We start from the raw sequence: 144,179 nt of genomic DNA on the forward strand, positions 1-144,179 counted from the left end.
CCGTTACTGCCTGATTTTATTTTATTTAGCCCCGAAGGACTCAAAACCTATTGTGTTTGTATTGTGCCGGATTATATTTTTTCTCATCCTGCCATGGTTTAGCAAATTCCTGTCAGATGGTAAATGTGGAGGGATGACATTTTCATCAATGATTGGAAGTTGTGTGCATGACTTGCACAACACATATGACCCCAATCAGCCTGATGAGGCTGCTATAATTAAAGGTCAACATTTTAACTTTGAAAAGTCAACTCCTATGCAGCGAATCTGAATGACACAAAACCTGCTCCAGACAATCCATCTATCCTCACTCAGAAAAATGCCAACATTCTGAATCTTTTGAAAAACAAATGTCTGACTAACCATAACCAACCTAACTTCTCCTAACCATTGGGCCAATCAACAAGCTGGTTGATATCGTATTTATGACCTCAGGTGACAAGCTTTGTGCGGTTGGTTACTTATTGATCTATCATCATCATTAGCCAGACAATTAACTCTATCTATGATAGATAAATGCAATCAGAAATCAGAAAATGTCCCTTTAATAGAGTACATCAAGGCCTGGGCCGTGGCACCTTGGCTGGAAATCCAGTCTGGCAGTGTGCCACAGGTTCGACTCCCGATCCTGATGGCCCTTACTGCATGTCACCCCCCCCATCTCTCTCCCCATTTTCCTGTCAGCCTACTTTCTATACCTCCAAAATATAAAATAAAAGGTGAAAGCCACATAAATTACATCTAAAAGGTTTTCTGCAACAACCAGATTGTCCATTAACAGGTATGGTGACTATGTGACTGGGAAATGAATATACATTGAAATTATTCACATTTATTTTCTTAAATTTTTGGGTGGGTCGTGTTGGGCATCACAGTACCGTACATTTCGTAATTGTTACAAGTCATTTGTTACATTTATACTATTAACATTCATTGTGTTACGGGTCCAGGAGAGTAAGGGTCTGAATAGTTTCAGTCCTTCTTAGTCCGTTCGCTCCCAGTGACAGAGTTCGTGATAGTTATACATAAAAATTCCATTTCTACTGTTGAAATTATTCACATTTCTATACTGTATGCCTGGTTCAGACTGGCAATTCAGAAGGAAAATAAAATAAAAATGGTTCATAACAATGTCTCACAAATCGTAACATGACCAACAGCAGCAGGTCGAGAAGAATGTGACAGGGGCCCTGTCTTAAGCTCTGAATCAGAAAATGTTGTAAATGTGTTAATAGACATTTGGAATTGAGTCCAAAGTCTTTGACACCAGCCAATAAAATAGTTAACATGATGCGTGCTGCTGCTAGGTTTGTGTGTGTGTGTGTGTGTGTGTGTGTGTGTGTGTGTGTGTGTGTGTGTGTGTGTGTGTGTGTGTGTGCATGCGCATGCATGCGTGTGTGCGCGTGTGTGTGTTTGTGTGTAGGGGAGTGTGTCCGTGCGTGCAGTTTAGCCTTCCTGCACACTTCGGCACCATAATTGAATTCGGCAGCCATAATGGCAGTCTGTGAAGTGTGGTGAAGCTGCGATGGACTACTACAGCATCCAATCTCCACAGATAAAAGAGGCATTAAGTTGTACACCACTGGATGTGGGCGCTGTGAGTCCATTTGTGCATACAGTATGACAGCGTAGTGGTGTAGTGTACTTGTATTACTATGCTTGTGAGGGCCAATAATATTCCTGGGCCCTCACAAAGGAAATGGTTGTTTTATGGTGTTGGAGTAAGGCTTATTGCGACCATAGGCCGCAGATTACTATGAAAACATGCAAAATCTCTGTGACTCCGTCACCCCACCAGATATGGCCGTCAGTCCATCACGCCTCGTAACACGCTCCATATATATGACCTAGATCTACATATATAGAGCCGGCCAGCAACTCTACATCTGACCTCAAACCTCAAACCCTTAGATCTCCAAATATGGAGCTGACCGGTTCTGACATTCCATAATTGACCCTACCCCACCCGTCCTTCACCTTCAAAGTCTCCCTTTTGACTGATACCTGTCCATTCAAACTCTAGTTAATTAGTGCAGCCGAGCCGAGCCCGGCAGCCGGCTAAAACTATAGTTCTCTACAGGCCTGAAAATTAAGGCCCGGCCCTACCTGGGCCCTCATAAAACACTCAAGACACTGCCCCCACTGCCATCCTTAGATCTCCATATATGGAGCTGACCTGTTCTGACACTCCATATGTTGATCTGACCTCATCAAGCCCTGTACACTGAAGACACGCTCCAGATATGGCCAGTACAGAATTAATTACATATGTTGATCTGACCCCCCCCATCCCATGCCAAAGCACAAGTGCTTGCCCAGCAGTCTGCCGTCACCCAGGCGGATGCATGCACGCAACCTCCCCCTTTAGGGCGAGGTCGCTTCTCACTCTCAAGGTGTCTTACTGGTTATTAGGAAAAGATTGTGTTGGGGGTTAGGATCATAGAGTTATAAAGGATAGAGGGAGGACCGGAGCGACAGCTATTCATTTCAATGGAAGTTGCTCAGTGGCGTTTTGAAGCACCTGGAAGAACGCTCTACTTTCGCATTTGACCACCAAATTTTGGTGGTCAAATGCGGAAGTGCAAACGAGCGCTCAATGTTAAACCCCAGCTGCTGTCAGGTTTTCTCGTCATGAATGCACAGTCCCGCCTGCAGTACCAGCTCTAACCAGTAGGGCTCAGCGCTTCAACACTGGACGGGTGGGCTGGCTTGGTTAGGAAGGATTTAAGGCATCGGTTTCCTCCTTTACTCAACAGTCCCGTAAATAAAGTAGTTTGACATTCTTCCTGTTCATCTTCCCAAAATTAGCAGATCTACAGAAGCCATTGACACATTTTGATACAATCATCATGTCAATCAAATGTTATTAATGTTATCTCAAAAGGGAATAGCTAGGCTGGCAATACTATTATTGTTCAACGTACTTATATCTAAACTTGTAAACTATACTTAATTGTAGTGATATAGAGGTAATTCATCCCTGGTTTATGAGACTTTTGTGATTTTACTTGAAGTCATAATTGAGGTGAGGCCATTTAAAGCCAAATGGCTGGTTAAGCGCTTACAGTACAAAGCTCTGCAGCAAAAACAAGCTCATAAAACAGCAGTGCATTATGTTTCTGCCAGGGGTGCAATGTTACAGTACAATATGCCTTTATTTCACAAGCTCAGGCGATTTGAGCCTACTATTAAGAATCAGCTTTTACAGTATGTTGCTTTCACATTATATAATGGTGTTACAAAACCAGTAACTGTAAATATTCCCCAAGAGGATATAAACAGTTCTAACTGAATGACAAGCAATTGAATGATTATCCTGGTTCCTGGCAGGCAACTTATGATGCGAAGCTTGCGTAGCTAGTTCAGGCAGACAACTCGTGAGCACGCCTACCTGATCAGGTGACTAGTCTCATGCACTCTTTGCCTGATCAGAGGAGGCTATTTAAATCTGCCTACCTGCTTATTCCTGGTTTCTCTCCTGCTGTGCGGACGTGCGCCGCTGCTGCTGCTGCTGTCTCCCTGCCTTGCTTGCTACTAACCTGCTGCTCATGAAGTTTTTGCAAACCCCACCGCCTCCCCAGCATCCACCTGTATACAGGCTCTGTTTCTAGATCCCCCTGCATGGGGGTCTTATTCATTCCCTGTAATTCTATTCGGCTTATAATGTAACTAAAATGTTAATGTTACAGGGAATGAATAGGGACAGAGCCCTGACGCCAATCCATGCTTCATATAGCTATGCTCAATTATGCTCAATTAATAATATATATTCTAAATTAACTCTAAGCGTTCTGTGCCAGGCAAGAACACTGACACATATGGGAGACAAACTGGAACAGGAGAGCCAGTTGGAATAGTTTATGAACAAACAATATTTTTGAATGATTGCAACCTTTGTCATATAATAAAAGACCGTTGTTTTATGATGTGCACACAATGCAATTCTATTGAAGTATCGAAATAGCACTGGCGATCAGCAGTATCGCGAGAATTGGTTGACAGGCTGTTAATGATTGACATTCTTGCGATAAACAGTAGTCCATTGGAGAGAACCGTGCTCTGTGCTCTTTACATACTCTGTTGCACATACACAGCAGAAAACAACGTGTGATATGCATCTCATCATCTCATCCTTTCTTTCCATTACTACAATTATAATTTTCAATCGACACATCCACATACCTTGATGCAATATATTTCATATATAATTATTATTATTTATTCTTTGTCCTCTACTTATTAGTTATAGGTTATATATATTGTTTTTTTGTATATGTATATCATATAGTATTATTATTATTTACATTATTATTATTATTTTCTTTTCTTCATAATGCTTTTATTATTATTATTTCAGCTTTGAACACTAGGTTTTGTGTTTGTTTGTCAGCTCAAAAGGGGAAAAGGTGCATTGGAAACTGAATGTTTCTACAAAATAACAACGCACTGGCAGATCGACCATTTTCGCTATGTTTGCGTGGTCATGTGACAAAGTAGGGAATTAAGTTAACCACTTAAACCCTCCACACTTAGAAAACTGGACCATAGTTGCTTCTGCACTGGACCGCTTTCCTCTTTGTCAAAAGAGAACAAACACAAAGCTTGTAGATCGGCTATTTTGTGGTTGATTTACGGAATAAAGTTGAAATATTGGAGATACAAGGTTTCTTTATTTCCTGGACAGCGAGGGAATGAAAAGTGTGTGTGGCTAAATGTGCATCATTATCCTTTCATTCACATTACTCATTGGATGTCAATTAAAACTCCATACAAACGGTCAGCGATGTAGAAATGCCCTCTTGAATGGGTTTTCTTTTTTTGTGTTGTTGGGAAGCTAACATTGGTCCTACAGTAGGCCTACTCAGTGGTGTAAGTTGTGTGTGTGTGTGTGTGTGTGTGTGTGTGTGTGTGTGTGTGTGTGTGTGTGTGTGTGTGTGTGTGTGTGTGTGTGTGTGTGTGTGTGTTTTTTTGCTTAATTACATAAAACCTGTACAATGAGACTTTTTTTCTGTCAACATATCTCTTAGCCGATCTACAAGCTCTATATGATCTTGTAGATTTACTATTTGTGGCTAATGTTCTCACCATAATATGGATGCTGGGGTTCAAGTGGAAATGCCTTGTTAAAATGTAAAAGTCCTGCATTCAAAGTTGTGTACAGTAATATAAATATACATATACCTGGAATTTCTGGACAGACAAAGTGACGTAATGTCCGTTCCTTCTTAAATAGGTTCCTTGGTTGCATGGGGGACGGGTGTTCAGGGCCAGGGTATAGGGTCATATTGGATTTTATTAGCCCCTGCAGTCACAATGTCATTGAATTTCTTTAACAAAATACAATTCACGAATGATGGAACTTCCTTAAGAGAAGTGACCTTTCCCTTGTTGACATCTCAACAGATAAAGTGTGTGGAAGGAAGTAATCGTTATTTGTGTGGAACAATGACTGAATAGGTAATTGATGGTTACAAAAGCTTGCAGGTGTGCACTTCAGTCTTTTAGAAATGTAGAGAGAGGCTGATGTAATAGCTGGGGGGGGGGGGGGGGGGTTCAGACTAGTAGAGCGACAAAATGGTTGAATGGCTAATGGCTATACTTCAGGCACATTTTCTTTTACTGGGGTCCCCCTGAGGTCTATATTTGGCCCACTCCTTTTTCCCCTCTAGATCAAACATCTTCACTGAAAATAGCTGATTTAATGAGCTTGTAGATCCGATATATTCGGAAAGTGTTCGCCTTGTGTGTGGGTGAGAACCCAAATGCAGTACAGTGAGGCAGGCAAAGATCAAAAACCCAAGTTTGGATGTATAACACATACAAGTGAAACGAGTAACAAAGACAAGAACATACTGTAAAGTGTAAACTAACGCATGCAACACAAAACATTGACCCAAAAAGGAACTGACTGGGGGAGAGACTGATATACACGAGGGCTGATTACAAACAAGATACAGCTGGACCCTAGAACTAAGATAACTAGACTAGGGAACTAGAAATAAGTGACACAAGCGTCTAGGGCGGCTGCTGACAACCCCCAAGGTCCACGAGGAAGGGGACTTGAGGGAATTGAGTGTGCAGGTACTGTAAAACAAACATGCAGGCATGGAAAGGGGCTGAAACCCCTTGAAGCTTTCTTATATTGCTGGGGCAGCTAAGGGACGTGACACAGGGACCAGGGCAAGTTCGCTGTACATACTGAATCTATGATGTTCCAACATTCTTCCACTGCTGGAACAGGAAAGGGACGTGGAGACTGAGACTGGGATCAGGGACTGCCCATTAACCCAACGTCTCAGTTGTCCGACAAGCGTTATTTAGTTTAGTGAGAGGTTAGGGTTTGCGTTAGTTATAACAGGGGCCGTCGATCAATGGTACTTCAGAACAGTCAGTTTGCACTAAGCACTTTGAGGAGAATAACTACATTTACCTTACCCCAACAGCAGCAACAGTGCACATACACACTTAACTGAAAAATCATATTAAGTTAACTAGTATGGAATTTAAGCTTCGTTGTAGTTGGTGTCGCATGCCAAAAATAGCTGATCTACAAGCTCATAACACCTTTTGCATTCAACACATTATGAGCTTGTACGGCTATTTCTGAGCCATAGTCGCAGTGACACCGCCGAATAAAACAGCAGTAACAAATAACAATAGTATCATGATGGTTTGTTTCTTGTGATATCCTCAAAGTCAGTGTTTACGTTAATCCCTCAGTTTTAGTACGGCTTTTGGGGCTCTCATTGACATGAGTAAAGTACTATAAGCACTTTGACAGGAAATGGAAATGTGATAATTGGTTTAGTGGTCCTCTGAGCCGCAGTAGGCCTGTTCAGTAATCTACCCCTGCATGTAACGCATAACAACAATGACCCAACAAGGAATAAGACTCATATACACAAGAGGGGTGATTGCAAACACGATACAGCTGGGGCAGACAGCGCCATAGAACTGAGATAACTAGACTGGGGAACATAATAAATAGAAATACAAGACCTAGACATACATACAATGAATGAGGCACAAAGCTACACAAGACACGCCCATTCTTGCAAAATGTTTGCCTATTACGGTGTGCCCAAAATAGGGATGCTAGGGTTGTGGTTAAAGTAATTATTTTGGGGGGCATTTTTGGGTCAATATATATTTGATAGGTACTGTACTTGTATAGAGACAGAAAAAACTGAGTAGGTGAGTGTAAAATGTTCCGTCTAGGTGGGAACCTGTGTGGTACAGTATGTGTCCTAACACAGTGGTTCTCAAAGTGGGGTGGTTCGGGCCCCCCAAGGGTCCTTGAGGAGGTTCCAGGGGGCCCCCACCAAAATGACAGGTAACTCACTGGTAACCCCTAATGCACTGAGAATCAAGGCCCTAATAACTCAGCTATCAGGTTGCCAAACATTATTAGCTAATGATTGTTCACACAACACATTGCAGGCTACGCAGTCTCCTCCGCAGATTAAGTGGATATATTGTGCCCCAGCAGAGAGCGCCTATAGTTCATAATTAGGTCATGTTTATTTCAAATCTGGGGTAGCATACTGTATCCTACTAGCGTCTTTATGGGTATACATTACCTTATCATGCAGAACGGAAAACATTATAAAATGATTCATCATTGCCAGATACAGGTGGTTTAGGTTATTGCCATGCATTACAATGCAATATGTGTGCATGCAGTGCAAATCAATCCTACTTCATCCACAAATTATTTTTCGAAACGAACAAAACTAAGCTCCAACCTTAAAATGCTTTGGGTATTGTTTTCTGTTCTAAAACACAAGATATGAATATACCAGTAGTAGTAACTGTTAGGTGCTAGTGTTCAAACTTTGTGTATGAACAGCAAAAATGTAGGCACATGGCTAACAGTGTGTGAATATAACATTTGCAATTTTGCTAATTAACTGTTCTTCATACAAACCATGCCATTATTGCTAATGATATGACCTTTAATATGACTCTGTAATCTGGATGACAGAACAAGAGGAGAGAATGAACGGACTCCATAAACAAATAAAAGGCTAATTGCAGGAAGCCTTATCTTTTTTTAATGAATAGCTAAAGATCTTTATGTTTCTCTAATGACTCGTAAATAGAGATAAACTAAATGGCTGATGACATACGTACTGATAGGCAGTGTTCATTGTGTCGACTAAAACTATAACAAAAAAATGTCAACTACCTTTTTTCACTGATGTAAACAAAATAAAAACTAAGCTATGATGACTAAAACTAAGACTAAATATAGTCAATTTCATCTCCAAATAATTGGTTGCTAGGGTGTTGTGCTCTAAAAATAGCAGATCTACAAGCGCACAATGTGTCGCTTGTAGATCAGCTATTTCTAGCATGCAACCAAGCATGAAATCAAGACCCACCAAAAAAAATGTATTTGACAAAAATCAACTGTAGATTTAGTCGACTAAATTCTTATGACATTTACTCGAATAAAACTAAAACTTTTCAGACGACTAAAATATGACTAAAAAAAACTATGACCAAACTAAATCAAAATTTGCTGTCAGAATCAACACTGCTGATAGGTCTACTAAAATAAATGATTCCCTTCCAAAGAAAGCTTTGGATAGAAGCATGTATCAAGTCCAATGGCAACGTCAGATATTTCTCATTGTTTGTTTTTACATGCCCTGTAGGAATCCAAACCGATCACGATCATAGTCAAAGTTATACGGTATACCGTAGTAGACAATATAGCCATCAATCTGACTGACTAGGTTAAACATTTAACAAAACTGTATTATTATAACTGTATGTCCACACATTATAGGAGTTGATCTCCAGCTATGTTGTGAATTAATGTAACTGTGTCACTAAACAAGTGGTGGACAATAACGCCTACATTTTAATATAATAATGCATTGATGTTAAAAAGAAAATATACTTCGGAATTTGTACTTTTGAACACATTTAGTTGACTGAGCAACTGTCACCTTATACGAGTAATATTTGACCATCAGTATCTATACTTTGACTAAATTAATGGGGTCATAATTGTCCATCAACCATTAATTAATTTACAAATGAATATCGCCTTGTTTTAAATGGTACTAGGTACAGAGAGCAACTCATAATGGGCACTGGAGCCATTATCACGTGTGATTTACAGTCTTGTTGACATACATACTGTATGAGCACAGGAATAATGATCAAGGATGGCGCTGACACTTTGCTCACAACCATATCAGCCTTACAGAATAGATATCAAAGCTGTAGCAATGCTTTCTGCAGCTAGATTGACAGGAAGAGACAGGAAGAGCCATACAATATGCAGGAAAGGGACACCATTATGTGCTTTAGTAATGAGTGTCCCCAAGGTGGTATGATTGTTAAAATTAGCCTGATGACAGAATAGATGCATACCAATGTTGTGTACAAAGAATGTGATCCCATTAGTTCTGTAAACACTGTCTGCAGCCAGGGAAAAGCTCTCTAGAGATAATGGAGTACACCAGCATATACAAATAGACTGGGCAAATCCTAGAACAATTTGATAATCGTCACTAGTACCAACGTTTTCTCAGTTGATCCTAATGTTTGTTCTTTTTTCTTTTAAAATGTACTTCTGCTTGGGCCATTGTAATATTGTGCATATTTAGAGATCATTTGCATATTTGGATAAATACAGGGTGTCCATTTTAGTTTCCCCTAATTTGCATATCAATTTGTTTCAATATCATAAAGTAGCCCAATAGAAATTACACCATTATCAAAGCATATATTTATTGTAGAATGATTGCCAAAATACAAAAAATATGACTTTTGATAGTGACTAGTGAGCACATGTGTCTAAAAGTCATAATATTTTTTTTTTATGTAAATATTAGCTGTAGTGATTAGAACAGACTCAGGAATAATACTATTTGTAAAAATAAGTGCTTAATAGAATAACTTAAAACCCCAAAAGTAGCCTACCATGTTAGAGTTGTTACATGTGCATAATCTATGATAATTGAACTCCAGTCCTCCATATTGCCCAATTCACCCTTTGTCAAGTCCCGCCCGTGGTTGTGCTACTCTTCGCACCCATTGCTTGCCGTTTCGTGGTTGGACAAAAATCCTTTTTCTTCATCCACTACCATTGAAATAACGTGTTTTGCAAATTTTTATTAGGCTGCCATCCAAATTTGGGGTGCTAGATACTAGAAGAGCTAAGCTTCTCTGTGTAGCTAGAAAATGCATTTTGTTTAATTGGATTCACGAAAAACCTCCATCAGTGACTCAGTGGTATAGAGAAATCTACAGAGTATTTCCAATGGAAAGGCTCAGTGCCAAATTAAAAGAGAGAAAATAACTTTATGAATATATGGCAGCCGCTGATAGATTACTTGCCCAGGGATCTATCTTCTGTGATTTATAAAGGAAGTGATTCATTGGATTGGAGAGCCCCATGTACTCTTGCAATTTGCCTTCTGATGTGCCCAGTTGTGTTGTGTATGTATGTGTGTATATGTATGTATATGTGTGTATATATATTTTTCCCCTGACTGTATTGTGTATGTGCTGCTCACCATTTTCTTTTTTGTTTGTTTGTTTTGTTTTTATGCTTTTTGTTTTTCTTGTCTGTTTTACTGTATTGTGCTTTTAATTTATACCTTTCTAGTTTGTCTCACTTTATCTGTATACATTTGATTCATCTTTATGTGTTTTTCAGTTGCTTCGTATTGATATTCAGTGTTTTCTATTCTTATTTTAAACTTGGTGGTGACTGTGCATATCATGTTTGTTTTTAGTGTTCCAAAAATTATGTTTTAGCAAATTCAACATAAACAAGGCGGAACCAGGGCGGAACAAGACAGAAAGAGCCTGCTGGTTAGTCAGTCAGGGGACCAATCAGGTGTGTGTGTGTGTGTATATATATATATATATATATATATATATATATAGTCTTACACTAAATGCGTTCGGGAAACCCAGCCAATATGTGTGTGTGTGTGTGTGTGTGTGTGTGTGTGTGTGTGTGTGTGTGTGTGTGTGTGTGTGTGTGTGTGTGTGTGTGTGTGTGTGTGTGTGTGTGTTAGGCTGCGCAACAGTGACACACTGAACGCTATTTTCGTGCTCGGACCCAACCAGGGACCCAGGCAGGTACAGACACACATAGCTCCTTAATGGAGTGGTTGCATCACTTAAATATTCATTTACCACAAACGTTGACTGACCACTACTCCACCACTACTCGTTATTCATTTATTTTACGCAAATTGTGTCATTAAATATGCACAACACAAAATGGCCCAAGCAGACATTGATTCTGTGTCAAAGATTACGTCAGGGCTGAGAAAATGTTGGTAGTGATGACCGCACGCACACACACACACGCACACGCGCACACACACACACACACACACACACACACACACACACACACACACACACACACACACACACACACACACACACACACACACACACACACACACACACACACACACACACACACACACACACACACACACACACACACACACACATTTAGTTCAGGACTTTGGTGTGCGTAGAGACTCTTTGTACACAGTAGTTCAGCCTTTGATACAGGATATCCTTAACAAAACAATGGATGTTTACTTAAATTGAATATTCGGTCATTATAATCACATTACATGTCAGATTGTTTAAAATTAGACGCAAACCAGTGTTGTTGAGGTTATTATAATTAGCCATCTCATCTCACTGCATAACTTCTAAATCTATACGGCTATGTTCTGTTCTGTTCTGTACTGTACTCTGAAAATAATTCTCCTCCTCCTTGTCACCATCGATCATCATCATCATCATCATCATCATCATCTCCAGTGGTGCTATCCGGCTATGTTCTGTTCTGTACTGTACTCTGAAAATAATTATCCTCATCCTTGTCACCATCATCATCATCATCATCATCATCAAATTCATCATTGGTGGACTATAAGATGATTTTTTACTCGTTCAACCAAATGATTAGGCCCCTACCTACTGTTTTCCTTTCTTGAAAATGTAGTGGAGTCGAAAGTACTGTAGGCCTACAATTCAAGCATGCTAAAGTTACAGTATAGGCCTGCTGGCTGCCGCCTAGATACTCAAAGAAACAGTACTAGAGTAAATCTGTAAGTGTACCATTTATATATAGGCTACGCTACTGGCCACCGTGCACTGATCAGCATCATCATCAACAACATGATCAAGATTCATTATCATTATTATCAGCCTATCAGGTAAATGCGTCCGAGTTCGACCTATGAATCTGAGTATCTGACTGCTTAACTTTCCCTCGCCATAGATTATTTGCCTACACTGACCTCTAGTGGCAATTCAAATTAAATTATTATTTCGATCGACGCATGTTCTGTTTATTTCCCTTCATGTTTGGCTCGTGTTTCGGACATAAATGAAGTATTAATTAGCGCAGTTAGCAGTAGCCCACCAAGACAACGGAGGGATACAGCCTGTCTTGTACAATGAAATCAACTATTTTCAATCTTCCACAGCGCAGAGCTCAAATTGGACCTGCTGTGTGCAGCCTATAGGTTAGGTTAGGGTTATGCCGCTATGGTGTTGTAGTGCAGTGTTTTTCAAAGTGGGGTCCAAGGTCCATCATGCAGGGCCACTGGGCCAGGGAGGGACCGTCAGGTCTCCAAATGGACACTTACAAATGGACCCTTGCCTTGTGCCTTGCGGACCATATTGTACTGTAGGCTACATTCTCGGAGTTATGGCCGGAGGCGGGAGGTATTGAGTTGAAATAAAAAGTTTGAGAACCGCCAGTGGACAAATAGGTTGCTCCTTACCTGAGAGGCTGAGACGCGAAAGCTCGTAGCCTGCGGTCATTCCGCATTCAGCAGCGGTCCCTCCCTACTTCCCATTTCCCAACAGTTTTTCACCCTCCCGGCGGACTATGAAGCGGTATTTTAGTACAAACTAAGCCTACTCGGTCTCAACAGCTAAACATAATTATTTTCTTTCTTTTTTAAAGTTGTTTACCAACGATTAGGGAGAAATCATGGCGGACCAAACTAAAATGTCAGACCTTATTTCGCAAATACTACAAGAAGGACCAGCTGCGAGGAAAGGGCTAATCGAGAACCACTGTAACCTCCTTAAAGTCGCAGATTACTGCGAGAATAATTATCTTCAGGTGAGTGACTTTGAGGAATACACACATAACTTGAACAAACTAGTTAAAATGGGTTGTGTATATAGGCGATTCATTAAACCCGGAATAAAGTTCCGGGTTGCAGTTATGTGTCGTTTTTTTATTTTAATATTTGTATTTATTTATTAGGCTCATGGCTTACAATAACATTGTAGCCTACGTGAAGTGAAGTGGCTTCAATAATAGATATTGAAATGTTGACTTTCACAGTAGAATACAGTTATCCCATAATAAAATATGGTAGGCCTACTGCGTGACTTGAACTCTTTTACAGGCAGAGAACTCAACTATTGAAGAGGCCAAGGCGTTGACCACCCAGTCACTGGCCAGTGTGACGTATCAGATCAACAGCCTGGCCACCGCTGTGCTCAGACTGCTGGACGCACAGGCCGTGCAGATGAAACACATGGAGTATTCAGTCAATATGCTTTCACTGGTGAGCAATGCCAATCACAGTCCAAAACAGGGATGGAAGAAGTAGCCAACTCATAATGTTTAAGTAAAAGTATCAATGCTATGTTATAAGTAAAAGTCCTGTATTCAAAATGTACTTGAGTATGCTATTATGTACAAAAGTATTGGCATCAAAATATACTTAAAGTGCCAAAAGTAAAAGTAGGCTACTCTTTGTGCCGAATGTTCAATTTCACAAGTTCTACATGTATTAACATCTTTAGGAAATAGCAAATGCAAGCTCACGGTGCTGTAGAACTTATATTTATGCTATTTTAGACAATTCAGAAAGGTTTTTAATATTTTGGAAAATAAATTACCGTCCTATACTATGCCCAAAATATGGATGCCAGCTTGAAAGTGGTTAAAAAGAAAAGGAAAAACATCAAATAAATTTCTGCCAAGAAGAATAGGATTGTTATAATGACATGTTGTTGGCAGCCACCTTGTTGGTCAGAAAATTACTGTATTCATCAGTGGCATGGTATTTCATAACTCACTGGATAATAGGTCATCAACCACTAGTCTGTCACCAGCTGAGCTACTCCTTTCATGCTCTACCTCTAACACGCTTGCTTACAGTATAGAGCATCACAGTCCCGCCCCCTTTCAAGACGACGACAGGCCCAGGGAATAATTCCCCATTAATTTTTCCCATAGACATTTCAAAAAGTATTTATTTAAAGATCTGTAAGCCTCGAACAAAGCCAACTCGGATTGTGACAAATGACAACATTTTTTTAAGGCCGAACACATAATTAGAAAGAAGAAAAAAAGTGTTGTTGTTTTTCTTCTTTGTAAAATTACGTTCGGCCCAAAATATTATGTTTGTTGTCATGATTTGTCACGATCCGAGTTGGCTTTGTTCGAGGCTTACATATCTTTAAATAAATCATTTTTGAAATGTCTATGGGAAAAATGCATGGGGATATATTTCCTGGGCCTGTCGTCGTCAAGAAAGGGGGCGGGACTGCGATGCTCTATACTGTATGCACAATATTGAAATTATGACCGATATCCGATCTCAGGGTCATATTGGCCGATACCGATTCTGATACCAATATATTACATTATTAGCCTAAATTATATATTTATATTGATGAACTCATTGCTGAATTTTTTTGTTTTGCTGGTGAAAGTAGATAGTAAGCCAACCTTCCCAATAACAGCTGACGCTCTTAAAGAGACAGAGACAGGCAGACTGGCCCTGCTCTGCGAGCACAAAGCCATTGGCGGTGACATTATTGTGTCATCAATATCAGTGAAAATAATCTGGATTATTTTGAGACCGATCCGACACCGATATGGCATTTTTATACGCTACCGATCATATCGTGCATCTCTACTTATAGTCATCTCTTGAGGCAGCACCTGTATATATAGGGGCAGCACACACATAAACACCTGATATCTAGAACTGATCATATGAACGAAGTGAAAATGTGTTTGTTCAATGGAGTAAGGATGATTGAAACTGTGGTCTCAACCAGACTGTAGCTATACATCATGAAAAGGTGGCGAGGAGAGAGATCGGCGCCATCACTACCGCAAAGAAGATGTCCCGCAACAAATGTATGGCCCCACCTAAATCTGGAATGGAGCCAGATGGCCGCTACTCAAGAGTCCCCATATCATACACCATTCTGGACAACATCGGACACTGCTTCCATCAGGTGAGGATTTTGACAGATCCTTGATTTAAGTTACATTTAGTTAATAAGCCCGGGCCGCTAGGCCAGCGCTATTGGTGAGATTTAAAACGTCTCTTATATTAAAACATAAATCATATCATCACAAAACAAACTCCATAAAAACCTTGATAGTGCCACTTTCCACATCAAACTACTGCTCACATTCTTTTTCTTCATCGGAATACTTTAGCACTAGATTTAAGATCCATAGCACGATGCATTCTCTCTTGCACGCCACGGTCCCAGTTGGACTTCTGCCGTGATATATGGCCGACTCTGGCATAGCCATAGATCAGGCATGTCTCTTTACCTCCATTCATCTTCTTTTCCCCAGGTGCAGCAGCACAGACCGAGAGCTGGAACCACAGACAGCACGCAGAGTGCTGGGAGCAACTCTGGGTATGTTCAACTTCAAGGTTTTAATTCATCACCGATGGGAATTGGGAAATAAGCTTTGCAGCAGCGCATACAATATCCACAGCAGTCAACCAATACTTACAAAACATTCAAAGGGTCATGTAATATTGAAAGCTGCTAGCATGGGTTATAGGCTGTCTGTTTTCAGTTTTTCTCTTGTTCGAAAGACAATAACATATTTTCTTCATGGTGGACTGTACACTGTTGTACCTGCTGCAATACTTATGTATCATAATTACAATTTACTGTAAATGTTTTTTAGTATCCGAAATACTGTGTGTTTTCATGAAGTGTTACTTACTGTACTAGTTAATACCGTAAATTCTTTGATTAATACACAGAGCATTGTACCGGTATTAAAATAGTCTGTTGTCTTCCAATGTTTTAATACTTGAATATAACCCAAGCCTTTACCTGAGGGTGTACCAGTAACCTTTGTTTTCCAGGAATAAGTGTCATTGAACTGACTTTTGTGTGGGGATCACCTGTTGACGTTTGACTGCCATCATTTCATTTCAGCAGTCGAGTTCCAGGGCCAGTGGAGTGTCCTGTGGCTCCTCCCACTGTGCCTGGCGAGTCCATGTCCAGCTTTACTGACTGCTACGGGTAAGAACAGCTCCTCCCTGTTCCATTTAACCAATCACAATCAGGAATTATTGTCAAATATGTTCATAACTTCATACAAGAAAATATGCTGGTTTAATCCCACCCGTGCACACAACAATTAAACACACTTCCACACACTCACATGATACAACAGCATATGATACCAACAATTGGCACAAATGGGTTACAAAATCGTGGGAGAAAAATGTAGAGAGTTCTTGTCCCGCTTAATGACATGCAAGCAGTAATGGTATTTGGACAACTGTTCATAGGTGTTGATGGTGCATTTGTTTGATCCATCCAGATCCAGCCATGGCATAGCAGTGGCCCCACCGTCAGTGCCCACCTTGCCATCCGCCTCCAGCGCACCTCCACCTCCTCCTCCTGCCACCCTGGATTCGGGCCTCCCTGCCCCTCCGCCTCCTCCACCCTCCATGACCTCACCCACCGGCCTCCCACCACCTCCACCCCCACCACCCATCAGTCCATACGGGCTCCCCTCTCCACCGCCACCCCCACCCGGAACAGGAGGTGTCCCCCCTCCTCCTCCCCCTCCCCCACCCCCACCTTCATCAGGAGGTGTACCTCCTCCTCCACCACCACCCCCACCCGGAACAGGAGGTGTACTTCCTCCTCCACCTCCTCCTCCACCACCACCCCCACCTGGATCAGGAGGTGTACCTCCTCCTCCACCACCACCCCCACCTGGATCAGGAGGTGTACCTCCTCCTCCACCTCCACCACCACCACCACCACCCCCACCTGGATCAGGAGGTGTACCTCTGCCGCCTCCTCCTCCTCCTCCTCCATCATCAGGAGGTGCACCTCCTCCACCCCCACCTCCTCCTCCACCACCACCAGTCCTACGATAGTGAACATTATGGTGTTAACCTCGTCATGGATTCCTAACCGTATGAGCTGTGTATGTAGATGAGCGCGCTTGCGGTTGGGTTGACCATAGAATGGCTTTGTATTGTGCTGCTGCTGCATAAGCGTACAACATACAAGCGTATTATATTATAACAGAGATACTTTGCTAAATATGAATAAAAGAACGTGTATGAAGAAGAGGTGTTGTATTGGGCTGCTGTTGCATGAAACCGGCATCAAAGTATTAATTCAAGCAAATTGGTTTTTTCTGCAAAGCACAATGCCGTCCCCCACCTCCCCTCAAAAGCCAACATTCCTATGCATGGAGTGCAGCCAAGGAGCTCCCATTCTACATGTTTCAACAGCACTGAGGCTGCATTCCTGAGCTACGGTACATGCTGAAACGTGGATTACACACCTATTCCGCTCCTTTTATTGTAATGGATGGTAATGTTATTTCGCCTTGTCATGACATATTTATCATTTTATTTATCACCACAATTAATTGACAGTCATGTTTACCCCTATTGTATACCGTACCCATCAAAGGCTTTTCACCTGGCACAGCCCTGGGATTCAACACTGATTCACTCTCCCAACCGTGTCAAAAACAGTGATGATGATACTGTAAATTGTTTGCGTCACTGACGGTAACCCAGGTAAGCTCTGCTACTTTAAAAAGGTTGCTGAGGCTGTGGAACGCCTCATGTTGCATATTTGTCTTAGAGTCGTTATTGAAGAGTCCCTACAGGAAACTCATAATTGGACAGTTAATTTCTATTGTGCTCAACTACACCATACAGATTATATTTTAAGGTAACCTCTATTGAACGGAATACTGTGGCAATTTACACTACTAGGCCTATTGTAGATCTAAACAAACCAAGCATTTCAATTAATATGAAAATGCTTTAGTTTGTGTATAATCAAAGGTGCTGAGCCAGAAATATCACAATTACAACAATAGTTACAATATTAGGCTCAATGTATGTCATTTGAATCAGAAAATAATTCTAAACAAGTCTAGTGTAGTGCCCACAAAATGAGAATACCTGCAGAAAATCTCAGACATTAAGCAACCCTGACACATAATCACAGCGGGACACACACTCTAATTATTTCTTCATGGAATGTAAATAGGTTTGACAACCGAGCATGGAGATAGACTTGGGGGTGAAATTGAGCCATTAGATTACATTTTATGTGCACTGAATGTAAATAGCTAGCCTCCCCTAACCTCCCCCGGGGCAGACACCTAAACCTAACCGCAACCCTCTCCCGACCCGCAGCGCACCTCGGATGATAGTACGCCTCCCGCCTCGAAGTTACACACTTCTGCATCCATCAAATGAAAGAAAAAGAAAGAATTCCATGATCACGATTGAGTCAATTTGTTTTTCAAAGTTTCTAGACAGCAGTCTTTGAGGCGAATCAATTGAATAATTTGTCATTGTGATAACAAAATCCTATTCATGGTAATGGAATTTACAGAATATGGCACGTAGTAGCTTTTTGCTATGTAGGCCTATAAGTAAAACCACTATTCTTCTCATTTCCCTTTAAGACTACCCCAATTTTTGTGTATAATTTAACTTGGTTATAGTTATCGTGCCACCAAGCGATCTGTGCAGCAAGACAATGTTTGTGTGTGTGTGTGTGTGTGTGCGTGCGTGTAGGGTGTTCTTCGGGAGATTAGACTCCGGTCATTCAGGTTGGTTCAACTTCCATCCAATTACAGTATGTTCCGCCTATCAGAATATAGTGCTGCACGTTAAGAGCTGTGCCTTTAAACTGAGAAATAAGGCTATAAAACCTCTCCTTTGTGACTCAAGTTTAAAAAAAAACTCACTCAGGTTAAGAGAAGTATACATGTTGAGATCTGAATTAACTACGGTAAGATTACATTCACAAAGATTCACAATGTGCTGATTGTCTTATTTCTATGCATGGTTTGTCAAACTGTCAAATTATTTGGTTTTTGAAAGCTGGGATAAGAAAATATTTTACAGGCTTATGGTCTATAACCTCAATCATTAAACTTGAATACTGCACAGAACATTAAGGCACATACATATTCTCTTCTTCACAATTTTATGTGTGAGTGATGTATAATGCTGTAGTGATATGAGAAAGGAAATATGGTTTATGTGAATGTTGCCTTGCTACATAATGTGTTTATCACAACTTTCTTATTTATGCACATAACATCTTGATTTAGACATTCAGGACAGTCTGGTCATGCAGGAATTTCCAAAGTCTGTTTCCCATAACATGGCAATATCTCCTTAAATAAGTCTATTAATAACACTAGTCTCATAACCACCATGATAGCACATTCACTAATCAATTAGTTCAACTGGTGCTACATTCGATTTGGACTGATTGCGGAACAGTGTCATTTGCAATGACCAAAGTCTGCTGAATTTATCCTCTTGACACAATGTCATAGAGATCTTGCCTAGTTAAGTATTACTGTAGTTAACCTCAGGGTTATCTGAAACACCTGTAAAGGGAAAGCAAAGGGAAGTCTGATATGAGAACAGAGTTAACGTAGCAGAAGCCAACAGTTCCCATTATTTTGTTAAAATTACAATGACAATCGTCACCAGCTGAATCTGCTGTTCCTATAATTATTGTTTTTCCTCTTCCTCAGTATTGTCAGCAACCTTGTTATAAGTCTAGCCATGTCTGTCACGCCCAATGAGTACATGTAAGTATGGCTAAACAACAGGTCAAAATGGCCTCCAGCATAATGAAGATGGTTTGGGAGATCACTTGTAGGCCTATATCAACTTAATCAAGAAATCAGACTTTTGAATAAGGAATAATGTTCACCCTGATATATATTTTTTATATATACACACATGCAAATGTGATGTTTAGGCTTCAGTATTAAATAATTATTCCTTTATTTAAAAATAAATAAATATCTATTTTTAATTCCATAGTTTTATTAGTATTTTTAAGGTTTGACAATAAAGTCTCAGGTTCTGAAATGTAAATATATTCCCTCAGATATCCCATCTTGGTGGTGTTCATAGGAACGATCCTACTCTGCATTTACAGACATGCCAGGAAGAATAGGGCAAGCCGTGCCAGCACAAGCCGACAGGCCCTCCTCAATCTGTCATCAATTTGTCTGTTACACAGGAAGAGGTCGACAGACACACCAACAGACTCCCTACTCGCTACAGCACAATAGACCCCCCACCACCATACTCACTGGTATGATACTTACACTTAAGTTCATTGGTTCTCAAAGAGGGGTCCAGGGACCTGACTGAGGTGTCCCCATTTAAATGATGATAGTTAGCAACCAAATACACCAGCATGCCGAACGGGAAGGGTCGAGGCAAGTGCCTAACACTATTATTCTGAAAAACTGTTATTTCACCCAAAGAAGGAACAGTAAGACCCATTCACTTTTGACTCTGAGTGTCTAATAGAAAAAACACTATTTGCTATTACAATGAACTTCTGTTCCCCATGCAGTTTGACCCTAAACTGAGGAGCCCTCAGCCAAGGGGGCCACCGCCTGCCTATCATCCTATAAACCTGCCTCTAGCACCACACCTCTCATTTCCACCTGCACAGATTGCCCCCAGATCTAAAAAACCTAGAGAATCGCAGTCAGGGTGGAAACCTTGCATGTCCAAAACAGTTACCACTTACTTTTCAGGAAATGGGATGAAGATTTTCTGAAAAAGCAGATCTACAAGATTACAACGCATCATGACGAAGTTGAACATTTAATTAAGTGACGGAAACTGATAAAAAGTTGAAATATGGAGTGACCTTTGTCACCTTTTTTATGCATGCTTGTTAGCCCCCAACTAGAGCTGGGACTCTAAGGATGGCTGTGTGGGTCGGTCTGTCTGTCAAACACTTGGACAACATTATTCTACTGGCTGGATTGTCATGGGATTTTCTCGTCAGGCTTCCCAGATGATGCACCTACTGATTTTAACATGGCATTCATCTAGAGCCTCCTTTAGGTCAAAAGGCAATTTGTAGTTTTATTTCATTTCACTTTAAAGCTTTTGCAATTTTTACAAAATCATGTGTTGATCCTTAATTTTGCTATATACTGTGCAAAATACAACAGAACAAAAAAACGTAAAGGTATATCAATCACTGTATACAAATATTGTGTGATTTAACAATGTTATGCAGTGTGCCCTGGTGGCTCACCTCGTAAGAGTGCATACTGTACCACACTTTACTGCTCGTTAACCCCTCACAGCTTCCCTGTGTGTTCACTGTCGAAATAAAAACAGAAATGCAAAAACACAACAATAATAATAACAAAGTTACACTGTTAACTGAAGGCAGAGGCATTGCTCTGGATATTTAGATTTATTTTAATGTCTTTTTCTATGAACATCAAAAATGAAAGTGTTCTGTAGTCATTCAACTACATCAACACACCGTGAGTGTCATCAAAGCACCAAAGTATTTTCTCTATGTTATATATACCATTTGTTACAATACAATATTTACAATTGTGAGGGACAAATAAAATAAATATCCAAATAAATAGACAGCAATCTTTTTCTTTCTTCATGATGAAGGAACATATAGAGGAATAATAGCTGAAGTGCTCTATATAGAAAGGATAGGCTATAGTGCACACTTAGGACTCGTTTGAAACAGGTTCGGTATAAGGCAAACATAAGTTAGAAGCCGCTGACAAATCTTTGGTGACTTGCATATTGGATAAAGGTTCAAATCTATTTCCATTGATTATTCCCGTCTACATTGTTGGGTGGTAGCATTTTACAGCTTCTAAAACATTTACTTGCTGTTGAAAAGTACTGTGGGCCTTCACAAAGTATTAGATAACAAATCGATAAGTTACATGAGCGTTCAGTAATAGTTTCTTTAGATTTCTGCAAGAGGCACATCTTCAAAAACAGGCAAATAGCATTCAGCACACAAAATCAAATAACCCATTCTGACCGGGCACCCATTTTGGTGTCGGCATCATGTTATGCTTTAGCTATTTAAAAATAGCAGATCTACAAGCTCATATCGCGCCACCGAGTGGCGCGATACGAGCTTGTAGGTCTGCTATTTTTTGAAAAATCGAAGAACAACTGACATTTTTTAGAATCTGATCTCAGGTCAGAATGGGTTAATCAGACCAGTGTGTGTCCGGCGGAAACCTCGTATGAATCTGATCTCAGGTCAGAATGGGATAAACACTGAATGGAGAATAAAACATGAAATATCATTGTCAAAATAAGACGAGTGCACTGAAACAGTAATCCAGGACAAAGATGATTCTTCCATTGTTCTAAATTAGGTTCATACAGTATGTACAGTGTGCAACACAAATCGTTGTGCGTTATCTTTCTATTGCTGTTTTAAGTTTTCCCAACAAAGGACACGCAGTAACAGAAAAAGTACATACATACTGTACAGTATATAATTTATATCGTATATCGCGTGTGCGTGTGTATATCTGTGTGTATATATATATCTGTGTGTGTGTGTGTGTGTGTGTGTGTGTGTATACACACACACACATATACACACACGCACAAACATACACAGTCATACTGTATGGTTGAACAGCAAAATATACATATTGTAATATAAAAATGACATTTGGTACCTCTCTTTAAACCATTTGTCTTTAAACTACCAATCCAATGTAAACATTACACTACATAAAGATTTGGGAAGGCTACAAAAGATCAATTACCTCCTGGTGGTAGAGAGTGTTGATGACACCCCGGCCTAGACCCTCAGCAAAGCACTGTGTACAACATACACTGTTAACCACCCTACTTCCACACTCATAGTAATATACACTGTTAACCACCCTACTTCCACACTCATAGTAATATACACGGTTAACCACCCTACCTCCACACTCATAGTAATATTATACACTGCTCACACTAATAGCACTATATCTCATTCAACTCACACATAAGCACAGCGACGCTCATCGTTAATGAATGCAGCCGTTCTCACTGGCCACCCACAAAACACTCCTCTCATGTGAAGATTTGTTTTCACCTCTGGGAGGAAGAAAAAGTTTGTCTGCGACTTTTCATGGAATTATACTGACTAGACACCCCGCTGTAGCCAGGTTTGGCGAAAGCAGTCGCGCAACAAACCTGTGTGGCTATTAAAATGTGTGAGCCGGTGCTTTTCTGGTGGGTTTGAAGCATCAGTCAGCTCTGAACGCCTTCTGAACATTTACCAATAGCATTGATTTGTTGTTTTTAAATATAAATGAAATACATCTTGACATCATGGGTGACAGAGGAGCTCTAAAGGTTTATACACACCACTCTATATGTGAGGCTGGTCCATTGCACTAAATCAGTGGTTCTCAAAGTAACATCTAAAATGACACAGATGCTGTCCCAGATTGAAGACGTATACGGTAGTTTAAACAGGTCTAAATGGGTTTAAAATACAAATAAATTAATATTTGAGAACCACCTCACTAAAGTATGAGCACTGGCCCCGTCTCCTCAACCACCAACCAGTAACCGGGCTAGCGAACCCTGTGCTGCTCTCTAAAGACATGGTGATGGTCTACCATTAAGGACCCGTACCGTCTTTTCCTAGCAGAATGGAGAAATCAGCCACGTTTGACCGCTGGCCCAACTTCACCCCTTTTCCAGGTGACGTCTCAGTGCCCTTTAGATTAGAAGACCCAGCTGACAGGGCACCCACTGCTGCTCGGTGGACAGCTTGTCCAGTGCCACCCCGCAGGCTGCGGAAGGCCCCTTCCAGCCGTCATTGACAATGCAGAGGTCAAAGTAATGTCCGTATGCCGCTGGATCCGTTCGCTTTCATCCACCGTCCTCTTCAGCTCAGAGTCCTGACGGGAGTATTGCAGTGAGATAATAATCATGTAGTATATAATAATAATAATAATAATAATAATAATACAATAATTATCTACCTTTCAAAAACAAGGTGAGCGTGGTGCTTTTAGAATAAAGCAGTGAATAAAAGAATCAATGAAAATGAAATAAATTGGCCTGGGCACATTTATTTTGCAACTTTTTTAAATCAGTGTGAAAGTTTACCAATCACATACGAAATTTGAGTTGAAAGAAAATAAAACAAAAAAACAAATAACCATAAAAATGGAGAACAATATAAAAATTCTGAACAAAAATTAGAAAAAAGGGTAAGCAAATTAGGCAGGATTTACCAAACTCTAAAGGCTGATTTATACTCTGTTGTTCGAAGGTGTCATTTGTCGACAAGAGCAGATACGATTGTATGGAGGAGTCTAAATTAAGCTTAAAGGTCGTAATGGCAGAGTCCCAATCAGGAATATGTGGATAACAGTAACTTGATTGTGTGAGAATGGATGCAATCAGCAGACAATTGAGCAGAAGGGGCTGGCAACGAGGGATGCGATAAACATGGAAAAATTGGTGCACAGCTGAAGTGAAAGTACACAGTAATTGGCCTGATTGCAGTTTCCTGGTTACGTGTTTTGTTTTCAATATATTCTGTATTCCAGCTGTGATGTTTCACTCTTGATTACACACTTTGCCGGTAGCACTTTAATATATTCAAATAGAGTTCTCCCCCATTATAACCAATTAATGTACACTTACCGTTAACTGTTTTGTGACCACTCCCATCTCAATGGCTGACCTATTCATGGCTTTGAGAACCTCGAAATCTGGCGCTTCGATGAACACCACATAGGGCAGGAAGTCAGACGTACGCAGGACTTTGAGGGCCTAAGAGAGAACATATACTGATACTGTATACATTGAGATCCTTTTATTATACTTTGTATGAAATAAAACGTTATCGTATTTAATAGTAACAGTATCGTCTTGAGCTAGCAGATTTATCTGACTAATTATTAGTCAGATAAATGTATTAGTCAATAACTATAGTGTAGTTCTGATTATGCCAGCTCCGTGTGGTTTGGTGGCAGAACTAGTCATCTAAAAGGTAAGCTACAGACAGCTGCATAGGGTCACTCTGAGTCTGCACTGTCTAAATATGTACATAAAACTTCAGCAGGGCGGTCATATTTCAACGGTGGCAGGACACTGCTGCTGAATGCAAATATAGATGAAACACTGGAGTAGCCTTGAAGCTAATCTGTTCGCCCTAGGAGGCAACATAGTGTCCCAGATAAATGTTAGTCTGCTCCATAGTGACGTTAATAGGGAAGCTCCTTATCGATATTGGATTTATTACATTACTCAGGATAGGTCAGTACCTATGGTCAGTAAACAATCAGAACACCAGAATGAGTGACTTTTCAGGTGTAGACACCCTCTATATTTAGATTAGCTCACACCGTGCAAGGATCTGCTACTTTTAGCGAATGTTCCCACCAAAATGGGCATGTTGGGGTTTAACTGGTTAGAAGCATGGGAAACAAACCTTTTAGAATAGAAGTCCCGTCATCTATAAGAAGGTGAGTGTGTGTGTGTGTGTGTGTGTGTGTGTGTGTGTGTGTGTGTGTGTGTACTGTATGTTAACCACTTAAGCCCTGCTACTGTACAGTATAATCATACTTTTATGACGAATAGTGACAATAAAGAATCTAAAATATTTAGAAGATTATTATATTGCGAGCCTTTTTGAGTATGTCTTTCTCTCGCTCTAGTTTGTATGGATTTAATGTATATGTGTATACTACTGTAGACATACCATATTTGTAATACTGTACAGTAAGGCTATGGTGTATAATGCTGCCATACCATAGCACATAAATGCCAAACCTACCATAATACAAGAGGACCACTGTTCAATGTTATCATCATAATTCTTGTTTTAACCCATTCTGACCTGAGATCAGATTCATACGAGGTTTCCACTGGACACACACTGGTCTGATTAAATACTAACTACCTCACAAAGCTGATGTGATTTGTTGAATCTTGCCACTGATTTCTCTAGATGAAAACACAACATATGCTTTGAGTGAAAATACCCCTGGAGCAACAAAACTATATGTATGCTTCATTGCTTAGCTGTAATCTACACCTGAGATACATGTGTGATAATGGCATACAAAGTTGATTATACACAGTGTCAAGAGTTTAACAATCTGTCTGTAATAGAAGAAAGAACAGAAGGCAGGAATGGTGCAGAGCTCAATTAGCAGGCTGATGTTGTAATTGGCAGGACGGTATCTTTTCCCACCTGTGGGTTGACGTCGAGGATGCAGATCTTCCCTGTGTCCATGACCTCATGGATGGTGTTGATCTTGGTTCCATACAAGTTCCCATCGTAGTCGCCATGCTCCAGGAAACGCCCGTTTTTTATGTCACTCTCCATCTCACTGCGACTCATGAATGAGTACATTTGTTGATCCCTCTCATCCACTTTGGGTTTTCTGGTGGTGACTGAGGGATGAGAGAGTGGAGGCATACGTCGCTTTCATTTGGGTGAGAATAGTCTCAAACAGTACCGAAAGTCATGAGGTCATTGTGGGTCTTTTCATCATTTGTTCTCTGCAAGAAGTGTGTTCTGTACATAAATGGTTAAGTTCAATTCTAAGTTCAGTTTAGTAGGAAGAAATAGCATACAGCCTACAGAATCAAAATACGTTACGCCCTTACTCAGCAAAACCGCTGGTTCCTGCAGCAACAGAAAGGGAAAATAATTCCGGAATAATACCGTAAGAGAGAAATAATAAATGTAAAGAAGGAACGCATAAAGGAGATGCAAAGGAATAAATAAGGAGAAAATAACTCCTCTGGCCCTTTGGTTCTGTGTATTGCCTCATCACTTAAATCACTGGCTACAGCTGGCCCCTGCTTGTTATACAGCCATTTAATTAATCCCTTTGGGTGAATTCATTCTCTGCATTTGACCCATCCTAACTACTAGATGCAGTGGGCAGCCACTGAGCAGGGCCTGCTCTAAAAGCAATGCCTGGGATAGACAGTAGCTACCATGCTTCTAACCACTTGAACTCCAGCATGCCTATTCAGGGATGAACATTCGCCAAAAATAGCCGATCTACAAGCTCAACGTCACAATGCGACACGTTGTAAGCTTGTAGATTGTCTATTTTGGCGAAGAGATTTGTTATTGTTGTAGACGGAAAAAAGCGGTCTAAGTACAGTTTTAACTCAGGTCCGTCTGTCTAAGAATAGAGGGTTGCTAAACCTGAAAAGTCACACGTTCACATGAAGTCCTGGCTCTGGTGTATGATTGTGTACTGGCCTATCCTGAGGAATGAAATCCAATAGCTAGGATGTGCCCTATTAATGACACTATGGGCACAGCTATTGTACTGATAATACTGTTGACACTGTATTGATATATGAGTATTTTTTTTTTTTTTTTTTTAATTTTTATCCCACAATTTTGTAACCCAGTTTTCTTTTTCACCCAGTGCCAATTGTCTAATGTAATCCTGGGGGGGCAGCGGACTGACCTCATGCCTCCTTCTATGCATAAGTCCAAGCTGCTTCTTTTCACCTGACAGAGGGGAATTTCCCCGGCCGGACGTAGCGTGTGGAAGGGACACGTTATTTCCGACCAGTTCCTTTCCCCTCCATCAGGCGCCCCGGCTGGCCAGGGGGAGGTAGTTTTAGAGACCAGGATTACGGCATGTTTTTGTGAGGGTATCTACCCTAGGGGACACGGGGAGAACATGCAAACTCCACACAGAAAGGCCCTTTTGCCAACCCCCACCTCGGGTATGGGCACTGATGACGCGGAGGAGGGAACACACCGCCAGTGCCCACAGCATCCCCAGTGGGAATCGAACCCAGGACCTTCTAGCTGTGAGGCGACAGCACTACCAACTGTGCCACCGTGCCCCTGATATATGAGTATTCTGTTGATGTCGTAACCACACTGTGATTGTGTGTACAGTATTTGTTTATGCATAGTGCAGGTGAGGTTACTATATTATTGTCATGTACACTATCGCCCATTGTTGGTGTTTTTGTTATTTAGCCTTCTAGTTTTGTGTCACTATACCCTAGCACCACCCGAGCACCTTATCTGACCACTTGTTCAGATGGGTGGGCTGACATCATGTTTATTTCAATGATCAATCGATTGTGTTCTGGCTTGTATCAATGGAACTACCGTAGTATACTTAATTTATAGGAATCACATTTTTTGTATTTATTTTAAGTTTTAAAGAGAAAATACCATTATATTTTTATATTATCATAAAGATCGTAGTGTTTTGCCAATAATTTGGGGGCCCACTTGCTGCACTATATAGGATACTGTACAAGCGAAGGGAAGAGGTACTCACAGGGAATGGTGGTGGCGTATCGCTGAGGGTCCAAAACCAGCAGTTTGTTCTTCAGGCTGCGACGGCCCACACCCTGTGCTCCAATCAGAACCAGCGTCTTCCTCCTGAAGGGCGGGACTTTGGCCACTTCCTCGTAGATGCGCAGCTCATGGCGATCGAATTCTACAACATACGTTACAATTAGGGATGTCCTGATCACGTTTTTTTGCTCCCGATCCGATTCCGATCCGATACCGATTTTTCCCGACCCGATATTTATATTTTATAGAACACGTTTATGCCATATCACAATAGTACAATATCCCAAATCACAGACAATATCCAGTCTAATATGATATGGTTAAAATATTGATACTAGGAATGTCCCAATCACGTTTTTTGGCTCCCGAATTTCCGATCACCCGATCCAATCGGGACAACCCTAGTTACAATGTTAAACATTTTATTTCCAGTTTAATGAAATATTGAAAATGTTTTTGTCTCGTGAACAATGGAATAGAAAGAATGAGAGAATCAGCTTTATTGTAACATCACAGAAGAGAGAGAGAGAGAGAGAGAGAGAGAATAGAAAAAGAGTAGAGGGAGTACAGCGCTTGGGTCCAACACCTGCCTGTCCTGAACCGTGACAGTTTATAGATTTGTTACATTGGATCCACTGGAACACACATAATTTTTTCCCATTTCCTGAAAGGTAACGGTTTTGGAAATACATGGTTTCCGCCCGACAGACGATATACAGAAAGCTAAATAGAGACAATGTTCAGCCATGGCAACCACCCGCTTGTATATGACATGCTGAACTGAGTGCATGCGTGCGTGCGCACACGCATGTGTGAGTGTGCGTATGTGTGTGTGTGTGTGTGTGTGTGTGTGTGTGTGAGCGAGCCCTGTGTCAGTCTGTGCAGGCATACACAGAAACATTGCATTCTCAAAAACCACTGAGGGGATCAGGGAGCGTGTGCTGTAGGTATAATCAGGGAGCGTGCTGTAGGTATAAAGCACTGTACCTGCATTTTTTGTCGTCAGATACATCATCTTCTTTTTCTTCTTGCCGCCCATCCCAGCGCACAATGGACCTATGAGAGGCAGCAGAGCATGAGAAAATAAAACGTTGGAGTGGCACACTTTTTTGCCAGCCTTCAACAAAGTTCCACCGTTAAAGTGATATACTGCACCGGCAAGGTCTGTTGCCTTCTGGAGCTCTGCAGGCTCATTCTAAATCAAACATGGATAAGGAGCAGTACACAGCCTTGAGCACTAGATGGCACTGTGACCCAATGAACCGATTCCTTCAACTCCATCTGTTTGGGACAGAACACCTGGGACTGGCTGTCATTGTCTGGCTGTCTACTACAATGACAGGAGGGTTGTCTCTAGAGAAGACCGCCTGATACAAAGGAAACGATAAACATGGAAGAGAAATGTCTTAAGTGTCCGAGTTTAACACAGGCATCTGTTGGAATGATACCGCACGTCATGGCGCGATTCCGTGATTGAAATATACAGTACCTGTTCCTTAGCTGTCCATTGCATGACAAATGCCCAGGAAAATCATTTCTAAACCGCAAAAGCCAGACTTAACGTGTCCCCTCTAAATGTACTGTACTATTCCCACCACGATCTCTGCTGATATATTCTGAGTGGGGTGTGCAAGTGGACAGATGTGTCCTTGGAGCACCACCCCAAGGGCAGTATTGTTGTTTGGGCCCGTCATCTTCTCCCCTCACCAGAAGCCAAGGGCAGATGACTCACCACCTGTTCTTGCCCCACTACTGCGAGGTGCAGTGTGAAGCTTGGGTTATGGGGACTCCAGAGGGGGGGGGGGGGGGCACTTTCACCTTGGCATCCCACATTGTTTTTAATTTGTTCAATATCTTTATTTTTGTCTCCACCAGGCCAAAGGCAAGGGGGGAGAGTATGTTTTGCACTCCGTCCGTCCGTCCGTCTGTCCGTGTGTCCGTCCGTGTGTCCGTGTGTGTGTCCGTGAGCAGCTAATCTCCGGCACCGTTAACCCGGTCGATGCCAAATTTTGCACACACACTCCCTGGATGCCAACGATGAACCTCTGCCCCAAAATTTCCAGAACGGCCTGTTATAGCGCCACCAGGAGGCCGCTTTGTGCAAAACAAGTTTTTGCACAGTACACCTACAGATTTTGTCCAAACATCGCAAATTGGTACACAGTCTCTCTAGAGCCATTCAATGAAACGGGTCTTTCAGATTTCTCAGACTCCATCCTGATTGGTTAAGATTGGCTTCCAAAGTTCACAGGAGTGCTCAGTTTCAAACAAAATGCTGAAAAATCATGAACACATCGCGTGATTTCCGTGAAATTGTGCACGCACATTCCCACTAGGCCGAGGAAGAAATGCCACATGAACAATTTCTTTTTTTTTTTAAGATATTTATTTTGCGGCTTACGCCTTTTATTGGTTTTTTGAAGGGACAGACAGTAGGCTGACAGGAAACGGGAGAGAGATGGGGGAAGACATGCAGTAAAGGCCGTGTCGGGCTCGGGAGTCGAACCCGCGGCACACTGCGACTGGATTACCAGTCGGGTGCCCAGACGGTTACGCCACCGCCTGGGCCACATGAACAATTTCAACTCAGCCTCAAGGTGGCGCTATAACTGGCCGAAAAGTGTTTTACTTTTGTTGCCCTTTTATCCAACCACCAGATGAAGGCAAGCTGCAATGTCCTACATTCCTATCCTGGTGGAGACCTGTGCCCAGAAGGGCACTTTTTCTAGTTTATTTATTTATTTTTTACATTTTTTTAATAATAAAAAACAGCAGATCTACAAGCTCACAACACATCACAATGTCAGCCTGTAGATGGGATTTTCGAATAGTTTAAGTATAAAATGCCAAAATGATGCCAGTTATCCCAGTTCTCCATGCTGGCCAGCTCGTTGGTACTCTGAGCTCCTGCATCTTTCTTGAGTACTGGCTGCTAGTCTCATTCTTCTGGCTGCTATTTTACGGCATGCAACATTTTGGTATAGCACACTTCTGCAGGATTGGTTTCAGAGTCCAGCATACAGGGTTTCCACACCTGAGCCGACAGCCGCGGACGTTTTCACTGTCGGCCAGCTTCTTTTCCGGGTTTTTAGACAGAGCTGGCCGACAGAGAAATGTCCGCGGCTCTCTGGTAAGTGTGGCAACAGCTATTCACTGCCATATAGGAGAACAACAGACTATACCTATAGACCTATAGAATAGAAGAAGCTGATTTGTCTGGGAGGTTGAAGGTACACTGCACTGCAAGTGCCTTCCTCACTTTAAGATCTTGCACAGTTGAGTTGACCTATGAGCATAATGAGCAGGTACTTAAAGTCCTTGACTTCCTTCAGAGCAGTGCCTCCTGTGGTTGTCAGAAGTGGATGTTTCAATAGGATGTTTTCTTGGCATTTAACCTTGGCACACTCTGAATCCAATCTGTTCAGTAGCTTCTGTGCTTATAATGATGTGCAATCAGGAGTTTTATTTCAATTAGGCTATTGTTTTTCATGATTCTGAAAACAATATCTTATAGCACCTGTTGCATCCTACCGTATATTTTTTTGAATTGCTTAAATAAGCCTGTTTGAATATGTTAACTTCAACATGTTGACTTTGACCAGACATTACAAATTAAATAACGCATCACCTCTCCAGTTCTACCTGCATGCTACAGTATATGCCAACATTGTGTATAATTATGGAATCTAAAATCGTGCAAATGGTGGTACTCAGCTAATTGTTGCAATTAAGCCTTTTTATTCCTGCGGCATCTCATCGCGAGCCGAGCTGATTTTTCTGATACGGTTTTGTCCTTGGAGACCATATCACAGCTACTCAATCAGCAGCCCCGCCTCCCCCTCCCCCATATCTTTTCTGTAGGACAGAGGTTTTGAATACAAGAGCCGGCGGCTTAACAACCAGCAGATTGGATCAGTCCCGTCTGAGTCACAGCAACGCTCATTACCAGTTCTCCAGTGCTCACTGATGGAGTTAAAAGACCAAAGGGGGTTGGGTGGGTGGGGGGGGGGGGGGTTAAATGAGAAATGAGTGAATGACCCTGCCATCTATAACATACTCATATGCATATGTGAAAAGGAACAGCTGTTGCCTGTCGCTGGTGTGCGTGAAGTGCAGAGTTGGGAACTGTAGTGCAGTCACTTGGCAAGGTTTTGACTGTGTTAACCCATTAAGATTCTACAAATGCCTTTTGACTGTGTTAACCCATTAAGATTCTACAAATGCCTTCTATATCACTAGTTCTCACACTTTCAAGATTTTATAAAAAAAAACAACAGATGCATAAGCTCGCAAGCGTTGCACAAAGTGACGCGCTGTGAGCTTGCATATCTGTTCTTTTTTAATAGCCAACACTATTGACTGTGTAAAACTGGCATAATGCGTGTCTCTGTGCTGTGTGTAGCTGCTGGTACTCATCATGACTCCACCTGTGGTAACGAGCTCCAGATCCCTCTTAACGAAGGCTTTCCTCTTCTCCTCCAGGAGCTGGCTAGGAATGAGGCCCGCGCTGCCTCCCTCTAGGTGACAGGCCTATGGTGGACACACGAGGAGTAGAGTATCATCGTTAGTATGTTGTGAAGTGGGCATCCATGTTTACTTGGTTTGGTGTTGTGATGAATGGAATAGAATCTACCACCCGCCTCGAATGTTATCAACCGATAATAACCAGTATGTTTTCATCAAGACCATGCAATGCAGCCAGTATGGACATTTCCTAGCCGTGAGTAGGCGGCTAGGAAACGCGAACTGAAATTACTGCCGCCAATGCGAAAACATTGTGAAACTGATTTACATGGCCGGTTAAGACTGATATGAGGTTAAGAGAATTGGTTAGGGTTAGAGTTTGGGTTAGATTTAGCCGTTACGGTTAGTAATAGTCGGTCAACGCGACCAACATACTACGTCAGTATTTGGAAATGTCCATACTGGCTGCATTGAATTGTGTTGATAACGGCTGATGACGGAGATTAAAATAAATCATCTGAATCTACAGAATAATGGCTAAGAAAAGAACGGATAGTTCCTGTTTGAATTGAAAGTGTAAGAGGGAGCGCCGCTGGCTGTACTGACTTGCCACCAGTTGAGGTCCTCCTGGTTGAAGATCTGCAGAATGTCTCCACTGCTGAAGCTCAGCCCTGCCTCTTTACAGGGAATCAGGTTATCATGGGACGGGTCGTAGTCAAAGTGACACTTCACGAATGCCTGGAGGAGACGGATGAAGCATAGGAAAATGACACAGAAAAAAAGGTTATACAGAGCTATAACTCAAGTTTCATTAAAAATAATTATATCTAGAGTTTGACACAAGTGACCCAATGCTGTTATAAAATGATTGATGGCACAAAATTCTGAGAGCTTGTGTCGAAGAGGATATTGTGATTTAAGGATACACCCGACGAATGGGGTCACGAAAAAACAATAGGGTTGGTTCATCCTCTGCGGAGCATGAATGAGTTCAGCAAGTTTTGACAATCTGCCCATTAGCTTGTGAGATATGTTATGTTAAAGTGCACCTTTTGGCATAAAGGCACTAGAGCAGTGCTTCTCAAATAATTTGCAGCTCATAAAGCCAGGAAATTATGTGAAGCCTGTGGGGCTAGTTCAGGTCAACTCAATGGAGCGCCAATTTCTGATCAGCTGATCACTCACATGCTCACTCCACCTGATTGGGACAGGCAATTTTAACCTCCCTGCTCACAGCCCATTCTTCTTGCTGCTGCTCTGCCATCTTGCTGCTCTGCTAAGTGTTTTTGTGCTCCCCAGTCCCCACCACCACCAACACCACCCCAGCATCCACCTGTGGGCTCCGTTTCTAGGATTACTTTACGGGGGTCTATTTAATTCCATTCTCTGTCAAATCTAGTTGGCAAATCATTTATTATAATGCATGCCTACAGGGAATGAAATGAGACAGCCGTGATGCCAAATATTATGCTTATAAATATTTACACTCAACATGTTCAATGCTCAATAAATACATGGATTCAATCCAAGAGTTCTCTGACTGAACTGAACAGATCTTCTTATTAGGGCACTATGTCTTTTTTTTTTTTTTTTTACATATTGTTTCTGTCAGGCAGAAACCTTGTATCTCTATATTTTAACATTTTATGTTTTTTTGATAAATGAATGCCCTACTTCATCATACAAGAATCTCACACAAAAGCAGATTTACAAGCTCACAAGCGTTGTAGCTTGTTGATCGGATATTTACACTATTTTAAAATGTTTTTAAAATAACAGTTTTGGACATGGAATGTTTCCACCCGACAGCAATGATAAAGATAAACCAACATTGCTATCTATCATTGGCCCTGTCTCAACACTTCTTTTGTGTTTCACTGAACACATAACTAGAACGCGTAGAGGAGGGTTTTTTTATATATGAAGACTTTGCATCCAGAGGGCCTTAATCCATTCTGACCTGAGATCAGATTCATACGAGGTTTCCGCCGGACACACACTGGTCTGATGAACCCATTCTGACCTGAGATCAGATTCTAAAAATGTCAGTAGTTTTTTTAGATTTTTCAAAAATAGCAGACCTACAAGCTCGTATCGCGCCACTCGGTGGCGCGATATGAGCTTGTAGATCTGCTATTTTTCAATAGCTAAAGCATAACATGATGCTGACACCAAAATGGGTGCCCGTTCAGAATGGGTTAATGAAGATTTGTCTCTCTCTTGCTTTTTGTACAGCAAGCTTCTTTATAGCTGTGCCCCTTACTTATATGTATTCACCAAAAAACTGTGGTCCTTTCTATACTTCTGATGTTTTACTATGGCAAATTGGCAATGTATTCTTCTTGTAAGCTGTAAAGCTGTGTAGACGACTTTATTTAAAGAAGACTTTCTCTTCTTTAACACATTTAGACCGTAGGAGCCGTATAGCTAATCCAACCGGTGGATTGCGAGGACGTCATTTTCATCAAACGAGAGAAAAAATTTCTGATTTGTTTTTCTTTTTTTGGGGGGTTGGCCTCTCCTTCTGCACTTGCTGTTGGCGCATGCGCACTGCCATTCACTAAACCACTCAGAAAGAAAGGCTCGCATCTCCTAATCTAGGGAGCTCTCCGTGGTTTTGACCAGATGGATATACTAAGCTCTTAATTTCTGACTTTATCGTATTCATAGCGAGGTAAGCAAGCAACATTATTTCTCCCGGTTTTTGTACAGAACGGAAGGGGGGGGGCTTTCAGAGTAAAAGCTGCCATATCTGCGCGGCACCCCGAGCTGATATTCTGAAACAAATCCCGGCGCTGATTGTGTTGAGAGTGATTTGACAATATTTGATCGATTCCTTGTTGGTTTTCTGTATGGGTTGTGTTACGTATATCATATGTCTATTATGGTGTTCAATTCCTGCAGGCCTTTGGACCCCAAGAGTGGTAAAGAGCTGTTTGTTCACACTTTGTTCCTTCGATCAGCTTCTCTAGTTGATAAGCTCAAATAGGCCTACTGCCACACAGGCAACCTGCATTCAGTGTTGATGATGGTCTGAGGTCACTTTTTGCACTGTTGTAAGTCAAAAAGAATCGATCAGCTATTTAATAAAATAATCAATTAATAATCAATCCCTATATTGGTCATGTCATTATAGGTGAAAATCTTCAGAAATGCCAAACATGTCAAAAATGGTCAATGCGTTTGTCTATTTTTGTTGTGAGGAATGTGAGCTTCAGAGCTCGTCACAGCTGTGCGACCATGTGTGAATTAATGGATAAGTGTACAAAAGAACAAACAAATACGCACCTCTCTCAATTATTCCATTAATAGAAAATGGAATCGCAAAAACAATTAATTGATAGTTGCAGCAGTAATATTCATAAGTGTGTAGTGCTACACGCAGAATGGAGGGATCAACAGACAGATGGATAGAAATAGATAGTGAATGAGAGAAACAGAGACAACATGTGTAGCCATGGCAACCACCCCCCTGCACTTGACAGTGTTTCCTCATGCTGAACTGATATATGAACAAAAATGCCTTCAACCCCAACCCTGTAAGCCGTGTGTGTGTGTGTGTGTGTGTGTGTGTGTGTGTGTGCGCAAGAGAGAGATCTGTCACTCACACTAACAAATATGTGCAGACAGACCCAGACAAGTATATGCTCTCATGCACACATGTAGATGACGCACGCACGCGCACGCACACACGCACACGCGCACACGCACACGCACACACACACACACACACACACACACACACACACACACACACACACACACACACACACACACACACACACACACACACACACACACACACACACACACACACACACACACACACTGGAGTTGAGCTGCCATAGTAGCATCAGTAGCAGACAGACGGGACAGTGAAATATTAGCCTGGATGCCCAGAGCACTTCTGGGAACAACTGAAATCATCCAGTGGTTCAACAAACTCCAAATTAATGTACCGGTATGTGTTAATGCAGTGGACCTCCATAATAAAGACCCCAATAAAAGATTTGTTTTGTTAAAATGTTTAAAAAATATTTAAAAAAAAAACATTTTTCAAGATAAAAAAGCAGATCTGCATACTTACGATGCGTCGCATTGCGACATGTTATGCTATATGAACTAATTTAGCTGGGGAACCCCAGGAACCCAGAGGGGTCCCCAGACCCCACTTTGAGAACCACTGCATTAAACAATCTACCTACGCTGCTACTAAATAAGGTTGAATTAAGCTCCAACATCCAGAGCTTAATATCCTAAGAAAAGATAAAGAGGAACACGGTGCTACTTCTGAAAGCTAGCTTGGAAATCCTCAAATGGTTGCCAAGACTCTGAAGTCTAGGGCCTTTTGAAACACATTGAACAGCTAAAGCTAAGAATATAATCTTTTTACTTTTTTTTTAAGGATTTGGATTGTGATGCTATCAGACTATGATCTGGAGGCTTTAAAAAAAAAGGCAGCCCTGAGAAAAATCCCTGCAGCCAAAGGGAGTGTAGAGAAGAGCTAGCAAGACTGGAGGACATTCTAGTATATTCTGGTATATTTAAAATAGTTTATATGAGTATATTCTGTTCCAATCTAATCAAGTATAAGTAAGTAAAATCTAATTATTCAGTGCCTATTCTCGCATGACAAATGATCTTGATATTGAAATAACAATAAGGCCATTTGAACCCACGTCGCATGTGCAAGTGTTGACATTTTAGCCACTAATAGCTCTCTCTCCCCTGCTTGCTCAGGGGAGAAATATAGAAGCAGAAGAGAATTGTTTCAAAAGACGTGTCAAACCTGACACAAGATCTACAGTAGATGTCTCAAGAGCAGGGAGAACAAATACAATCACCCCAATTGTATATTATATTAACATACTCTACCATACAGACAAAAAAACAAACAAAAATAAACAATAATACAGCATTAAAAATGTATTATTGATGTGCAGGCAGAAACAAATCTAGAGCTTTCTCACCTGTGCCACCACTAAGGATTCTCCATCCAATCTTTGCCATCCTGTTATCTCAAAAAGGAATAGGGAAAGACATACTAAACAACCTCCTTCTGCATATCGTAGAATACTGTTGACACTCGTTTGGGTCTTGAGTTGAAAAGGTTTGGGAATCCCTGCATCACACAGTACAACTCTCAGTGTTCATTATGTTTTCCATTTGTAACTCAGAGAGTGCACAACCAGATGATTTGACTTTGTACTATCGTCTGAAAAGGAGCAAAACATGCCAGACGGTCCCCTTTCATTTTATCTTTTTCTATGCTGTTGTACTAGATGGTGAATAACCTAGGAATCTTTGATATAACTGAAAGACTGAAACGATCTTTCTGATGTCAACGTGGGCGGAAGAGTTGCCTTTTGGGAGAGTTTCGGTGCCGTCTCTTACTCTTACAAAGTCCTTTATACTCTGATCCATTATGTATGAGCCCAAAATTCCATTAGTGGAGTAGATCTCAGGAAAAACATTTGGACAAGTGACAAAACTGTAATGGAGGTAGTGTATTAATACAGAATAGCCTGTGCCATCTATAAAAGCTGCAGTTGCAGAGGCTGCAGAGGCGGATGTGTAATTCTTGGCAGGGTGAAGAAGGTTAACAACTGAAGGACACACGTGCATACGCATGCACACTCTGACACACTCTCTCGCATGCACGCATACAGTATTACTATAATCGTGAGGACATCACATTTTTCTGATGGCATTTTTATAAATGACATTTTTAACCTTAAACACAACTAAGTATAATTAAGTAAAAATATGGCATAACCCCTATGGGAGGTGGACGCTTTTCAGACAGGGCATTAGTCCAACATTCATCCGCATGTCGAATTAGCGAAAAATTACACAATGTCTATTTCTTGAATTCTAATACTTATGGGGACATATATAGTCCTCACAAATATAGTTGCGAACGCCAGTGATTGCGAACGCCAGTGATTGCGAACGCCAGTGAGCCTCTACTATGTAACCCAGAACATGTCCGTCTGTCCGTGTCACGCTGTAACACCACCCGCCTGCCACCAGAGGGCGCAGCTGTATCACACAAAAAACATGCACGCACATACGCACGCACGCAGTAGAAAACTAAATAAAATAAAAATGAAAACTTGAAAAAAGGAAAAAAAAGAAAGAAAACTTAACAAAAAAAGAGAACAAAAGAAAACTTACAAAAGACAAAACAAGGTCTGTGTGTGTGTGTGTGTGTGTGTGTGTGTGTGTGTGTGTGTGTGTGTGTGTGTGTGTGTGTGTGTGTATGTGTGTGTGTGTGTGTGTGTGTGTGTGTGTGTGTGTGTGTGTCAGACTGCCACAACAGCTGCGTTCATTCCACACCAGTCCAGCAGAACAGAACATCAGAACAGAAACTGCCTGCGAGTCCTGAGTGCCATTGTGAAGCTGCGTTGTGGTAACATGAGTAGGAGAGTTATCAGTTATTGAAAACCCGGTTATTGAAACATTACACATGGTGGCTGGACTTCGGGATTGGGCCTTTGATTAGATCTGTTGCAGTCAGATTACTGCCTTAATGGTTGATTAATAGAGAATAAATATATATATATATATATTTGTGCTCTTACTTTCATTTGCAACTTGGAGCTATATTTTGACTCCTGACATGTGTCATGTCATTATTGTATGAGGCGTTCCGTTGGCCGCTTTCAATCTGGCATTCCGAATTTGGGCATGTAATTATGACAAAATGTCAAAAGAAATTCAAACGAAATTCAAGATAAAAATAAATACCGGTAGTGAAAATAGCTGACAATCGTGATGATCAGCAAGTATATAGGGCATAACCCATTTTGGGCGGGAACCCCTTTTGGTGTTTTAAACATTATGTTATAATTTAGCTATTGAAAAATATCAGATCTACAAGCTCATAGCTTGTAGGTCTGCTATTTTCCGTGAAAATATTTATTTCAGAAAACTGGGGGATTTAGAAGAATTTAAAAAAATGTGGAAGTCAGGCCTAAATGGGTTTTAAAGTGGTATTGTGCATGTATGGCTTCAGCTGGCTGACCTGTCTGGTGGTGTGACGTTCATGTAAGGCTGCAGCTGGCTGACCTGTCTGGTGGTGTGAGGTTCCTGGTAGCTGGGCAGGATCTTCAGCACGACGCTGCCACTGGCGTCCTTCAACATCTCCTGCAGGAGGTTGGGGTCGTTGCCCACCTCCTTGCCGTTCACCTCCTTGATGATGTCACCGACGTGGAGCAGGCCCTGCTGGTCGATCATGCCGCCGTGGAGGATCCTGGCGATCACCAGCTCGCCGTTCTCTACGCGAAATGTCACACCCTGCACATGCACGCACACGTACACACACACACGGGGAAATCAGCCTTGACAAAATCCCCGGCGAGTCATACCAAAGTCTACAGAAATGGTGCCCAATGCCTCCCTGCTAGGCACTCAGGGTTGGACATACTAGTGTCTCTTGTCCAGAGGGTGTGATTGTACATGAAGCCGTCTCACGCTACAGAAACAGGAGACAAGCTAATGACCGGCAATCCACATGGCTTGGGAACCACTGATTCCCAAGGCTACTTACTTACTGTATGTTATGTAGGCAGCCTGAACATGACTAGTGCAAATTGTATTGGGATTCACAGGAAAGAACAGTGCTGTAGGGCAATTAATTGCGTGGTATTACACTGTGCATTTGTATGATTTATGCCTTTGTTGCGTGTCGCTGGTGTCCAGAGACAAATCATCCAATCGAGGATACAGGCAGTCGACCAGGGCGCCATACCGAGGGGAGTGCCAAGATTGCACCCATGCAGTCACGTCACCGTATGGGTCAATTAATCTGGTTGGAGTGGAACCCAAATGTAATTTATAATTAGATACTGTACCGAACTACCGGTAGAATGACGTTATGTAGACAGATGCCGGGTTCATTTGTAGACCTGGCATCCTATAGTGTGTATAGTTTCAATGAGTATTGATTTATTGCGACAGTAGGTCGCAGTTTACTATGAAAACCTGCATCTCCCCTCAGTCAGTCACGCCTCGTGACACACTCCATATATGGTCATATGATGATCTGACCTCATCAAACCCTGTACACTCCATATATGGCCAGTACAGAATTCATTCCATGTTGATCTGACCTCATCAAACCCATATATCTCCATATATGGAACGTCGAACCCCTGACACAAACCTGGTCGGACATATGCTGATGAGGCTGCATTCGAAAACGTCTTCCAAAAAGTAACCTCGACCAGTCATGTCTTTATAAACAGAGTCAAGCTGGAGACATACAACGGTGACAATCAAGTGGACACCACAGTAATGGAAATCCTACCAGTGGACCAATCGTTAGTTCTGGCAGCCGGCGAAAACTAGAGTTCTCAACGGGCCCGAAAATGAAGGCCCGGCCCTACCTGGGCCCTAACTGGGCTGGCCCGAGGCCCCGTCTGGCCTCACACACATTTTACGCCCTACCCGGCCTGAAAACTTTCATTATATGGGCATTCCCAGACGATGCACTGTACAGGGCACAGACATTGCAGACACCCCGATTGTAGTTTGTGAGCTAGGCAGACTACTGCCTGGAAGGTCTCCCATGACCTCTCCCACTCAGAAAACCAGTCACACTACAAAATACTATACAAAATAAACCACAATTCATACTGAGACGAACTAGCTGACATAGCATTGGATTTCAACCAGTTTCATCATAATGTGTGTAGCCTGCAGCGAAACCTTTACAACCCAACAATACATAATTGATTTGGTTAACTTTCATTGAGATGACATCATAAAGGTGACATCATAAAGGTCCTTAGGTCCGTTTTCAGGGGAATTGCCAATGTTTTAAGCTTACTTAAAAGACATCTATATTATGCTAATATTTTGATATATTGAGTCTTTCATAGGTTATGTCTTATGCCTAGAAATAGCCAAATGGTTAATTTTTTGTATTTTTCCTGTTTTTCATGTGTCTATGAGGTGGCAGTACTTCATTAGACACCCTGGAGTTGTTTTCATGTGCAATGGTGTATTCCCTTTGTATTTAGGGTTTCTGGAGGCTGAAACCTTGACAGTCGTTTAAAACGGGCCAATGAAATAAACACTGATAGTGTGACGTATTATTATCACACACACTAACGCACCTCCCCCTCATTATATATTTTTTTAACATGAGGCGGAGCTGCCACAAACACGTGGGCTTTGATTCAGAGTGTAGTGTGCATTCTTGTTGGCTGTTGTAGTCAATATAATTAGAAGTATCTGTTGTGTCGCGCTGCCATGTCTGGCTATTACAAACGACTTGGGCTTGTTTTTAGTTGCAGGGGAGATGTGGTTGACTTGACCAGTGGTTTATGTGAAGGACCCTCAGATTAATATGTTGTTAAAAGGGTTGGTGTTGTTGAAACGTTTTCAAAGACAATTCTTCTGACTTCAAATCTGGCAACGCGACTTTTGCTGAAATGTCATTGCAGTGTGAAGGAACGGCATATTCAAGTTGTAAATGAGTATTCTTGTGTCAATAAAGGGCAGTTTCAATGACTGGGTGCTTGGTCAGAGAAAATCAATAGCCTACTGTATATTGGCAAATTATTCATGCGATCTATCAAACTAATTGATTCCGCTGATTTAATTGGATGATGAGGTGGATGCTGATTGTGACATTAAAGAGCCATCTGACGGAGGATCAAGATAATTGGAGGAAATAAATAAATAAATACATTTAAAAAGAACAGGTTTGATATGGTATTGGTATGGATGTGTGGATTATAGGCCTATGCATGTTGAAATGGTGGCAGTATAAGTGCATTATGGTGCTTATCTGACATATATGAGAAGTGTTAACTTCTAAAAACATGAGTTTTTGTTACATTACAGACACCAATTTGTCCTCCCTCTGTCATTTTGTAAACAAATGGGCAGTCCTTTTGTAAGGAGGGGGAGGGACTAGGACAGGTGGGTGGTCTTAAAGGAGGAGGCGGAGGGACTGGATTAGGTGGGTGGTGCTAAGGTTAAACTCACGCATACTTAATGAACTGGTGGGCGTGTCCACATACAAATGTCATTTTCACAAATACTGTACACTTTTTTGAAAAAGTTCTTCCTCCTTAAATACTAATAATACCTGATGATCATGTTTTAGGGTGGGAAGTACTGCGATCGCCTGGGTATGTATGTAGGCCATACATGGCATACTTGTGCGCAAGGCGCAAGTTGGCACCTCGACAGAGTGCAATTCTAGTTGTATTTATGTTTGAAAAAGTGTGCATGACGACAGCCATTATATGTGCAAACAGCCATTATAGGTTCATAGGTTTGAGGTTTGGGAATTGTAGTGAGCCCTCTATCCAGTTATTGCACTGGCCTGGGGCGGGACACAGTCCGAAGAAAGAGAAAAGAAGGAAGAGAAAAAACAAAGGACAAGACAAAGAAGACTATACAAGGACAACAATAACTCATTCTCCTCACATCTGTCAAGGTCTTGCAACACACCACGTTAAGACCCTACTCGTAAAAGACATAATATAATCTCCTAACATATTCAAATAACTAGGTAAACCACTCCACATTCCATGTGGCCCAGAATGCATCCTGGGAAACATGCAAATGACTGCAACAGATCTATTCAAAGGACCAATCCCGAAGACAGATTCAGCAGACACATTCCCTGTCCAGGACAGAGAGAACAGACAGTTGTGGCTTGCTTGTTAATTCTTTGTCTGCCACTAGGTGGTAGAAAAGGGTAGGTAAGCCATGCCAAGGCTATTTCCCCATATTTGGGTAGTTTCATTTCCATTGTAAGGAGCGGATAATGTTAGCAGTAGCTCACGATTCGCCAGAAACTTTAACATGTCGTGTGTGATGCGATAAAAATTAAAATCACAAATCACACCCGAACCTCGGATGGATCATCACCACATTGGACAGTGCCGCATTGTTCAGGGATAACAGCCAAAGAATATCCTACTTTAAATGGGACCATATGGTGTGCACGAGCACGTATCCTGGTGCTGGGGGTATGCAAGGCGTTGCCTAGCAACCGGGCCAGTGTTAAAAGTAGATTTTCAGCAAAACCGTTTCATATTTGATATACAGTAAAGTATTGTGGAAATATGGAAAAGAGAAGACATAAATAATTGTTAGATACAATTACTGCTTTACAGCCACTTTAACGTCCCCAAAGTGACATGAATTGAACACGGCTCAGTTCATACAGTAAGTCCACAACACAACAAGCAGTCTCAATACAGAGTACACAGTGCAGTGCATCCAGAGGCCAGGCTCCTGTGATCCTATAGATTAGCCAGATACTGTAGATAACAGCCAGTACACTAAGTACACAGCAAACTCTTTCACAGTTCATGTGAGGAGAAGAGCTCTCACTCGTTGAGTGGGTCTTACCAGGTGCTCCCCGGACACTTTCCGGATGCCCACCATCCTGACTGCATCGGGAGGCACGGGTTGGTTGTTAAAGGCAGCATCCATGAAGGCACAGGGGCTCGGAGGAGGGGTTTCGAAGGTCTTAGACGCCACCGAATCATGGGTCTCCAGCAGAGACTGAGGGGAAATGAGAAAAGGAGATACTGGGGGTCTTGAGGATGGTGATGATGAATAGATTCTGAATATATTTTATACACCAAGAACAATATTGCTCTACAGGAATTTGTCTCGCCGACATGCACATGGCAACACACACATGGCAGTGATGCAACGTAACAGTGAGGAGGGTCACAGTGTTTGGTTTAACTTTGTACGGTACATTTTCATACAGCTTTTTATGTAGTTGCGAACGCAGTGAGCCACTTACTATGACAGCAGGGGCTGAGTGTCTGTGTGTGTGTGTGTCACGCTGTGTGGTGTCACGCTGTTACACCACCGGCCCGCCACCAGAGGGCGCAGCTGTGGCACGCACGCACGCACGCACACACACACACACACACACACACAGGGCGCAGCTGTAGCACACACACACACAACCACACACACACGAGCTGCGTTCGCTTCACGCGTTTGCGCGTCTTACTTGTCATAGCACTTTATAGTACAAAGTATAGTGTATAATTGCGAACGCAGTGAGCCACTTACTATGACAGCAGGGGCTGAGTGTCTGTGTGTGTGTGTGTCACGCTGTGTGGTGTCACGCTGTTACACCACCGGCCCGCCACCAGAGGGCGCAGCTGTGGCACGCACGCACGCACGCACACACACACACACACACACACACACACAGGGCGCAGCTGTAGCACACACACACACAACCACACACACACGAGCTGCGTTCGCTTCACGCGTTTGCGCGTCTTACTTGTATATAATATAGTATAGTATGTATAGTTTACATAGATACTCCACTGTTACGTTCTTAGTTTATACATGATTCATGATACTACTTTTTATATATGTGATGTATGCCATGCTTTTGTTATTGCTTAATGTAAGTCGCTCTGGATTAAGAGAGTCTGCTAAATGCCTAAATTGTAAATTGTGAACACACAATTTAATTTAAAATACATTAAAGGGAGCCAATTCAGAGACATTCACACTAGCCGAGTGAGATAATGCTGATCAGTCGGCACTTTGAAAAAGGGATGAAAGTTTGTGGCATGAAAGGCGGTCTCTCCCAGGCCAGCCCTGATCTGATCTGATGGGTGATCATGCCAAGCCCCGTTCTCCAGACCTGAAAGTGGGGCTCCTTCAGGATGCGAGCCAGCTCGTCTGCCGTCTGGCTGCAGTGCGCGAGCGGAGTAAGATCCTTGAGGATGTCCTGGACCAGCTCCACGTTGTTCTCTCTCACTGCCTCCAGCTTGGGCTCCTCGAAGTGCTCGTGGGCCTGGAACGTTGATGCACAGAAGAACAAGAACCAGAAACAGGCACGGGATCCAAATTAGTATCATTTTGGTAAGGACAATTGATGTTTTGATATGCTTTTTTAATCTAAAATGCCAATGGGCATTATGTGTTGGCTCTGGGATGGACTGGTCCACAGAGTTCATTACACACACTAGGACAGTGGTTCCAAAACTTTTTCATGTCAAGGACCCCCAAATTGACATTAATTAGCCAGCAGACCCCCATTTGAAAAGGTATGCCAGGGACCCCCATAAGAGAAGATTCTTACGGCTCTAGTAGTAGTTCTCAACCCGTTTAATTTCAAGGACCTGAGTGTACAAATGGAACCAAACTATCAATTAGCTGGGGACCCCCTGGAACTCCCTCAAGGACCCCTGGAGGTCCCCGGACCCCCGGAACCATACTGATATACTGAATTGGATCAAGTATCTTGATGATGATATTTCTGCAACCAATGTTATTAATAGTCCAGGTAGTGACCTAAGTGTAAATAATTAAATATTGATACACATGACATGGTACAGGGCCACCACAGGCCGAATGAAGCGGGGTATACATAATGATGCATAATGAATGACACAAAGAAATAAACTAGAAGTAATATGATGCATATCTGCTGCCTGACAAACACAAATTTCCAGGTTAAATGGGGTGATTTGTTGATGTTCTTACTCTCAGTGTATTGTAACAGCCTGTTTATGTTGGATGGATGAACTCGTGCATTTTCTTTTTTTTTTAAAGATATTTTTTGCGGCTTACGCCTTTTATTAGTTTTTGAAGGGACAGACAGTAGGCTGACAGGAAACGGGAGAGAGATGGGGGAAGACATGCAGTAAAGGCCGTGTCGGGCTCGGGAGTCGAACCCGCGGCACACTGCGACTGGATTACCAGTCGGGTGCCCAGACGGTTACGCCACCGCCTGGGCAACTCGTGCATTTTCAACTGCTGTATTCTGTCTAACTGAGCAAATACATTTATCAAAATGTAAAACGTAATGGACACATGGTCAATCAATCCCAACACAATTGGTAACTGTATAAGAGTGTGACGGTCCATAAACATGCATAATGGCTGCTTTGGCCCCATTGGAGGACACGTGAGTAAAGTCGAATTAATAATAATAATAATATAATAATAATAATAATAATAATAATAATATTATTATTAAAGTCGAATTAGACATAAATGTGACTTCAGAGACGATGCTCTTCTGAGTACACCAGTCATCTTTTGGTTAACTGGAAAGAGCGTTGGACTCGCCTCGTCTCCTCTAGTGGTGGCACTTATTCTGTGCACATAATGGAATGCACTTTTGGCCTCCCTTTTTACACCTAACATAACTGGGTATGTCTGCATGTATGTCTGACTGTCCCCTAAAAAAAAAGACCAAACTAAACTAACTTCACTATGTGATGTCTGGAAACAGAAACAGAAATGAACCGAACATTCTTAACTTAAACTCACGCCGGCTGAGGCCACAGTCAGATGTGTCATGAGCTTGTAGAATAGATCAACTATTTTTGCTAATGTTTGCCTATTATGACATATCCAGAATAGGGAGGTTGTTAACAGACGGCACAACAACAAGGAAATGCCTGGTGAAGTGAAAAGCAAAGCATATTGTACTACAGTACTTATAGGTGAAATATTTGTAAATATTGCATTTTTATTTGGCCCAAGGAGATGTCACCATACTAATCTGAGTAGCCATGCCTACAAGCAGCCAGTTTGTCAATGCAGGGACAAGGCCATCCAGATTCTTCCCTGTATAGTGCTGCTTTGCCACTGAACACCACATTGTGATTTGTGCAGCTTCACAAACTGCACACAAAGCAACTTACTAACGATAGCTAAAGATTGGACGGAGAGGCCATGCCGTCATGTCATCTTTATTTCTTTGAATGTGTGCAGCTCTGAACTTAACAGTGCTGACTGCAGCAGTGACCTTTTGACCCCCTCATCTTTTTGTTTGAGACGCCTGCTAAGACCTCCAAACAGCATCTCAGTTCTTTTGTTCAACTTCCCCCATTAAGGTTTCTGTTTCACAGACACTGAAGTTGCACTTGGATTTTCATGCTGCTGTTCTCAGCTGCAGACAGCCTCATTCATCTTAGCCTAAGATGAATTGATAAGAGGTTAACCTATTTAGACCTGAGAGTGATTCTAAAAACGCCTTCTAAAATGTATTTTAAAACAAAATGTTGCTACATATAGCTAAATAATCTAAATATGAGCCCTTCAAACAATCTATGGGTAGATATGGGAGAGCACTCAAGCATGTCCAATGCATTTTTTTCCTATAGCCAATTAAATGCCATGCTCAAAATAGGGATACCATGAAATTGGTTAAACAGGTGACTTTGTATGTGGATTTTATATTCAAGGATGTATCCTTAGTGCAAGAATCGCCCCACAGTCCAATGATACCCTACATATTATCCTGGGCTTGTCCTTCCTGATCCTCTGGATCTGACCTTTAAACCAGAATTTATAGCTTTCCAGGTGCATTAGTGTTTCTCTTCGGCAAGTAGTTCATCCTCTGACCAATTATTCATCATAAAATATTTACTGACTTCTGTGGGCCTATTGGTTATAATTAGTAACGTTGTTAAAGGGCACAATAATGCAAAGCGACCACAATAAGCATAAAAAGGACTGTGTGCTGCATAAAGCAACCCATTGCCCTCTGCTTGTAAATACAATGAAGTGCAATCTCCAGTCCAATCTCCCTCTATAGTACATCTCGCAGATACTAAAACTAAGTCAGATGTTATATTCCTTGCTGGGAAGTAATACAATTTCAAGTAAAGAATATGACATTTTCACTTCATCCATCCAATAGTGCACAAGGGGTCGGAATCTTTACTGAACATAGCTTCAGTTGTCGCACGCCAATGTTAGAGCCGAGTAGCATTGATGGCGATGAATGGCCTTATCATGTCCCACAGGGTACTGTACCACTCCTAAGTGACTGACTCTGTCTGGTGTGACAATGACGGTCGCTGAAGGGGTCACACTTTCTTCTCTGGGAGGTTTTTTTGAGAGTTTTTATGTGAGTTGGGAGAAAGGCAACATCTTGTGAATATAAATGAGTAAATCCGAGTCTAGTTGAGTTACATTGTCTGGTCTGAAATAATGTAGAAAACTGTAAAATAAGGGAAAAGCAAACACAAAAATGTTAAATCAATGCTACTGTATCATAGTAAAATGTTGACAAAGGTTTGGTGTATGCACTGAAGGTCAAATTTTTAATGAAATTCAAGTTTGGTTTGACATCAATTGATACTATAGGTCCATGATTGGCAAAATGGGGTAGCACTGGGGGTACATCTGAGGGGGTTTAGGGGTTACGTGAAATAAATCTGTGATTTACCTCCCAAACAGTCTTGTTGTTGAATAGCTGGTGCCGATGGCACTGCAATCTTATAACCAAAAATAATTGCATACACTGCAATAGACTGTTATAATTTAACTAAATATCATCACTATGTCTGGACATTTTTCATAGATTTGTATTAGTTTACAATGTAAGTGAGCAAGTTGCACTGTGATGGAATGCATTTTTCAAATGTTGCGTGAACAAAACGATCACAATCCATTAATGATAAAAATGAAAAATAGCCAACTAACTGGACCAGCTGATCACCAGTGGTTTAATTTAAATAATTATTTTGGTGACCCGATGCATGCATGTGCACGGGACAGTATGGGTGAGGGTTGCATACAGCCATATATAAGCTGCAAGTGGCTAAATGTATATATTATTATGTATTGTGATATAAGTATTAGGCTATATCAGTATCATTATAGTTTAGCAAGCTCACACTCCCCCCCCCCCCCCTCTCGCTAATAGTAATACAGTATTATAGATACTTTACACAATACTTGAATAGGTTTTATTGCATGCATGTTCATTTTTACAGATGTTGCTTTCTACAGTTCAAACTGGCAGGTGCAGTCCTGTCATGGCAATGTGTGTGTGTGTGTGTGTGTGTGTGTGTGTGTGTGTGTGTGTGTGTGTGTGTGTGTGTGTGTGTGTGTTCTTTTTGTTCATGCAGCAGAATTACAAAAAAATCTAAGCACTACAGTGAGCCGACTGTGGTCGTGGGTGTACTACTCAGCATAATGTCGAGTATCTCAGCGACTGTTCAAAGTTTGGGAACCACTGCTATGGGTCAACAAAATGCAAGTTAAGGTGCTAATATTCCACATCAACACCAGCTCATTTCATTCATTGCATAATAAGATACATGGCCACATTACTTATTCATGCTTCGACTGTTTGTCTATACAACCCACATTATACATAATTTACACAACATAATTACACAATAGCTTTTCCTAACATCTCGAGGGCACACTGAGTAGAAGACAGACAGTGAGCAGTGTTGCCAGGTCTGTGAAAACAACTTAAACAAGCCCAAAAGAAGCGACTATAGGCCACATGAGTACTGATATTGATTGGAAAATAGCTGATCTACGAGCTCATAAAGCATTGTGTTGTGAGCTTGTAGATCTGCTATTTTCAAAATAACATCTTGGAGAAAAAAAAACGCACAAAAATTATGTTTAGAAGTGTGTGTGTGTGTGTGTGTGTGTGTGTGTGTGTGTGTGTGTGTGTGTTGGGGGGGGGGGAGGGAGGGTCGGTGGACAAATAAATAAATTGGAGGTCCTTGACATGAAAACATTTGAGAACCACTGGTTTATACAACATTGGGAAACAGGCCCAAAAAAACAGCAACCCACAACTATCAATATTTACAAGCAACGTTACAGAAAGACAAGCCAGACATGGCAACGCTGACACTGACAGTGAGCTGCGTTGCTTATGAGAGTTCGTTGCCAGGCCAGCCCAGGGAGGAGGGTCCCCTGGGCCTCTGCAACCATGGCTTGTTTGTTTGAGAAGATGAGGGAGGGACGGGATGTGGCGCATCAACAAACGGACACACACACACACACACAGAAAAAAAAAACATGCATATGGCCAATATCTGCATACAAGGACACATGCATACATTACATACAGAGAAGAATTACACAAAAATACTTACAGACACAAGAATGCACACTATTGCGCACACACACACACACACACACACACACACACACACACACACACACACACACACACACACACACACACACACACACACACACACACACACACACACACACACACACACACACACACACACACACACACACACACACACACACAGGTTCTGTGAGGCTGCAGCAGTTACATTGTGTGTCTTGGCAGAGACCCTGGCAACCTGATGGAACAAGCTGTCAGTGTCTGGCCCTCAGACAACAAGACACCACAGATCCCCTGCTAGACCAACCGCTCAGAATTCACAACAGACAGCTAGGGACACGCAGCAGAATATACTGTATATCTGGTGTATAACTGAGCCTGTGCGTGCTGTCTTTATTAATGTAACTTTTCATGGCCTGGGATTTAGGTTGAAAAGATAAAGAACTGAGGTTGTGAAAACCCACCTTTTTTCACTGTTCTGACCTCAGATCATGGTCCCGTGGTGCATGCGTGTGCGTCTACCATATTCTGTCTCCCTCTCGATCATTCTGCTTGATGTTCTGATGACCAGAGAATTTGCCTTCACCTCTAAATGCAAGCATTAAAAACACTCTATGAAGTGCCATGAAGCGTCACTTCAAAGCACTTCAGGAGTCCTAATTCTTTCCTAAGATACCGAACCAAGCAATGACCTTTGGTGGCAGGGAGATAACAGATGATGATCTACAGTTGAAGAACTTTTTTGCAGGGCGATAGCTCAGGTTGTCGTATTCACTCAATATGCGCTCATTACAGGTTTAATCATCTTTTTAGACTAATTTGCGCATGGCGAGTGGTTCTGAATGCGACATACTCTGGTGACTCGAGCAAGGTCGCAGGTTTACAACAAGCACACACACACACACACACACACACACACACACACACACACACTCTATGACTTGTTCCATTTCTCTCCATCTTAGTTCTACCTCTCTATAAAACCAAGCTATTTATAGACCTGCCAAGGCTGCCATGGGGTCGAGGGGGGCACTAGTGTTTGAAATCCTCTTCACATACCTCAGTGAGGCCTTCAGCATTCTCACAGCCCGCATCAGCAGATTAAGCTTTTATGAGAAAATACGTCGATACCACAGGAGCAAACAGACACAGAGACACACACGCACACACACTGCATTTAAACAAACAGCCGTATCTTGTTCTTACACACAAGCACGCACACACACGCACATAAATCCTAAGGGAATCAATCAGGGAAAATCAATCAGCCTTGAGAGGAGAGGACTATAGAATACAGAGGGAGTGCGTGTGTGAGAGGGAATGAGTGAGGCAGAGAAATAGGGAAGAGACACAAAGGGGAGAAATAAATCAAGATAACAGACTCTTTTCTCTCTTTCTACTTCTCTCTCACTTAACTTAAGCAGAGAGAACACACAGAGGGAGAGAAAGCTTTTTTTTATGTAGTTCTTCTCCCTTTGGAGTTTCCATCTCTGCCTCGCTTCCGGAAAATAGCACTCTGAGTTACTGAGTGAGACACAGCACACCTCCGGCTCCAGCCTCCATCCTCCACCCTCCCCAGAGAATGGTGTTTGGCATTTCCCACAATACCGGCACCTCCGAGCTGCACCCACTCTCCACTCGTGTGTGTGTGTGTCACTGTCAACCAGCTGGAAGAAACCGCTGATGCAACACAGAATGTCTGATGTTACTGCAGTACATTGTCAAGAGTGATACATTCGGTCACTCATACTCATGTAAGAGCACATGGAGTAAACACTAGGCAAACAATGAATGGAATGAAATCTGTAAAAATGTGACAAGACACTTGTCCCTCTACTGCTGGTCCTCTCACAACATTGAATTTGAATAGTGTACTTGTAAAACAAGAACAAAAGTCTAAACGCTACACATAACCGGCCGCTTTGATGACACAAGATGGTTAACTAGGTCCAGACAGTAGACCTATTTTCATAATGGACTCTTGCCATGTCACCAGTCGTATGTGCAGAACTGTGAGCGCATCCGCTGTCCACGGACCCTCGCGGCTACAAGGCAAAGTAATGTACTGAATAGTCAGGATTATAGAGCCCCACATTCTCACTAGTTGAGAGGGGGTATATTTCATATTGAATATAAACTCGTAATCTAAACAAAAGCAAAGGCTAGACTACAAACTGCCTTTAGAACATGAAAAAATAAAGAAAGAAAAATAAATGTTGGCCCTAAAGTGGCCTTTAAAGGAAATCAGTGGGGTTCTTCCTGCAATAGAAGTATTGGACAGATGGACACTTTGGTTGCCATCGACTCCTATCACTAGTGGGGCAACTCAGCACAACAGAACACACTCTTGAAAGCCTGTAATGCATGTGTGAGAGCACGCGTGAAGCTCCCCCAAACGTATTCCTTCACTTCAAACTCTCAAGCTCTAAAAACCTAAGTTCTCCTCCTTGAACAACTTGTGACAAAATTGATTAGAGCAGCTTCAGATTGTACTGTTGTACGTGTGAGTGCTTCCTATACATTTAGTGTGTTGGACTTGGAAATGAGTTCGTTTCAATCAATACAAAATACAAAAACAAACCAACACAATTGCCCCAAAGGCTACATTTGCAGATTTCAGCAAATCTCTTCCTGGCTCATGTGAGAAATCAATTTACAGTAAGTGACCTATTGGACTTGAGAAGAAGTTAACTGAAAATGCATTTCTAATCAGATTAAATAAATAAACTATCTGTATAAGAAACCAATTTGCTGAATTTTGTTAGAGGAAGGCTTGTTGTCCTTGGAGAAAGTTCACTGATAAGATTCAAGTGATTTTCTGTTCAGTATAAGGCTTAATCCAATTTCTGGGCAGTTTGCCAAACAAGACCCTGTGTAAATACTGTACAACATAGATTTGAACATGTATGTCATCCTTACATCCTTACATCCTTACATCCCTACAGTAAACTGAAGATCCCAGTAATAAATACCAAATATCTATGATATCCCACGGCATGCACACACCACACACCTGGCCACTATACTAAACATGCTATACACAAAAATCTATATTACACACAGCATACACACCTGAAATTGTGTGAATAAAACATTTCATATCATATTTCTGAATGTACAGTAGCCGAGTAGCCGATCCCGAGGACCAGAAGACTAATATTTCATTACGGTATACGTTTGTCTTTTCCCACGCAGGAGTCCACACAGTAGGTTTCATTTTTGGGGGTTATACTGTATAAGTGACCAACACCAAATTAAACTGGTAAGTGTAAGAATTGGAAAAATAATAACCCAACATTACAACCTACTGACTTCAATATAGTTACTTCCTGGCTTTTAAACACTGCCCACAGTGTAGGGCTGTTCCATGTGACTGCAGCGATTATTTCAAATCTTTGCCACGATTGTGATTAAATTAAATGTCTATTTTAACTACCAATATTTGTGTATACCACCATACTGTATGCAAGTGTATAATGCAGTGGTTAGTCATATTAAGTGATTAATCAGACGTATCGCTTTAGTCGATTATAAAAATAAATAAAATAGATATCTTATATATATGATAAATAAGAAATGACAACAAAATAAATTTATTTAAGTATTTTAAGTATGGGTTTACTCTAATTGCCCAGCCATACCACAGTGGCTGTGACTTTGCCCTTGTTCATTGCGTTTGCAGCACAACAGTGATCCTGACTTCATAAAATATTAAACAGGATGATGTAATGTTGGCCATAGACCATCTGGGCATGCCGGGACAGCACCGGCCCATGAAATGCACCATCAGGCTGAAGTTACGCCAAGAATGGAAGAAGACAGACAGGGAATTGTTTTTGTCTATTTGAATTGTATCATACATTGTATTGTTTCAACAGGCTATGAAAACCATCTCTTAAAATACACATCAACAGCATGAGCGTTTCCCTTTAACTACATTGATTCCCTCAACTCTTTAATTAATTAAGACGCACAATAAGCCATCTAATCTTGCTCTAAGCCAAACCGTAAATCTAAAACTTAGCTTTAATCCTTTTGGTCCATTTCAGCTCTGATGGGACATCAGTCTGGTGCTCAGACCTGTACTGCTTTGGTTTAGCATCTTCTACTTCTTTTTTTAAATTATTTTTTATCCCACGATTTTGTAACCCATTTTTCACCCCTGTGTCAATTATCTAATGTGATCCTGGGCTCTACACACCCTCCGCCAGCCTTTGCCTTTTTAACAGATATCCAAGAACATTGCAAGCCTACATTCAGATGGTATACTTTAAACACAACATACAGCCAATACAGTACAGTACAGAGCTCCACTCACCACTGGACTCTCCATGATGCCTTTGAGGAAGATAAGATCCAGGTCATTGGCTGTTGTGGAACTGGTGCTGTCACTCAGAGTGTCCAGGACCTGGTGCATGGCTGCACACGCACACAAAGAAAAAGCAAAAATAATAGCATAATAATTATTATATTATATTGTACGCAGATTATATGTTTTTCATGGTGAACAGACTGGATGGATGAGTATAAAGAGAGAGAGAGAGAAAGAGGAGGAAGAGAGAGAGAGAGAGAGAGAGAGAGAGAGAGAGAGAGAGAGAAGATATTTCACATGATCCTTTCCCAAGCAATTTCACCTCTGTCATTCACTCCTCCCTGAAGTCAGTATCTTTCCTTTCAAACTCAGTAAGCTGCACTCGCAGTCGCACCCCCCCAGAAGAATACACACCTGCATACTATACTGAAAGACTTTTCATTGACTACACAGTACACACACTGTATCATGTATCAAAATGTGAGGACCAGGAACCATTTAATTTGCTGTGTGCAATTGGAATGAATATGACATGTGATGTGAGCCGAGGTGGATTTTTGGATAATGTATTTTTCAGCAATATCAGCAAAATGTCAAAAGGTTTAGGAGGTAGTTAATGTGAACGATTGGATTGTGTATAATGACAGATTATATTTTTTTTGTGCAAAGTTTATTAGCATTCCAGAGATGTTTGCAAAGGTCTCCAAGCCTTTGCAAACTCTCTGGAAACTTGATTAGGTTATTGAAACAGAAAATGATTCCGTTTCACTTTCATTTCCACTCTATTGCACAGAATTCAATGGCTCGCCTGTAAATTATGTGCAAATTATGTATTTTGTGCAGGGTGTGTGTGTAGACACACACACCCTGCAAAACCAACAGCACACACACTGACACACACACCCTACACAACCTACAGCACACACACAGACACAGACGACACACAACCTACAGCACACACACTGACACACACACCCTAAACAACCTACAGCACACATACAGACACAGGCGACACACACCCTACACAACCTACAGCACACACACACCCTACAGCACACACCGACACACACACCCTACACAACCTACAGTACAGCACACACACCCTACAGTGGCCTACACAACCTACAGCAGTAACACACACACTCTACACAACCTACAGCACACACACACACAATTTTGACTGGGCCTCCAATCAATGTGCTTAATGTCCTCAAAGTCACACATCCCACAAGGTCTCATTATATGCTGATCAGGGGCGGTCTTAGGAATCTGGAGGCCCGTTTCAAGACCAAATATAAGGCCCCCCTATGACATCATTATTTTGTTGATACAGCCGTATATTGATACGAATAGTTTGACTGTTCAATATCACACGCAGCCATTACTCTCGAAAATTAGCAACAACACCTTTCCTCATCCTGTCGTCCCTTCACAATGAAAGTGTCTCCCCTTTACCTCCCAATGCTGCACATTTTACCATGTTATTTACATTAAATAGGTGTAACTTTACTAACATTAACATTGTGGGAGAGAGCAAGGCAGTGAGTGAGCGAGAGAGAGAGAGAGAGAGAGAGAGAGAGAGAGAGAGAGAGAGAGAGAGAGAGAGAGAAAGAGAGAGAGAGGGCCAAGAGTGGCGGGGGTTGACTGAGGGGACTTCAGTGCACTGTACACTCTTGCTTCGTGTCCCAGGTTGGCTTGGTGTGGAATGTGCTAATTTGTCCCATATATTCAAAGTCTGATTTCCATTGATTGTTGGCTGTGTTTAGCATGTATATGGCTGTGGAGTTTTGGTACAAAATCAAAACAACTTGTCTAATATTTTGGCATGTTTAAACCTCCAGGAAAATCCGTGTTGAGGTTCTTGATCCACTGTTTTTCATTAAAACGTCTTTGTCCTACTGTCCAGTTGGGATTGTGTTGAAGTCCAGATACTTTTAGAGCTTCAATGCCATGTGCCATGTAATGTTGAACAATCCTTTTAGTTGTCTTTTTTGCATTGTTAATATTGTATTTGTGTTGTCTCAGCCTTGCAGCTATTGTTTTACTCGTTTATCCAACATATTGTAAGCCACATTTTTCACATGTGATTAAATAAACAGTTGCTGGTGCTGGCTGTTATCTGTTGTTTAATCTCCAACGTGCGTTTTGTAGTTCTATTTTTAAATATTTGTTTGGATTTGAAGTATTCTGGTCTCTGGCGTGCTGGTGTGTTGATTCCTTTTAGCTTGCTTTTTTTTGGCAGGAGAAGGAAAAAAAAACTAACTAACAATAACGGACCAAGTCCTTTCAGGACTGCTTGGTCCTTTAAATAAAAAAAGATCATAGAAATAAATATACAATAAAGAGAGTTCCACCGTGTTCAGTTTGGAACATACAGACACAGGTTTGTGTTTCCACCGCATTGGGTTGGACGGAACAATTGTCATTGTTTGATATCTAGCTGAATGGTTAGAGAGCTTGTCTGGAGAGAAGGAGTCTCCTGAGGTGTGAATCTCAGTAAGTGATGCTGAGAGGTGGCTCACCATCAGGTGGGATGAGATGTTGATCCATCATTTATTGATCTTTCTGGAATGTGGTCTCGGTTGTTATTGTTGTTGTCGTCTGTTGTCGTTGGTTGCCATGGCTGCCAGTTCCCACCTGATGTCGTGTGGGAGTTCCGATTGGTCCATAGCGTACTGAATAACTTCTAGCTTACATAACGTCTTAAGACAAGGACTCAAGTCTAAGATGAACAGCTCATCAGAGAGAACTCCTTTGTATCCTCCAAAGAGGATGATATGATCTCCCACAATGCAACAGCACATACCACGCATTGGACATGGTCCTTTCCCCTTGGGCTCAACCTTCTTCCAGGAGAAGGTCTCTGGACTGAATTTCCACACATCATTGAAGTTATGGTTACCGTTCCAGCCACCAAATATGTACAGCTCTCCATTGTAGGTAAATGCTGAATGACACCAGCGTCCTTCTGGTAGAAGTTGAGCAGAAGGTGTGTCCAGCCAGGCGTTTGTCTCTGTGTCAAACACTCTGATGGTGTTGTAGCCCCCCTGGGACCTCCTGCCCCCGAATACAAACATCTTGGTACCAATGATGGTAGCAGAGTGACTGAGTGAATCAGGAGGTGGAGTTCCTCTGGTGTTAATTAAAGTCCAGACCATTGTGCTGGTGTCCAACTTGTACATGTCATTAGTGTATCCAGTCAGCTTGGTGTATCCTCCATGGATAAACATGACCTTTTCCAACACACAGGCTGAGTTGCCCCACCTCCCCTTTGGAACAGTCCCAGAAACCCTGGGTTGGAACCATCTGTGGGAGTCAACATCAAAAGCATAAAGCACATTGCAGTAAGGCTCCGCTCCCCAGATGTAGACTGTATCTTCAACCAACACAGCTGGCTTAGTGTGGCACCAGCGCATGGATGGAACCTCAAGGTGACCGTCACCTCTTCCAGGTTCCACTGGAGGTAACTTCTTCCAGCATAAAGACACTGTGTTGAAGACATGGACATTACTCTGTCCCTGCATGTAGTGGAAGGTCCCTCCATCACAGTAGCCTCCAAAGAAATACAGTTTGTTCCTCACTGCTACGGCAGCATGATAGACTCGCTCTGGTCCTCCTGCTTTGGAAACGGTCCAAGACAACATCTGTCTGTCTGTCTGTCTGTCTGTCTGCTCTCTCGACGTCTACAGTCATTTTTTTACACGGTGCATCATCTTATATCTTCTGGTGTGACATCACACGAGACACAAACTGTTGCCATGCACGCCTTAACGACGCCAATTAGTGCAACCTTTGAACTCTATTGCTATATTTATTACTTCATTGCGGCTACCTTGGGGTCTATGGATCTATGGGTCTTCCACACGTATAGCATAGTATAGTATATATGTATAGTTTATAATAGTTTCATTATATAGATATTCCACTGTTACGTTCTTAGCTTACACATGTTTCTTGATGAATGTCTTTATGTGATGCATTCCCATGCTTTTTTGTTCTTGCTTAATGTAAGTCACTCTGGATTAAGAGCGTCTGCTAAATGCCTAAATTGTAAATTGCTACAGCGTTCCCTAACACTGAGCTGTGTTGTATTTTGAGGCTGTGTGTGTGTGTGTGTGTGTGTGTGTGTGTGTGTGTGTGTGTGTGTGTGTGTGCGTGCGTGCGCGTGCGTGTGCGTGCGTGGAATGTGCTCAAGCTGACTGGCTGAGCACGGAATGTGATATATGGTGATAACGGTGCCGCTCACGTCACGTGGGTGTGATATTTTTATCCATATCGCTGTGTGAGAGACAGTCCACTGAGCAACTCAAAGTGAGGCTGAATGACAAGCATTTTGCATTCTGGCTCTTTGAGGGGAGCTAGCGCCCGCTATGGCCAGCTTGGTGTGTTTGTGTGTTCTCAGGGGCGGCCTTAGGAATCTGGAGGCCCGTTTCAAGACCAAATATGAGGCCCCCACATACCTATGACATCATTATTTTGCTGAGGCCCCCCTGAGGGTGGAGGCCCGTTTCAATTGAAACTGGTGAAACATACTTAAGGCCTCCTATGATGCTGATGATCTGCTTTTATATATCTCTGATCCAGCCACCTCTCTACCTTATGCCCTCTCTATTCTCGAGTCTTTTGGTGAAATCTCATGTTATAAATTAAACTTTGATAAGAGCGAGCTCTTCCCGATAAATGATGCTGCCTGTGACTACCCATTAGAAACATTGACTTTCAAAGTCTCCCGCCACGGTTTTTCTTATCTTGGGGTAATCGTTAAAGATAAATTTGAAAAATTAACTCGTACCAAACAAGATCTTGAGCGCTGGTCTCTTCTGCCGTTAACACTTGCAGGCCGTATTAATTCGGTTAAAATGAACATTCTTCCTAAATTTCTGTATCTCTTTCAATGTATACCAACCTTTATTACCAAATCATTTTTCAAAAAATGGGATACTATTATTTCGGGGTTTATTTGGAACAAAAAGATGGCGAGGCTGCGCAAGAACATCTTAGAGAAACCAAAACAACTTGGTGGAATGGCACTACCTAATTTTTTGTTCTACTACTGGGCTGCTAATTTTCAAGTTAGCCCAACCTGTCTTGTCTGGATGATGTTTGTGACCATGATCTATGTATATTGTTTTGTTGTGCTTTGAATGTTCTTTGGTTGTCTTGATTTGGAGTTTGTGTTTTGTTATTGTGTGTGTTTTAGTTTCTTTTTGTATTTGTCACTCTTCTATTTGTAAAAAAACAAAAAATGAATAAACAGAAAATTTAAAAAAAAAGTCACACATCCAACAGGCTTTAAACTGAACAGATTGGACCTTCCGGTCAAGAGATAATGGCCAAAACATCTTGAAAACGGCCATTAAAATGGCCAATTTTCGTTTAGTTAATTTGTATTTATTTTTTCTACAGACTATTACTTATTACCAGAATTATTCAAAAGAGAGTAAATGTAGCAAATTGAGCTACTTGGATTACAAATTGTGTCATTGCCAGAATAGAAATGCAAGGCCAAGCCAGAATGCACATTGCATTTGTCTTTACCAGTGGATTTCAACCAGTGGTCCAGGGACCACCAGTGGTCCTTGAGCGGATTCCAGGTGGTCCTCAGTTAAATGATGGAAAGTTTTCCTGTTATCTCTCCTATGCTACCAACATCATATGGTACCAACAAACATAGTTTTGGAGAGGCTAAATCTGAATAATGAGGGGGGCCTTGATATGAAAAGTGTTTAAAACCACTGCATTATGCGGAAATAAAGCTATCAAGTATCATTATTTCATTAATGCAATTTTATCAACCAGCACCTGGCCCTTGCCATTTCTGTAATGTGCCACACAGGTTCAGCTATTTGAGTAGACCTACAGTATCTCTGGGAGGTGCAGTCAAACCGCCAAGGCAGAAACATCACTCAACAACACAATGACAAATCTATCAGCAGAGACAAATGACGTCAGGGACTCTGTTCAGAGCGTCTCTCTGCCAGCCTTCTAAATGCCGCATTAATGTAGCGAGCACACCGACATCACTTAACAAAAGCAACTAATCACAGCCTTGGTTGATTGACAGAAGAGTTGGCATTTAGGCACGCAGAACACTCTTCCGCAGTAATTAAATTTGATCGACACCAAGTCTAATAATACAACAACAGGCCTTTAATTTACATTAAGAAGAATGATTGGTGGGCCATCAGGGGTCGGCCAAATACCTACTTCACTGCAAGTGTTGTGCCCCAATATGGGCATAATGGCACACTTGGAGACGATTGGGCCAATTTGAAAGTGGTTAATCATCTTCCAGCTCCAATAGGGGACTGTGCCAGAACTGGAGCCTGCTTATGCGGACACTTAATAACCTTTTTTATTCATAGTTAGCATAGAAATGTGCTTAACCACTTTTTAAAACAACTTTAACCCCGGCGTCCCTATTTTGGGCATGTAGGCACAATTCACACACACACACACACACACACACACACACACACACACACACACACACACACACACACACACACACACACACTTTCTAATCAATTCAATTCATTAGCTGTTGCACACAGTAGTGTTACAGTGTGCAGGCTTAAAACCAAGGGGCCTAAATAGGATGAAGAAGGAGAGGACTCTGGGAGCCAGAAGTGCAGTCTGTGAAGTGGAGAGCTGGAGCTGGGTGGGTATGAACAAACACTTTGATGAATCACTGTCTGTGACCCTTGTCAAATGAACATTTCAACAAGCAGGCAAGTGGGGCAGAGTGGCTTGTCAGTGATGTGACGTGACACAGTGGCAGTAGCCTCTCATGTTGTGTACTGTATGTGTACTAAAGGCTCTGACTGTTCCTTTAGCACAAAGCCTTGTCAAAACCAGGACACGATTTATTAAATCCCTAGCCAGATGTTTTTTTTTTAATCCCCCATAGGGTATTTCAATTTATGCAGAAAATTACGAGATTGAGATAAAAGATCCGTCTGAAACCTTATTTCATACGTTATGTCATAGAGTAGACAACCGACCACATGAAGTTCGTTTTGACATAAATTGCACCTGAAACTAACTCAACTGTGAATTTGGAATCCGTTATTGTGCGTTAAAAAAAATATATATATATATGGTGTGAAAAGAAATGTAAGTGTTGCTTTGTGGCATTTGTGAGTCTTATGTCAAGTCTATATCCCTCTCCCCGGCTTGTGCACAGTGCTTTTTTTTACACCCACACACACACACACTTCATACATTTCAGCAGTGTTTCAACAGTGTGGGTTCAACAGTCAGAGAATGTAGCCTGTTCCCCAAAATAATCATCTCTACGGAGATATAAAGTCTTCTCTTGAGTTTCAGGGGGACAACTGTAAAAATGTTCCAACTCCAGAGAAAGCACGGGTTGTTTCAGCTACAGCCTGACCAATCCCAGAAATTCGGGTCCGATACCGATCCTGATTTTGGACAGTCCTAGAGACTACCAATATGGTGAGTGGTGACCGATGTTTTGTTCAAAACTTACAAAGTCAACTCAAATCAATTTAAAAACCAAGTTAGAAGAAAAGCACTCAATATATGTCCTTTTCACATGATTTATTTACCTCTGACGAGCAGACAACGTACGCGTTTCGGCCTAGTGAGCCTTCCTCAGCGTTCTATCATGTATCATCGAGCCTTGCATCTTCCAGATTTTATCTCTAACCTGGAGTGTTGCGGGTTGTCTGCTTCAGCAGTACTTTTTTCTTCTTAATTACAATTTTTGCCTATAATGAATTAATGGCATTGGTAAAGCAGGTTGAAGTGGTAAAAACTAATTCTTGACACGTCTTTCGTGATGTTTTCGCAAAAGTAAAATAATCTGTCTGGCTCTAGTTTCAGCTTCAGCTCTATAGTCACTACGGCTAGCCTAGTGCTTTATTAATAAGGAAAGGTAGATAGATGATGGTTTGTATGGAGTCTTGAGAAGTGGCATTATCTGCATATATACAGTATAAATACATCACACACACACACACACACACACACACACACACACACACACACACACACACACACACACACACACACACACACACACACACACACACACACACACACACACACACACACACACACACACACACACACACACTCAATCTCTCTCTCTCTCAAGTTATCAGTTATCCCATCACTTCTCTTTAAACATCTGCAAGAATAAAATATCTCACGGCTGCACAATGGTGCCATAAATCATCTGCACTGCACACGGAGACACATCCCAGCCCTGGTCTGGTTGTCAAACATGAAGAATAAAGATACTGTCCTGGTGGTGGTTTTCTGCTGATGAAAGGAAAGCATAAGGAAAAGCAGCCAGTGGAAGAAAGAGTCAGTTTGTTATTAATGAGCGTATATGTCAACACTTGGAGATCTTTCACTGGAAAACAATGTAACGCATTGACTGATCAATCAGACTGCAGCATTATTATAATTATTATTCTATTATTTTAGATGGAAATCCATAGTATATTCATTAATCAATATTGTGTACAACCTGTCAGTGTCAAAACCTTTTTCATTCGAACATATGGCTTCTACAGTGTAAAAATGTGCTGTTAATCGCTCTCCCCCCACACACTCTCTCTCCTTCTGTCCTTGTCAGTCTCACTCTAAAAAAGCAATTGCGTCTCTTGTCGTTCTGCATTTCTTGCTCTGTCTGTATGTCCGTTGGTTTTTCTCTAAACAAATAATTAGACGAGTGTCTTCCCATGAGGCCTTGTTATCCTTCTGTTGTACCACTGTTCTCCCATCAGATGAGTAAGGAAACGTTGTCACTTGTCAGATTTGATCTCGTTGGAGCACATCAAACAACCAAACTCATCTTACAGGTTGACTTTCTCCACGGTTTTGCTTCTTTTGTCTCTCGCTTGTTACGACATGGCTCAGTAGGCGAGTAGCTGTCTATAGGAGTGTCTATGTGTCCATCTCCATACATTTTTCAATGGGGCTTGGATCGGTCTGAAACCTTGCGATGATTTCATACGATGTCACGGACAACTGACCACATTAGATCCTGTTCTTTCTCTCGTTCCCTTTAAATATTATTTTATTTTCTTCTTCCCGTTTGTTTTATTGTGGTTTTCCTTCTCTTACATCACTTTTTCATTGTTTCTTCCAAGGGTGCCAACAGGGTGTCTGGGGGTGATTCTATGCTCACTTCAGAACAGGGTTCAGATGAGTTCTAACTGATTTCTCAAAGCCGTTTCTAAGTGTGTGCTGGCGGTGTGAAGGTCAGAAACTTGCTTAGTGTTCCACTATCCTTTTTGTTCCATTTCTAACTCTTGGCCTTTCTCAACTTCCCTCTAAATCAATCCCCAGTCAGGTTTAACATCTGACAGCAGAAGCAGTGCAGAAGTCTCCTAAACATCAAGGTGACTTTATATTAAAGCTTCCAGCACCTTGCCGTTGCCTGGTGGTCACAAATAGGTTATGAGAAAGGTGTCATAGGGATAATGAATAATATACCCATTGTGGGGATGTTGCAGTATTATTTACTGACATTATTAAAAACTCCCTATCCTCCTAGAACAAAAAGATAGGATTAACTTCTTTCATTATAACTCTGTCCAATAGAAGGCCAGAGGAGATCTGCCAGCCACATCTTATGTTCAGAGAAAGACACCTGGATCTCACCTCATAATCTATTTATTGCTCCCCATCTCAGTTTTTTCTTTCTTTTTGAAGTGTTGAGTGTAAATCCTTTACACTCCCTATACGCTGCTGTCAAAACTACTCCTCTCTCGGAGTCTCTCCCCACTTCCACGTACTTCAAAATAAAGTTGCATAGCGAGGACCAAAGCCACATTTTTGTTGGACTGGATTATTTACAACTATCTTTTGCCTCATTTCACCTGGAAGGCAGCATGTATTCTAGTCTGCTGGTTTCATGCTCTGAGACTGGGCCTCTGGAGTGTGGGAACTCAGGCGCAATGGCATTATTCACCTCATTGCATTTCAATTCGCTATGTTCCACGCAGCAACTTGACACTGTCAGAGGTTTCTCCATTTAGCACCGATTGTACTGTAAAGAGCTCAATGAAGGGTTCAGGTGTGCAACATGTGGAACAATAGTCTGGTACACCGCAAAGTCCTGAGTGTTAATTTAACCACTTAAAACCAATGTTTTGCCCATACCCGAGGGGTTGGCAAAAGGACCTTTCTGTGTGGAGTTTGCATGTTCTCCCCGTATCCCCTAGGGTAGATACCCTCACAAAAAACATGCAGTAATCCTGGTCACTAAACTGCCTCCCCCTGGCCAGATGGCCTGATGGTGGGGAAGGAACTGGTCAGAATAACGTGTTCCTTCCACACACTATGTCCAGCTAGGAAAACTCCGCCCTGTCAGGTGAAAAGAAGCAGCTTGGACTCCTGATGCATAGGATGAGGTCAGTCCGCTGCCCCCCCCATGGTTGGCAGAGGAAGTGTAGCGCCCAAGATTACATTAGATAATTGACACTGGGTGAAAAAAAAATGGGTTGCAAAATCGTGGGATAAAAATTATATTAAGAAACCCTCTGGGCTCTAAAGTAACTATTGTGTGAAACTAGTCTGCTTGCAGATCTGCTATTTTATTTACGTTTTCTCCAGAATACGGATGCTGGGGTTTTAGTGGTTCACTTCCTGTTAAATGAACACTCTTTTGCTGTGTTTAGGACATAGGACTCTATACTGTACCTAAACTCTACCAAAAGAAACCTGTCCAAAAGACTTACAGCCACTTTCAAATCACGAGGGGCTTCATTTTTTTCAGAAAATAAGGTGTTCTACAGAACTCTGGGTTTGTGCAGAATCTCTGGAACTATAAATCAAATTGCAAATTGGAACAAAATATATATGTATTCAAAATTAGCAATATCATCTCATATTCTGGGCAAATGGACATTTTCTTTCCCTTTGCTGAACCAGAAATGATGCAGAAAAAGCTGCGTGTGCATGCATTAGATTTCCTCTCACATTTGCAACATTCAGCAGGAAAAAGAAATTGCAAGTTTTTTTGTTGCAGATTGTAAAACTAGAAACAGTGGTCTCTGGTGTACACAAATGAAGAAGCCCTGGTACATACTGTACACAGACTACTCTACTAGGAAACTAGAGAACAAATATATTTTTATGCACGAGTAGGTCTTATTTTCGGAGACAAATCCAGTGTGGCAGGGACAGGGGCAGCAGCCAAACTAACACCGTAGATGTGAACGGAATGGGAATTGTTAAATGCCTACAAAATCCCTTCACAGACAAAGGTGGTGCTTATTAAATTTGATTTACATTTTTGTGAACTGATTTACGGAATCACATGATGGGTGTCAGCAAGATGTCAGTCAGATATAAATAAAATGCAGGCCAGTTTCATTGCCTTCCTTTGGTTGACCTGTCCTCAGTCGGAACATTACCTATCTGTACACTCTCTTCACCTCCAGACAGTACACTGTATGTAATTACAAGGAAACCTTGAGAATAAGGACAACCATTCCGCCTTTGCAGTCTTGTCCAGGTCTGAGACCACCTCCAAAGAGAGCGTCAATTAGACTCAATGTCAAGGGCACAACCAAACAATCTCAGCTCAGTTGTTATCGTTTGTTGCTGGAGAGCAGAACAATGGTTCGTGGCTGGAGAGCACAACAGGGAACAAACACAGAGCTCTTAGGTAGCACTTAGTGGAGGCTGTCCTGTTGGAGGTGTGGTTAGGAAGAGCAATAGAGAGGATGGGGAGGGAAGATATGATGCTGGTACACTGGTACATGGGAGAATTGCAACAGTTACGGTCCTTACACACTGGGAGCGCTTGTTTCGTAGTTACTGCCATTTGTGTTATGAGTACATGCTGCACCACACAGAACGCAAATACTGTATTACATGCCGATAAAGAAACTTTAAAACAATGCAAATAAAAGCATCAACTTGTATGAATGAGGCATTAACAAATTAATAATTTGATGATTCAAGATAAAAAATCTACCATTTGTCTCACACATTGCTGTATAATATGCGAAATTTGTTCTCCGCATTTGACCCATCTCTTGGAGTGGTGAGCCGCAAGCTGTGCCGTGCTCGGGAATCATTTGTATAGTTGATCCAACCCCACAATCCAACAGAAACACTTAGGTTCGGGTGCACCATAATACAGCACCCCAACCACAATGTGAAATGTTCAGAAGGCATCGTTTATTCCTCATGCTCCTGGGGTGTAAGGACCTGAAATCAAACTAAATGGTTTCATTGATTAAAAAAAAAGGAAAATCATTGATTATACTAAAATAAAAAATGCTTTATGCACAGTGTGAGGTTGTAGATTTGCTAATTAATGACAAAGTATAAAAAAGACCAAGCGATTTCATTAAGAATCTTAAACTCAGATTGACCATTAACCATGTATTGCAAAGGTAGACGCCTCCTTTGGCTCTCGGGCGTGTGTCTCTCTTGAAGGCAACATGGAGGCAAGCTTTCCCGAGAATCCTTGCGAAGCATAGCGGAAGCATGAGCGGAAGCTTGCCAAGCTCTGCTCATGTGATATATCAGATTACCTGTGCACCAAGTCACAGCTCTGATATAAACAACAATGTCTCAATGAACTATCGCTGTGCTGGATTTACACACATTGATTTGTTGATCAGAACAGGGTTGTTTGTTGATGATACAAAAATAATCTCGATCTCAATTTATTCAAGTAAAAGTAAAAGTAAAAGGTTATCAATAGAATAATCACAAAGACAATGTTCAATATTCCCAGCCCTAATGAGAGGATGGAATTACAAAGAAGGAAAGGACTCAGGAGAGATGAGAGGGAGTTGATTTGCTGTTATTGGAGAGTTTCAGGGTCACAGAAGAGAAACAAAATGGTTGGCTGTCATCAATATAAGAATATGAGCCAAGACCTACAGAGACCTTTGGATATTAAAAGGCTGCTAGCCTTTCTCTGCGATACATTTTCTTCACTAATCATTTTTGTAAAGCTGTCTTTCCAACCTCTAGCCATGTTCTCATCTCTTTTGACAAGAGCTGGTTCATATTATTCTCATCCTTGTATGTCCTTAAAGGCAGGCGTCTTTAATCAGACCAGTGTGTGTCCAGTGGAAACCTCGCATGAATCTGATCTCAGGTCAGAATGGGTTAAACCCTGCACAATGACCGACTCACAGTTTTCACACAGTAAAGTCTGGTGTGTTAATAAACACATGATGAAACGCTCAGGAGACTGCAGTCAAATTTTGATTATATTCTATGCTCTCCAGCAAGACTCTGTATAATTACTGCCAGTCCCTTAGGTGAGGGGAAATGAGTGTCCAAGACAATGGCGGAGAATTATCTTGGAATGGAGCAGTCCTTGGTGGTTTGCACAGGAGCAGATTAAACATTTCACAGTATGCGTTTAATTATATGCCCTCTTCGACTCTTTCTATCTCAAAGCCCTTGTGGATGCTATTCAACTGAATATATTTCATTCATTCTCCCATTGAGGCAATGCACGCATGTACAATTTATATAGTTGCCGTCAGGCAGAAGCTTTGTATCTCTACATTTATTTTTATATACTGTACATTTCTTTTAATAAATGAATGCTATTAATCAACCATTAACCTGCATTTAGTGCATTAACTAGCAGATCGAGCACATCTTTGTCAGGTCAGGTCATCATGTTGTCATGATGTCAGGTCGAAGATGTGACACATCGAAACATGAATTTGTACTTGCACCCTGTGAATAAAATAAGGGCTTAACCCATTCTGACCGGGCACCCATTTTGGTGTTGGCATCATGTCGTGCTTTAGCTATTGAAAAATAGCAGATCTACAAGCTCATATCGCGCCACTGAGTGGCGCGATACGAGCTTGTAGGTCTGCTATTTTTGAAAAAATCGACTGACATTTTTAGAATCTGATCTCAGGTCAGAATGGGTTCATCAGACCAGTGTGTGTCCGGCGTATGAATCGTATGAATCTGATCTCAGGTCAGAATGGGTTAAAATGTCCGAGTTGCTCCAGTGCTTTCCTTCCTCATCCCTTCAAGTTCAATTTTACTGTACAAGCTCACATCATTTTGTGATTCAATACCTTTTGTTATTTTCGGAAGAATTGAGCATTTTCACCTATAATGACATACTAAAAATAGGGATGCCCTATACTACGTAACTGTATTTATTAACTTTAACATACATAAATACATAGTTATGTTAAAGGAGAATTCCACAGTAGCCGTTTTTTACTGAGTTCTGTTGATAATGTGTATGTGAACCACTGTTAATCTCTTCTCCTTTTTTTCCTTTTGGCTTTTCCCTTCAGGGGTCGCCACAGTGAATCATCTGCCTCCATCTCACCCCGGCCTCCTCTTCTCTCACACCAACTAACTTCATGTCCTCTTTCACTACATCCATAAATCTTCTCTTTGGTCTTCCTCTAGGCCTCCTGCCTGGCAGTTCCAACCTCAACATCCTTCTACCGATATACTCACTATCCCTCCTCTGTACATGTCCAAACCATCTCAGTCTGGCCTCTCTGGCTTTATCTCCAAAACATCTGACATGCGCTGTCCCTCTGATGTACTCGTTCCTGATCCTAACCATCCTTGTTACTCCCAGAGAGAACCTCAACATTTCAGTCTCTGCTACCTCCAGCTCTGCTTCCTGTCTTTTCCTCAGTGCGACCATACAACATAGCTGGTCTCACCACCATATATATATATTAAGCTGCTCCTTTAATAAAGGTAGGCGGGACCTATCGCCGGCTCTGGTTGATGCGGAAGCAACAGAGTGACAACATTCTATAGACTTATTTTCCACAAAATCTACAACAATTAGTTGCGAAAACAAAATTGCACGATTGAAGAGGAGATCTACCGTTGTAGCGGGACCTTGAAGTCAAGCGAGTGCACTGCACTGGGAAACCAGCAGCAGAGCCAAAAATGTCACAGAGACCAAAATCTACATAAGTGAAGATTAAACTCATTCAGTCTGAATGGAAAGGAAATAACTTCTCCCACACTTGAGGGAGGAACGGGAGAGCGGTGAAATTGCTTTTCTGGGGAACAGCAATCTTGTTTTTTACTTGTACCATTTCTTTAGCAGACAAAAAAAAACTAAAACAGTACAGGCACAAAAGGACAAAAGGTAAAAAATATTAAAAAAAAACTAAAATACAGGTTATAAATATCTTTTTTTTTAATAGATCTGTAGGGTAGTAGTGGTTGACTGCAGGTACTGTAGTAAGGGATTTATGGGTGACTCTCCACAACTGTTGTTCTACATTACAGAGTTCCAAGAGGCTAGACTAGGCAGCTCCCTTCATAGTGTGGAAGGTCTGTGATCAATGAGCAGGCGGAACAGGGGATTGCAGCAGTTTCAAACGGCTTTTTATTTGTTTAGCAGCAAATCATACAGCAGGCAGGAGAAACCCCACATAGGTTCCAGACAAATTATATTCCATACAAGATTATTTTCACAGGCGTCTTCCACAGCCTGGAGAAGGATGAGAACAGAAGATTAGATTTCAACTCAGGTTTATACAGTCTCTGATAGCTCCCTCCTCACTGGAGGAGGGCTTTGGTTTTAACAACGATAAGAGGTGACGGCGATGCCTTGCTTCGTAACGTCATCGGTCTTTATCTTTAACTGTAGCGGGTCTTCTCCCATAGCGGGGGGTTCAGCTCCGAGAGAGCACAAGCCGTTAAGCCGATCCGGCGTATATATGAGCGCCCGTTTGCCAGACAGGACTCAATGCAATGTCCCAGAATTATAGGTTTCTTTCCGACCTTATCATTTGTAGCTTCCGCGTCTTCGTCACTGTGGCGGGGCTGCCTTCCTCCCGCAGCGCGATACGTGGAAACTGGAACTCCTGTTCCTATATTGTATTCATACAGTCCGATAGTCTCTGTCCCTCGGACATTTCCTGGACCGTTCCTAAAAGCCTGTGGTGAGAGGAGAGTGACAGTTAAGACATGCAGGGTTATACACATGAAGGGGTGTTTGGTGGAAGTGTGTGTGTGTCTTCTTACCCCCCGACGGTTTGCTGTGCGTGCCTCCGTGAGCAGTGTGTGAACCAGCCGCTGTCAGACGCAGACTGAATCTTCCTTTTTATATGACGGGTGTGGCCGCTTGCTGATTTGGGTGTGGTCGTTCCATCATCTCAATCTGGCGGAGGAGGACATTTGGTACGTATACATTCCCTACTACACGGCCGAGGGCGGGCCTAACGGTCCGAGGCGTCTTCTGTCTGACAGCGTGTCTGGTTGCCCTGGCAACGCACTTACCATCGCGGAGTGTCGCTAGCGAGACCCCACAATAGATACAGTAGTGTCTAGGAATGTTCCATACCATAGTCCATAATTCAGCTGATCTCCAGTCTTCTGGTATTTTGCAATCAGTCTTTTAGCAGTACAGGGGAACCTTGATAATTTTCCCCTGCAATGGCACCTTTGCCTGGCCCAGCCAGCGTGCTTTCTGGTCTAGAGAGGCGGGCACACATGGAGCAAGCGCTAGAGAAATATTGGTTCACCGATCAGAACCCCCCTCCCTGGTAGAAAACAGCGGAAGAAACTGACGTCACTATATTGAGAGCGACGCCCCTCTGCACTGTAGTTCACTCCCACTCTTAGACCAGGAAATGTCTCACGTTCTCCCTGGCTTTCATTTTTTGAGCCGTAGCGAACAAAAATAAAAGCTGAGGTACCGAGGCTAATGGCATCCCAAAGCCACCGCTCCTGGGGACATGACTTTTTTTAAGGTGTGCTGATGTTGAACTCACTGTCACATTCTATTCATCTGCAAAAAAGCGGATGTGTGTAGACTGAAGAACAAGGTGCATGAACTGTGTGATTTTGTTGAATCCCAAAACATTCACATATAGTGGCCATCAGTCACACACTTGGACTCATCTTTTGATGATTCAGAGGTTGCAATGGTGTTTGGATCTATTTGGATAATGATCCTCAACTGCAGAGCCTATCACTTGCTGGAAAGCCATATGGAACAAGTAAGAAGCTAAGCTGCTGGGCATTGTATTAGAATCTTCTAGACTAAAGTTGACTAAACATACTGTACTGAAAATATAGTAACTAAAATGAAAAGGAACATTGCTGCTGTCTAGGAAATGTTCCAAGTAATACTTTGTAAATACGCTGGAGTACTGCCCAGCCATTTACTGCAAAGAAAGATATGCAAAAATTGCAAAACAAGCTAAAAACGAGGCTGTCAGATTAGCTCTAAGCACACACATGTAGAAATGCATCTGTTGTTTTTGTCAGGTGAAACCTGAACTACAACAGGCCCGTTTTTATTAGCGACCTAGTCATGATTGGCATAGTAGAGGCAGTCCCTAGGTGTTCAGGTCAATTTCTCATTTTTGTTGATTATTATGCTCCCCCGAGTCCCCTCCATGTCCACCTACTACAGTATTGGTGGTCCTTTCACTATACAAACCAGGCCAGGTCAGATGTTAAGTTACAGTATCTTTATACTGTTTTTAAAATGTCTTTATATTATCGTGTCTTTGTAGTATCTTTATATTATTGTGTTAACCTTTTTGTTACTTCTCTGTGCTTCTTCTCTACAGTCTACACCTTTATCTTCGTTTCATCCTCACTCCCGTGTGCTGCTAAGCATTTCCCTCTGGATTAAAATACTATCCTATTCTGTATACGTTCATTTTGAATGAAATTTCTTATTCTCAGCCAGGCTTTCCAATAGGCCAGGCTGTCAAAATTGTACCGCTTTGCTTGCCCGATTGCAGATATTAAGTTCTTCTCATTAGCCTGGCCTAGATATCTACAGTACCAGAACAGACATAGCGAACAAGAATTTCGATTGGATTGTCTACAATTGAAATTGGAACAAGTGACCAATTCCAAAGATTACAGTTGCTCGGCAGCAGCTGCAGATAGAGATATACTTTATTAGTCTCCCGAGGAAGAAATTTGTCTTAGACAAAGGGCCTGCATGCAAGCGTAGTCCTAGTCCATGTCACCACAGTGCAGCGCCAAATACATCTTTCTTGCATCATAGAAAAAAAGAAAGAAAAAGAGTCAGAAGAAGGATAGGGGGGGGTGGAGGGGTAAGAAGACATCACATCACATTTCAAGTAAGATGATAATACTCGGCTGTTCAGGCACGTTTCTGGGTGGGGATGGCGGGGCATGGGCCAGGCACAAAAAGCAATCAGGATATAAAATAGCAGACTTACTGAAGTGCTGTTAAGATTTCAAGATGGCAAGTTGTGTTTGGCTGTGTTTGGCTGTCACAGAGATTGGCTGTCCACTTCAATTCATCAACTTCAGAAGGCTCATTCAAAATGGATGGAGGTAAAGCAAAAGTTAAAGAATACTGGCAGTGATTTGTTGTATTTTTGTTTTACCTATCAATACATCATTGTTAAAAAAAAAAAAAAAAAGTCACGAGTGGTGCTGTTTTTGTTTTTTCAAAATTTAAAAGTCCATAGTCTTGGCTGCCACATGACGTAATTTCCTAAAGCCAGACGTTGGAGGAGCTAGTCCCCCTCAAATATTCAAAATAAAATGTATAATGGTTAAACAGTAAAACATTGTACACTGCATTAAAGAAGACATACATTTTGTCTCTAACATGTTTTGACAATGATGGATTATGTACTAGTCAATGGAACCAAATATAACACAGCAATGTCTTCAAGCCATGACAGTTTTTAAAGGCCTTGTTTTGTACAAAGTTAAGTCCACTACATTTCCACATAAACTTAATTAATCATGATGATATAATATGCCCCATTTCATGTGAGCCTATTACAGAGGATGATGAAACGCCTATCATTTGCTATACATAGTAACTTTGCACTGTAATGTGCTGAATAACTTTGCATCGTAAAACAGTGGAACCATACCTTGAATAGAGATGTCCAGGGTAAAACACTTGTGCACACAATGTTATGATAAGCATACCCAACCCCCCATGCTCTCTTGGGCAACCAATCACCAAGGTAGTGGGCTGCAGAAGCTGGCGTTTAAGCGACCCCATCCCCATCCACCATCGCCATGGTGATGGTTGTTCCAAGCAGACCCCAAGATGTGGGGGGTTGTTGGATTATCTCATTAGCAAGCTGGTGATATTTAGTGACATTTTATGAGTGGACAAGTAACATACACAGACTTCGCCCTCTGGCACCTGGCAGTATGGGTTACGCAAAATTAAAGAGAAGCAGTCTGTCGACTCAACTTTGAAATATGTATTATCTTTCCGTCGTGCCTCCGTTCTAATTGCGGTGGGTTTAATGAATGAGCAAACGGTAATCGACACAACATGATGTGGCTGAAATATCTGCGCTTGTCATGGCATTATTGAGTACCCTCAGCCAGAACCAGAATGATTAGTCCTTTACTTGTGAAACCAAGCCATTACCGTTGACAGCCTAATTCTAACCGATTCACTCCACTCTACTGATCCATCATCCATGTTTGAAGACCATTAGAGCATGCCTGCACACTGAATATTACCATGTGTAGGGGCAAGTCAGGACAGTGTGTGTGTGTGTGTGTGTGTGTGTGTGTGTGTGTGTGTGTGTGTGTGTGTGAGACAGAGAGAGAGACTATATTAGACATAAATCCTGATCTGCCTATCACGCAAATCAGAAGAATATCTGGTAATGAGGCATTTACAGATTTAATCTTAAACTTCTCAAACCGTCTAAACTTAGCGATCTGCCTGGATAATTTCAAATTATCTGTCATTTCATCTTTGCCTAAGAAACACCTCCATAATATTTGCTCCGTGACTGTTGTCATACCATTGTACTGAATGGTACTAGGGTCATAGGGCTATTTAGCTTTTAAAGATACACCACAGGTAAAATGTTAACTTGACAAAAGCGGTTTTAAATATTATGCCCCATAGATGGAATTTAAAGTACCGATCTCTGATATTTGGGATGTTGCTTGTTGGCGTTTCCCGTTTGTTATGTACTTGTTTGTCAAATGTGTTTTGTTTTATGCATTGTACACGTGACACGTCTCTTTTGTAAAAATATTTTTAATATGGATGGTTCAGTGTGGCCCTGTAATAGATTAAAGCAATAAGCCACAAGAGGTCTCAGGTTACCGGGTATTTTATAATACCCATTATTAGAGAGATAACTTCCGCACACCCGGTTTAATTTTCAGCAGGTGCGTATAGGTCCTAGCAGAGCAGCAAACGTATGTAGGAGGAGGAGAGACCCGCAAACCTCCACTTGCTGGTTCAAGAGTTTTATTTTAAATAAGAGTCATAGCAACGTTTCGGCCTTCTTCAGGCATCCCCAGTTCAGCTACAGAGCTGCATTCTGCATTACCATGTCTTCCAACTTCCAAGACATATAATTACCACACAGACATACACTTGTTTACATCTGCCTGCTCATGATTATGGAGTTGCATGCATATTATCTTAATGAGATGTTGGGTAGTTTGTGATGCATCGTTATTTAACAATCATGTAGTGTGGGTAGGCCTGAGATTAGAGGGAAGATGATCTGTGAAGTTTCTCCTCATTATGTGTGTGATGCAACCCGATTTCAGAACTATCACCAAAGAGACTGAAAAATAAATGGCAGTCAAATTAACACTCAGGGAGGGGGGGGAAGACCAAGACTAGATGCTTGTTTGAACGATGTGTCTCTGATCAGGAGAATGAATGACCATATACAAGTATAGTAACTGCTAAACATAAATGCACAATGCGGTTGGGGGGAAAGAATCCATCTCTCTGCACACACAATTTGCACAGTCACAGACATTTACACCTGGGCACATTCTGTCCCTCTCAAATACACACTGAGAATATTCAGCCCCAAATGATAGATTGGAATGTGAATGCACAGACATGTGATTCATTATAACTGCCCTGGCAGTGGCTATCTTGTCAGTTCCGTTAACAAGGTAATGGCCTTCCCACTGTGCACACGCACACACACACGCGCGCACGCACACACATGAAATTGAATATAGTATTTACTTTTGGAAAAATGTATATGTTGGTTTTATATTACAAATGTGCAGAAGGTTGCTTGTAGCTCCCGTGAAAAACGATTGAAACAAATACCACGGGAATACATAAGGTAAATAGATAGGAACGGACACACTCTCAGTAAACTGTATACTGCGATATTGTAGTATGCAGGATATCATGAAATATTAATGACCTTCATCCATTATTAAACAGTCGTATAGCTCTATCCTCTTACTGTGCTGTGTGAGCAAATACTGTCAGTGCATTACCAATGTGGTTACTTGTAAGATACATTGTCATACATGGCTAGACACAGACAGCACAGCAGCCCCACTGATATATTTGGGTCATAAAGATTTAATATCCCCTTGTAAGGTAGTGCATAAAACGGCCTTGTGCATGATTTCACGTAAGTGCTTTTCCCCATACTGTATCTCCAATCTATAGTGAGCAATGGTGTGCAAAGAGCACAGCAGCATTGTGTATTGTCTGTATGGTCAGTCAGACAAAATGACAACATGTTTTTATACAGAGTAGTAGACATTGGCATCAACTGGTGTGGTGCCATGTGCACCTCGTTATACTACTGTGTGTGTTGCTCTGTACTCCTGGAATTGTGGCCGGGCGCCACACGGCAACATTCCTGCACGTCGTCCCGAGCTGTGCTGAGCCGTTGTCTGTCAACGCTCATCTTCATCAGACCCGAAAGGAGCTCATCAGGAGCAGGTGCAGCTGTGAATCTGCACGGTTTTGCATCAGCAAACAGTGTCCATCACTTCAGTTAGTGCTTTCATCCCCTATCCACCATCATTTACATTTGCATGCCAGATGTTCAGCGCACGCTCTTATAGCCACATACAAGTCACAAACAAAGCACAACAACCGTAGAATAAGCTTCATTTCCAGGATAACGCATGTCCTAACAGTAAGCAAAACAATCGTCAAAAGTCTTATAAGGCCCCCTGTGACACTCCTGTTATCCTAGAATTGTTCTTAGCTGTTTAACATTAATCCAGTGTCATCATCCACCCACTTTAGTTCGTCCACTAAAGAGGCTTCACAATGCCTTTAATTAGAGCAAAGACCTAATTCTTACAACCAAAGATATCCTCCTAAACCCGAAACCTTGCCCCCTCTCAAAGGTCCTTCACCATCTCTGTTCCCTGGCGTAATCCCAATATGCCCAGCACGCAGCTTGCACAGCTCCCCACACCCACCCACACACACTCCACATCCCACTGAGCCTCCCTCATTCCCACGCCCTGCCGGTGAAGACTGTGAGTGACTTCTGTCCTCTTACGCACGCACACACACTCACAGTAACACACCCAGTATCTATGGCAGCCAGAGAGATCCTCCTCTATCTCTCTCTCTCTTCCTGTCTCTCCCCTAGTCTCTTCCTCTACCCCCTTTTACTCTTTCCCTCTACCTGCTCTTGACGCGAGTAGGACGCCTGGCAGAAAGCCTGCCACTATCTGAATGAATGGAGAACACAGAGAGGTTGCGTGTGTTGTATGCATCTCCTTTGTGTGGACATAAATAAAGTGTGTGTGTATATATATATATAAGAGAGAGAGAGAGAGAGAGAGAGAGAGAGAGAGAGAGAGAGAGAGAGATGGGCAGAGTCTGGGCGAAGAGGGCGGGGCCCAATTAATAATGACGTTAAGGGGTCATTATTCATTTGCATCACAGCACTTGATGTACTGGCAATGTTGCACAATAACATAGTATATCATACAAATGCAATGTTAAATATGCAAATTGTAAGCATGTAAAGTAGTGCGTTGAATTTCCTTTGGCATGCATTAGTATTTGTGCAAGGAGAGATTTATGCAAAAAGAGTGGTTTGGTAGAAGAAGACGGACAGAAAAACGGGCATGGTCCTTTGCACCCCTTTTCAATTAGGGTAGAAGGATTATACTTGGTCACTGAGGGTCTCATAACCCTCTGGCCAGTTCAAATCAAAGTAGCAAGGGGATGCACAGTAGATCACAGATCCCCTGTGACATGGCCTAACAGTAATATTGAAATATGAAATATTGGCGCACATATCTATCTGTGAGTTGAAGACGGTGCTATATTAGGCTATACGAAAGTCTTGTCATTAAAACCACACACCCCTGGATCACAGAAATCCCCCACCCAATTCCCATGGTATCACACACACACACACACACACACACACACACACACACACTCACAATACATTACAGATATAATGAATGGTTCTTGGGTTCCTCTGCAAAGAAAACCTAACTTCACTCAACAGCACTATCGCCTAACCTTGTAGAAGAGACATTTGTTGAAGAGAAATAATGTATTCAGTGTTGCCAATCTTCTGAACGTAGCCTTTGGCTATAGTACAAATTGAGACCAACTGACAGCCCATTAGAAAAAAAGAAACGAAACTGTACAACTTGTCATCCTGGCAACGTTATCTTCCATTCTCTCTGCCTGTTGACTGCTAAAACATTTCACCAATGTTCAGCCAGAAATAAAAGCCAAACTTGGTAAACAACAAAAAAATCTGAATTATCAGACTGACTTTGACCTTCAAGAGACACTGAAGTTGTCCTTAACTCACCCAACATCCGAAAGCCTGCAACCCACCAGCCCCACCCGTCTCTGTGAAAATTGATCCATTCCATACTCACTCAATGCCTCCACGGGGAGCTCTGCAAGAGAGTGTGTGTGTGTGTGTGTGTGTGTGTGTGTGTGTGTGTGTGTGTGTGTGTGTGTAATTGCCACAACGGTATGAGTGTCCATGTGCGTGACATTGGGGCATGGTGAAGGATACAACACAACAGAGTGAGTCCTTCCATGCATGACTGATGTAGGTCTTGAGCGTTAGTGCTCCATTAGCCAGCTCATTAAGTCACATTAGGGCACACGAGATGAGTTACCCTACTCTGTGTGATCAAATACACCCAAGAACCATTCAGCCTTGTCCTCTCTCTCTCTCTCTCTCTCTCTCTAATGCACACGCACGATTACAGATTGCAGACTACCGATACATCTGGCGACATCTAAATTGTATAGTGACTAGAATAGCGGCAAGATTGGCCGCTAACAAACCTACACAGACTGCTGTCTGTGCAAGAACGCACGCCCCAAAAACATGCTCACCTTTGGTCAAATCCTGGCGATATTGGAACGGTCCACCACCAAGTATTCCTTTTTTCCTATATGTTTTTTATCCCACGATTTTCGAACCCATTTTTCACCTGGTGTATCCCCAGCGGGCTACCGACTGCGTTACCGCAAGCACACACGCTTGCACGCACACACTCACTCACTCCACCTGAGACCAAGCCACTTACTTACCAGAATCAGAGCTGGCTGATGCCACTGGCATTTTGGAGATCGGCTTGTCCCAAAGTCCTCTGTGAATCCTGTCAGGAATCAGGACAGCTGGAATGAAAGAGAAAGAAACAAGAAACTAAGATAGGGTGAAGGGCACAGACTACAATACTAAATTATTTGACCGGATTTATGAATGCAACCTCCCCGGGCTGTCCTACCGAAGAAAGTGACTAAAGGATCATTTATACGTAGTTGTGCAACATGGCTCACAACCAAGTTGAACCAACCAAGCACCAAGCAACCAATCAGGCAAAATAGACACAGGAATTTGAGCAGTGGTTCTCAACCTAAATGATCTTAGTGTTTTACCAAATTCTCTTGGGGCCCACTTGCACTACCCTTGAGGCCCACAGGGTGGGAATCACTTGTGTAGTGTAAGAAAGCTCAAGCATTACCACCAGCGTCAAATTCGGTTAACAGCTATTAAAAGGACAGCCTGTTGCTCTGGTATTAACACCCACATGCTGTCGGCTCTACACTTCCATGATGAGGACTCTTTAGCTACTGCTGGAGAGCTGGAGTGTGTGGGCGTGCAGGCTGGCTGCCTGACGTTAGCTCAGAGAGGGTCTTTTGTTGACTGTAATTGGTCCTTTGACATCAGACAGCACGAAAAGACCCTCACACTGGCAAACTTGGGCAACCCAGTAGCTTTTGATACGAGGTCCTGTCGTGGCGCACACGCGCACACAGCTGAAAATAACCCCAAAATGGCAGATGTACAAGTTCACAGCGCATTTCACAGGGCGACGCAATGTGAGCTTGTAGATTGGCTATTGTACGGTATGCGACCCTGTGTCCACCGCGCATAACTAACTATGAATCCACACTCAAAGCTAACTTCTAAGAGCCTAATCCTAATCACAACCTGAATTTGTTTCTAATTGAAGTCCATCTCTTGTGAGGAACTCACAATGTCTTTCTAAAATTCTACTATACTATGGATGGACATTTGGACGCCACAAATACAGTAATACGAGGCGCACTACTTGTCTTTCTCTTCCCCGTAGCTGGGAAGAGAAAGACAATGACGGGGAGAGAATGGAGAACAGGTCGAGAGGGGGAAACGATTGGGGAAAAGTCACAGAGTAGAACGCTCCGGCAGTGTAGGAACGACAAGTGATGCGAGAGGAAGGAGATCAAAAGGAAGATACAATGATAGAAAGAAGACAAAAAGACTAATGGACGAAGAAAGAAAGATTTTTCTGAGGGATAGAGAAGTGTGGAAAAAAAACATTCATTCCAGGCATCAAACATTCCAAAACCTAAGTATGTTTGGTATGTCCGCATGAAGAGCTTATTTATGCTCCTCATTTAACAGCTGTAACTGCTGCAACTTGGATCTGTGCTGATCAGGTGCTTAATACCACATACCAGTCCCCCAGCTTATCCATGGACTCCAGTGTTTGCAATGACAGAGCTTGTTAAGTGTGCAGAGAGCACGTGGTTGTTAAAAAGTCAAAGCCGATTGCAGTGGGCCCTATTGGCCACACTTGAGCTGTACTGACTCATGTGTGTTTGTGTATGAAAAAGAGAAATGTAGATAGATAGATAGATAGATAGATAGATAGATAGATAGATAGATAGATAGATAGATAGATAGATAGATAGATAGATAGATAGATAGATAGTACAACAGGGCAGAGCGAGATAAAGGCAAAATGAGACCAAAAACAATCACACCTGTGTGAACCAAGTGGTGCAACTATAATAAATGTATCGTTATAGTTACTGTACTCTACTGTGCTGAGTGTGCTCTGTACTGTATTGTACTGTGCGGGGCTCCCCTGAACATCCAGAACGCAACCAGGGTCCGCCCCACGTCCAAAACGGTCGAGAAATGACATGACCCCGGAACATCCAGAGCCCCAGGAACGGCCCAGGGCTCGACAGACAGACAGACAGACAGACAGACAGACACAGCTGCGTAATGGAGTGGTTAGGCACCGCTCAAAAAGAGAGAACAACATACAAGACAAAACCCAAGGGGCGCAGCTGCGCAGGAGACGTGGTTTCAAGTCATTCCCATTCACAGCCTATCACGGAACATTGACTGCTGCAGGCTATTCAGCCAAACATTAATAATGACACGGTAATCTCAGTGTCAACATTCTCTCATCCTGTTAAGTCTGATTTATACTCGGTTGCACACCAAAAAAAGAAAGGAAAAAAAGCCTACACAATGCATAGCAGCACGCATTGTGTCCGTCTGTAGGTTGGCTATTTTCGGTGCGCGACACCCGTTCACAACTGCGAAACACGCGTCTTTACCCATGCAAGGAGGTATGGCCACCTGCCAAGTGATCAAGCACTCCCAATCCAGGAGCAGACAATTTATTATTTTGGTAGGGTAGCACTAATCAGACTAATACTGTCTGAAACAGAATGGTAGAAAACTATAAATGAGCACAGAATCAATAGACTATAACCCCCACTATCAAATTTACGTGAATTTGCCCGCATAGTGGTTTGATAACCAGGCCACTTCTTATTGTGACAAGCAATGTACTGAATGGATGGTTTCCAAGTCCAAAGTAACAAATTGGATTAAAAACTATAAAATGAGTTGCCGCACAGTGGCTTATAATAAGAAATCCCTTGTGAAAATGCCGCAGTCCTCTTGTGTGTGCGCGCACACACACAAACACACACACACACACACACACACACATGCATTTATACTCCTTGGTATCAGACATTCACCAAAAGTAACAGATTTTGGGGCGGGCGGCACGGCTGGACAGCAATGAATACATTTTATCTACACAGTTTGTTCTCAGTTCCTGCTCAGGTGCTGAAGACAGCTATATAGCACAGCTGCTGCAATAACATCATGCTCACTGGCCTGTGATCATCTCAACACTGTCATCCAATTAAAAAAGTGGAAGGCTGTGTGTGTGCGTGTGACTGTGTGTGTGTGCGGCTGTGCACGCATGTGTGCGTGCGTCATGCGTGGCTGCGTGCATGTGTGTAATTGCCTTATGAAAGCCACAAATTTGGCCATTTCACCTACTAAACCTTTCTGAACGCCATATAAGCATCTGTGTCATTTTATGTGACTTGTCATTAGACTATAGTGTTTTTGGCTAAGTCGGTCACTGAGTGATTAGTTACTGAATTGCACTTTGACCTGGCTTCAATACCTCTTGTAAACCAAAAATGTTGAGGATAACACAAGAAAGCTAAAAACAATTAATGATACATAGCTTGTGGCGTTACTGTAGTTCAGTCAGATATACTCAAGGGGTTAATACGCTGCATTACTATGTGGGTGTATACAGTGTTATGCAAGACCCACATGTCATTCGCTGACATGGTAATCAGCTGACCAATTGGGCGGGGTATTTAAGTATGTTATAGTACATCTATCTTCCTGCTCTTAGTCTTAACGTTTAATGATGTCGCCGAGCAGGAATAAAATATAGCAGAGCCGAACACCAAGATAAAATATTATGTGCACACTTAATAAATATCTGTTCAATCCATTTGTGAGTAATCTGACTGAATTTACAGAATTTCCACTGTGGTCCAGTCATACACTTGGTTTTGCTTGTTTGTTTGGTTTCATGGCAAGAGAATAATTCCTGCTCTATTAAATAGTACAGTGGAGTGAGACTGGAAATACAGGAGAGAGGGCATTATGTGACTAAGCGCTATGAACAAAAACCAATTCAGCTACTATTGCAGCATGTTGGCCTGAAGCCATGCTTTACTAGCGTGTTGTAGTGGTATTTGTGTGCCAAATGCTGTATAATATGCCTTGAGCAGTTCCCACAACGATACTGTAGCACAACCTGTGAACATGCTCGCTCACATGCGCGCGCACACCCACACATCACATGCACTCACACAGAAACAAACAAGCAAACAACTACAACCATCGAGCCCTAATCCACACATGCACGTTGCACGCTGGCGTGGGGCCTAAAAATAACCATGTGCTCCCCACAGCTTTCTCATTACTTTACAAGGGAAATGGTCGTCTCCAAGACAACCATGAGCAGTTTTTTTTTCTCCTTTTTTTTTTTACCTCCAGCGCTTCGCCATGGCAACAAGAGAAAAAGGCGTAAAATAATAATAAGGTGGACGGGAGTTTAACCTAATTGGTGCGTATTAAAAGACAAGTGGTACACTTTAATCCACAGGAGGTCAGTTTCTGGGAAATAGATTTTTATATCAATCCACAGAAAAAGCAGGGTTTTAGGTTTGGACAAAATTGGCAATTGGCAGTTAATTCCATTCCAGCTCACCAGATTTTTGAGTGGTGCAACCACTCCTACAACCAGGAATGTCCGTATCATGTATCGCACTGACGAAGGTCTGAGGACCGAAACGTTTGCTTTTTAATTGCACCATGAGCACAGAGCACCATGAGCACAGCATGATAAAATAAAATAAAATATTTTTTTCTAAGTCTCAGTCTAAGGAGTTTTACTTCTTTTTCTATACGGTGAGCGAGTCTTTTCCAGTCAAAGTTTTCCGTATCATGTATCCGTCATGAGCACGAGTGGTGTGCGCATGCGTGGTCGACACTTGAACTCTGATGCACAAGCACGTTCAGCAGTAGAGCAAGCATTAGCCAACAAGGACTTCAGGTACTGTAGGTAGCAGCACAAAGGAACAAGCACTTGTAAACAAACGTAGCAGCACAAAGCACTCGAAGCCTTTATTATGCATGTATATTTGCATGTATAAGTGTTTTTGCTGCTCTCATATTACATATTTTATTTACTTTTGTGTGTCTGTCCGTTTTAATTAAGAGCTGTACTGAGACAAATTCCCATCAACTGCGTTGACTTGTCAACAAGAAAAGCGCGCACCTCTGAGCGCAGTATACCCACAAATGCATCAGTTAGCCTATAGAATATTAGCCTATAGAATATTCTATGCATATGGAATTGGACAATATTGATAGATACATCTTGATCATGTGACCCCAGATATAAGTACAGATTTGTGTGAGTTTTAATCTGTATTCTTTTAGTAGTGGCAGTAGTGTGTTTTGAAGAAAACGCTAAATGGTTGAAAATGTAGTCTAGCACAAATGGCCTGGCTGCAGGGCCTATATGGGAGTTCCTTTATGGTCCAAGGAGTCCAGGGGAAATGTTTTTTGATTGTACAGCTACAGGTCAAGAGTTATAGTCCAAAACGTTAAACAGCCTGTTATTATAGCACCATCATGAGATGAGCCCAGTATTAAAAAAGGTATTCCTTGACCTACTGGGAATGTGTGTGTGCAAAGTTTCCCGACAAATCGGTCCAACGTTGCCAGAGATTAGCTGTTCACGGACGTACGTACTGGAGCAAAAACAATCTCCAGCCTTCGGGTGTGACTGGTCTGGCAGAGACAGTAAAGTATTATGATGCGGTATACAGCTAAGAGGACTTTCTCCAGGGAGCACTCACAACGAGATGCCACACAAAGCCAGGTGCATTGACAGGACCAACCGAGATGATTCAGGTTCACTGTGAGACTAATAATGACCAGTGTCTTTCGAAAGCCAAATTGAACCCATTTATTACATGTTTATCTGCCTTCTGCAGCAAATTATCAGGACTACAAATGTCAATGGATTGTTGGATTTTAATGACAGACATGATTTGTGTAAAATCCACTTTTTGCCATAAAATACAGCATATCCACCAGACAGTGCTTTCAACAACCTACAACCACCTTTGTTAGCTAAATTCTTCATTATTTTACTAAAGTGTAGACACCGTAAACCTGGTCATTGATTCAACCATTTTGCAAAGCATACTATGGTAAAGAAGCCGCTGGATTTAGTTAATTTATTTCAGAGTGAACTTCATGGCGAGTGATGTGATTAATTATTCTAAGTCCATGACTTCTTAACATTACAATGATTACAACACTGACCCAATAATTCAAGTTCTGTAAAGTTGAATTTACTATGGAGAAAATAACAAACACTGAATCTAAGGTCACATTCTCACCTAATACTTCGCTAGACTCGATACGTATGGGAGGGGAAATTGAGGTTCTTGCATATTTAATTTGCTGCGGTTTGCCTTCACACTGTCATCCGCAGCAATTGGAAACGCAGCAGGGGGGACCTTTATCAAACTAGCCCAAATCTATGGTGATAAAATTATACTCATAAGTTGTCATAACGTGCATGTGTCGTGCCGTCTGGGACTGGACCCCCTCTCTCTCTCTCTCGCTCTCTCACTATACGCATGCAGCCACGCACTGTTCTTTTGGGCATGGAGGCACAGCGCTGATATAACAGACAGCAGCGCAAAATGTTATCGAGATGAAAGTCCCTACTCCCCAGTCCCCAAACAGTGACAGCACTCCATGTTTACGGCACGCACAGACAGACAGACAGACAGACAGAATATTCTGTAAGCTATAATACACTGCAGTGTTTTTATGTGTTTTCTTAAGCAATTGATTAATGTACTCGTCCTCATTTCGATCAGGGCTTCAGTCTCCTCATTCGACCACGTCTATCCACGGTAACGGGACATCTTTGTACTGCGTAAAATATGCCTTCTCCGTCTCCAACTGTGTCCAGCTCCTCACCCGCCACATTGTTTGCTTCATTTCCTTTATTTACTGCGGATTGCATTCACACCTGCACCGAATCGTAATCAAGTGCGATTGGAAGCGAAGCGAAACCCCCGTTTTTGCTCGGAGTAAAATGCGGTTCTTTGATACGCATTAGGATTCGATTGAGCCTTCACACCTGTCAAACGAAGTGCACTTTCTGAAAATGCGCAGCAGGATTCGTTTTAATCGCAGCAAAGCTCTCTTGTGTGAATGTGACCTAAAACTAAAGCAATTAATAGGCAAATGGTCTACATTCATGTGTAATATATGGCCAACGCTGTGACTAGGCAATAACATGTACTACTGACATGGTCCTTTAATGTTATTCATTGCAAATGCAACAGCCATGTACAGCACATGAAGGCTATCCAGTTATCAGTCTCAGAGGTCTTTTGGATGATGGGGGAAATTACTATCAGAATCAGCTCTGGACAATTAGCAATTAGCAAATTGATCACACCGGATCACCCCTAGACCCCATGGAGTTGGCCTGTTCTGACATCACAATGATGGTTCTGACATCTGCATGGACTCCATATTTGGGCATGCCTGACAAATAGACTCCATATATGGGCATAAAAGGGATACAGACCAACTTGCATCGTTCCAAATATGGCAGTGCCCAATGGGCACCGCTCTAGTTATCCAATATAGAAAATGTAAGAGATCTACAAGCTGCAACTTTTAGATCCTTAATTTCACTATTCATCATACGACAGGTTTATAAGTCTTAAGTGGTTACGATCAGTTGGTGAACAAGCTAAAGTAAACTATTTCTTGCCTCATGCATATTTATACACATGAGGTGTTGCTAACTCACAGTATAATGAGCGTGGAAAATAACATTTACAACCTCTTTCCCTGACGCAGGTGAGCTCAGGCCTGAATGGTACAATGGAACCTTCATATTAATTCTGCTTTAAAAGGCCAAATTGTAAATAATTAACCCGTTTACTAAAACCTTGGAGACCCATTAAACCCCAATTAACTACAGAGAGCAACAGCAGAGTGGTTCATGGCATTGAACCACTCGACAATTTGTTTAAAGTTGATCAGTCTGATTAACCACATGAACCCTAAATGTCCCTGTTCTATGTAAGCCTTCCCAAGCATCCCAGTCTCAGGGCGGACACTCTAACCACAAGGCCACTGCCCAATGAGCTGGTCCATGTTCTGGGCATGTCATATAATAGGCAAACAATTCAGCGAAAATAGGTGAACATTCCATGAAAATAGCCGATCTTCAAGCTCACACTTACAGATTAGTATTTTCTCTATTGATGTACAAGAAATATAGGGTTTATAATAAGTGGTTAAAGATCGTTTTATTGTGTTTTTAAGGCATTCATGTCATTGTGCACTATGTTACTTGGACCCTTCACAAGTTCACAACGGACACGGATTGACATCGATGAAGAGTGGTACAGACATGTTGCGCGCTCCGGTGTTGCAGTGAGAGCAGTGTATATTATTCCATTTAATGCAATAAATATACTGGCACCGTTTGGTTGGAATGAAAACATTCATAGGGTTGTCTCTGACATATGATTGGAGACCAAGCACTTCTTTTGACTGATCTAAGCATTCACATCTTCGGTCGAAGTTTGCTGTTGAATTCTACTGATAAAACGTACAATAAATAAAACAATTTATCAGTGTTAGTCCCCACGGGGGCTGTAATTAGTTTGTGCTGATCGCACACACCACTGGGACGAGGCAATCAGAGTCGGACTCATTGAAAGAGCTGCAAGGCACTGAGGGAGACTGTTCACAATCAGCAGCACACTGCCTGTAAATCACTAAAAGTCCCAGCTTCCCTTCTCATACTTTCAAAGGGAACAGGCAGAGGGAGAAATGTAGCCAGTCTAGCCACTGTTTCAATGTCAACCAAACTGCTCTAAAGTCTAAAGAGAAGCTACCGGGCACAGAAGGCCAGAATATCACCATGCCAATCCAGCACTCACTCAGTAGGAAATCACGAATTGTTAAAATTGCACTGCGGTGCATGGAAGCTTGAGCGGTTGCCATGGTAATGGTCGCTCATGTGTGTCGTGTGGACCAGAGTGTAAGCAGATTACATAGCAGGTGTGTGACGAAGTGGGAACTGAGGTTATCTATCTATATATGTACAAAATATCTGTGTCTGTGTGTGTGTGTGTGTGTGTGTGTGTGTGTCTCTCTCTCTGTCCCAGCCTGGGTATAACTCAGGTTCCATTGACCTCAAACGTGTGTGTGTGTGTGTGTGTGTGTGTGTGTGTGTGTGTGTGTGTGTGTGTGTGTGTGTGTGTGTGTGTGTGTGTGTGGTTGATGACCCAGGGGTAGTGCAGTGCTGTATGCTGTCGGACGGTACAGAGAGTACTCACAACATGATGACCCAGGGGTGTACTGATATGCCGGTACAGCGAGTACTCTCACAACATGCACAACAGGTATTATTTAACCGGGTTGGAGCATGCATTGCATTCCCAACTTGCATCGTTCCCGACTTGCGTGGTCCCCAAAGGGCACCGGTATAGTGTTTTTGAAGGAGGACACTGGAGCTGTATGGGTGTGGAGGGCGAGGTGGGGGAACACCGCCACCACTGAATCTGTATGTCAACGCTCAGTTGAAACAGCAGGGGACCCAACCTCAGAGCATCTTTTTCTCTCTAGCAAAAACTGCTGATTTCCTGTTTTAGTCGTAATTACTCAGCCCGGGGGACAACAATATTTTGTAGAGCACAACAAGAGTCTGACTTTCCTCTCAACCATTGAATACATATACCGTACCCATTATGAAGCAATGACAGTAGAACTGAGTGATGTCACGCTGTTATGGTCAGCTGATACCATCTTAATAATAACATCTCAGATCAAAGACCCATAATCCCCTCTGGCCTCTTGTTGATAAGGGTTGGCGCTGAATCCCGGGTCAGGCAGGGACAGTTTATTTATTTATTGTGTTTCCTTTTGATTTGGGACCAGCTGCTAATCAAAGCATTATTAGTAGCAGTGTGATATGAAGTGTGTTTTACTGTTTTACCCAGTGGTTCCTCAAACAGTGATCCACCGCACCGACCACTACTTGGTCCATGGGGAAATGTTTTAACATGTAAAAGAAATGCATACACAAGCTTTATGTTGATACTGGTCTTCCTTTTCCAGCAGCGTGTGTTGAGACTCTGGACATGACAAAACACAGTGATGGCCATTATCTGCTATGGTGTTGATCCACTGACAGTGAAAACGTAATGGTTTCAACACAGCCATCTTTTCGTACATTGTGCTTCAATATGTTGACAAGCTTCATGGTGGATATGCTAATTTTCCTTTCCAGCTCGATTTGGCACCTGCCCACAGAGCCAAAACTACTAGTAACTGGTGTACTGACCATGGTGTTACTGTGCTTAACTGAACTGCCAACTGGCCTGACCTGAACCCCACAGAGAATCTAGGTTGTATTGTCAAGAGGAAGGTGTGAGACATAAGACTGAACAATACAAATTAATTCACGGCTGTTATCAAAGCCTGGGCTTCCATAACACCTCAACAGTGCCACAGGCTGATGAAATAATTTGTTCAAAAGTAGCCCAGACCAAGTATTGACCTCATACAGTACATACTTTTCAGATGTCGACATTTCTCGTTTAAAAAATCTTTTTTTTACTGGTCTCGTAAAATATTCTAACTCATTGAGATAGGATTTTTAGATTTTCATGAGCTGTATGCCATAATCATCAAGATTAAAAAGAAAACAAAATGTTTTAAATACTTCACTTTATGCACAATGAATTGAGAGCTCAAACAAGGTTGAGAACAACCTCTCTACATAAATCCAATTTACGCTACTTTTTTTTTTTTTAATCACATAACTTATCAAGCCTTATGAAATTTAAGTTGGTCTCCGAGGATGTGATCATTTCAAAGTTTAAATACTTCAAGCCCCATTCTTAAACCCTGAAAGGAGTACTTACGCATTTTTTCTGTCAAGGTAAACGTAAACATTTCCCACTGATCTCTCAGCCAATTCCCACAGCTGTCGAAAGGAGCTACAGTTCCCAGTACTAAAACAGACACCAAGAAGGCTTAAATTAAATTAATCCTTTAACCTATCTAAATTGGGATTTGATATGGAAATTTACCAGTTGAATATTCTAAGCTCTCATCTATAAAGGAATATGAAGTTGAGGCTTTTAGGAGGGATCTGCTAAGTGCTTAAAAGTACTGTGATAAGAAAATAAACAAGACTCTGCCCTGGATATCATAACATTTATGGTTAGCTAATATAATATACAGTATATGGTGATGGTTTATTCAATGGTGTACCTCAGGGCTATTTCACAAGTTGCTACATTCAACATTTTAACTATAATATACCATGAAAGTAGAACAATATATTCACAGCCCAGCCCCGTTCTGGGGCGAACATTTGGTGAAAATAGCAGATCTACAAGGCACAAGCTCATAACATGTGGCATTGCAACACAGGGCAGTGTTGTGATCTTTGAGATCAGTGATATTCTGCCAAGAGATTTGGTGTACATGCAAAAAAGGAGGGGGCCTAGTATATACAGTAGACAGTGACACCTGAGGAACGACTGGGAATGACATACACAGGATTTAAGTGGTTAACCCCTTTTGGTATTAGCATTATGTTATGCTTTAGCTCATAGCGTGCCACCGAGTGGCGCGCTACAAGCTTGTAGGTCTGCTATTTTTGAAAGATCGAAGAACGACAGACATAGAAACATAGCTTTTTCAGAAAACTGTCAGGATTTAGAAGACATTTTTAGAGTCTGATCCGAGGTAAAAATGGGTTCAACTAATACACATTCCCTAATTGTCTCCACCAGGCCGAAGGCATGTGGGGAGAGTATGTTTTGCACTCCGTCCGTCCGTGTGTCCGTCCGTGTGTCCGTGTGTCCGTGTGTCCGTGTGTCCGTGAACAGCTAATCTCGGCCACCGTTAACCCGGTCGATGCCATATTTGGCACACACACTCCCTGGATGCCAACCATGAACCTCTGCCCCAAACTTTCCAGAACGGCCTGTTATAGCGCCACCAGGAGGCCGCTTTGTGCAAAACAAGTTTTTCCATGCCATATTTTGCACACACACTCCCTGGATGCCAACCATGAACCTCTGCCCCAAACTTTCCAGAACGGCCTGTTATAGCGCCACCAGGAGGCCGCTTTCTGCAAAACAAGTTTTTGCACAGTACACCTACAGATTTTGTCCAAACATCACGCAAATTGGTACACAGTCTCTCTAGAGCCATTCAACGAAACGGGTCTTTCAGATTTATCAGACTCCATCCTGATTGGTTAAGATTGGCTTCCAAAGTTCACAGGAGTGCTCAGTTTCAAACAAAATGCTGCAAATCATGAACACATCGCGTGATTTCCGTGAAATTGTGCACCCACATTCCCACTAGGCCGAGGACGAAATGCCACATGAACAATTTCAACTCAGCCTCAAGGTGGCGCTATAACTGGCCGAAAAGTGTTTTTACCTCTAACTGCACGGATCTGTGGATAACCTGGTGGAGACCTGTGCCCGGAAGGGCACTTTTTCTAGTTCCCATTGTACTACTACACGGTGAAACTGGGGAGTATTATTAATAACTCTGAAAGACACTTTCAAAGTTAAATCCTGAAAAGTTTACTGTGTAGTCACAGACGGTTCCATGAAGCTCAACAGAAGTGTAAATATAGTAGCATACAGTACAGTATGCTTGTTAAGGGCCTTCCATTAATTGCCTCTTTCAGCTTGTATTCTGGTGTAACAAAAACATCCTCATGGGCATAAAACAAAAACAAACTAAATATGTTTTGGACGCTTTCCAATATTCTGTCAGTTTATAGTCATTATTAAAGAAAGACACGTCTTTCCGACTATCCTTGGGATTGTGGGTGGGGGGTGGGTGGGATAGGGGTGAGTTTAATTTTTATTTTCATATTTTGATATGTCTGTTAAATACTTGCCCCTGGGTTTGTCACAAAAACTTGAATAAAAAGATTTTGAAAAGAAAGAAAAGAAAAACTGTTCAGGAACTCATTTTGAAAACAGCACAAATAGTTTGTGTGACATCAATGAACTGAAAATTACCATTGCTGTTTACCAGCAATGGTTGAATGGTAAACAGATACAAAGCTATTTTAAGGATTTTTAAGGACATCTCAAATGGGCCATTCTCTCTACTGTGCTCGACAACTCAATACCAGGAAACTAGGCATAAACGTTTGTTTAAAAAGGTGTTCTTGATAAACTGGAGTGGAGAGTACCTAATTAATCTTGTAACTGTCAGTAATCTTTTCTTGTACATGTACTTAAGGAAAGTACCTGTATTGTGAGCAGCCTTCAGTTATGCCGTTACAAGCGGGTGGATATATTCCATTCAAGTTTTCTTTGAACCTCATTTAATTCAAAAGGCAATTTTTTTTTTATCCCACGATTTCACCCCTGTGTCAATCATCTAATGTGATCCTGGGCTCTACACATCCTCCGCCAACCTGGGGAGAGCAACGGACTTAACTCATGCTTCCTTCATGCTTGAGTGTCCAAGTTGCTCCTTTACACCTGACAAGGGGGAGTTTCCCTGGTTGGACGTAGCGCGTGGAAGGAACACGTTATTCCAACCAGTTCCTTTCCCCTCCATCAGGCGTCCCGGCTGGCCAGGGGGAGGCAGTTTAGAGACCAGGATTACTGCATGTTTTTGTGAGGGTACCTACCCTAGGGGACACGGGGAGAACATGCAAACTCCACACAGAAAGGCCCTTTCGCCAACCCCGCCTTCGGGTATGGGCACTGATGACGCGGAGGAGGAAACACGCAGCCAGCACCCACAGCGCCCCGAGCGGGAATCGAACCCAGGACCTTCTAGCTGTGAGGCGACAGCACTACCAACTGTGCCACCGTGCCCCCCAAAAGGCAATATTTGAGAGAGCTTTCTTATGAATACAAGATTGTCGCCAGGAGCATCACTGAATTGAAAAGGGATTGGCTGTAAATATGTATTCATGGTTATGCAGCTCAGGATTTCACATTTAAAGTAACTCTTCGGAGTGTGCTTCAAAAGAACTACTGATGTGCTTCTACTTAATATGTAATATTGAAACCCAACACTTGGATACAGACATTCTAATCTGGTGCTCAAGTGGTTCTCAAACTTTTTCATGTCAAGGACCATCTGAAAATATGTTGTGCCAACTAAATTCTTTGAGCGGTGCTAACTGCCACGGTATAGAAATCTATTGGTTATCTTTCATTTGTATTGTAGCTTCAAGTGAAGCTGTACATGAACTTTGAAGTGAAGCTGTACATGAACTTTGTTTTCTCTATTTTATTTATTTGTCATGAATCGATATTAGCTGTGGTACCTATTTATCATTGTAACTTGTATTTTACTATGTTAAAGGTGCATCATAAAAACGATAAAACATCACATGGATGCACCTGGGACGTATCCTCAGTGATGTATCCCAAGGTCATCAGGGTTTCGGGTCTCGCAACATCATACCCCTCACCCAGGTGACCCAGCCGGGGTGATCAAGTCCCGACTTATACGTCACTCAAGTAATTTAGCTTAAACGCCCAATGAATTGTCAATGGCAATAGCACAAACACGTTAATCCAACTAGTTCCTTTCCCCTCCATCAGGCGCCCCGGTTTGTATTGTATTGTAAAAATACATTAGTTTCAATCATTGCCTATGTTTGCTTGAAAGTAGTTGACACTGTATTTGTATCTTCACTCAGCCCAAAATGTGGTGCAGCCGTTTGTCAAATACACTTGCTATGAATATCTCTTCTGTATAAGATATATTAAAACTCTAAAATGCCATAATGTGGATGGGATTGGGACACCTGTCCTTCAACTTGTCCATGCCTTTTGTAGATATCATATCTGCACATTTCTGTCTGTGTCTGGGCATGCGCAATGACCAGGCAAGGCAGGCACAGGTGCAACATCCATGAGCATCACTGATAGCTGTGACTGTCCATCCAAACATCAGCATCAACACGGTTCTTCTCCAAATTAATTTACAACAATGAGATGATGGACAGAGTTACATGAATGAGGGTTATTTCCAATTTTCCATCAGCTCATTTGTTTATTGTATGACCATTGATCAGTGTAGCCTACAACGGAAACCATGGTAGCCTAAAGACAATTAAAATGTGAACGAACTCGAAGTCATAGCAGTACCGGTACATTGTTTTGAGCGGCATGCATTAAAAAAGCAATAAGTTAAGAGAAACGTATGGCTGAGGCAATTTGTCTCTCTGATAAGCTACTGGACATGAGACCGAATGTGTGTGATCTGTGATTACCGTAATGCCCGAGGGAGAGAATACATATACGACGAGGTAGGCCATTAAGTAGGTTTATTGTCTTATTAGAGCGATAGCAGTTCATCTGTTGGAGAGATCTGGTTTTAATTGCTATATTCACGTCCTCCAAGGCCACTTGGTGACGCGCGCCACGCGACTCTTTTTAAAAGGCTCTGAATGAAAATATTTACGTTTTCTTCTTGAAACCCGAAAAAGGTCTGAGAGCTCACCTGTTCTGTCACCTTTATCCAGTCCTTTCTTCGAATCCACAAGCAGCAATAAGAAGACGCCGTAACCGTTGCTGTAAATAAAGGGTTGTCTGTGCTGTGGCAGTGCTTGGTCTTCTCTGGTCGAGTCGAGGGTTTTGCTTAATCGATGCGGACACTTTGACAACACTAACGCCAGCAGCAACCCCCACAAACTACTATCTTTTATCAGAGCTCTCTAAAATAACAAGCACACAATTGGAAACAAGCCCATCAATGCGCAATAAATTAGGCGCGTGTGTGCAGGCTCGTTTCCCCTCCCACCATAGGCTGTTTAATAAAAGATAGTCACCTCTGTCGTATTTGTCAGGTCTGTCTGAAGTTACAGCCACCAACCTCGCTCACACCACATCCGTGTAGTGTAGTACTGTAGTCTACCAATACCACACACACGACTCGAGAAACAAACTTGAAAACAGCCGCTTCCTGGTGATATACTGCCATCTAGTGCCCACTGCCCACTTGAGCAAATCCATGTTTGAGGGAAAACCAAAAACCACGACTGCCGCAATATATTTGTATGTTCAATTATTTATTTTAAAGAGATTCAAATGTATTACAAATTATTTACAATTAAAAAATTAGACAGACAATTAGGCAGACGAGAGGGGTTTGCATGCACATTGAAACATTACATATGGAGGGGGCCACACTGTTCAGTGCAGGCTATTGATATAGCATAGGTGTTTGTTGACATCTGGCCCAGTGATGCAACAGAGGGGTAACTTGGGTAAGGGGTAGACAGCTTCACTCTTCACCAGTCAGCGGCCTGAGCACTGTACTCTGAGCTGCAAGAAAATGAACCAGGCGCTCCATTAAAAGAAAATATTTGACACACAGTGTTGCCAGTTCATATGTCACAATGGCAGTGGTGAACAACTGAGAAAAACACTGGCTGATTTGTTGAGGAGCCATGATGACCAAGCAGAACTATAGAAAAACAACTTGTCACTATACATGTTCATGACCCAAACATTTGAGAGGAAGATGAAGATGGTGAAAGTGATGAGGAAGTACAATAATTCAGAAACAAATAAGAAGACAATAGCCACAACAACACATCAACAATGCACGCTTGCAGGGTTACAAATCAGGCACATTGGTCTGCTCATCTACTCTTCTCTCACCGTAGTTCTGCAGCATCAGTGTCGGCTCCAAACAGGAGCTGGGCCACAGCCTGCTCAGGGGAGGCTCTCTTCCCATACCTAAAAAAGATCCAAACAGCACAATGACACATCCTGTATAGCTGTCACTTATACACACTCAAGACAACCGTACATTCTCCACCAGTATTTTTGTCACTCTCTCTCTTTCTCTCTCTCTCTCTAGTCCTCGTCCTCAGACGAGCTTCCAGTCATCCCCGGTTCTCCATACATCTGGCCAGCTCGTTGGTGCTTTGCACTCCTGCGTCTTTCCTGAGTACATCCACATATGTTTTAATGTGGGAGGTCTTTGGTGGCATTATGTTTGGGAAATAGAATACTACAGGTCCATCTCAAATCTTATGGGTTTTTTTTGTGGCTTTCGCCTTTATTTTATATTTTTATGGAGGGATAGACAGTAAGGCTGACAGGAAATGGGGAGAGAGATGGGGGGGGGGGGGTGACATGCAGTAAAGGCCGTCAGGATCGGGAGTCGACCCCACGGCACACTGCCAGACTGGATTACCAGCCATCTTAAATCTTAATATTCACACACTCACAGACAATTTCACATATGAACCATTATGTTCATTATATCATCACAAGTGTACTTAGGGTTTGTTAGCTGATATTTTCAGTAAATATCCACTGTGAATTAAATTAAAATACTTTATTTTCACTGCAGGTGCAACAAAATAACAAGTTGCAAATCCCATGTCAGTAGCCTAGTTAAATAATAAAATTAAATCCCCAAGAATAATTCAGTGGAAATAGAGACATTTCAACCTATAGCAAAGGAAGGCTGTATACAAATATTTAAATATAGTGTCAAACTAAAAGTGAGCGTGCAGGTGCAGTCACAGTTCTATGGCTACACCTTGGCAAGGTGACAATAGTCACAATACTGTACGTTGGCTTCCCAGATTCACACACAGCTGGGATCAAAATGATTGCATGCCATGCTATGCGGCTGTGCGTGCATGTGTGTGCGTGTGCGTGCGTGAGTGCGTGCGCGCGCGTGTGTGTGACGTGTGTTAACAAAAAAACAAGATTTTGTATTTTGCAGCATGTCTTATACTGTTAGAGGGGAGAACTGTGGTAGCTATTATATTGTACAAGAACAACGAAGAGGAAACTAGAACTGCACTCTGTCGAGTGCATACTTGCTTGTTGCACACTAGTAGGCCATAAATGGCCAACTAGTGCGCAAGCAGAGCGCGCAAGTCCTTTCGACCGCTGTAAACTGTCAAATCTCAGTATCTATGTGAAGGAACGTTTGAAATGTATAATTTTTAGATGTAACTATTTGCTACCTACCTACTTTATGCATATAAACACCTAGTATTATTAAGTATGATTCAAGTTTCTATCTATATAAGTTTGGGTGAAGAGCTAGTCATACATATACACACCACGTACTCTGGTCCCAGCAGATCAGGCACAATTTGCTATTTTATTTTTACTGATTATGTATATAGTATACGTATGACTAGCTCTAAATGATGACGTAAGAAATATATATAGTATATATATATAGTATATAGGCATATACTATATACATACACATATATACTCTATACTCTATACTGTATAAAGTGTGTAGTTGTAAGTTGATTAGCGGTATACTGTGGTTACTTTGCGCCAAAAACTGTGACAGCTGTCCCGCCATTTGATGTTTATGCAAGAAAACAGCAAATCTGTGCCTGGTTTGCTGGGACCAAACGACCACAAATGACCATATTTCTTACGTCATCATTTAGAGCTAGTCATACACATACACACCACGTACTCTGGTCCCAGCAGATCAGGCACAATTTGCTATTTTATTTTTACTGATTATGTATATAGTATACGTATGACTAGCTCTAAATGATGACGTAAGAAATATGGTCATTTGTGGTAATTTGGTCCCAGCAAAACAGGCACAGATTTGATGTTTTTCTGCATAAACATCGAATGGCGGGACAGCTGTCACGGCGGAAGAGACCGGGCGAAAACATTACTTGCGCGCTCTGCTTGCGCAAGTAATGATTAGGGTAATGACCTGGCTATAGCCAGGACAACAGAGGTCCTGGTTTGTACCATGAGACAGCATTCTATTAGGTCTACCCTGTTTAGGTCTCTGGGGTAGCCTATACCATTATAGGTAATAGAGGCTGCTATCTGGTCTGAACTTTATCCCTCAGTTGAAGAAAGCCAGACTCTGAGTCCTCTACTGAGTTCCAGGGCCTGGTCTGTCAAAATAATTGAAGTGAACTCATCTGACCCATTATGGTTTCCTTGGGAAGCAGAGGCTGGAGAGAGCCCCAGATATATTTTAACATCAGAAAAGTTAAGCTTCTCAATGGCTATACGGACCTGGGTTGGACTTTTATTTCCAATTTCCAAATAATTTAAATTCTTCTTGAGACAGACTATAGCTAAAGAGTAAAGAAAATGCTGAACGCCCACTCACCTTTGTCTAGTGATGAGGTTGACATAATGTCTCATGGCGGTGTTATATTTGTCCCAATCATCTGGTGACGCGTTGCCCCCGGGACTCACCGGTCTCGGCGGGTATGCATCCGCGACGCTGCTCAAACACACCAGCAGGCAAACGACGAGCGCCACAAGACACATCCACGGTCTCAACATGATGGACATCTGGTTATTCTGGTATATAGTAGCGACAAACAAAAGCTGCCATGAAGAAAAGCAGTTGTGTGACTGTCATAACTCTAAACTTGTGTAACTAAACTTTTGAAACATCTATCAAAGTCAAGAGTTCCTCGTTGTCTTGTATAGGTGTAGGCTATGGCTAAATCAATGATTGATTTTAGATACTTTTTTAAGATTTATTCTAGGTAAAATACATCTGTAAATTATTTACCCTAACTCGCACAGGCCTATGAAATTATCAGAAGTTGCAAAAATTAAAAAGGGCAACTTACTTTCCTGTTGCAGGCTCCTGTTGCAGTGACCACAGTACAAGTGTGTGTTTCTCTCTTCTCTGCTCATTTCCAATCTTTATATTGTGTGGGATGGATACCTGATAGGCCTATGATGACAATGTGACACATAACCACACCCCCAGTATTTATCTGTTAAGGGTCAATGATGTCACCTCCAGCTGCTGTGTAAAGACATCGATGAACACTATTACTATTATAATGGACTAGCTGTCCTGTCCATTATATTGCCTTGAATATTCCTGGTTTAGCATAAACCCGATATTCACGAATGAAGTTTAGCCCATTTAGTAGCCAGCCTGATCTGACATTAGACCCATTAAATCCTGTTATTCTGACCAGCCGCAAGCTCTTTAGAACATATAGGCTATTGATTTATGAAAGCTGTAAAGAAATTTATAAAAGTTAAAGTTAAATCAGGCACGTTTCAATGTATTGTTCGGCGGTGACAGGTAATATTCTATCCACATAGCCATATTGTAGCCATGATAAGCTATGACTCATGACTGTCTCTGTGTGGTACAGAAAGTCCATGCAGGAATTCAGCCAGCTCCACACGTATTCACCGTTCAGCACCACGGACAGCGCCCGGGCACGATGCGTTACAAGCGTCTTTAAAGTTAACAGCCTAGCAATACATTTAGCCCATTATGTTTTAAGAGGACAAGCGGTATCTTAGTTATAGGTGTTCAGACAAGACAATTCTTGAGTCTAGACTTGAACATTAGCTCCGTAAACCTTTAGAGCTCTTTTATGTGCCTTTTGATCCAACTCAACAGACCATTCAATACAAAGGAGACTCATACCTAATGTCTGATCGTATGTAGATACAATATCAAAAACGTATCAAGTTTCCTTCTATATGGTTATGTAGCTTCCCAGCTTCTCAGGTCAACACTGATGATGTCATCTACTCTTACTTAATATAGCTCTCATATATAAGTATATAGGCTATACATGGAAATAAAGCATGATCATTTCCCAAAACAGGGTAATGGGACTTATGGGAAGTTGACATTCTGGCTTGAAATGGTCCTCTCAACAGAAACCATATACCAACACTGTCTAATGGAATGACAAAGCCACTTAGAAGGGTTCTGGTTTGAAATAGAAATATAGCCCAACAGCTATTGGAACTGTATTATCATCAAACAATTGATTGAACAAAATACAACATAGATATATTTTCAGAATATTATCTGTAGCTTAATGTAAGATATTAATAGTCACAGCTCCCTGAGCTAGCCCTGATTTCAATAAGCATCAATGCCACTAGAAGAATTAGGGATTTAAATAATCCAGTATAAACATGTCGCACCATGATGTAGGCTATATCACCATGAGCAATGTTTGTCTCACACTTTGTGTCACACTGTGATAATTTGTCTCATGTCTGAGCCACACACCATGCAGGCAAATTAATTAGTGTAGGCAGTGACAGACTGTTGCAATCAGAGGCCGTCCATAGAGTAATATTGACTCTTATCTATTCTCTAATTAATGAACAGACACATTCGCTTTCAACTGCTAAGGATAGTATATATCTCCACTAATCACAGTCTGCTACACCTTTGACCCAAAGCAGACTCATGGCTTCTGCATGCATTATTCACAAGGTGATGATGAAGAGGTCGCCAGCAACACAGAAACAACTCAATGAAAAACTATCTACAGAATATCTAAAACATAGCAGATTTTTATGTATAAGAGAGTATAAAATAGGTGGTTGAGGTGATAAAGCCTCAATGTGCTTCAGGGATGGATAAATTGTTCATAATAAACCAAAATCTTTCCAGTTACTTTTAAAGTTCTTGCCATTAAAAAAGCACTTTGACAAATGGCATACTGCGGCTGCCTAATAGAGTTATTCTGTCAACTGGAAACACACGCATACACAGCCTCTGTCATCAGTCCAAGTGTTATTCAGCTCTGAAGTGCTGGGATTCAGTCCAGTATCTAGTCATAGGCCCGTCGGCAGCATTTACAGCCCTGCAGTGGCACCCATTTATCTTAGATCATTGTGCTCTACTGCTTAGATCACAATGACAAAGTCACTTCTTATCTCAGGTATACAGTTGTATCAGACAAGACCTTTATGCTATTTGATACCAACCTTTCACATGTACGTGTGTGTATGTTTGTGTGTGTGTGTGTGTGTGTGTGTGTGTGTGTGTGTGTGTGTGTGTGTGTGAGAGTGTACGTGTGTGTGTGTGTGTGTGTGTGTGTGTGTGTGTGTGTGTGTGTGTGTGTGTGTGTGTGTGTGTGTGTGTGCGTGCGTGCGTGTGTGCGTACGTACGTACGTGTTTGTGTGCGTGCGCGTGCGTGTGTGTGTGTGTGTGTGTGTGCGTGCGTGTGTGAACGATGGCCAACATTTCAGAGTAATTTTCTGGTCAGTAAGGATATCTGGAAAATTACAAGCAACAATCATTTTAATACTTTATCCTCCCCTGTCTGTTCTTAGCACTGGACTGTCATCCCCACCTGGAAGATGGGTGAACAACACTTGTTTTGATGTACATCGCAACAACAACAAAAAAACAAATGCAAAAACATTTGCCATCGAAATAAAAGTAGGCCTATAATCAATGCTGTCAAAGCCCAAATACATGAAAGCAATAGTCTGAAAGCCAGTGCAAGATGAAGTTATTTGTATGCTTTTCTAACGGTTCTCTGAGAGAAGTCAGGCCACCTACACAGTAAAATGGAGAATTTTAATGTGCAGTGCTTGCCTTTTATAGCGTCATAAAGAGGATCTTTTTTTCAAATGTGCTGTGGGTTTCCCAGTATGTACTTGTCCAAAACACAACTTATTTCAGTTTAAATCACAGATGACAACCTCCAACGATGCTGCTCTTGTTGACAATAAATGGGCAGTTAAATTGTATGACCATGTCATAAAAGCAGTAAGTGGATTGTGACATTACACATTGATTGACTCAACCATTTCAAACCAATTATTGTTCCATAATTCAAACTGACGGTGTGTGTGTGTGTATGGGGTTCCATTCGTGCCATAAGGAACGACCAAGCGTCGTGTAAATGCATTATTTTTTATCTGCGCTGCACTGCACTGCACCGCACCGCGCGTTGAGTGCGTGTACACATGCACGCACATGCACGCACACGCACACGCGCACACACACACACACACACACACACACACACACACACACACACACACACACACACACACACACACACACACACACACACACACACACACACACACACACACACGATGATGATGATTCTGTGTTCTCTATAATTTCAGCTAACACCCCTGATGTTGTAAATGAAAACTATAGGGAGGTTTTCATTCTCAAGGTCAGCGGGTACTTTTGACTACAGCTTGGAGGAAGTCTTTCTACCCAAAGTGCTAAAATATCATCAGCTAGAGCAGATCATCTCACAGCTAGGCTACAGATGTAAACTTTTAGTTTACATCTTTGGCAGTCTAGGGCATGTGCACAGGTTGGTTGTGAGGGGCTTACAAATGGCAGGCCTCTCCATAAGGAGGGCCAAGAAGTTAGCAAGGTACTGTTCAGTATCAGCCATTATAGGAAGTAAACAGTAAACTATACTGTATGTAACAATGTTCTGCCGTCTATGCACTTTGTATTAACTGGCTGTTCTCCTATTGTCTGACTGCACTGCAGGCATTGTCCAAGGCATCCTTGTAATTCTGTTTATGTGGACATAAATTCCGTGTGTGTGTGTGTGTGTGTGTGTGAGAGAGAGAGAGAGAGAGAGAGAATTCAAGTTGTTATTGGACAAAATTGTCAAATGAAGCCTTACTGAAAAAAGAAGAATAGTCATAAGTCAATTGATTGCATAATGACATCTTCAAGGGCATTGACATGTATACCCTTTATATTGCAATCATCCTTTGCCCACAAAGGATTTCCTGAACCTTCCATTATCAACCCTCCAGCAGTTTACTTTACAAGCCATAAAACTAAATGGTAAGAAACAACAAGTTGCACAGGGTAAACTCATTAGCTTTCCCCATCGTTTGTGGGCAAACACTGAGGAAGTACCAGCATGAGATAAGTGAAAGGGCAGATGACTTAACTTCTCATGGGCCAATAAACTACAGCTAATGCACTACCGAAGAGCAGGTGGCTCCTGGACATCACTGGAGTGAGTAGCATTCAGTAGCAAGGTAATTGGCCTGCAGGATTCCACTGATTTCACAAACCTTTTCCGACATTTTATTTGTTTCCACCTAAAGGTGCAGACAATAGGCTAGCGATGGTAATAATGATGCAGCCTGTGTGAACTTAATAGCTACTAGCCGCAACTTCTGTCTAGTGGGAAACTATACAAAAAGGTGAGTAAATTTGAATTGGAAGCACCACGAGGCACACAGTATCAGAAAGCTGTGTACCTTAACATGTTCTGAAGCTGTGCAGAATACTGTGATATCTATAATCTACTTAATGTCACCCTTAAAATTCAACCTCTGTTGCATGTTCCATTTTCATTTCCACAATGTGTGCTGTCTTGTTCAAATAGTGACGGGAGATTACACACATGCACACATGCACACGCACACGCACACACACACACACACACACACACACACACACACACACACACACACACACACACACACACACACACTCTTACTCTTACACTCATACAAGCCATTCTGATGTAAGAGCTATCTCCCGGGAGAGGGTCTGACTCCTTCCTGCTAACATGGAGAGGCAGAAAGGGGGAAATGATGATGCCTTTTTACTTATAGCTTCATCTGGAGAGTGGGGGAGCCACTAACATGAACAGAGTGCTTTCCGCGCAGCTGGATTGTGTTTGCAGAGTTCAATTTAACACAGAGACAGAACATGGGGGCTTGCTGACTGCTCATTGTCACAATAACTCATGTGCATATAAATGGATTTAAAAGGGGCCACCGGGGGTCTGTCAGAAGCCTGTGTCAAACCCAGTAGCCAAACAATGGGGTATTTCCCTAGAGCTTATATGTTATGGGCTGTGTGTCTGGGTTGTAACCGTTGGGTCATTATATAACATTGTTACAGTTAGAATCAAAGAATGAACAGGTCATCCATGTGTGCTACTGCTATGCAAGTACAGTGTAAAGGACTGGTTAGACTCTTACAAATGGATACATTTATACTCACAGTGTAGTTGAAATTAGTTCTTACAGTAAGTACATGCGTGCGCGCACGCGCGCGCGCACACACACACACACACACACACACACACACACACACACACACACACACACACACACACACACACACACACACACACACACACACACACACACACACACACACACACACACACACACACACACACACACACACACACACACACACACAAATATCTGTTACGTTAAGAGCAGCATGAACCATTATTGCAGGCATTTCAGTGAAGGGGTCCAGAGAGCCAAGCATCTCATTTCATTCCCACACCAGCGATACCTCATGCACCCGTCATCCTTTCCTCCTCTCCCCGACTCCCCCAGAGGGCTGCAGGCTACTCTGCCAAAAGCAACATCAATTAGACCATTTGTCTTTTCTGGAAAGCAGAGCTGACCAGTAACACCAATATCCAGCCACCTGATATATGTTTATGAGAGCTGGGAAGCTTCAGGTAACTCAGATGGATGGTGGTACGGGTGGCAGAGGTTCTCTGCAATGATGCTTAACATGTTTTTCAAATGTAGTGCATTAAGGTAAATTCACACTATTATTAATGTATGGAGCTGATTACCAAAGCAGGTTTAGGGACACGGTCAATATTTTATTAAGTTCACCCATGCCTTCTAATCGTTACATTCCTACTACGGGAATAGTTAAGGATTGGCAAGAAGTCAGGTGGCTTGATTTACAGTAACCTTAACACACTGAGGTAGAAATAACACAAGATCACAATTCAGAAGAGGAATGACTCATCTGACTCAGTATAGTTCTTGCCAGACTGGAAAGAAATATGAGAAATGGCTGTTACTGTCAGCAAGATCGAGAAAGACCGTCTCTGGGGAGTTAACTCAGAAATGTCTCCTCAGTGAAGACCAGTTACACTTAAAGGGATAGTTCAGTTTGTTTTAACGGTATGAAATACTTTAATATAGTGTTTGCAACTGTATTAATTGATTGCCCAGGTCCCGTGGTGGGAGTTCTGCTCTGGTTTTGGTGAAATATGAAGTAGTTCCGGTCATTTTGTGGGGGGCACTGGGGCCACGCAGTAAAAGCTTTGACCCCTCTATCACATGGAACTATTTTTTCTTTTAGAGGGGTCAAAAATGAACGAAGATTCCACGAATATTTTAGAAATAGGTCAACAATACAAATGACGTTAGTTTTGTGGATTAATTTACTTTTAATGCGTGGCCCCTGTGCCCCTCACAAAATGACCGGAACTACTTAATATTTCACCAAAACCAGAGCAGAACTCCGACCACGGGACCTGGGCAATCAATGAATACAGTTGCAACCACTATATTAATGGCAAGTATTTCATACAGCTTAAGTTAAAAAACATCTGAACTATCCCTTTAACATTAAATTGGATCGTTTCTGTTATGGAGAATGCATAATGCTAAAAGCAAAATACTGTATTGTCCAAAATGTAAGACTACTCCCATTTTTCAAGACTCATTTGTGGAAAACTAACATTGAATGTCAAATAGTCTAGTCCTCGATCATAATACGACCCAGTTTAGTAGGATATTTCCATTGGTCTTATATTCAGGCCAATAGGGTACATGAAGGATTCAATTAAATCTTCGTCCCTAGGTAATTCCAAGTGATGAATAGGCCTTGTCGTCTGACAAATGTACAGATGTTTGTGAGAATCAATTCTAGGCCCACCAGTAATTACTGCCAAAGAGCCAACATGTAACTCAAATTGGTTGGTCATCGATACTCAGTGAAACAATCCCTGTGCCTTGTGGAATACAAATGCGGTATCATTTTTGAAAAGTCACCCTAAGAACAGTTTTACAATAAAGTGCTTCAGAAGAAAACAAGATCTAGGAAAATCTTCATCACCAGAATTACAAGCAATGGCTTTGTTTTGTTTTTCAGCCAACAGCAGAAAAACACCCTGTTCTGATATCCATCTATATCACTCTCTTGCTTGGAGGAGGCTGAATTGGAAGAGAAACGTACAGAAGGTGGGCAAAATTTGAGAGAAACAAAACAAGCCCCAGAGTTGGTGGAGGAAAATGGCTGTTGCATCAAGAGAAAGAGGCCACTTCTCCTGGAGCATACGTTTTAAAATGAGGGTGACAAAAGCAGATTAGAACTTTCAAAGCGGTTTACACAATACAGAGCTTGCCTCCATCAGATGTCTATCTGCGTTGTTTCTATAGAAAAACTAGTCAAGATATTGAGGCTTAAAACCGCTTACCGATTTAAGATTATTTATTTTACTTTGTACACGTGCCAATTCATTGCACTGAAGGCATTTCCACTCTTGGTTTGTAATATCCAACGATTGGTCTGCATGGTTCTTCTTTGTCCTATTTTTCAGCATCGAGTAGTATTGTCTATTGTGTTTGGCCATTGTGATCGTCTATTGTGACTGTACATTTGTAAATATCAATAAAACATATTTGAATAATTTTCATACATGTTACAATTGCCCATAATCACCAACACATTTAGTGATGGCTATATATATAATCTTATTTTTTCATTACCAATAATCAATGCAATAAAATACAATTCCACTTGGCTAAAGCATAATTATAAAAGAAACTTCTCCCGGCACCTCTAGTTGCACTCTTCGGAGTGGTGGAACCAGATCAGGTTCAGAACAAATATGAGGCACGGGCCATTTCGCTCGCTACACTGCTAGCTAGGAAGTTAATCCTTCAGGCCTGGAAGTCGGAAAAACATCCGACAGTTGACATGTGGCTAAAGGAGCTGCATTTGGAGAAAATTAGATTTACCCTGTCAAAAAGGGAACCCTTACATCAAAAGATCTGGTCACCCATTATTGAGATGCTTGTTATGTTGGACTGAAGTGATTGAATTCAATATTGTTCTGCCCCGTAATGTCATCTAATTAATGTTTGATATGTATGTTTATATGTATGAGTGTCTATGTGGGTAGTGGGTACACATGTATACATATGTTTTGTTTTCCATATCAGAAATGTTTTTTTGAATTGTTTATTGATTAATTGATTATTGTTTGTGTCCTCGGAGTGTGGTATAGTCATCAGCCATGTTATTTTATTGTTTGTCTTCTTCGTTGATGGTTATGTTTTGTCTCTTGTTTTGTTTGTTTGTATGTTCCTGTTATTTCTTCCAATCTGTAAATTACTGGTTAATCATTCTTGAATTACCTGTAACGAAAAATCATGATAAACATATATATATATACAATTCCAGTTGAATCATATGGTGTTTAATTTGAGTGTCAAACTATGACTACTATACTCTTGACCAACTCTCCCCCCCCCCCCCTACACCAAATCTGTACACCCAAAAATAGCCCATCTATCAGCTCAAAACATGCCGTGAGCTTGTACAGTAAATCACCTATTTTCACTCAATGTTATTGTTCGCCTAATAGGCCAGAATAAGGACACAAAAGCTCAAGTGGTTAAAATCTGTCATTCGATTTTCAGCAAGTGACAGTTGTGCAACGAGGTATAAATTCAAGGGTTTTATTCATCCCTTTAGCCTATAGCCTCTAAAAAGCCAGATGAATTATGTTAATCAGTGTACAGGGAGCACAGTGAATCCCTGAGCTCCAGCTCATCCCCTTGTAATAAAGCAGTGTGCCTGCCCCAGTAATTACTCTCATCAGTCTCAGACCTGTCTGGTCTACAGGGTCTACCCCTAGCAGGCACAGCACAGCCATGTGTTGATGCATCTCATTACCTGAACACTCAACCAGTGAGGATTTATATGGAGTACCTCTTTTTTTAATAAGATTTATTATTGGTATTTTAACTATTTTTATGCTTTCTTTCAGACTGAACAGAGACATGCAGGTACAGCAGGGGAAAGGACTACGCTTATTTATTGCGACCATAGGTCGCAGTCTACTATGAAAACCTGAAAAACCTGTCAGTCAGTCACACCACGTGACAGTTATGACACGCTCCATATATGGCCAATAAATAATTCATTCCATGTTGATCTGACCTCACCTGACCTCATCAAACCCTGTACAATAAAGACACTGCTGACCCCGCTGCCACCATTAGATCACCATATTTAGAGCGGACCTGTTCTGACATTCCATGTTGATCTGACCTCATCAAACCCTGTACACTCAAGACACGCTCCATATGTGTTGATCTGACCCATGCCAAAGCACCAGCGCTCTCCCAGCAGTCTGCCGTCACCCAGGCGGATGCGTGCACGCAACTTTAGGTCGCTTCTCGCCCTCAGGGCGTCTTACTGGTAGTACTCGTTTCCCTCCGGTAGTGTGGCACTGGTCCGACCGCTCACCACCTTAGCCTAACCATAACCGCATGCCACAGGGTGAGTCTCAACCCACTAATAGGAGAGAAAAAGAACACCTGAGGGGCGCTCTTATCATTATACATCATCATACATCATCTCATGAACAACTTAATTTATGTGATTGGTTTGCCGATTTGCTGTATATAGGAGAGGCTAGCACACCTCAGAAAAAAACAGGACCCCACTTGTGACGTTGTGTGGCAGCCAAGTCTATGGACTGTTCAGATTTTCTTTAAGCAGTGACATCATGTGGCAGCCAGTGGGCGCCCCTCACTTCACACAAGTGTGATTTTTCCATCACTTTTGGCATACAATGTGGTAAGATACATTAGGTTGATACATCAATAAAACTGTGTACAGCCAGATCAAACATTCGCATTAAGAGGGTTTAATATCCAAAAACTCAACAAAAACACGGAGCAGGCTTTATCACTAACATTATTCAGAAACACTGATAAACCCAGAATCAAATCAAACCAATAGCATTCTTAGAGCAGATTCAATATTTACAAAATAATTCAAATAATTTTACTTTACGTTCTTCTTTCATAACAATTTCCAAGTATCCTCCTGGATTTATTTTTTACAAAAACTAAAGTATCTTGGTACGGAAATATAAAACATTACAGTGCTCTCTTAACTTGATATCCTGCTTCAACATAAAGACATTTAGAAAAAACGTAATGGCAAAATGATTGCCGTTTCACCCGCTTTATTTTACACCCATGGCTCCATCAGGGTCTCCACCATGTTCGGCAAGAAGATTTCCAGGAAATGATAAAAGTCCTGAAAGTGTCCGTCTTTATCATTGGTCGGACTGAACTTGAGGACGGCTCTTGTGCTTTCAGACCTGCCCATCATCCGGGCCTGAACTTTGAACGCAAGGGGCTCCTTTAACTCTGGTTCTTTTTCCAGGATGTGTTCTGTGACTTGGGTCTCCAGTTCCACATTGGTGCCTTCAGGTTTAGAGTCTGCCCCTTTGAGAAGTAACCTTCTCACCTTCCTCCGGCCAGCCCACACTGTGTGCCTCTGGAGCCAGGCCCAGGTGGGGGCATCAGACTTGGGCCCTTTCCCGACTCTTGACTTCTTCTCTTGGGGTGACACTGATGCTTCACTGCTTAAAGAAGACAGCCGCCTCTTGACTCCAACTTTAACCTGAGGGCTGCATTCACTTGAGGAACCAATACCATCATCACCATTGTTGGCTGATGTGTTGTGCTCAGATGATGAGTTGAGGGCTGATGTGTTGAGGTCAGATGATGACATCTCCATCACCTCATCATTAGTGCTAGTAGAAGTTCCTGAATGTTCCCCAAAGACAGGGTCCGTGGGGAGAAGGGGGTTACACTTGAGAATATTGAGGAAAAGACCCTTGATGGAAGAGCAAACCTTCTGGAACCACATAAGGTGCAAACTATCACCAGCCAGATGGAGCTGGTTACGTAACCCCTCTGGGAGCAAAGCTGCCCTGAAGGGTAGAGTGATGATCAGCCCCTTGTCACTGCCCTCTTGGGTTTTGTGTTTTGGCCCCTGATGTGGGGTGATCAGGCGCACCAGTCCCCATGGCTTCTCCTTGGTAGACCTCTGCTGGTACTGGAGGCTTCGGCAGTACTTATGTGCCTCCTGGCACTCCTTCTGGAAGTTGAGCCGAGCGCGCTCATTCAGGTTGCCCGCTACGTTGTGGGAGAGTTCAAAAGGGTCTAGCAGGTTGAGAGGCCCAAATTTGGGGGAAGGGTGCTGGGATTTGGTGGGTCGCTCCTCCTGCATCGCCTCCTCTTCTCCCTCTTTCTCCTCCTTCTGACTGAGGTAAGAAGTGATTGGGAGTACATGGCCCTCCCTGAGGGATATGACACTGTCAGGGAAGTTAAACTGGGCATAGAAGGAGAAGAATGAAGGCAGCAGGGAACCTGGGTATAGAGAGAACAAATTTCAGAACATTTTAAGTTCTTTTGAATATTGCTCTCTCTTTGTAATGAGGCCAGATTAACTTAATTATAACCCCCACTGGGTATGCAAATGAAATGTGCAAATAAATAAATAAAACTATTTGGGATATATTACCCTTGATAATCAAAGTTAAAAAAGGAACACATAGGTAGGATGCAAAGTGAGTTTTAACAATACAAACATTTAGAGACACCTCATTTATCAATTGAGTGTAAAATCTGCCCAAAATTCGAGTGTAGGTTTCGTAGTACACCCACGTCGCCATGGCATTTATAAAGTGATTGCAAACAGCTGATCCTTCCTTAATTTTGTTCCGACGTTAATAAATGTGACGGCTGAAATCTATCTGGCACGCCCTATGAAATCAAGCCTCGCCCTCGTTTTTGCGACATGAACAACTGCAGTACGACCTTGGAAACCAGTTACATGACGAAAAAAGTCAATAAAAGTTTCCTCACACCCCCCTCTCATACACGCACACGCAACTTGCAAGCAACTGTCACTGTGTGTTGTTAGTTGTATATACAATTATAAAGTGTTTATTCATTTAATATACAACAAGATTAGTGAACGAAAACCTGAACCTGTGATTCTGTGAAGCATTAATTAAATAACATTGCTCACGTCATTGGAATGAGACACGCACAGCCCGTGACAAATGCTGTTTTGCAAATAGCTGCATCTCCTCCTATGCTCCTGTTCCGTTTGTCTTGTAACACTTTGTAACAGACTTGGATATAGTGGTGGGCTCAGGCTGGCTGGGTTAGCCTACTTATAGATGCGGATGCGGTCGCCACTTGCGCTGGCTCGGCAGGCACATTTATTGGCATTTGAGCGTGTCAGGTTTATCCTTAATTAAAAGGACGAGACGTAACGCGAGAAAGACATGGCTGTAGATTGCAGTAGCCTATACCCGTTTTGACTATAGCTGCAGCACTGCAAATGCCTTCCATGTCATGGAAGTTAACTCGTTGGGGCTACCGGTATGCGCTCATGCAAAACACTGTTTAAATGGCTTAAGCATGACTTGCAACATTGTTTTTAATTGCGCGATTTTAATTGCTTGCACACTTGGAAATATCCAATTTCATATGACATGCCTTTATAAAATATATTTTTTTCACATGTATTATTAGTTTTAGGAGTGAAAACATATGTTTACATGCCCCTGCCAGCCTCTCAGCTGGTCAAACAATGCTGCTTCGCTGAGGACAAAGCGTACGACAGCCCCCGGCCAGACGTGATTTTTGTCCTGGCACAAGTTTAATTTCAAGCTTTGGCGGAAATGGTAAATGCCGACAATTGCGGTAATACCGGCGTGCACCCATATTTTGGCGTACGCCGAGTTGATAAATGAGCCTAAACATCTTCTTTGGGCTATTATAACCTGGTTATTATCCATTAACCTCACGTTGCATGGTTACTATGAGAGGTTTTATTTTTATTTGGGGGGATCTTTAAGCCTTTATGTGATAGACATAGTGGAGAGAGACACAAATTTGGCTCTCATGATGACATTGATGAATTATATCATTGAAAATCTATGAATAATTAATGCAATGCACTTGGTCATTCTTAGAGCTATTAAAACAACTTACAGAGGTCTTGGCTGTTCTTGCTTGGAGGCACAGCAAAAGGCTGACTGGGGAAGGTGCAGTTCCAACCCTCGATGATGCACTCCTCTTCCTCACCTTCAGACAGATATGAAAAGGTGTCACCAAACGATTTTGAGACCACACCATCGTCTAGGATATTGGATATCATGATGTGTGTAAATAGCTAATCTATAAACTCAACACATCACGACATGAGCTTATAGATCTACTATTTTACATACTATATTTTATTAAAAATAAATCAATTTGACATTATCCTCACAATATCTGTAGATGCAGATTTGGTCAGAAATGTTTTGACAATGACTGCCAACATCTGAATAGGATGGGATGTGGGAAAAAAGAAAGGGGGGCTTACATGCCATGTCCTTCAGCTGGTCCACTGTGAGGAGGACTGGAGGGTCACAGCTTTGCAGGTAGAAAATGACCAGCAGGGTCAGGGCGTAGTTGTTGAGCAGGGGCCCAGCACCACTGGGGTTACCTGAATTTGACATCAAGCTCATTAACCCATTAAGACCTGAGACCTGGAGTGCTGTGATCCCTTTCAAAAAAAGTGTTACAATTATGTTTTTATGTGGCCACAGTACACCCACCAGTTCATTAAGTATTCCTGGTTTGCCTGGTGGGTGATGGGTGGTTATCTACCTGAACTGAAGCCACACTCACAGCCTCTGTTTGATAAAGGGGAAGGTATAATATTGTGATGTCACTATATCACAGTCATTTCGATTGGGCCTTTTGACTTGGGCCTTTAGAGAAACCAGAAATACACAGGGAAGACATATTTCAATATTATAACCACACCTGGGTGTCTGAGTAATGTTAACTCCATAGACAAATACAAAACAGAAAATGTACAAAAAAAATCACAGCACTCTACAAGCTCATATCGTGGCACGAAGTGACGCGCTATGAGCTTGTATATTGGGTCGTCTCCAACATGTCAGATTTGTATGTTGCACACTGGTGTTGTGAGCTTGTAGATTGGCTATTTTTGGTGTGCGACACCCACACAACAACAAAGTATATCTAAGGCTTTCTTTCATAACCATTGAAGATAATGAGCCTTCATCTGGGCTTGCCAACTTTGTGACAACATCCTCTCAGCCACAATTTACTCCCTCTGGATTATAATGGGTCGTTAAGAAGAGCCTGGCGCAGCACTAATATCTTACTCATGCTCTTTAAAGTCACAGTGCCACTCTGATCCTCTAATTAATACATTACCCATCTCTTAGGAGCCACAGCTACCCTCAAGAACCTAATATAATATATATATTTTCCCACTAAAATGACATACATTGAGATAAATAGTAGAATACAGTTAGATTCCCTGATTTCCAACACTACATTAAGGACGTCTTATGAGACCCTGAAAGTGCCCAGAGTCAAACGCAACATGAATGTTTTTGTTCACAGAAGTGCTTCAGCAGTCAGCACTGGGAGAAAGCTTTCGCAATTCAATGTGTCAATATGAAATGGAAGAACGTTCTTAAAGCTGGATTCAGTCTGGGTTTAAAATATTTTTGACTTGTCATATTGTCCTACACTGGGCCTTGTAAAAGGCCTTGTTTTAACTAGTCAACTATTATTGCTTTCTGCAAATGGATGAGCTACGAGCCAACATTGGCTATACTAAACAACACACTTGAAATGCCCTGCTGGTTATATGTACAGTACATACATACATAATAAATAATTCACGAGAGCATGGTTTTGTTAATTAAGAATAATTCATAGCTTGTCTCCCAGTGCAGTGATTTCTAATGTTTGTGTGATGCTGACCGTCGTTTTTTAATAATCCTAGTCTATAATGGTCCCCACAGGAGTGCAGAACCATCAGAACCCTACCACAGCCATTTATTAGAAAAGTACCAATGACTAAGTCAAAATGTGACTTTCTGCTGCCCCCTGTTGACTTACAAATGGAATAAAGTATTATATAAAAACCTGAGTGCTTAACTTATATTTTAACTAAGATAATTCATTAAATTCCTTGCATACAATCAACTGACAGCAGTCATCAGGGCTGCAGTGCATAATCAATTCTGATGAGAGTGTAACACTTCTTAGATATCCCATCAGGCTTTATTCTCTATTGTACTAAATGGGTCCTACCAGCTAGCTGTCTCTGCTTGGCCCAGAGGCGGATAGTGTAGACGAGTGGGCCAAGCCTGGCATCCATCCCTGAACACAGCTGCAGGAATCGGGTGTTCCTTACTGCCAGTCTGGGGGACACAGGACAGGAGATAAGGAACCCAGTGAGCAAACAGTGTTCCTTCCACACAAACATTGGTGTATCAGGTATTCATTCAATGATGGTCAATCTTGCTTATGGCTACGACAACCAATAAAACCGTGTTAGTCATAAAAACAAGTAAAGAGAAAATTAAGGAAAGATTATTATTGACATGCTTCAGAAACAGTCTAAACAACAGTATTTGTTTTTGCACTGGTGCAGAGACACAGGAAGTAGCAAAACCAGTCTGCTTCATGAGTGAAAAGATAAAATCCTACCTAGATGAAACCAAGTGATTCAGGGATTCTCAAGACAATATGTAATGTTATGTCACCTGTTGTTAATGGTGATGTCTCCCTGGAGGTTGAGCTCGCGGTGATGGAACTTGATAACAGGGAGCCGGGCGCTGCTGACCACCTGGACTTTGTGCACACCAGGGACACACTTCATCAAGATCCTTGCCACAAGGTCCAGCACATCTGCCGGTGAGGCTGTGGACAGGTCTATGTCTGACAGGATGGAGTCCTCTGAGCGGCAGTCATCCGATGTGCCCTGCCCTGCCTGGAGAGAGCAGGGGGACCGGAATGGATGGATCACTGGCAGTTAACACATTATCATAACGTTCTTTGACATTTTGGATTTTCTAAATTCATTCATCTAAATACTATGAAATTGGGTGTGAAATGACAATTATGAGAACAAAGTAGATCCTTGGGACCAGTGTCTTCTCCATCTGCTTTCCTATCATATCTGGTATTATGGTATTACTATTACCAGATCTCATCTACAGTATGCTGCGTCTACCCCGCTGACTGTAAATGTTACAAATGAACTATCGAGTCATGTCCGACAGCATAGCATACCTGCTCTGTGGTAGACTTGCTGCGGGCCTGGAACACCTTGGTGCTTTCCAGGTCCAGGAGCAGGTCCAAGTCACAGCCATGGATGCCAAAGGAGTTGACAGAAGAACCAAATGGCAGAATCTGGCAGTCTGCAACCCATTATATAATACAGAGATCAAATTCATTCATCATTCTTTTTTTTTTAAGAATATAGCTTCGCCATTTGCTGGGAAGGGATGGAATACCTGGAAAGAATTCAATTAAGACCTCCTGCAGGAGTTCGATCACCAAGTTGCGGGCCTGCTTCTCGTTCTCTCTTAGTTGAGACTGCTCCATGACAATCTGCATCTGCTCATTCACCTGGAGATGAGGAAGGCACAATAAGCAAAGCAAGCTTCTGTCCTTGTAGAATTTGCATGACGAAGAAATATTGGGACATGGATGAAAATCTAAATGATTCGAATATAAATGAGTGTTAGATAAAAGATACCACCAAAAAACGGAATTAGCGAAGAACTCACTAGAAATGATACTTGAAAAATCTAACTTGAGACATTATTATTATTAATGACATGAAGGTGCTTACAGATAGTGCCTGACACAGCCGGGGTTTGAGTCGCTCCAGGACATCTTGGAGGTTTTGAGGATTGAACTTCTTTTTGGGGATCAGTTTGAAGTCCTTCTTCTCACGGGGATTGACCCGCAGCATCAGCCCCTGCATCTGGTGATCCAGCTGGGCCAAGGCTGCCTGTGTGCCATCCAATTCACTGAACTGAACGATGGCAAACACCCCCTGTAGAGGCAAAATTATGGTATCAATTAGATGCCTAGTAGTCTACAGTTGTTGCTTGTTTTGTTCCAATATATTTTTTATCCCACGATTTTGTAATCCATTTTTCACCCCTGTGTCAATCATCTAATGTGATCCTGGGCTCTACACACCCTCCACCAACCTAGTCCCCATATATGGGGGACAAGGGGAGAGCAACGGACTTTAACTCATGCTTCCTTCATGCCTGAGTGTCCAAGTTGCTCCTTTACACCTGACAGGGAGTTTCCCTGGTTGGACGTAGCGCGTGGAAGGAACACGTTATTCCAACCAGTTCCTTTCCCCTCCATCAGGCGCCCCAGCTAGCCAGGGGGAGGCAGTTTCAGTTGTTGCTTGTTTAAGCCAAATCAAATGCATTGTGTGTATGTTGAGTGATTCATGGTTCTCAATCATTTGTCATGCTGCCTGCAAGGTGCTGTGATCAAATAATGCTGTGGTGCAATTAGGTTCAAAATGTTGACTGTGATCAGAGGCAGAGAATATAAATGTTGTTTTGGTCACAATCACAGACACACACACACACACACACGAGACCTCAACTGTACACCGATTGCCTTGAACAGTTGGTGATCAGCATTGATTCAACATGTGGGAATTGGCTCCTGTCAAGGCCTGACTCTCACTGAAATGATGCATGCACTTATAGAAGGCTAAGCACATAACCGCCACCATTATTGGCCTGTCCTCCTTGCAGATTTGCTGCTCTTAAGGCTGAGATGAGGGACTGGCTGCAAAGACAGACGCTTTAAATCAAAGGCTTGGGGCACTCATGAGCTTTATATTATTCTAGGGTGCTGACCTTTTCTTTGTCCATGATAACATCGGACACGGGGCCAAACTTCTGGAAGTACTCTGCAATGTCATCCTGAGAGGTCCCCTTCTTGAAACCTTTGACAAACACACTGTGCTCCTCCGCCGCCTTCCGGGTGTCTCGCACATTGCTCAGCGTCTTGTGCTTCCGACCTTTCAGATGCTCATCCAAGCTCGGTCCTTGAAGATACAAGTTGATTGTACTGTTACTGATTGGCACTGTTACAGTAGTAATAATCATGTATATTTGATTACAGCATGTGAACCTAATTATCACTAAAAAGGTTTAGAAAATGTTTTAATAAACATATGTATGGATGAGAACAGTGCAAAGGTGAATAATTAGCACACAGCAAGTTTGTTATTCAAAATAAAACATGGTAAGTGACACATAACGATGCTAAAGGACGGAGACAACAGGTTAGGTCATCTTATAAGTTGCCATCTGTACAGTAACAGTACAGAGCATACTACTATATAATCGAACCATAGTTTATAGTGAGACAAGCCAAAGCATGGCCATACCTAGCTCGCTATGGACCAGAGCTAGGCCATGCCTAGTAGCCATATACATGACGCTCGTACTATGACAGTGAAGTTTCAGGGCTAGGCCTAGCCCCTTTCGGGACCCTACATAAAGCTTTTCTGAAATTTTGATGAGTTTTATGTTGGGTCCCTGGTCATGACTATATTTTCGTATGGGAATTCTGGAACGCGGACATTCATATTCTCTCTAAGCTCGTATCTGCGGCGTCTGACGGCCTTTTTTTCTTTGAGTTATTCTGAATTCGTGAACTTTAAGTACCTATACATTCCGCTGCGAATATCTCCTGTGGCGCGGAAGCTGTTAAGTATTTTTAATCTTTGTTTGACCGATTTGGTCGCTTTATTTCTTCTTGTTTGTTTACCGTTTATTGTACCGCCTCCCGGTGTGCGGTTGGCTTGTGCGGCTACGTCCCTGCCTCTGATCTGCTCTGTCATAGCTAGAGCGCCACTAGCTAGCCAGATAGGCGGTACAATGAGGTGTCAATAAACAAGGAAGGAAGAGAAGAATCAAAGCGACCAAATCGGTCAAACAAAGATTAAAAATACTTAACGGCTTCCGCGCCACAGGAGATATTCGCAGCGGCATGTATGGGTACTTATACTTCACAAATCAGAAACGCTCACACGAAAAAATGTCGTCAAAGAGCGCAGACAGGCGCTAAACATGTTGTTTATGTTTTATGAATGGCCGCGTACCAGGTGGCATGGTAGTGATGCAACAGGACCCAATGCACTGGGTCGAACAAATGTCAGAAACGTCAGTAGCATTGGGTTCTGCTTGGAGGGCTAGGCTAGGCCTAGCCCTGGAACATGACTGCCATGATAATTATCATGACAGTCATGCAGTAACTTTGCCCTGTTTTTTGCAGCCGCTGCATTTACAAGATTTCCGTATATTTAAACATTCAGATTTCAAATATAAAGTACTCACAAAGTTTCCCACGGGTGTTAGTTAGTAGCAGCGCGAGCGATTAGAATTGCTGCGTCCCGCGTTCTTTAATAAAAAGCATTTTTGTCCGAGCTCTCCGGCTACTTTTTTCAAACGGGGTTCGTTTGGGAAATCCACAGTTGCACACCGAGAGCGCACTCGCCTATTAGTCTGTATTGGCAGGGCGGTCAGCGTACCTATATCGAACACACCGAGTGCCACCCTCCTCCCGACCGATAGGGGCGCGTAGTTGAAAGCCAATGGCAAAATAACACCTCGGATAAAAATGCTTTTTATTAAACAACGCGGGATGCAGAAATTCTAATCGCTAGCGCTGCTACTAACTAACACCCGTGGGAAACTTTGTGAGTACTTTATATTTGAAATGCGAATGTTTATATATTTTAATTATTTGTAAATGTAGCGTCTGCAAAGACCAGGGTGAAGTTACGTCATGACCCTCGTATGAATACGAGGGTCATGTTTACAGGGCTAGGCTAGGCCATGCCATTGCTTGTCTCATTCTAGCCCTGGGTCGTCTAGCTCCTTTCGGAACCCTCGGTTACCTTGTACGACCGTTCAAAATACAGAAAAGGTTACAGAGGGTCCCGAAAGGGGCTAGCCTTGAATGAAGACCATCAAATATGTATTTTTTCTAATCGGGCCTGCCTTTTACTTGCGTTATACAGGCAAATTAGCGCTACTCGTCCAGTGTGTAGTAAACGTTGAATTCTGAGCTAGCATTGGCTAACTTACTAGAATACTTAATTTTACTTTTACCTGCGCATATCAAGACATAAATTAATATTATAAATTACTTCAAAACCAAAAAGAATGTTTGTGAGTAATTGGGAGTAGGTTACTCGTGAGTGCGTGTCTAAACAGCTGCATGCATTTACTACGGTTACTTACTGTTGGGTATGTTCACATTGCAAAGACTGCAGTGTAACCCTTTCAGTTTTGTTTGTATGTCGTCGGGCAACTCCATATGAGACATATAACGAGTTAATATAACAAAAAAGTTGGTATGCCGCCGCGTGACCAGAAACTTCTGATCAACATCAAATCTCCCTCCAGCGTCTTCGGAATGCGTCGGACTTGCGTTTGGGTCCCTTCCTGTACACCTCCAACTCTGTCCGGGTAGTTAAACTCACTCGGTGTCAGGTTCCGCCTTTAACTAAGTAGCTTATTTGAAAAGTATATATATATATATATCGGACAATGCATTCATTCCCTATGAGCTATCGACATTGAATGGTGCTGTATGTGATATTATACAATTATTTTCAGATACAATTTCATCAAATCAGGAGAATATATTTTTCAGCATACATTTTAGAACTCCACTTTCAATTTATCCTGTATCCCTATGAATTATCTCTCTTGATTAGAGGACACTGGTAACCCGACATGAAAAACTATTTCTCGTTTAGTAAAAGACTGAACACACTAAACGATTACTATCAGAATATAGCGCTATATATACATTACAGCTCTATTAACACTTATTTTAACATACATTTCAACTTGCACCCCTTTAATATCCATGCTTAACATGTTAAATAATAGATTTTTATTTTGACCATTTCATTTTATGATCTACAAGAATGTATTTGCCTGAAATGTTATGAATGAATAGAAATGTATACTCATCTTTCTGTGGTGCACTGACATTTGAAATAAATCACTTTACCCTAAAAGTAATAGGGATATATCTTGGCTATCTTGTTCAAATATCCGATCTACACGCTCACAATGACTCGATGTAGATCGGCTAGTTGAACTATTTAAAAAAAAAAAGTTTTTTTAAATACCGGTAGTAAAAAAAAGAAAAAGGTAAATTTGTTTAGGGATACACCCTTATCCCTGAACATTTTTTGGAGCAGGCCATTTGCAGCCCACGGAGTTCCCCAGATATAAATGGCATTAAATGGGGGTCAGTATGTCAAACTGGGCATCCTTTTCAAATGGGGGTCTTGCCCTGAAAATTAATTTGCGCGTGTGGACTCCAGCCTGGGAGTGGTACCCTAGTCAAAATATGGCCCTTGAGGAAAATGAATTGGGGAACCCTGTAGAGTGTACTGTTACACTCAACACATGGACCTTACTCCATATTACCTTGACAGCATTGTGGGGGGAATAAATCAGACATTTTAAAAGTATAAACAACTTTATTAACAGGCCATGTTTAAGCCAAAATGAAACTCACAAAATACCAAAAATATTTTCAAAACATTTTCTAAAATCTATCAATTTAACACATTTAAAATAATAAAGAAACATTTGTTTGTAATAGCGCTCATTTCTTTGCTGGTCTTCCTCTGCGGGGCTTGGTCTCTGACACTTCAGTAGCTGGGGTCACAGTCTCAACAAGAGCTGCATCGGTAGCCTTTACCCGCTTAGCTCGACTTTTAATGGGCTCTGATGGAACCGTTTTATTGGCGAGATCCTCCTCTTCAGCATTGCTCACGTTTCTTGGGGCTTTTCTTTTGATGCCAGTCTTGGTCAACGCAGTAGTCTCAGAAGCAGGGCACTCAATGGACTCACTCTGGTCTCTTTTGACAGGGCTGGGTCTTGGTGAAGGAACATCGGCTGCAGGTTTTGGCTTCCGTCCTCGAACAGCCCTTACAGCAGGTGAAATAACGTGAGTCACTGTCAAATCATCTTTCCACATTACAGATTTCTTAGACTGTGGTTCATCTGTAACCTCTTCCATCACCTCCTCCTCAGTGCTTGTTACAACCACAGTGTCATCTGCTGGAGGCGTTCCCTTTCTGCCCTTTCTGACAGGCCCTGCAGACACCTTTGTTTTACTGTCAGCATCTTGAGATTTGCTCTCACTTTTTGGTTTTCCTCTACCCCGAGTAGCAGACTTTGTCACGGAAACAGCTGTCTCAACAACTTTCCTTCCCTTTCTAGCTTTAACATTTGATTTCTCCTCTTCAACATCCTGGGCAGGTTCAGGTTTTTCTTCTGGCTCCTCTGAAACAATCTCCACTTCTTTGATGACTGATTTTTCCACACTTTGTTTGGGTTCATCTGTGGTGATGGTAAGCGGCTTGTCCTGGACGTCCGTCGAGTCAGTTGGCAGTACACTGGTCTCTTGCTTGATCTTCCTCCCCCCTCTTTTGGGTTTCTCCACAGGAATGATCGCTTCCTCGTGTGGCTCTTCAGTCTCCACAGCCTCTGGCAAATCCTGTTTAGCTTTCCTTCCTCTTCCTCTTGTTTTCAGAACTGGCAGCTCACTCTTCTTAATGGCAGTGGCGATATCGGCAGTTTGAACATCACCTATATTCTCTTCTTGGACATCATCCTGGGTATGTTCATCAGGTTTGTCCTCTGGCTCCTCTGAAATGATCACCTCTTTTACGAGCGCTTCTTCATTCATCGTGCTTCCTTTCTTCCTCCCTCGTTTAGGCTTCTCGGCTGGGAGAGTCTCCATGTGTGGCTCTTGAGTCTCAGCCTCAGGCAACTCCTGTTTAGCCTTTCTCCCTCTTCCTCTTGTTTTGAGAACAGGCATCTCTTTCTCCTCAATGGCAGTGGAAGATTGAACATCATCCAATTTCTCCTCTGGGACATCATCCTTGGCAGGTTCAGCCTCCAACATGATCTCCACTTCTTTGACAACTGTTGCTGTTTTAGCTCTGCCCCCTCGTTTGGGTTTCTCTGTGGCCAGTGTGAGCTGTATGTCCTGGGCCTCTGTAGATTCAGGAGGCGCTACAACCTGGGTATCCTGCTTGATTTTCCTCCCTCCTCGCCGTGGCTTCTCAGCTGGGATGACGACAACTTCCTCATGTGGGATGACTACAGCTTCCTCATGTGGGATGACCTCTTGAACCTCAACAGCCTCCTGCTTGTTTTTCCTCCCTCCTCGCCGTGGCTTCTCAGCTGGGATGACAACAGCTTCCTCAGGTTGGATGACAACAGCTTCCTCAGGTTGGATGACAACAGCTTCCACAGGTTGGATGACGACAGCTTCCTCAGGTTGGATGACGACAGCTTCCTCATGTGGGATGACCTCTTGAACCTCAACAGCCTCCTGCTTGTTTTTCCTCCCTCCTCGCCGTGGCTTCTCAGCTGGGATGACAACAGCTTCCTCAGGTTGGATGACGACAGCTTCCTCATGTGGGATGACCTCTTGAACCTCAACAGCCTCCTGCTTGTTTTTCCTCCCTCCTCGCCGTGGCGTCTCAGCTGGGATGACGACAGCTTCCTCATGTGCCTCTTTAGTCTCAACAGCCTCCTTCTTGGATTTCCGCCCTCCTCGCCGTGGTGTCTCAGCTGGGATGACGACAGCTTCCTCAGGTTGGATGATGACAGCTTCCTCATGTGGGATGACGACAGCTTCCTCATGTGGAATGACCTCTTGAGCCTCAACAGCCTCCTGCTTGTTTTTCCTCCCTCCTCGCCGTGGCTTCTCAGCTGGGATATCGACAGCTTCCTCGTGTGAGATGATGAGAGCTTCCTTGTGTACCTCTTGAGTCTCAACAGCCTCAGGCAATTCCTGTTCTGCCTTCCTCCCTCTTCCTCTTGTTTTCAGAACCGGTACCTCAATCTTCTTAATGGAGGTAGTGGCAGGTTTTTCCTTTGGCTCCTCTGAAATAACCTCTGTTGTGGCGATGGTGAGCGGTTTGTCCAGGACTTCTGTAGATTCATGAGTCACAACACTCTTTGTTTCCGGCTTGATCTTCCTTCCTCTTCTAGGCTTCTCAGCTGGGACAGCCTCCTCGTGTGCCTCTTGAGTCTCAGCCAAATCCTCTTTAGCCTTTCTCCCTCTTCCTCTCGTTTTGAGAACAGGCATCTCCCTCTCCTCAATGGCAGTGGAAGATTGAGCATCACCCAATTGCTGGTCATCATCTGCTGGCAGAGATGAGTTGTTCTCAGCTTCAATAGGGATCTCTTGCACCACCTCAACATTGTTTCCAGAAATGGGGACAATGGTCTCAACATCTGGTTCTGAAGAAAAAGGAAAGCAGGAAAAATACATGAATAGACAGATTAATACAAACGACAACAACATTACATAGAATACAAAATAGACTACGTGACCCACCCGTTTATTGAAAAATAAAAACTAAGTTTCAACAACAACAAAAAAGAATACAAAATAGAAAGTTATTTCTATAAACATTTTGTTAAAGGACACAGGACAATATCATGACACCAACATGCCGTTAAGTCACATTCATACTGTACTGAATTAAATGGAAAACCCTGCCTTCCTCACAGACCAAACAAACCACAGTATGATGTTTTATCATTCATACGTACTTGTATACCTACTGTATATTGTACAAAATTAAATGTTATCCATGTGTACTGTGTGACAAATACATTCTCTGTATTTCTTGCTGTATGTCTATTTAAACACTTAACTGCCTTTAGAGCTGAATGCGAAGGAAAGCCAAACAGAACTAACCTTGCGATGCATCAGTTTCCACAGTGGTGGTGGGATGTTGAGATGATTGCTGGTCATCTTCTAATGGCAGAGATGTGTTGTTCTCAGCTTCAATAGGGACCTCTTGCACTACCTCAGCATCGTCCACAGAAACGGGGAGACTGGTCTCAACCTCTAATTCTGAAGAAAAAGAAAAGCAGGAAATAAATTACATGAATAAGACAGATAAATAACATTCTAGAATACAAAATAGAAAGTTATTTCTTTAAACATTTCGTTAAAGGAAATATCATGACGTAAACAAAAATACTGCCTCAAAAACCAAACAAACCACAGTATGATGATTTATCATTTATACCTACTTATAGGTTGGACATTCATTACTTTTAGCAGTCTGACGCACCAGTTCATATGAGTGTGAGAAATACTGTACATTCTCTATAATTTCATACCATTTAAACACTAACTGCACCGTTGTACGCTGCCAAACTAAACTAACCTTGTGATGCATCCGTTTCCACAGGGACAGTGGAGGTGGGTTGTTTAGATGCTTGCTGCTCATCTTCTGCTGGCAGAGATGTGTTATTCTCATCTTCAACACGGATCTCTTTCACCACCTCGACATTGTCCGCAGAAACGGGGACAATGGTCTCAACCTCTGGTTCTGAAGAGAAAGAAAAGCAGGAAATATATGACATGAATATACCACACCATGTCACTGTCTAATCACAGCTTTGTGCATATATTGCACACAAACAGAATTTTACCACTACACTTAATTTTTAGAAGTCAGTTATTCTACGTTTGATTTACATTTTGTCATTACTACTGGCTTTACCTGAATATTTCAGGGAATGTTAGCTTAACACTTGACCCACTGGCAATAATGTCAACTACACAGTGAGTTGTAGTCAATAAGCTAAACATGCCAGACCAACGTTATTGTCTTTGAACAACCCACTGTTTAAATATGTGTAACTGCACCATAGGGAACTAACCTTGTTGTGACTCGTCTGATTCATTCTGTGGGTGCAGTTCACCATGACCCTGTCAAATACAATATGGAAAACAAATGATTAGAAAATGCATTGTGTGCGTATAGTATATTACAATTCATGCCATATAAGGTATTTTATAATTGCGAGAACGAATTATAATTCATACAATGCTGAACAAAATATCAGTATTACCTCAATTGTCGCCATTTGTGCACAGTCATTAGTCAGAGGCTCCTCCGTGAGCTCTTGTAGTTCCTCTAGGTCTTCCACAGGAGGGTTGGCCGACAGCCTTGGTGTCTTCATTACCCTCTTAGGACTCTCAACAGGTTCAACCTTTGGAGTTTTCATCAGGCTCTCAACGTTGACCATGCCTTCAACAGCATCAGTGGTGGAAACAAAGAGGGAGCTCTGCACCCCGGGAGTTACGTCTGTCACAGCGATAAGGTCTTTAAGAGGCTCTTTGTGTATGGGTGTCTCCAGAAGCTCTCCGATGTCACCCACGCTCACTTCTTCCATGACTGTTGGCGCTTTGGGAGTTTCTCCACCGAGGTCCACAACAGGTTCAGCCTTTTGCTTTGGGGTCTTCATCATTCTCTTCACTCCACTGAGACATTCAGGCTGCTCAGGTTTCTCAGGTTTGGGCGTCATAAGGAGTTTCCCTCTGATGTCTTCCACAGGTTCGGCCTTCTGTCTCGGAGTCCTCATGATCCTCTTGACCCCGGTGAGACACTCCACCTGCTCAGCTTTCTGTTTTGGTGTTTTAAGCAGTCTCTTCACTCCGGTCAGACAGTCAGGCTGAGGGGGCTTCTGCTGAGGAGTTGTCGTCATTTTAGTATCCAGATCTGGGCACTGCTGTTCACTGATGTCATCATTGGGCAGCTCCTCTTCACTAACAAAGTTGGAATTGTCATCGTCCAGGAAGAGGCGTTCAACAGCTTCATGGTTGTATTTTCCAGATTTGGCTGAAGATGCAACAGCCAATGGGGACACTATCATTTCACCTGAGATAAAATAGTTAGAGCAAATTAAAAGCTAGAAGTAGAAAGCTCTTAAAGTACATTAGCATAAAGTATTTTATATAATGTTGACCTCTTAACCACTTGAACCTCAACATAAACACCCACCAGAAACATTCACCAGCAATAGCAGATCTACAAGCTCACATGACCCATTGTGAGCTGGTAGATCTGACATTTCTGGCAAAGAAATTTGATGTAGAAGGGGGAAAAAAAGAGCAATCCACGACAAGTTTCAGTAAGTCTAGAGGGTTTAAGTGGTTAAATATACTTAAACCCTTACCAGTCTCCTCTGGTGTATCCATCACTGAAGCCTCAACCACAGATGTTGACACAGGGGTCTTGGTAGCACTCTGAGGCACACTGACAACTGATGATGAAGCCTCAACCACAGATGTTGATACAGGGGTCTTGGTAGCACTCTGAGGCACACTGACAACTGATGATTTCCTCTGCTTGGCTCCCACTGGTGTATTAAATATTTCTGCAATGCCTGAAGGTGGAAGTCAAAGGTGAGTGACATAAGCAGTACAAGTAGACCATACACAAGTAACACAACTAAATAATATTATTACTTCAACAGTGGAGAATGGGTATAAGTAATTACCAGTCAAATCCTCATCCATTTTCATGTCCTTGAGAAGGACAATGACTAGTCTTGGGGCAGCACCAGTAGGCTGTACATGTCGTTGATGAGCTCTGCCCACAACAATGCTTACAGGTGAATCTGCATGACCAGTGCTGACATAGTTCTGTACATTTTTGGCAGGAGTCTGAAAGATTCAGAGAATAAAATCTAGTTAAGATAGAAACAATGATTGACTGTTGCATCATAAACTTTCAATGGACATTTTCAACCTAAATCCCTCTGTTCTGATGTGAAGAGATTAATCATATAGTGGCAAAAAATACCCTATGTCTTCTGTGTCAACATTTTGTGGAAGAATACACAGAGGACATAGGATATTTCCTTTGGCCAAAGCACCAGATTATTGATGCACTGACACCAAGTTCTTGACAAATGACGCAAAAACAACATTTAATTGATGGCTGATTCTCCCCGAAGAAACAGATACTATCGTGTTAAATCAAAAGCTTTTCTATACAGAAGGCATCGGTACATAATGTATACATTACTTGTATGATACCTACGTTAAATATGCAGTGCTAGATATTTTTTGTAGATGAAAGAAAGCTAGGCTAAGGGAATACAATGAATGCATATTTCACCGCACCTTGTGTTTGGGCTGAACAGCCTTCTTCTTCATTTGGACAGATGCTTTCTTAGCTTCTTGAACTACCACTTGAGACTTTGTCTGGCCAAACTTCACAATGTCAGCCCAGGAATTCTGAGCTGAGAAACAAAACAAAAAGAGTCTCATGACTTCAAATACACACTGGATTAAAGAAGCTTCAGTCACATTCCACATGTCCGCTGAGGCAAAATTCTAAGGTCCAGATATGGTAATGGTTTCATGTAAGTGGCACAATAAGTGGTCGACAAGGATGCATTTTGCATTATGGCTGGATTGGCTACATTAATGCAATTCAGCTGGGCATAATGTTATATTATTATAATTACGCAACAACAGAAAAATTGACTTCGCCGTCCATGGCAGCTGTGGTAACTGCACTCACTATGCTGTTCACCAAACCCAATTCCTAACATGTTTTACATGTCATGGCAATAAAGGCTTCGGATTCGATAATCAACAATATTATTAATTTATATGGTTGCATGCATCATATGGCGTTATGGTTTGACGATTGTGACCTTGGTTACCTTTCAAAGATGCCCGTGACACACCACTTCTCCTGCGCATGACCTCCACAACATTCTTTGCCATGGTATTTGACTTCCTTGACATGCTCTTCATGCTTTTTCGGCTCAAAGGCAACTTGGGGGTCATAGTGGCTGAGGGCTCAGTGGCAGAAATTGCCTCCTCTGCAACAGGAGACGGTGTGCTGATGCGTGAAACTGAGAATCGACCTTGCACATTGGGAGTCTCAGGAGAAGGGCTCTTAACTTTCGGTGACTTCTTGGCAAGGGAAGGAGTCTTGGCCTTTGGTGACTTCTTGGCTGGGGAAGGAGTCTTGGCCTTTGGTGACTTCTTGGCAGGAGATGGAGTCTTGGCTTTTGGTGACTTCTTGGCAGGAGATGGAGTCTTGGCTTTTGGTGACTTCTTGGCAGGAGATGGAGTCTTGGCTTTTGATGACTTCTTGGCAGGGGATGGAGTCTTGGCCTATGGAAGTCAAAAGCCATTTCAATAACAAGGTATGCCACGCTCAATACACTTCAATACACAATCAAATTAAATTCCGACTATTCCTCATCTATAGCCTTACCTTTGGAAAACCACTGACGGATGCTCTTCTTAAGAGTGACGTTGCGAGTTTTGGAACACACAGGCTGCGTCGTGGAGCAGACCCTTTTCGCAGTGGAGAGTCAGGGGGCATTCGTTTGTCAAACAACTCTGGGCTCAAGTGACCTCCAAATGACACCCGTTTCCTTTTCATTTGTGGCATGGTCATATCAGCCCCAAGTTCTTCACTCTTGCGTTTCTTTCCTGCCGTCACTGTTAAGATTATTGAAAATTGTCATTTCATTTAGCAATAGGTGTAGCCATATAAAAACACCACAAGTTAAAATCAAATAAAGTAGTTTTAAAGGTCCTGAACACTCACAGGTTTTTTCCAACTACGCTGGCTTATTACACATCTTCTCCTGTGTGCACAAACTAGGTTTGATTGACAGCTTGCTCACACTCCCGATAGCTTTGTTGCACCTAAAAGGGCCTGACACTTTAACTTACTATTCATTCATTTTTGAGACCTACAATTGTCAGCTTAACTCCACTCAGCTTCAAACTTACTATGATTAGTAACTGGAAATATCTGTATGAATGTTCAGGGCCTTTAAATTGTTATTGATCACAGTAGTGAAAAAATAACCATGCTAAAATATTTGAGATGCACATGCAGGTGCAATAATTGTGAATGAGCACTGAATAAGTGATCACAAAGTGTGCAAAATAAACATTAAGATATACTTTACCATTGACAGTAGCTGTAGCTGCAGCCTCTGTAACTTTCTGAGCTTGCAGTTTCTTCTCTGCTGTCCTTGGTGAATGCCTTGGAGAAGCATTGGTCTTGGGAGTACTGGGCAGAGCCTCGGTCACCATGGCCTGGTCTTGCATCTCAGTTACAGCAGGTTTGGTGGGTGTAGATTCCTGAGCTTGCCGTTTCTTCTCTGATGTCCTTGGTGAATGCCTTGGAGAAGGATTGGTCTTGGGGGTACTAGGCACTGTAGGCAGTGCCTCAGTCTGGTCTTGTACCTCAGTTACTGCAGGTTTGATGGGTGTGGCTACCTTGCTCTTCCTCCATTTGGCCACAACCACGTCGGAGGAATTCTGTTCCTTCTTCACTGACTTTGGGGTCGCCACAACCACGTTGGAGGAATTCTGTTCCTTCTTCACTGACTTTGGGGTCACCACAACCACGCTTTCAACTTCAGCATCACCCTCCACAGCAGTGATGCCAGAGGATCCTTCAGCTTTCACCTGCATTGGGGTACATTCCTCCGCTTTTGGGAGGGTTACCACTCCTCCAGTGGCTTTCCTGACAGACACAGGTTGTGGGGTGCAAAACCTTGTGGCAGGCGTCTGGGGCCGACTTCCAGATGGTTTCCATGGACTCTTTGAATCCAGGGTCTTCTTGATCATTTGATACAGGTCACCAAAAGGTGAATCCTTGGATTCCACCTCAGCCATTTTCTCTGGGGTCCGTTGGATGTTGTCATTGTTTGTTCCATCTTTCAGACAGGGATCTAGAGACCAGACAGATAAGGCAACATTCAGTAAATGTCAAGATTCTGTACATTTTGCAACAGCAAAATATCTTCCTATGATAAATTCCATTCCCCTTTCCCGTGAAGTAAATTAAGCCCTATAATTAATTGACCAGATTTACCACAGGTTCTATACTAGGCAACCACCTGTTTCACTACACTAATCTTTACCAAAAATAGCCAATCTACAAGCTCACAACGAACATGTTCTGAGCTTGAACAGAGGGTGTTTGCATGGTGAGATGTCACACAATCAAAGTCTCATCAAAGACTACTCTGGTATACATGCATATATTTACTCTGATTGGACAACCATGATATACCAAGTGTTGTATGCTTGTCCTTGTTGATGCTTTGATTGTGTGACCTCACTCCTCACACCACACAAACACACACATGTTAAGATTGCCCTGCATGCATAAAATCATTTTCAGTGAGTGCTCATCTGAAAACTAGATTCCGCTTGTAAAAAACATTTAGACTTTAGCGACATGAACAGTGCAAGAAACCTCCAGGGTTCTCATGGGTAAGCTTAAAAAGACACACCCAACAGTGGCAACAAAACTACCAAATTGTGTATATTTATTTAATATACTCACATGAGGGTGTTTCAGATGTCTTATCTACTGTCTCAGCAGCAGTGGTGTCCCTTGCTTGCTTATCTTGAAGAACCTAGGAAAACACGGCAATTAGTATTATGCACTGAGACACAATCTTGCAATCGTGCATGCAGACAAGGGGTGATAGTTACCCGGAGTGTTTCAGTTTGGCCTCCTATTGAAGATCTCTTCTTTTTTGGTGTTGGTTCTGGAGGGTACTCAAACCTAAGACAACAATGAGAGAAATGATGAGAACTGGCAATTGATTAAAAATGTGTAGATGTAAATGATATTGGTTTGTTCAAAGATCATTCATTAATACCGCTCCAGCTCTTTAGTAAACTGATTTTTTGTTTACAAATGGGACAGGGGTTGACACTAAGGTCTCAGAGGCACTTGCCCATTGGCCAAGTACGGGTCATGTTCTACTTGCCCAAAGGTCATGCCCACTTGTCCATTGTAAAATGACAGGCAAAATTTGAATTACCGTTTAATTTAAAGGGACAGTTCTTTAACTTAAGCTGTATGAAATACAATATATACATTAATATATTGGTTGCAACTGTAGTCATTGATTGCCCGAGTCCCATGGTGGGAGTTCTGCTCTGGTGAAATATTAAGTAGTTCCAGTCATTTTGTGGCATATCACTTAATCACCTTTAATCAATTCTGAGTCCTGACCATGTCATTATCTCTTAATTCACACCGTGTCATTATGTTACTGCAGTGAAGGAAACTGAAACTGTTTCTAATAAAGTATATGCCCCCCAAAAGGTCATATCCAGATCCACTTAATTCATACCAACCTGAAAGAACGGTCAAAAATCGTGATTACATCTCCATGTTTCAAACGGTCCGACTGTTGCAAAACCTCTCCGTTGATGCGTGTTGGATTCACTGAACTCAGGTTAGTTATAATGACCTGTGAAGAAACCAGTGAAACCATCAAACACATAACACAATCGGTTTATGTGAACTTATTGTGAAATTATGACATCTTAAAAAGTCCTGATGTTTTGTTGCTGGTTATTTACCTCCTTATTTTCATTCAGATCAATTTTGCAGTGTTCCTTGGAGACATGAGGAAGCTGAATTCGAATATCACATTCCGCTTTCCTATTTGGCAATACAGAAGCAAATTGTCACTGTCAGCACAAGAAAATGGAACATTTGTCAATATGCCAAGTCAATTTAGCTGTTGGAACATTTGTCAATATGCCAAGTCAATTTAGCTGTTGGATCAGATTTACAAAAAAATTAAAGCTGGCTGATGCCATACCTCATGTTATGGTGACAAACTAAACATGTAATTTTTTTGGCGTTTTTGCCTTTATTGATAGGGTACAGTAATTAGACAGAAAAGAGATTGGGTGAAGACATGCGGCAACGGCCTCGGGTTCTCGAACCCACAACACGCCGTCAGGCTGGATTACCGGCCTAGGTGCCTGGGCCGGACCGCTCAGCCGCAGCCCAGGCCACATATGTACATTAAATAATATATATTCCCTATATATATATATATATATTCTGTATTTTGTCTCGCATGCCTATCCCTTGGTAACCGCAATTTGCAACTCTAGATTTTTTTATAATGTGGTGAATCTAGAGTTGCAATACCCTCCATTGACTCCCCACTCATCCAATTTGCGTTTGCGATCTGCTTGTCTTAAACGACGTTAAACTCACCAAAATTGCAGCGGCCGTCCAAGCTTGAATCATCCTCTTTCAATCTGCTGAGCTTGTTTTTCATAAAAATGTAGACATGTTATGAGCTACTTTCTGTCATGAAATTCTGTGCAAGTGATTATTTTTCTAAGTGTTGGAGTTTGGAAGCGCTCGTCGTAAGTCACTGAACGGCCCTGCATGCCATCTGTTTTGCATTTGCACATAATGCAGGATGCAGCAGCACGACCCCTTAATAAAAACGAGCGCTTCCAAACTCCAACACTTGCACAGAATATCTTGACAGAAAGTAGCTCATAAACATGTCTATGGGGGATTTTTATGAAAAACAAGATCAGCAGATTGAAAGAGGATAATTCAAACTTGGACTACAGCTGCAATGTTGGTGAGTTTAGCGTCGTTTAAGACAAGCAGATCGCAAACGCAAATTGGATGAGTCCCCACTCATCCAATCCAGTCAATGGAGGGTATTGCAACTCTAGATTCATCCTAGCCATGGTTCATGACTCTCGTATTCATACGAGAGTCATGAAGTAACTGCACCCTGTTTTTGGCGCTCGCTACATTTACAACTTTTACGTATATATAAACATTCTGATTTCAAATATAAAGTACTCACAATTTGTCCCACGGGTGTTAGTTAGTTGCAGCACCAGCGATTAGAATTTCTGCATCCCGCGTTGTTTAATAAAAAGCATTTTTATCCGAGCTGTTATTTTGCCATTGGCTTTCAACTACGCGCCCCTATCGGTCGGGAGGAGGGTGGCACTCGGTGTGTTCGCTATAGGTACGCTGACCGCCCTGCCAATACAGACTAATAGGCAAGTGCGCTCCCGGTGTGCAACTGTGGATTTCCCAAACGAACACCTTTTGAAAAAAGTAGCCTGGGCGCTCAGATAAAAATGATTTTTATTAAACAACGCGGGATGCAGCAATTCTAATCGCTGGTGCTGCAACTAACTAACACCTGTGGGACAAATTGTGAGTACTTTATATTTGAAATCTGAATGTTTATATATACGGAAAAGTTGTAAATGTAGCGAGCGCCAAAAACAGGGTGCAGTTGCGTCATGACTGTCATGATAATCATCATGGCAGTCATGTTTCAGGGCTAGATTCATCCCATTATTAAAAAAATCTAGAGTTGCAAATTGCAGCTAATCCCTTGGTTGCATCTTAATATACCTGTATGAGATGTGTTCTATTCAGTTTGTCTCTTCCTTATTTTTAGAATATTAACTTATCACAATAAAGACAGTAGTTGTGTTACAACTGTGTACATCTTGACAGTTGACACGTTGGATTACAACGCCTATGTATGTAGGGACTAGGAAGTATGACGTATGCAGGAGACCCCGCCTCCTACCATTTGAATTGACTGAAACCCCCAGACAGACAAGAACCTGCCTGGCAGTGGCATATGGCCAACATGAGGTTAGCTTAGGACACTGGACAGGTCTTTAACTAGGCCAGCGGCCTACTATTTAAATGCAGTATGACAAAAAAGCACGTTTATGTGTAATCTGATTATCTCCTTAACCTAGCCGACGTATGGTGTGTGATGTGACAAATGACACACGAAAGCATGACACTTATCACTACATTTAAGAAAAATAATCAGACATCTGTTTATTCTCACCTTCCAAAAACACACGCTGCAGTGAGAGGAAACTCGGTTCCATCTACACCACTCCTCTTGATCACCACAAGTTTTCCGTGCAACGGCATTGTTACCTAAAAAAAACAATCATGAAAATTACACACTTGCTGGAACATCAGTTACACATTGATTGTAGTATTTAAGTATAGTATAAGTCATTTGTTTGTTTATTGGCCTGTGTTGTGCGAATCGATGGTCATTTAAAACGATCAAAAACAAGATTTCTGTGAGATGGCACGTTAACCATGGCTAGGCACGTTACTACTTTGAATCACGGGCCACGAATCATGGCGCCCACAACCACGATACTTTCAACGTGGTACTAAACTGTCAACAGAGGCATTTAACTGAGACACACACGCCGTATTAACCTTGCTCATCGATTCGGTGTACTGTTAATGAAACGCGTAGCGTGTTTCTGTGCAAATATTTTTAAATTATTCTAGTATTGACTAGCGTTAACACAACACTGTGCCGCCCGCAACAACAGAACTGCATGCCTTGCCCTTTACCTGTTTTCAAAGCTACTTGGACGTCTGGTGAAACAGGTCCATAAACGTTGACTTCTGGGAGTTGACAACCTACGAAGGATCCCTATTTAAATTAAGTCATCAAATGTACAGTTTAATTCTACCTAAACATTAAGACACGACGCTACGCTACGGTCTCGGCCCGGTCTTCCTTCCAAGTTCCTACTACGACTACTGGCGAACTGAACGAACGTGGTTGTTCCTCACACTGGAAGATCCCTCCGCAGTGCACGCACTGACACGCAGGCGCAGAGTGAAAATTTAGAAATAAAACCTTCAATAAATGTGTCATTTTCGGTGTCCGAAGCCAATGCGGTTGTTTTAAGCGCCCTCTTCTTTCAACATGCGTTAAGATTTATTAATTTACCGTGAGGCTCCGGCGTCCACGAGGTCCTATTTTGTTTACAAATCTGGCGGAGGATCTCCGAGGCAAAAGAGAGAAGTCACTTTGAAAATGTTTGAAATTCCGCGCGAAGGACTGTGATTGGATTAAATGATTTAGTCCCTCTGGCCGCTGTTCCCTCCCACTTGTAGTAAACCGAGAGAGACGAGTCATATTCACATTTCACAGTTTTTCTCTCCCTCCTAGTGGCGAAAAAAAATTCTGGGAACTATTACATATCCAAATACTCAAAGCCAAACCTTAATGAATATCAATGTGCAATAAAAAAAAAGTTAATGATTGATTGATTGATTGCATTTTCCCCCACAGTATGCAGAATGGGTACATTTCAAACAGGTCAATAGAAAAACTGTTATTTGAGGATAGAACCAAAAAAAATACTTTTACATAAGGGTCATTCATCAAAACATTTAATGGCAGAAACTAAATATACACTTCTATGAAAAAAGGAAATCATCATATATACAGTTAAAAAAGGGGAAAACATGTAGCCTGCCCTACAGTATGGAAAGACAAAAGGGGGGTATGGGGGACTTTTACTTTTTTTTACAGGGGCCAGTTACGAATTGCAGCCGCCCGTAGTTGCTCTTTAAAGGACACCTTTAGTTTTTTTCAACCAAGGGTCATGTTTTAGGTTGTTATATTAGAGAAAGTAAAAGATGAGTGTTCATTTTTTTTCATTTGCTGCTTTCTTTTGTTTTAGCGATTTTAGCTATTTTTGACAGGGGGGCGGGGGCATTCAAACATGGGGCTAAATGCATCTTTATTTACAAAATATTATGGAGATTTCTTTTTTTATTATTTACTATAGTCCTACTAGACCCCAATAAATTACATCTGGCCACAGAAGATCACAGGTGAAGGTAGCCTACTGGGGGGAAGCCACACTGTGTCATAGGCTCAATATGTCAGTTTGACACATTCAGTAGATCCCGTGATCTTTTGTAGTCAAATATAATTTCTTGGGGTCTAGCAGGACTTTAGTAAATATTTATAAAATAAATCGCTATAAAATGTAGTAAAAAAAATACATATTTAGCCCCATGTTCGAATGCCCCCGCCCCCCTGTTAAACCAGCTAAAATCCCTAAAACGAAAGAAAGCAGCAAATGAAAAAAACTAAAGTTGTCCTTTAAGAGCGGTTTTGAAGGAGTCTATAGGGGATTCACATTTCTTGAATCTTAATGGCTACTACTTGGCTGCTGCTGGCCAATATAGTAGTCTGACCGGTTTGTTTTGGGAAGTCTGGAGCCTTAATTGTTGTTTGCCTTTGAGGTGCTGTGGTACCATGAGGTGCATGCATAGTCAAAGAAACCTTATATGAGCCTATGAGGGCTCCTGTTATAGGGTTTTCAAGGTGTTTTTGTTGACCACTAATGACCAGTGAGGAGATCCTGTAGTGTAGTGTACAGGAATCTTGTTCTTTTACTGGCAAGGTGATTGTTTTTGTGATCCTGCTGTAGTAGAATGGACAAGTCAGGTGTTGATATAGGCCTATGAAACGTGTGTGCCCTGAAAACCAGACGTTTTTATTACTGGTGGACGGGTTTCTGAACTGTCCACAGCCCTCCTATGAGACACAGACTGAGTTGATTTTTTATTTTATTTTATGATGAACATTAGTGAGGACTAATTATATGAAGATAAGTTGAGTGGTGAAGTGGTGAAGTGGTCCTTTAAACATGTCTGAGCATTTTCTAATAATAGACTTTTATACAAAGTGTGTTACTGTTAATTGATGATTTACTATAGGCTAACGTGTGAACTATAATCATATACTTTGACTTGACTTAATGGTGATGGTGAACACCAGGAATTCATGATACATGTACCATACATTCTGTATTAAATCATCATGAGTAATGTATTAAGCATCACTTAAATCTATGATTTGTGAATTTATTGTAAAGTGTTACCTTCTTTGCAGCAGTGGTAATTTGGTTCTTCCAATCCTTTCCTAGCCATGGCCATGGTGGTGATCGTCATGAGAGCCTGTTTCATCACATTCAAAGTTCTTTAAATTGTTCAGATTGAACAACCTTCATTAGGCTATAGACTCGAGGGTATGCGCGTGACATCATCATACCTGGAAGTTATGCGGGAACGCCCACTGAGTGGCAAAAAACTACTTTCTGGCCTTGACAGCCCATTCATCCAAACAGAAAAGTCCTGTCGGATTGCATTAAACAATGTTAAACTCACCAACATTGCAGCTGTACGAAAAGCTTTAATTATCCTCTTTCTATCTGCAAAGTTTTTTTGTTTAATAAGAATCCACCATAGAAATGTTATGAGCTACTTTCTGTCAAGAAATGCCCTGCATTTGATTATTTTTCTAAGTGTCAGAGTTTGGAAGTGCTTGTTTTCAATAACACAACATTTTGCTGCCTCCTGCATTATGTGACATTTAGAAACAGGTGGCAGGACGATTGAGTGATTTCCAACGAGCACTTCCAAACTCCAACACTCCATGCTGCTCAATGTTTTGCCACTCAGTCTAGAGTGTCCTGATGGGAAAATCATGCATGTGCATACTCTCTATTGATGGCCTGTTGGTTCTCTTGGACTGATAAAATAATGGTCTTCAATAGGGCTATTTACTCCTGTATACAACCCTACCTTTTAAAAACCCACTCCACCAAAAAACGTGTTGGTTTTACTCTGCATATTTCTAAAGCATCAAGAATAGCAAAGAAAAAAACATAATAAAGCTTTGCTTTAATATGTGCAATATAAACCACTAGGGGTTTTCATGGTTAAGCTTTTTTGAGTGGTGCAACCACTCCTACAAGCAGCAATGTCCGTGTACCTGTTTACCTGCATGTGTACCTGTATGTATAAGTGAGCACAAGTATGTGACTTATTTATACCAGTAGGGGGCACCAGAAACAGAGAGAGGGGTATTGCTGTGCCTGCTCAAGAGTGGATCTGTAAAACCCCTCCCCAACACTTAATGTTAAAGTATTAATGCGTTTTATAAAACAATTGTCTGGTTTGATTACTTCACTATATAGTTGTGTATATTCATACGTCTCTAATTCTTTTGATGAATTGAAAATGGTGGGCCCTATTGTAAACAAGTGTAATGCTTTATGGTGTCGCCCACTCACAGTTAACAGTTGTTGTATTGAGTTGTACTGTAATTCTGCAAACTGTTAATAAATCAATCAATTACAGAAAATGACTTGTCTATATGACTTATGAGCTACATATGAATACTGGATGCAGTGGCCGTCCGATACAATGTTTAGACTGAAATCGCTATGTGGAAAAACACTGGAGATCTGGTGAGGAAACCCATTGCTAACACACTTCAGGTTTTATGACTATAGTATAAACTAACACTGGATTGCAAAAAAAAGTAAAGACACACACACATTCAGTAATTATTAAATGTTGGTTTTATTTTTTGTTTTTTTGTTTTGTTTTTGTTTTTTGTTTTTCTTTAAAGTCGCCTGATAATCTTGACAAAATTGCAACATATTCCATACTTCTCAAACTGAGGGTGTGTCTGTTGCTATTCCAGATTAGCCGTGGAGGGAAACGTTGTGCGCTGTTCGGGACAGGTTTAGTCCTGATTGATGAAAGCAGCTTTGACCGTACAAATAAAGAAAAGAAAGAACACATGAACAACGCAGAGAGACTCCACACTGGCATCCTATGTCGTAACACTTTGCTGGTCTGGGATAAGTGCCCCTCTCTCTACACAACTCCTGGCATACCATGTTTAAACAAAAGTGAGTGATCAAAACAATCCAGGGGCTCAGTAGCAGGGCTGTGTGTCGGTGTGTGATCGGCGGGTACCGGGGAGTGGGGGTGTGCAGCACGAGAGAACATTTACAAAGAACAAGCAAAGCACACAAAATGATTCCTTCCTGAGACATCAGTGTGTATGTGTGTACAGTATTGATGGTCTAAATGGGATTTGTGTTAGCAGTGATGGCATTTGGCGTGAAGTCAATCACAGGTGTGTGGTTGCTCTGGATCCGGCCAAAGGTCACATTCATTTCTACCACAGGTTGCTGATGTGAAGACTTGGTGACTGCATTAGTCAACAAATATCACATTAGGGAACTTCACTTGTCTGACAATAGACAGAGTAGAGGGATTGCCTGGTTCGAGGGTCTATTACCACCTCAGTGTCTGGGTAGCTCATTCGGTAGAGCACTAGCTTTAGGACCACAAGTTTCTGGGCTCGATCCCATTCCCAGGCACCGTCAACTCGGCGTATGAGTAGCACTGCTTGAGTAACTACTGGGAGCTGACAGTAGGTGTGGTGCTCCATCTCAGCAATCCATCTCCTGGGGTCTCACTCATTGTAAAGGTGCTAGACACTTTTGTTGGGCTGATATGAACAATAAGCCACTTCAACCTACATACTTAACCAACCCCAACCCACACTGATCAGTTCTGAGAGTACTATGAGTGATTCTATTTAAATTAGATTTAGTTGCACTTCAGTGTTGTGCACTAAAAATAGCAGATCTACCAGCAGACAACATGTCGCACCGCGATGCATTGTGAGTTTGTAGATCGGCTATTTTCTGTGTGCATAAACCAAGTATACATAAGGCGTAACTCTCATTGGAGCTAGAGGCCAGATGCCTGGCCTGTGCCCGGATAGCGTCAAAACGGCATTCATTCCACCACTCCCAAGGAACACCATTTTGTTCTGCTACATGGCCAAAAAGCTATGCCCCAAATCAGAGTGCTAATTTGTTATCTGTGTAAAAAGAGTTTGTTTTTTTAAGAGGGAGAATGAAATTGTTTGTGAGAGACATTCTGGAGCAGTCAGCCAGTGTGATATGGCTACATAGATCTGCCCAGCATCTAGTAGGACATAAAACATAATTGATGCGTTCCTTCAGTTAAATGTGCTCAAAATGTATTTTCTTGAATCACAAACTTAGAAACAAAAACACATAAAAAAAGTTATTCTTTTTTTTGTTGTTTTTTTTTAAATCAGGTGAAGGCTAAACTCTTCATAGTTTTAAAGAAATGAATACAGCTTATATACATGAACTCATAGGCTACTTAAAATACACCTTAATAAAGAATCTTCATTAATCTGATTTCTTGAAAGGACCTGTGACCATATCATACAACCAAAGTTAATACAATCATTATTTTTTCACCCCCCCATTCTCTTTGCGAGAAAAAGAAAAAAGAGAAAAAGAAAAAGGAAAACCAACCCAGCCTGGAATAGCATGTGATATTCATTGCGACTAGTTTTCTGTGCACATTTGTGTGTCGAGTTTGTCATGTGTGCACAATGTGTGTGTGTGTGTGTGTGTGTGTGTGTGTGTATGGATAGGAGAGTAATTGCAAGATCTTGCTGTTTTTCTTTTTGTTAATTAACATCAGTATGTGATAAAACAACTGAAACAACCTCTGTACTCTTGATGGGTATGAAAACGGTGAAGGAATACAACAGTTTCTAATCTCAGAAAACTTGTCCTCTTTTTTTTCTTTCTTTTTTAAAATCTTTTTCCCCAACCTGCCATTCTGTGCGTGGACAAGTCAATCGCAATAGTTTCTTAACTTTTCTATATATATTTATATATCTTTTCTGTAAGAAATCAGTTTGTTTGCTGAAGTTGGAAGAGGAGAAAAGACCCAGAGTCTCTAAAGAGAAGCTGGGGAGTGTGGCTTTTTTGTCGAGTCCCATGCTCGCGATTCACCACAGAGTTCAACGATGAACGGGGGGGAAAAAGTGTCTGGTGTCCGTTAAGTCTCTTTATTGTCTGTCTTGTCCATTTTGTCTCTCTCTCTGTGGTCTCACCGCACCCCTCACTCTCAGAGCCAGAGTCAGGACTGCTCTCCAACACTGCACTCAACTGGACTCCCCCTCATTTCCGTTCCCATCAGTCTTTCATTGGGGGGAGAGGGGTGGAGCGTTGGAAGTGGAGAACAGAGGAGGAGATCATCAGCAGTGTTTATGATTCAACGGTCTCTGGGAGGCATCCTGCACACTCTCACCCTCCTGGCCCGCACTGGGGCACCAACGTCCCTCCGCATCGGCACCAGTGTCTCACAGTGAGGGAGGGCAGAGCAGGAGGTGCGGGATGGTGTCGTTGGATGGGATGGGGAGAAGGAGGGCGTCGGAGAACGCCAATCTCCTGTGTTCAGTCAGGATCGAGTCCCTCCTGCCCCACCCCACCCCACCCCCTCAAAAGCCTCAAAGGGAGAAATGCTTAGGGAGAGAAAGAGAGAGAGCGAGAGAGAGAGAGAGAAAGAGAGAGAGATGGGGATGAGAGGTGGGTTTGCTACGGTGATTGTGTGGCTGGACTGCTTTGGGCGGAGCTGGGCGACAGGCTGGGGCTGCAGCTGCCTGGGGGGGGCCCGCTGGGCCGCGCGGCCGTCGCCCCGCTCTCCAGGCCCTCAGAGTTCTCCAGCATCTCCTGGATGAGAGGCGGCATTGATCCGGGAATCTCCATCTTCAGGGTGATGACACGTTCAGCTCCTGTGGAGAGAATGGAGAGGGAGAGATGAGGCACTGAAGTTGTCACATCATACCAATTTGGACATTCGTTGGAACTGAACATAACGGGAAAGCTTTGACAGTGTGTTCACAGCAGAAGTTACTCGCAGCTAGCAATGAGGGAAAACAGCTACTGTACATGAACACATAATTTAAGACCTGTGTCAATATCTGACCTTTGGCGCTGATGCTTCTGAGATCGGTGATCTTCATCAGCATCTTGGGGAACATGTGCGGTTTGTGAGGCCTTCTCTTCCTCACATAGATTTTCAGGGCCTCCAAAAGGGGCTCCTGTAGAACGTCCACCTTCTCTGCCTGCTCTAAGTCCTGACGGTCTGTGGAACAAACAGACAGAAACGCAGTACAAGGTTAATACTCACTGACCACTCAATGACACTCATGTCCACATTTAGCCACTAGGTGGTGCTCAGGGATTACTTGTCTAAAGAAAGTGTGTTGGTAATTAATACAGGTCACTGTATTCTTGTGACAAATGATAAATGACAGGAGAAACCTGTTTGAATAGGCTATGAAATACACTAATATGATGGTTCAGATTAATTAATAAATGTACACCACAAAAGCAAATTCATTTTAACCTAAATACATTAACCTACTTTGGGTAGGTTCACAGTTGTTGCCTCTCACAGTACCACTCACAGATATAATCCAATGTACAAATATCAAATGTGAAAGTATAATTAAAATGAGTTTCGGTTTGATGTCTCACATGTTCTTGGCTGGCTAAGGATCATGGCACTTAACTCTCACCATGAACATTAACTGCCAGAGCTTCTACATAGCCTATTGCATTCCTTGCTTTACTAATCTTTCAAGACCCACCAAATATCTTGTTCTATGAAGACTATGAAATATCTCAAAAGAAAGATGAGAGCCTCCACTTCCATCAGGAAAAAAAGTGTGTCACTGTAATCTTTAGTTATTGGCAGTTGGCAGTTATTTTTCTTCGATCACGTTATTTCCTTCTTCGGAAGTCCTAGGATCTTTCACAGATTGCGTAAGTTAATTGTACTGTACATTTCAAACCAGAAATACTCCTGCAGTACCTCCGCAAAGCAGACAGATGGCGCTGAGCAATCCCGTCTCTGCGTCGTCCATCTCCAGTGGAAGGAGCTGGTTGGCGAAGGCGAACACCAGGTCAGTGAGGGGGCCGAAGCCGGCGTTGTGCATCTGGGTTCGGTTTAGCGTCAGGCCATCTGAGAAGGTCATGGTGTCCTGCTCTGGCGTGTAGCGCGTACAGATCCTCAGAATCTGGGGAAGAAAACCATTGGGTTTTGAGTGCTTTCACACAGGCTCACATGAAGTTAGTGGACATTTGATTATTTCATGGTTGATTGATCCCATGAAATTCACCACTTATTTATTTCCTTCTTGGCATTTTGTTGCCTTATTATGTAGAGAGACAGGAAACCAAAGGCAGATAATGATCGGATTTGAACCCGGGTTCTGGTCTGTGGTGGACTGACTCTGTGCCTGACCCACCAGACGCACGCACGCGCACACACACGCACACGCACACACACACACACACACACACACACACACACACACACACACACACACACACACACATACACACACACACACACACACACACACACAATTTCAACTGGAACATAATCTGACAGATCAAGCCAAACAAAACACCGTGATTATCCTCTCTGCCGCACTTAACTCATAACATGCCACTGAAACCCGCAGGCACTGTTGGCTACCGCCACCATAGACTCTCGTTCAATTTCACTTGGAGAACAAGACAGCCCCCCCCCCCCCCCACCGCAGATTCTCGTTCAATTTCACTTGGAGAACAAGACAGCCCCCCCCCCCCCCCCCCCCCCCCCCCAAAAAAAAAGAACAGCTAGCGAGGATCGGCTGAAGCTAATGTCATCATCGTCTATTAGAAGCATTAATATTTGAACTGCGCGGTAACCAGGATTTAGTATTGAGCCGCTAACATCATCGTGTTGTTCAATCCAGCCTAGAGACCGGGAGCCCTGCTTTACGGTAAATACTGTATGAGCAATTATTATGAATTAATAGAAAGCTCAAAAACACGTTAAAAGCATTCCTGGCCACCTGGGATTTCATGAAAAACGAAATGAATTATGTCCATGGCATTCACTGAGCTTAACTACCTCATTAAGCCATAACAGTACCCAAACTTTAAGCTAAGTGACTCATATAGTATTTTGTCTTTGTGTGGTGTCTACTGAGTATGCATTCATTTTGATCTCTGCCACAATTACTGCACATGCACACAATGAAGATTCCATTCTCTCTGTTCTGGTCCTCACCAGGATGTCCAGACAGGCAGCTTTGAGCAGGGTGATCTGGTCGGCGATGGTGAGCGTGGTGAAACCGGGCAGCTGCTTGGCAAACTCCACGGTCTTGATGATGCACTTCGTGGAGAGCTCGCTGAACTTGTCCCACAGGTCCACGTCCAAGGACACACGCCGCTCCGAGCTGTTACTCTGTGATGGAGAAAGAAGTGGGATATTTGATATTGAATTGGCAGCGCAGTATGATGGGTGACTAGATACACATAATGCACCCCTGTAATAGGTATTCTACATTAAACTGAAATATTCATAGAAGCATACATGCATACATACAAACTGGCACATCTCTCTTGCACAGGCGGACGCACACGTGCGCGCACACACACACACACACACACACACACACACACACACACACACACACACACACACACACACACACACACACACACACACACACACACACACACACACACACACACACACACACACACACACACACACACACACACACACACACACACACACACACACACACACACACACAGTGTCTGTCAGTTTCTGACCGTAGTGTATTTGCCCAGCTGGCAGAGAGAGGGGAAGGTCTCTTGATGAGCCTTGCGGACCCTGTCAATCATCTGCTCGGTCTCTGTGCTCAGCACATAGCTCTCTGTACACTCCTGCTTCTTCTCATCCTTCTTCTTCTTGTTCCGGTCGTTCCTGACCGCTGTAGGGATGGAAACGGAGAGGAAGAGGTTGGAAATGGAGAGGAAGAGGATGGAAATGGAGAGAAAGAGGGGAGATACAAAGAGGGAGGAAGAGGACAGAGAGTTGTTAGTACATACGGCGGCCATTTTGAGTTGCTTAATACTACACAAAATGTTTACGGTCCTTGTTGTTTACCGTATTTGGCATCGATTTAAACTGCTGTGAGATGATTACACAGAATGCAAAAAATATGCTGCGCTACGAGCTTGTAGATCTGCTATTTTTGAAAAATCGTGAAAATGTGGCGCAAATCAATATATATTCTTTCAGAGCGAAATCCTTTGCTTCTGCTGGGTCCCTGGAACAACATATTTTCAGATAGGGGTCGGCAGCCAATTACATATATTTGTGGGGTCTTTCACATGAAAATGTTTGAGAACGACCGACAGAAAACATGGCTTTTTCAGAAAACTGTCAGGATTTAGAAGGCATTTGTAGAATCGTCCTCAGGTCTAAATGGGTTAAGGATAATGTAAGGTTAGGGTTAGGTTTCTGGTTTAGTTTTTCTAAAATCGGCAAAAAGGCACATCCAGCAATAAAGCAATGTTTGCATGTTGCAAACAGGAGAGGTAACACCATCGCAGCTCTATGATATATGAAGAGAGAAAGAGGAGTTGGTAGCACTGTAACTAGGGAGCAGTTAAAACACACGCACGTTGCA

The 144,179-nt window shown here is 42.1% G+C and overlaps 5 protein-coding genes across 10 annotated transcripts in view; 1 reads left to right on the forward strand and 4 right to left on the reverse strand.

Moving 5' to 3' along the window:
* The first annotated feature begins 12,868 nt into the window (after positions 1-12,868).
* On the forward strand, positions 12,869-18,169 carry abi3b (ABI family, member 3b). Of its 2 annotated transcripts, none has more exons than XM_083787010.1 (6): positions 12,869-13,135; positions 13,428-13,589; positions 15,097-15,279; positions 15,632-15,696; positions 16,234-16,320; positions 16,625-18,169. In XM_083787010.1, the coding sequence occupies exons 1-6, from the start codon at positions 13,001-13,003 to the stop codon at positions 17,190-17,192; spliced, it is 1,200 nt and encodes a 399-aa protein (XP_083643136.1). In that variant the 5' UTR covers positions 12,869-13,000; the 3' UTR covers positions 17,193-18,169. The 2 variants fall into 2 exon arrangements, with proteins under 2 accessions (XP_083643136.1, XP_083643137.1); XM_083787011.1 differs by having other exon boundaries at positions 16,237-16,320.
* Positions 18,170-23,857: 5,688 nt separating this feature from the next.
* mpp2b (MAGUK p55 scaffold protein 2b) lies at positions 23,858-94,790 on the reverse strand (the record flags this gene model as incomplete). The annotated part of the gene is given in 17 exon segments (XM_083788028.1): positions 23,858-23,878; positions 23,880-23,915; positions 23,917-23,948; positions 23,951-23,986; positions 23,989-24,034; positions 24,789-24,917; positions 26,344-26,546; positions 28,424-28,585; positions 29,431-29,499; positions 32,871-32,973; positions 33,514-33,645; positions 39,979-40,206; positions 44,287-44,442; positions 45,563-45,715; positions 55,089-55,189; positions 79,348-79,434; positions 94,499-94,790. Coding segments are annotated over 16 exon segments (1,638 nt in total). The 5' UTR covers positions 79,379-79,434; positions 94,499-94,790.
* Positions 94,791-108,451: 13,661 nt separating this feature from the next.
* tut1 (terminal uridylyl transferase 1, U6 snRNA-specific) lies at positions 108,452-118,906 on the reverse strand. The gene is made up of 10 exons (XM_083786704.1): positions 118,749-118,906; positions 116,352-116,542; positions 115,310-115,516; positions 114,969-115,083; positions 114,745-114,872; positions 114,216-114,442; positions 113,761-113,870; positions 112,001-112,123; positions 111,625-111,717; positions 108,452-109,986 (listed from the first exon to the last, which is right to left on the reverse strand). Exons 1-10 carry the CDS (start codon positions 118,831-118,833, stop codon positions 108,797-108,799), a joined length of 2,469 nt encoding a protein of 822 aa, XP_083642830.1. The 5' UTR covers positions 118,834-118,906; the 3' UTR covers positions 108,452-108,796.
* A 1,087-nt stretch (positions 118,907-119,993) lies between these two features.
* Positions 119,994-133,710, reverse strand: mki67 (marker of proliferation Ki-67). The gene is made up of 17 exons (XM_083787587.1): positions 133,550-133,710; positions 133,017-133,111; positions 130,729-130,810; positions 130,501-130,616; positions 129,847-129,919; positions 129,695-129,767; positions 128,304-129,074; positions 127,595-127,824; positions 127,032-127,491; positions 126,484-126,602; positions 125,856-126,021; positions 125,532-125,741; positions 124,425-125,233; positions 124,233-124,281; positions 123,734-123,898; positions 123,256-123,414; positions 119,994-122,792 (listed from the first exon to the last, which is right to left on the reverse strand). The coding sequence occupies exons 2-17, from the start codon at positions 133,103-133,105 to the stop codon at positions 120,136-120,138; spliced, it is 6,228 nt and encodes a 2,075-aa protein (XP_083643713.1). The 5' UTR covers positions 133,106-133,111; positions 133,550-133,710; the 3' UTR covers positions 119,994-120,135.
* A 3,642-nt stretch (positions 133,711-137,352) lies between these two features.
* Positions 137,353-144,179, reverse strand: part of raraa (retinoic acid receptor, alpha a) — a 207,309-nt gene continuing 200,482 nt past the window's right edge. For all 5 annotated transcript variants that reach the window (XM_083787937.1, XM_083787936.1, XM_083787935.1 and 2 more), the window contains 5 exons: positions 143,317-143,477; positions 142,766-142,942; positions 141,518-141,722; positions 140,627-140,785; positions 137,353-140,432 (listed from right to left, as the gene is read on the reverse strand). In XM_083787937.1, coding sequence (XP_083644063.1) covers positions 140,236-140,432; positions 140,627-140,785; positions 141,518-141,722; positions 142,766-142,942; positions 143,317-143,477 — 899 coding nt within the window. In that variant the 3' untranslated portion in view covers positions 137,353-140,235. The remainder of the gene's footprint in view (positions 140,433-140,626; positions 140,786-141,517; positions 141,723-142,765; positions 142,943-143,316; positions 143,478-144,179) is intronic.

The sequence above is a fragment of the Protomyctophum parallelum genome, assembly GCF_964188405.1.
Source record: "Protomyctophum parallelum genome assembly, chromosome: 17".
Taxonomy (NCBI): domain Eukaryota; kingdom Metazoa; phylum Chordata; class Actinopteri; order Myctophiformes; family Myctophidae; genus Protomyctophum; species Protomyctophum parallelum.

Excerpts from the sequence above, each read along its gene's own strand:
- abi3b (XM_083787010.1), top strand. The coding sequence starts at position 13,001 with ATGGCGGACCAAACTAAAATGTCAGACCTTATTTCGCAAATACTACAA. Across the intron at positions 13,590-15,096 it reads CAGTCAATATGCTTTCACTG|ACTGTAGCTATACATCATGA; the intron begins GTGAGCAATGCC and ends GGTCTCAACCAG. Across the intron at positions 16,321-16,624 it reads AGCTTTACTGACTGCTACGG|ATCCAGCCATGGCATAGCAG; the intron begins GTAAGAACAGCT and ends TGATCCATCCAG.
- tut1 (XM_083786704.1), bottom strand. The coding sequence starts at position 118,833 with ATGTCTCATATGGAGTTGCCCGACGACATACAAACAAAACTGAAAGGG. Across the intron at positions 114,443-114,744 it reads GCAAGTCTACCACAGAGCAG|GCAGGGCAGGGCACATCGGA; the intron begins GTATGCTATGCT and ends TGCTCTCTCCAG. Across the intron at positions 113,871-114,215 it reads GACATCACCATTAACAACAG|ACTGGCAGTAAGGAACACCC; the intron begins GTGACATAACAT and ends TGTGTCCCCCAG.
- mki67 (XM_083787587.1), bottom strand. The coding sequence starts at position 133,105 with ATGCCGTTGCACGGAAAACTTGTGGTGATCAAGAGGAGTGGTGTAGAT. Across the intron at positions 129,075-129,694 it reads GACATCTGAAACACCCTCAT|ATCCCTGTCTGAAAGATGGA; the intron begins GTGAGTATATTA and ends TCTGGTCTCTAG. Across the intron at positions 125,234-125,531 it reads GGATACACCAGAGGAGACTG|GTGAAATGATAGTGTCCCCA; the intron begins GTAAGGGTTTAA and ends ATTTTATCTCAG.